This window comes from Pongo abelii, chromosome 16, assembly GCF_028885655.2.
Source record: "Pongo abelii isolate AG06213 chromosome 16, NHGRI_mPonAbe1-v2.0_pri, whole genome shotgun sequence".
NCBI classification, from domain to species: domain Eukaryota; kingdom Metazoa; phylum Chordata; class Mammalia; order Primates; family Hominidae; genus Pongo; species Pongo abelii.
This window is the reverse complement of record NC_072001.2, coordinates 22,071,357-22,215,535: the sequence shown is the minus strand read 5'-3', so window position 1 is coordinate 22,215,535 and position 144,179 is coordinate 22,071,357. Positions and strand designations below refer to the sequence as shown.

General features: G+C 41.7%; 1 protein-coding gene, 1 long non-coding RNA gene and 5 pseudogenes across 2 annotated transcripts; 5 read left to right on the top strand and 2 right to left on the bottom strand.

Moving 5' to 3' along the window:
- Positions 1 to 76,735: 76,735 nt before the first annotated feature.
- LOC129050010 (alpha/beta hydrolase domain-containing protein 17A-like) lies at positions 76,736 to 84,092 on the bottom strand (annotated as a pseudogene).
- A 9,482-nt stretch (positions 84,093 to 93,574) lies between these two features.
- On the bottom strand, positions 93,575 to 94,133 carry LOC129050370 (COX assembly mitochondrial protein 2 homolog; annotated as a pseudogene).
- Positions 94,134 to 95,250: 1,117 nt separating this feature from the next.
- On the top strand, positions 95,251 to 100,227 carry LOC129050393 (uncharacterized). The gene is made up of 3 exons (XR_008513981.2): positions 95,251 to 95,391; positions 96,212 to 96,313; positions 100,198 to 100,227. It is a non-coding gene; the product is annotated as an uncharacterized LOC129050393 (long non-coding RNA).
- Positions 100,228 to 100,655: 428 nt separating this feature from the next.
- On the top strand, positions 100,656 to 106,503 carry LOC129050009 (E3 ubiquitin-protein ligase HERC2-like; annotated as a pseudogene).
- LOC129050008 (E3 ubiquitin-protein ligase HERC2-like) lies at positions 106,380 to 108,120 on the top strand (the record flags this gene model as incomplete). Its single annotated transcript, XM_054531301.2, has 3 exons — positions 106,380 to 106,587; positions 106,971 to 107,074; positions 108,040 to 108,120. Coding segments are annotated over 3 exons (393 nt in total), but the record flags the coding sequence as incomplete, so codon positions are not given.
- LOC129050310 (putative HERC2-like protein 3) lies at positions 108,087 to 136,245 on the top strand (annotated as a pseudogene).
- On the top strand, positions 133,161 to 143,882 carry LOC100455396 (uncharacterized; annotated as a pseudogene).
- Positions 143,883 to 144,179: the final 297 nt, after the last annotated feature.

The following is a 144,179-nucleotide window of genomic DNA, read 5'->3' as shown; positions in this document are numbered from 1 at the left end:
TGATCTATCTGCATACGTTTTTAGAATGTGTAGTCATGAATAAAACTGTAATATAGAAGTTAAGGAATGTAAAAATACCTGTTTAGGAAGCAAAATTCAACACAAAAATCTCAATAAATGGTGGTGATCTCTGGCAAGCAAAACTATAAATAATATTTTTCACATATTCTTAGTTTGTAATGCTACAATCATGAAAACAATGCACATTTTAAACTATTTTAATAATGTTGTTAATATAAAATCAATCAATATATGAGCAGCTTTAAAATAAATGAACACCCTATCTAGATGCCTTCACTATTTTTAATTCCTTAATTATCTTGCTTTGTTAATTGACTCACAGTTTAGCATGGCTGAGGAGACCTCAGGAAACTTACAATCATGGTAGTAGGGAAAGCAAACACATCCTTCTTCACATGGCAGCAGGAAGGAAAAGAATGAGTGCCCAATGAAAGAGGAGGCCCCTTCTAGTTTTATAACTAACAGATCACAGGAGAACTAACTCACTATTATGAGAATAGAATGGGGGAAACTGACCCATGACTCAATTATCTCCACCTGGTCCCTCCTATGACATGCGGGGACTATAGGAAATACAAAATGGGATTTGTGTGGGGACACAGCCAAACCATATCATTCTGCTCCTGGCCCCTCCCCAGATCTCATGTCCTCACAATTCAGAACACAATCATGCCCTTCCAACAGTCCCCCAAAGTCTTAACTCATTCTAGCATTAACTCAAAAGTACATGTCCAAGATCTAATCTGAGGCAAGGCAAGTCCCTTCCACCTATGAGCCTGTAAAATCAAAAGCAAATTAGTTACTTCTCAGATAGAGTGGGGGTACAGGCATTGGGAATATGCACCCATTCCAAATGATAGAAATTGGCTAAAACAAAGGGGCTACAGTCCCCATGCAAGTCCAAAATCCAATAGGGCAGTCATTAAACCTTAAAGCTCCAAAATGATCTCCTTTGACTCCATATCTCACATCCAGATTATGCTGATGCAAGAGGTGAGTTCCTATGGTCTTGGGCAGCTCTACCCCTGTGGCTTTGTAGGGCACAGCCCACCCCACCTCTTAGCTGCCTTTACAGTCTTGCATTGAGTGTCTGCAGCTTTTCCAGGTGCATGGTGCAAGCTGTCGGTGGATCTAACATTCTGGCATCTGGAGGATGGTGGCCCTCTTCTTACAGCTACACAAGGTGGTGCCCCAGTGGGGACTCTGTATTGGGGCTCTGACCCCACCTTTCCATTCTACACTCAGATAACTGCTCTAAAAGACATTCTCCAAGAGGGCTCCACCCCTGAAGGCAACTTCTACCTGGAATCCAGCCATTTTCATACATCCTCTGAAATCCAGGCAGAGGTTCCCAAACCTCAGTTCTTGACTTATGTGCACCCACAGTCTCAACACCACATGCAAGCTGCCAAGGCTTAGGGCTTGCACCCTCTGGAGCCATGGCCTGAGCTGTACCTTGGCCCCCTTTAGCCACAGCTGGAGTGGCTGGAATGCAGGGCAGGAAATCCCTAGGCTGCACACGGCAGGGGAATCCTGGGCCCAGCCCATGAAATAATTTTTCCCTCCTAGGCCTCTGGGCCTGTCAACAAGGAGGAGCTCCCAACAAGGTCTCTGATATGCCCTGAAGACATTTTCCCCATTGCCTTGGTGATTAACATTTGGCTCCTTGTTACTTATGCAAATTGCTGCAGCAGGCTCAAATTTCTCCCCAGAAAATGAGTTTTTCTTTTCTATTGCATTGTCAGGCTGCAAATTTTCCAAACTTTTATTCTCTGCTTCCTCTTGAACACTTTGCTGCTTAGTAATTTCTTCCACCAGATACCCTAAATCATGTCTCTCATGTTCAAAGTTTCATGCTTTCTAGGGCAGGGGCAAAATGCTGACAGTCTCTTTGCTAAAGCATAACAAGGGTCACCTTTGCTCCAGTTCCCAACAAGTTCCTCATCTCCATCTGAGACCACCTCAGCTTGGACTTTATTGTCCATATCACTATAAGGATTTTGGTCAAAGCCATTCAATGAGTGTGATATGATTTGGCTGTGTCCCCACCCAAATCTCATTTTAAATTGTAATTCCCATAATTCCCATGTGTCATGGGAGGAAGCTTGTGGGAGGTAATTGAATCATGGGGGCAGTTACCTCCATGCTGTTCTCATAACAGTGGGTGAGTTCTCATGAGATCTGATGGCTTTATAAGGGGCTGTTCCCTTTTTACTCATTCTTCTTCTCCTTGCTGTTGCCATGTGAACAAGGACATGTTTGCTTCCCCTTCTGCCGTGATTGTAAGTTTCCTGAGGCCTTTTTAGCCGTGCTTAACTGTTAATCGATTAAACCTCTTTCCTTTATAAATTACCCAGTCTTGGGTATGTCTTCATAGCCGTGTGAAAATGGACTAATACAAAGTCTCTAGGAAGTTTGCAACTTTCCCACATCTTCCTGTTCTTCTGAGTCCTCCAAACTGTTCCAACCTCTGCCCGTTACTCAGTTCCAAATTCGCTTCCACATTTTCAAGTGTCTTTAGAGCAGTGCCCCACTACCTGGTACCAATTTACTATATTAGTCTGTTCTCACACTGCTAATAAAGATATCCCTGAGCCAGTGCATGCAGTGGCTCATGCCTGTAATCCCAAAACTTTGGGAGGCCAAGGCAGGCAGATCACGAGGTCATGAGATTGAGACCATCCTGGCCAATATGGTGAAACCCCGTCTCTACTAAAAATACAAAAATTAGCTGGGCATGGTGGCATGGGCCTGTAATCCCAGCTACTCAGGAGGCTGAGGCAGGAGAATCGCTTAGACCAGGAAGTCAGAGGTTGCAGTGAGCCGAGATCATGCCACTGCAATCAGGCCTGGCAACAGAGAAAGACTCCGTCAAAAAAAAAAAAAAAAAAAAAAAGACATACCTGAGACTGGGTAATCTGTAGAGAAAAGAGGTTTAATTGACTCACAGTTCAGCATGGCTGGGAGGCCTCAGGAAACTTAAAATCATGGTGGTAGGGAAAGCAAACACATCCTTCTTCACATGGCAGGAGGAAGGAGAAAAATGAGTGCCCATTTAAAGGGGAAACCCCTTATAAAGCTGTCAGATCTTGTGAGAACTAATTCACTATCATGAGAACAGGATAAGGGAAACTGCCCCCATGATTCAATTAGCTCCACCTGGTCCCTCCCATGAGATGTGGGGATTATGAGGACTACAAGATGAGATTTGGATGGGGACACAGCAAAACCATATCAGTTTTCTAGAGAATAAATTCATTTTTCATTTTTGGACAGAAGCTTTATACACAAGGCTACATTTATTACCTATGCACCAATATGCCTACACTTATTATTTATAGCCCTTATCCATATGGTTGGTTGAATAATTTTAATGTCACTATTTTTCAGTAGTTTGAGCCTTTGTTCCCCTTGTTTCCCTGATTGGCAAAAAGCATAGGTGTCCTTATTAGAAAATATTTGCCTATTAACACTTAAGATTTGATGATAAGTTTTGCAGTAAAACATCTCCTTTATCATTTGTGATTACAAATTATTATTCATAGTATCTGTCAAGATTTCCATTGTCATCTTATTAATATACTATTCAGTTGATAAAAATTGGGAGAACAGAGAGAGTGCTTCTAAGGAGGAGAAGGAGAAGAAAAAGTGGTGACTGCTCTGGTCAGTTTGTTCTGTTATTTTTCCTCTACCAGTTTTTATCTCCTCATTCCATTAAACTTGCTTCTATAAAACGATTCCATAGACTCACACACATCAAGATATACGTGACTGCTATGACCTAACTTATTCTTTTTCTCAAAGTTACAAATTTCCCCACAATATAAAATTGATTTGCTAAAAAACTTCAGAATTTGTGTATTGATTCTATTGACCTGTTTATCATGTCCTATTTATTTAAGTCTGATGTAATGTTATTATTAAATAACTTATTATTAAATCATTATATTTGGGTGGATATCATTCAGAATTTGAGATGATTTTTCAGCTTCAACATCGAATTTTCATGATGCTTTTCCTGGTTCCTCCGCATGATGTGGTCTGGGTATAAGATGAATAGTTTACATGACCTCATGGCATCGGGGGAAAAGGGAAAACCACCTCATGTGCACAAGTTAGTAACCTTTCAACGACAACTGGTTCCATTTCTGTGCATTCTTATGGTTCAAACTGCCACTGTTTGCAGATAATAGAAATCATTGTGTGGTCTTTCTCTGGCCTTTGGTGTTTGCCAGTACTATACACTTCTGCCTTGTCTTCCATCATGTCTTCTGTCCTAAAATAGCCCACCTCAGCCTTTGCATTGCATTATCTCACTTTCGCTACTGCTTTCCCCACAGCAAGCACACTCATTAGCCACACAAGAATTGGCTGGAATTTTAAACTTGAACCCTGTAGTCCTGGAATGCAATTCCACGCTCTTCACTAAATGGAGTCATCCACTGTCAGTACTGGATTGCTCTGCACACTTATCTTTCCTTAGAGCTCAAGATGGAAGAAGGCTAGTGCCCTTCACATCTTTATTTCATAATATACCTTCTCATTCCAGGTGGGAATTAGCCACGTTTGTGCATCTAATGTCTTCTACTCCTTTTCTTTATCCCTTAATCCCCTGTGTGCAAGGGTTCAACTTCTTTCATTTCCTTCCTTTTGGTCTTTTCCCTAACTTCTTTTACATGTGCCATAGAGAAAAACATGTTGTCTAACATCCAAACCAGCCAGGTACCACGGCTCATGCCTGTAATCCCAACCATTTGGGAATCTGAGGCAGGCAAATGACTTGAGGCCAGTTTGAGACTGACCTGGCCAACATGGTAAAAACCCATCTCTACTAAAAATATAAAAAAACAGCTGGGCATGGTGGTGCCGGCCTGTAATCCAGCTACTCAGGAGGCTGTGGCACAATAATCACTTGAACCTGGAAGGCGGAGGTTACAGTGAGCTGAGATTGCACCACTGCACTCCAGCCTGGGTGTGATGGTTAATACTGAATATCAACTTGATTGCATTGAAGGATGCAAACTATTGTTTCTCAGTGTGTCTGTGAGTGTGTCGCCAAAGGAGATTAACATTTAAGTCAGTGGATTGGGAAAGGCAGACCCACCCTCAATCTGCGTGGGCACAATCTGATCAGTTGCCAGTCCTTCCAGAATAAAAGCAGGCAGAAGAATGTGGAGAGACTAGAATGGTTTAGCCTCCCAGCCTACATCATTCTCTCTTGCTGGATGCTTCCTGCCCTCGAACATCAGAATTCAAGTTGTTCAGCTTTGGGACTTGGACAGCTTCCTTGCTCTTCAGCTCACAGACGGCCTATTGTGGGACCTCACCTTGTGATCATGTAAGCTAATACTCCTTAATGACCTCCCCTTTGTATATACATATATCCTATTATTTCTGTCCCTCTAGAGAACCCTGACTAATAAACTGGGTGACAGATCCAGACCCTGTTTCAAAAAAAAAAAAAAAAAAAGAAAATCCAAACTGGTTGTTAAAGGAGATCACATTGAATCCGACATTGAATGTCAGAAAATGATGATGAAATATTTATCTTTCCACCCCCTCTGTCACATTCTGAATCTTATTCCTGAGGCAGAGGGCTGCTTTCATCCAACTATAAATATGCTATGTGCAAAAGTGCAAAAGAAAAATATACATTAGCATTTTGTCAAAATATTACCACCACCATCCCCAATATGCATATCTCTTTTTCTAATGACTACATAGGATAGATTTGGAGGAAGTTTCTAATTGAAGGGAAAGATAAGAACCATTTCCTATATTTCCAAAGTAATTTTCCAAAACTAACAGAATTTTCACCGTGTAGAAATATGAAACACATGTTATATTTGGTAATCTTAAATCATGTTCTTATTTCTACATTGCAATTCTCTCTTGAGAATTGAAACATACCTGTATTAGAAATAAATATTTTAGTCTTTTTCTTCATCTATAGATAATGCAAAACCTCCACAGGCATTTCCTAAAACTTTCCTCTGGCATTCAACAAATCAAAGTTAAATAAATTAATAGGGAGATAATAATTACTTTTATTATCTGATTGCTTCTGGAGGATAAGAGTAAGAGTAATTATGTTATTGATTAATTAACAAATAAACAATCGGGCATTTTACTTGGCACTTTCATGAAAATGCCAAGATAAATACACATGTATAAAGAGAGACAGGTCAGTGGGTCTAGCTTTCTTTTTTCCCCTTCAGTTTTTACTACCTACTTCTACGGTGTCTCTTTCTTTATTCTGCCTGGTTCTTCTAGTCTTTGTTCCCACACTAGCTGTCTCACGTTCTTCCTCCTGGGAGATTTTCTCTCAGCTTTATAGTGACCCAATAAACTTGTGAAAATAAGGGAAAAAAACTGTAACAAGCTTTAGCAATGCTTAAGGATTTTACAAAGTAGTTCCAGAAAAGATCTCTAAAATTGCATGATATAACACTAAGTATAATTAAGTCCCAGAAGCCAACAGAACAGTTACATATAAATAGCTTAACCTCTTCTCTTACATGTGAGTTATATTTGTGATGTTAGAGAACTCCAGGGTAGATACACATGGGGTGAGCCTTAAAGATATTAATAAATTCTCAGGTGGTGCAGAAGACCTTCAGCTTGTGTTCACTGAACTGCAGGGCAAAGGTGATGGCATTTATCCATCAGTGGTTTTCTAAGGTGGTTACTTAAAGTGCTACTGAGTTATCCACTGCCCCTGAGTGTTCAAGGGAAACAACTGACAGTGATCTCAAAGTCCCAGTCCCACAAAGCTCTAGGAAAGTACTTTAAATAAAATTCACACACACACACACAAGTAGCCTTAGAAATGATTTTTGAGTGTTATCTTGGGAAAACACACAGGGGGGTCACAAGAGTTGAAATGTGATGAATATATAGTTTTGTAATATGACTCATTACTGCAGTAGATGGGTCTGATATCAGTTCATGCCTCTTGAAACAGAGAGTATTTAATCAAAACCCAATATTGAATTGGTGGCAAGTGTATAAGTTCTGCCTTTCTCCCTTCAGTCAGCATACCCATATGTGTGTTTCAAAGACACAGCATTAAAATGCACCCAGTGGTCTAATATAGAAAAGATAAAAAAAACTAATCAGTTTAGCTGTTCAAACAGTCTCTGCCTTATGCCTCTGGTTTACAGATATGTTTCAATAAAATGTGCTGAAGTAGCTAATTATAGTTAACATCAGACAGATCTGAATATTTCTCTACTCATCAACTTACTACATGAGGACCTCAAGCTTCAGCTTTCTCATCTTAAAAATGGGAACCATAGTGTCTACTTCAAAATGCCATTATGAGTATGAAAGCAAATATACACAAAGTACCCAGCACATCATTTGCTCTCAGTAAGAGAGATGTTATTGTACATATCATGTTTAATTTATTTTCTCTACTAGGATTAAACTATATGGCATCAAATGTATTCTGTAGCTTTAAAAATAAGTAACAATATTATCTGTCTCTTGATTTGGAGGAGACACACCATTAAAATAAATAAAAACTAGCTCAAAGCATATTAAATAATATAATAACATCAATCCGATTGTACATGAGACCCATTTCTTCTCTACATTAAAAAAAAATTCAAAGCAAAATTAGGCCCTATTTATTTACTGATGTTCCCTGGATGTTTAGAATAATATGGTTTTGCACCCAGAAAACTTTTGAACTGAATCTACAGCCATATTCTACACAGGTTAAAATCCCAGTGGGAAATGCAACTGCAAACTTTGCTCAGCTCAACTTAGTCAGAGTTCAAATGAGATCAGTGTGGGAGACAGTGCAACTTGGAACATTCACATACAATACAGGATGCATCTTTAATGCAAGGAAAGGGCTCACTGGGAGCACAAGGCATGAAAGCTTGAAATATCAGAACTGATGTTGGGAGCAAAGCTTCTCAGTGAAAGTAGAGCTGATTTACTTCTGCAGAAAGACACCGAGGGTAGAGTACATCCCAATTTGCTCTTGAATTGGAAAGCATGTTGATTGCTTGCACATCAGTGCTAGCTCTTAAATTCATTACCAGTTAGATTTTGGATTACCTTAGGAAGAATTTCTGAAAGACTGTAACAATTGGACCCATCATTGTTTCATTAAACCAATATTAATTAAATGTTTCCAACTTTTAGTGGGACTTGTTAGATTCTTATTAGCCATGACAGATCATTATTTTCAGCAGAACATGGTCAAGATCCAGCAATGAGCACTGAGATGTAATCAGGCACCAATGTATGCTGGAATTAATAATTATACTAAATTGGATGTAATGAATAATTTATGGTGTAAATTCTTATGCAATTTGCTATGGTAACCTACAAGAAGAAGACATCTGCTGTATTTTAACAAAGCGCAAGTTACCAGGAGTAAAATAATGAATAAAATAATAGAAAACCCACTTCAGAGGGAAAAGGCTTAGAGATGGGTAAAGTGAAACATGCTAAAAACATGAAATGCTATTGTCATTGTCATCATTAATTAACATTCATTATTCATTCAGAGGTGCAAAGACTTCAAACAAAGTCTTTACAGGTTGTAGAAAATTAACTCCTTGCCCTTCAAATGTTTACAACGACAAAATACATAGGCAAAGGCTATTTTTTGTTGAATAGGGTACTACAGAATATGTTGCTTGCTTTGGTGTGTGAGTTGCTTCTGAACAACGGGAAACATAGTCAAATTTTATATAATCTATTTTAATAGAAAATACAAAATTAAAGGTGATTTAAAAGGGAGAAATGAGTCTGGCGCCGTGGCTCACTCCTGTAATCCCAGCACCCCAGGACAAGGCAGGCGGATCACACGAGGTTGGGAGCTCCAGGAAAGCCTGACCAACATGCAGAAACCCCGTCTCTACCAAAAAAAAAAAAAAAAAAAAAGCCGGGCATGGTGGCTCCTGCCTGGAATCCCAGCCACTAGGGAGGCTGAGGCAGGAGAACCACCCAAACCTGGGAGGCGGAGGCCACGGTGAGCCAAGACCGTGCCACTGCACTCCACCCTGGGCAACAAGAGCAAAATTCCACTCAAAAACAAACAAACAAAAGGGACCAGGTTTAACCATGTTGCCCAGGCTAGTCTGCAACTCATAGGCTCAAGCGATCATCTGCACTCGGCCATCCAAAGTCCTGGGACTACAAGCGTGAGCCACCACGCCAGGCTGATCTATTCCCTTCTGGTTAATAAATAGGGCCGGGCATGGTGGCTCACACCTGCAATCCCAGCACACAGGGAGACCGAGGCGGGTGGATCACCCGAGGTACGGAGATTGAGACCAGCCTCACCAACATGGAGAAAACCCGTCTGTACCAAAAAAAAAAAAAAAAAAAAAAGCCGGGCATGGTGGCTCACGCCTGCAATCCCAGTCACTCGGGAGGCTGAGGCAGGAGAACCACCCAAACCTGGGAGGCAGAGGCCACGGCGAGCCGAGACCGCGCCACTGCACTCCAGCCTTGTCAACAAGAGGAAAATTCCGCCTCAAATAAAATAAATAAATAAAATAAAAAGACAGACCGGTTTCACCATGTTGCCCAGGCTGATCTGGAACGCCTAGGCTCAAGCGATGGGTCACGCTCGGCCATCCAAAGACCGGAGCCATGCCAGGCTGATCTATTACTTTCTGCTTAATTAATTGGGCTGGGCACAGTGGCTCACCCTTGCATTCCCAGCACCCTGGGAGGCCAAGGCAGGCGGATCACCCGAGGTCGCGAGCACCAGGTCAGCCTGACCAACATGCAGAAACCCCGTCTCTACCAAAAAAAAAAAAAGCCGGGGATGTTGGTGCCTGCCTATAATCCCAGCCACTCGGGAGGCTCAAGGAGGTGAACCACCCAAACCTGGGATGCGGAGGCCACACCGAGGCGAGACAGCGCCACTGCACTCCACCCTGGGCAACAAGAGCAAAATTCCACTCAAAAACAAACAAAAAAAGGGACCAGGTTTCACCATGTTGCCCAGGACAGTCTGGAACTCAAAGGCTCAAGCGATCATCTGCACTCGGCCATCCAAAGTCCTGGGACTACAAGCGTGAGCCATCATGCCAGGCCAATCTATTCTCTTCTGGTTAATAAATTAGGCTGGGCGCGGTGGCTCACACCTGCAATCCCAGCACACCGGGAGGCCGAGGCGGGTGGATCACCCGAGGTCCGGAGATTGAGACCAGCCTCATCAACATGGAGAAATCCAGTCTGTACCAAAAAAAAAAAGCCGGGCATGGTGGCTCATGCCTGCAATCCCAGCACCCTGGTAGGCACAAGCAGGCGTATCACCTGAGGACGGGAGCTCCTGGCCAGCCTGACCAACATGGAGAAACCCTGTATCTACCAAAAAAACAAAAAGAAAAAAAAAGCCGGGCAAAATGACTCCTGCCTGTAATCCTAGCCACTCGGGAGGCTGAGGCAGGAGAACCACCCAAATCAGGGAGGCGGAGGCCACGGCGAGCCGAGACCCCGCCACTGCACTCCACCCTGAGCAACAAGAGCGAAATTCCGCCTCAAAGAAAATAAGTAAATAAAATAAAAAGAGAGACCGCTTTCACCATGTTGCCCAGGCCGGTCTGGAACTCCTAGGCTCAAGTGATAGGCTATGCTCGGCCGTCCGCAGTCCAGAGCCACGCCAGGCCTATCTATTGCTTTCTGCTTAAGAAATTGGGCCGGGCGCAGTGGCTCACACCTGCAACCCCAGCACCCCAGGAGGACAAGGCGGGCAGACCACCCGAGGTGGGGAGCTCCAGCCAGGCTGACCAACATGCAGAAACCCCGTCTCTACCAAAAAAAAAAAAAAGCCGGGCATGGTGGCTCACGCCTGCAATCCCAGTCACTCAGGAGGCTGAGGCAGGAGAACCACCCAAACCAGGGAGGCGGAGGCCACGGCAAGCCGAGACCGCGCCACTGCACTCCAGCCTTGTCAACAAGAGGAAAATTCCACCTCAAATAAAACAAATAAATAAAATAAAAAGACCGGTTTCACCATGTTGCCCAGGCCGGTCTGGAACTCCTAGGCTCAAGGGATCAGCCGCACTCGGCTGTCTGAAGTCCAGAGCCACGCCAGGCCGAGCTATTCCTTTCTGCTTAATAAATTGGGCCAGGTGCAGTGGGTCACACCTGCAATTCCAGCACCCCGGAGGCCAAAGAGGGCGGATCACCCGAGGTCTGGACCTACAGGCCAGCCTGACCAACATGCAGAAACCCCGTCTCTACCAAAAAAAAAAAAAGGCGAGCATGGTGGCACCTGCCTATAATCCCAGCCACTCGGGAGGCTGAGGCAGGAGAACCACCCAAACCCGTGAGGTGGAGGCCACTGCGAGCGGAGACCGCACCACTGCACACCAACCTGGGCAACAAGAGGAAAACTCCACTCAAAAAGAAAAAAAAAAGGGGACCAGGTTTCACCATGTTGCCCAGGCTAGTCTGGGAATCATAGGCTCAAGCGATCATCTGCACTTGGCCGTCCAAAGTCCTGGGACTACAAGCGTGAGCCACCACGCCAGGCCGATCTATTCCCTTCTGATCAATAAATTGAGCCGGGCTGCAGTGGCTCACACCTGCAATCCCAGCACCCCGGGAGGCACAAGCAGGCGTATCACCTGAGGACGGGAGCTCCTGGCCAGCCCGACCAACATGGAGAAACCCTGTATCTACCAAAAGAAAAAAGAAAAAAAAAAAGCCGGGCATGGTGACTCCTGCCTGTAATCCCAGCCACTCGGGAGGCTGAGGCAGGAGAACCACCCAAATCAGGGAGGTGGAGGCCACGGCGAGCCGAGACTCAGCCACTGCACTCCACCCTGAGCAACAAGAGTGAAATTCCACCTCAAAGACAATAAGTAAAAAAAATAAAAAGAGAGACCGGTTTCACCATGTTGCCCAGGCCGGTCTGGAACTCCTAGACTCAAGTGATAGGCTATGCTTGGCCGGCCACAGTCCAGAGCCACGGCAGGCCTATCTATAGCTTTCTGCTTAATAAATTGGGCAGAGTGCAGTGGCTCACACCTGCATCCCCAGCACCCCAGGAGGACAAGGCAGGCAGACCACCCGAGGTGGGGAGCTCCAGGCCAGGCTGACCAACATGCAGAAACCCTGTCTATACCAAAAAAAAAAAAAAAAACCAGGCATGGTGACTCACGCCTGCAATCCCAGTCACTCGGGAGGCAGAGGCAGGAGAACCACCCAAACCCGGGAGGCGGAGGCCACGGCGAGCCAAGACCACGCCACTGCACTCCAGCCTGTGCAACAGGAGGTACATTCCGCTTCAAATAAAATAAATAAATAAAATAAAAAGACAGACCAGTTTCACCATGTTGCCCAGGCTAATCTGGAACTCCTAGGCTCAAGTGATCGGTCGCACTCGGCCCTCTGAAGACCGGAGCCATGCCAGGCCGATCTATTACTTTCTGCTTAATTAATTGAGCTGGGCACAGTGGCTCACCCTTGCATTCCCAGCACCCCGGGAGGCCAAGGCAGGAGGATCACACGAGGTCGCGAGCACCAGGTCAGCCTGATCAACATGCAGAATCCCCGTCTCTACCAAAAAAAAAAAAAAAAAAAAAGCCGGGAATGATGGTGCCTGCCTATAATCCCAGCCACTCCGGAGGCTGATGCAGGTGAACCACCCAAACCCAGGAAGCGTAGGCCACAGCGAGGCGAGACAGCGCCACTGCACTCCACCCTGGGCAACAAGAGCAAAACTCCACTCAAAAAGAAAAAGAAAAGGGATAAGGTTTCACCCTGTTGCCCAGGACAGTGTGGTACCCACAGGCTCAAGCGATCATCTGCACTCGGCCGTCCAAAGTCCTGGGACTACAAGCGTGAGCCAACATGCCAGACCGATCTATTCCCTTCTGATTAATAAATTGAGCCGGGCACAGTGGCTCACACCTGCAATCCCAGCACCCCAAGAGGACAAGGCGGGCGGATCACCCGAGGTCGGGAGTTACAGGCCAGCCTGACCAAAATGCAGAAACCCCGTCTCTACCAAAAAAAAAAAAAAAAACCCCAGCATGCTGGCTCCTGCCTAGTAATTGCAGTCATTCGGGAGGCTGAGGCAGGAGAACCACCCAAACCCGGGAGGCGGAGGCCATGGCGAACCGAGACCACGCCACTGCACTCCACCCTGGGCAACAAGAGCAAAATTCCACTCAAAAACAAACAAAAAAAAGGGACCAGGTTTCACCATGTTGCCCAGGACAGTCTGGAACTCAAACGCTCAAGCGATCATTTGCACTCGGCTGTCGAAATTCCTGGGACTACAAGCGTAAGCCACCACGCCAGACCGATCTATTCCCTTCTGAATAATAAATTGATCCAGGCGCCGTGGCTCACACCTGCAATCCCAGCACCCCAGGAGGACAAGGCAGGCGGATCACGCGAGGTTGGGAGCTCCAGGAAAGCCTGACCAACATGCAGAAACCCTGTTTCTACCAAAAAATAAAAATAAAAAAGCCGGGCATGGTGGCTCCTGCCTGTAATCCCAGCCACTAGGGAGGCTGAGGCAGGAGAACCACCCAAACCAGGGAGGCGGAGGCCACAGCTAGCCAAGACCGTGCCACTGCACTCCAGCCTGGGCAACAAGAGGAAAATTCCGCCTCAAATAAAATAAATAAATAAAATAAAAAGACAGACCGGTTTCACCATGTTGCCCAGGCCGGTCTGGAACTCCTAGGCTCAAGCGATCGGCCGCGCTTGGCTGTCTGAAGTCCAGAGCCACGCCAGGCCGATCTATTCCTTTCTGCTTAATAAATTGGGCCGGGTGCAGTGGGTCACACTTGCAATCCCAGCACCCCGGAGGCCAAGGAGGGCGGATCACCCTAGGTCTGGACCTACAGGCCAGCCTGACCAACATGCAGAAACCCCGTTTCTACCAAAAAAAAAAAAAAAAAAAAAAAAAAAGCCGGGCATGGTGGCTCCTGCCTGGAATCCCAGCCACTAGGGAGGCTGAGGCAGGAGAACCACCTAAACCCGGGAGGCGGAGGCCACTGTGAGCCGAGACCGTGCCACTGCACTCCACCCTGGGCAACAAGAGCAAAATTCCACTCAAAAACAAACAAACAAAAGGGACCAGGTTTAACCATGTTGCCCAGGCCAGTCTGCAACTCATAGGCTCAAGCGATCATCTGCACTCGGCCATCCAAAGTCCTGGGACTACAAGTGTGAGCCACCATGCCAGGCCGATCTATTCCCTTCTGGTTCATAAATTGGGCCGGGCATGGTGGCTCACACCTGCAATCCCAGCACCCCGGGAGGCCGAGGCAGGTGGATCACCCGAGGTCCGGAGATTGAGACCAGCCTCACCAACATGGAGAAATCCGGTCTGTACCAAAAAAAAAAAAAAAAAAAAAGAAAAAAGCCGGGCATGGTGGCTCACGCCTGCAATCCCAGTCACTCGGGAGGCTGAGGCAGGAGAACCACCCAAACCAGGGAGGCGGAGGCCACAACTAGCCGAGACCACACCACTGCACTCCAGCCTGGGCAACAAGAGGAAAACTCCACTCAAAAAGAAAAAAAAAAAGGGACCAGGTTTCACCATGTTGCCCAGGCCAGTCTGGGAATCATAGGCTCAAGCGATCATCTGCACTTGGCCGTCCAAAGTCCTGGAACTATAAGCGTGAGCCACCACGCCAGGCCGATCTATTCCCTTCTGATCAATAAATTGAGCCGGGCTGCAGTGGCTCACACCTGCAATCCCAGCACCCCGGGAGGCACAAGCAGGCGTATCACCTGAGGACGGGAGCTCCTGGCCAGCCCGACCAACATGGAGAAACCCTGTATCTACCAAAAGAAAAAAAAAAGCCGGGCATAGTGACTCCTGCCTGTAATCCCAGCCACTCGGGAGGCTGAGGCAGGAGAACCACCCAAATCAGGGAGGTGGAGGCCACGGTGAGCCGAGACCCCGCCACTGCACTCCACCCTGAGCAACAAGAGCGAAATTCTGCCTCAAAGAAAATAAGTAAATAAAATAAAAAGAGAGACCGGTTTCACCATGTTGCCCAGGCCGGTCTGGAACTCCTAGGCTCAAGTGATAGGCTATGCTCGGCCATCCGCAGTCCAGAGCCACGCCAGGCCTATCTATTGCTTTCTGCTTAAGAAATTGGGCCAGGCGCAGTGGCTCACACCTGCAACCCCAGCACCCCGGGAGGACAAGGCAGGCAGACCACCCGAGGTGGGGAGCTCCAGGCCAGGCTGACCAACATGCAGAAACCCCGTCTCTACCAAAAAAAAAAAAGCCGGGCATGGTGGCTCACGCCTGCAATCCCAGTCACTTGGGAGGCTGAGGCAGGAGAACCACCCAAACCCGGGAGGTGGAGGCCACGGCGAGCCGAGACCACGCCACTGCACTCCAGCCTGCACAACAGGAGGTACATTCCGCCTCAAATAAAATAAATAAATAAAATAAAAAGACAGACCGGTTTCACCATGTTGTCCAGGCTGATCTGGAACTCCTAGGCTCAAGCGATCAGCCATGCTCGGCAGTCCGAAGACAGGAGCCACGCCAGGCAGATCTATTACTTTCTGCTTAATTAATTGAGCTGGGCACAGTGGCTCACCCTTGCATTCCCAGCACTCCAGGAGGCCAAGGCAGGCGGATCACCCGAGGTCGCGAGCACCAGGTCAGCCTGACCAACATGCAGAAACCCCGTCTCTACCAAAAAAAAAAAAAGCCGGGGATGGTGGTGCCTGCCTATAATCCCAGCCACTCGGGAGGCTGAGGCAGGAGAACCACCCAAACCCGGGAAGCGTAGGCCACAGCGAGGCCAGACAGCGCCATTGCACTCCACCCTGGGCAACAAGAGCAAAACTCCACTCAAAAAGAAAAAGAAAAGGGACAAGGTTTCACCCTGTTGCCCAGGACAGTGTGGTACTCACAGGCTCAAGCAATCATCTGCACTCGGCCGTCCAAAGTCCTGGGACTACAAGCGTGAGCCAACATGCCAGACCGATCTATTCCCTTCTGATTAATAAATTGAGCCGGGCACAGTGGCTCACACCTGCAATCCCAGCACCCCAAGAGGACAAGGCGGGCGGATCACTCCAAGTCGGGAGTTACAGGCCAGCCTGACCAACATGCAGAAACCCCGTCTCTACCAAAAAAAAAAAAGCCGGGCATGATGGCTCCTGCCTATAATCGCAGCCACTCGGGAGGCTGAGGCAGGAGAACCACCCCAACCCGGGAGGCGGAGGCCAGGGCGAGCCGAGACTCCGCCACTGCACTCCACCCTGAGCAACAAGAGCGAAATTCCGCCTCAAAGAAAATAAGTAAATAAAATAAAAAGAGAGACCGCTTTCACCATGTTGCCCAGGCCGGTCTGGAACTCCTAGGCTCAAGTGATAGGCTATGCTCGGCCGTCCGCAGTCCAGAGCCACGCCAGGCCTATCTATTGCTTTCTGCTTAAGAAATTGGGCCGGGCGCAGTGGCTCACACCTGCAACCCCAGCACCCCGGGAGGACAAGGCGGGCAGACCACCCGAGGTGGGGAGCTCCAGCCAGGCTGACCAACATGCAGAAACCCCGTCTCTACCACAAAAAAAAAAAAAGCGAAGCATGGTGGCCTCACGCCTGCAATCCCAGTCACTCAGGAGGCTGAGGCAGGAGAACCACCCAAACCAGGGAGGCGGAGGCCACGGCAAGCCGAGACAGTGCCACTGCACTCCACCCTGGGCAACAAGAGCAAAACTCCACTCAAAAACAAACAAAAAAAGGGACCAGATTTCACCGTGTTGCCCAGGCCAGTCTGGTAATCATAGGCTCAAGTGATCATCTGCACAGGCCATCCAAAGTCCTGGGACTACAAGCATGAGCCACCACGCCAGGCCGATCTATTCCCTTCTGGTTAATAAACTGGGCCCAGCGCAGTGGCTCACACCTGCAATCCCAGCTCCCCGGGAGGCCGAGGCGGGTGGATCACCCGAGGTCCGGAGATTGAGACCAGCCTCAGCAACATGGAGAAAACCCGTCTGTATCAAAAAAAGAAAAAAAGAAAAAGCAGGGCATGGTGGCTGACGCCTGTAATCCCAGTCACTCGAGAGGCTGAGGCGGGAGAACCACCCAAACCAGGGAGGCAGAGGCCACGGCAAGCCGAGACTGCGCCAGTGCAATCCAGCGTGGGAAACAAGAGCGAAATTCTGCCTCAAATAAAATAAATAAAGAAAATAAAAAGAGAGACCAGTTTCTCCTTGTTGCACAGGCCGGTCTGGAACTCCTAGGCTCAAGCGATCGGCCGCGCTCAGCCGTCCAAAGTCTGGAGCCACGCAGGCCGATCTAATCCTTTCTGCTTAATAAATTGGGCCGGGCGCAGTGGCTCACACCTGCAATCCCAACACACCGGGAGGCCAAGGCAGGCAGATCTCCAGACGTCGGGAGCTCCAGGCCAGCCTAACCAACATGCAGAAACCCTGTCTCTACCAAAAAAAAAAAAAAAAAAGCCGGGCATGGTGGCTCCTGACTCTAATCTCAGCCACTCAGGAGGCTGAGGCAGGAGAACCACCCAAACCCAGGAGGCGGAGGCCACGACGAGCCTAGACCGCGCCACTGCCCTCCACCCTGGGCAACAAGAGCAAAACTCCACTCAAAAAGACAAAAAAAAGGGACCAGGTTTCACCATGTTGCCCAGGCCAGTCTGGAACTCATAGGCTCAACCGATCATCTGCACTCGGCCATCCAAAGTCCTGGGACTACAAGCGTGAGCCACCACGCCAGGCCGATCTATTCCCTTCTGGTTCATAAATTGAGCCGGGCGCGGTGGCTCACACCTGCAATCCCAGCACCGCGGGAGGCCGAGGTGGGTGGATCACCCGAGGTCCGGAGTTTGAGACCAGCCTCGCCAACATGGAGAAACCCCTTTTCTACCAAAGAAGGAAAAAAAAAAAAAAAAAGCCGGGCATGGTGGCTCACGCCTGCAATCCCTGTCACTCGGGAGGCTGAGGCAGGAGAACCACCCAAACCCGGAGGCGGAGGCCACGGGGAGCCGAGACCGCAGCACTGCACTCCAGCCTGGGCAACAAGAGGGACATTCCGCCTCAAATAAAATAAATAAATAAAATAAAAAGAGAGACCGGGTTTCTCCATGTTGCCCAGGCTGGTCTGGAACTCCTACGCTCAAGCGATCGGCCGCACTCCGCCGTCTGAAGTCTAGGGCCACGCCAGGCCGATCAATTCCTTTCTGCTTAATAAATTGGGCGGGGCGCAGTGGCTCACACCTGCAAACCCAGCACCCCAGGAGGCCAAGGCAGGCAGATCACCCGAGTTCGGGAGCTCCAGGCCAGCCTGACCAACATGCAGAAACCCTGTCTCTACCAAAAAAAAAAAAAAAAAAAGCCGGGCATGGGGGTTCACATCTGCAATTCCAGCCACTCGGGAGGCTGAGGCAGGAGAACCACCCAAACCCGGGAGGCGGAGGCAGCAGGGAGCCGAGACCGCGCCACTGCATTCCAGCCTAGGCAACAGGAGCGAAATTCCGCCTCTAAATAAATAAATAAATAAATAAAAAGAGAGACCGGGTTTCACCATGTTGCCCAGGCTGGCCTGGAACTCCTAGGCTCCAGTGATCCACCGCACTCGGCCGTCCAAAGTCCTGGGATCACAAGCGTGAGCCACCAAGCCAGGCCGATCTGTTCCTTTCTGAATAATAAATTGGGCCCTGCGCAGTGGCTCAGGCCTGCAATCCTAGCACCCCGGGAGGCCAAGGAGGGCGGATCACCTGAGGTCGGGAGTTTGAGACCAGCCTGACCAACATGGAAAAACCCCGTCTCTACCAAAAAAAAGAACAAAAACAACAACAACAACAACAGAAAAGAGCATTTCTATAGCTACTGATTAAATCATGCATATGTCATTTTTAAACAGCTTTATTGAAGCACAAGAGAAATACAATGAAGTGAACCTAATTAAAGTGCACAGTTTGATAGATAGGTTGGCCTATGTATATAACTGTGAAACTATCAGGACAATACAAACATTTCAATCACCCCAAAAACTTTCCTTGTGCTTCTTTGTAATTCCTTCTTCCCACTCATCCCTGTCCCACTCTTTAGCTCCAGATAATCGCTCATCTGCTTTCTGTGAAATTTTGCATTCTTTAAAATGTATGTAAGTGAAATCATGCATTATGTGTACTTTTTTCTGTCTTCTGTCATCAGCTTAATTATTTTCAGATTCATCTATACTGTAGCATTGATCAATGATTCATTCCTTTTTTATTGCTTAGTAGTAAGTATGAATATAACACATCCATTCAATTGCTGATAGAAATTTGGGTTGTTTCCACTTTCTGGCTATTAAAATAAAGTTGCAATGAATATTAATATATGAATCTTTGTATGAACATATATTGTTCTTGGCTAAATCCTTAAGAATGGAATGATTAGATCATATTTCTTTTTTTTCAAAAAAGCGGCCAAACTTTTTCAAAATAGATTTATGGATCAAATTTCTATTACTTCTTTAGTCAGCTTTGGTAGTTTGTGTTTCTAGCAATTTTTCCATTTCATCTATGTTATCTAATTTGTTGTAATACCATTGTTAATTTTATTTCCTCGTAACCCTTTTATTTATCTGAGGTCAGCAATAATGTCCTTTTATTCTGAGTTGTAGTAATTAAATATTTTGTCTCTCTCTCTCCAGCTCTGTCTCCCCTTCCTTCTCTCTCTTTTTTTGCTCTCTCTACTTTTCTTCGTGAGTCTCAACTATAAGTTTGTCAATTCTCCTAATCTTTACAAAGTACAAAGTATTATTTTGTTGATTTTCTCTACATTTTCCCATTCTCCAATGTATTTACTTCTATTTTAATCTTTACTATTTCCTTCCATGTTTTTGCTTTGAGTTTAGTTGGCCTTTCTTTTTTACTTTCTTGTAGTGAAATGTTGGTGATTTATTCCTCATATAGGTGCTTACAGCTGTGTGTTTCACACTAAGCACTTGCTTTAGCTGCATCCCATAGGTTTTGTTGTGTTTTCTTTTTCTTCATCTATAGGTATTTTCTGATTTCCTTTGTTATTTCCTTTTTGACCTACTGTCCTTTGAATAGTGTGTTGGTTAATTTCTACATATTTGTGAATTTCTCTACTTTTCTTCTGTCAGTTTCCTAATTTTATTCCATTGTGGTTGGGGAACATACTTTGTATGATGTTGGGTCTATCAAATTTTTTATCATGAGGTATCTCTGAGTTTACCGTTTCTGGAATTTGTTGAGCTTTTGGTGTTTTTAAAAAATCAAATTTTGGAAGTTTTCAATCATTATCTTTTTCTTTCTGTTACTCTAATTATATAATCTCACTTGACCTAAGTTGAAGTTCCCTAATTCTTTTTCTGACTCTTCAACTCTGCTATTTAGCCCATCTAGTGAATTTCTCATTTCAGTTATTGTGCTTGTCCACTCCAGATTTTCTATTTGGTTCTTTAAAAAAAATATTTTCTATTTCTTTTTTTTTAAACTTTAAGTTCAAGGGTAAATGTGCGGGTTTGTTACATAGGTAAACTTATGTCATGGGGGTTTGTTGTACAGATTATTTCATCACCCAGGTATTAGGCCTAGAACTGATTAATTCTTTTTCCTGATCCAATATTTACTATTTTGTGAGACACTGCCCTCATACTTTCCTACAGTTCTTCTGACATGGTTTCCTTTAGCTCTTTGAAGTCACTGATTTAAAATAGCCAACTTAGTCTTTGTCTAGTCAGTCCAATGTCTGGATTTCCTCAACAACAGTTCTCTACTGACTGCTTTTACCCCTTTGGGCCATATATTCTTATTTACTTGCATGTTTCTTAATATATTTTTGTTGGAAACTGGACACTTTAAATTACGTGGCAACTCTGGAAATCAGATTTGCCCACCTGCCCCAGGTTTTGTTATTGTGATTATTTAGCATTGTTTTAGTCCTATTTCTGAACTAAATCTGTAAAGTCTGTATTTTTTGTTGTAATAAAGTCCTGGATCAGTTCGCTTAGCAGTCAGGAACTATTGGAGAGATTTCCCTAAACACTGGGAAGCAAAGTCTCCCAGTTTTTGCCAAGGGCCTCTTGGGTATGTGTTGGGCACGCCTTTAACACTAAGCCAGGCAGCCTGTTGGTAAATTCCATGGGATTTTCTATGTAGACAATCACATAATATGCAAACAAAGATAGTTCTACTTCTTCCTGCCATTCTCCATATGTTTTATTTCTTCTGCTTTCCTTATTGCATTGGCTAGAAACTCCAATACTATTGAATAGAACAGAGGCATCCATCTTTTTTTAAACATAGGGGGAATGCATTCATTCTTTGACTATTAAGAATAATGTCAGCTGCTGTTAACTGTTGCTTTTATTTGTGTATGTCCTTGATTACATTCAGGAAGGTGCTTTCTAATACTGTTTGCAGGAATTGATGTTACATTTTGTCAAATGCCTTTCTGCATCGGTTGAGATGATTCTATCATTTTTCTTTCTTTACCTCTACCAATATTCTTTGTTCTGAAATCGACTTTGCCTGTTATTAATATAGCCGCTCCAGCTTTCTTTTTAGATGAGCATGCTGTATCTTTTTCAAACATGTTTGTCTATACTATTTGTGAATTTATGTTTAAAGTTCATTTTTTAAAGGCAGCATGTAGTTTTGTTGTTTTTAACCTATTCCAACCATTTCTGTCTTTTAAAAGGATGCTTAGGCCATTTAGATATAGAGTTTTTCATTGTTATTTTGATTTGCATTTCTCTAATGATCAGTGATATTGAGCTTTTCTATGTATGATTGTAAGCCATGTGTATATTTGATTCAAATAACTTTTCTTTAGGATTGAAAAGAAAGCATGTTTATTATAATCTGTGAAAATAAAAAATAGTAAGTATTTCAATGTAAGACAGTAACTACAGTAATAGTTTAGAGATGTGAGTGGTCTGTTTGGACTGAAGAAGTGAAATGTTTCATGAGGAAAATGGAATCTAAATGCAACTCTAAGAGAAGAGAAAAAGATGAAAGACACATAACAGGCTCAAACACAAGAAAGTGTATCCACAGAGGATGTCAGGATGATTGACTGAGATGGAACAGGGCTAGATTATGGAAGGCCAGTTTACAAAGAGCCCTGAAATTACAGGAGGTGTTTTCACCTCCTGTGAGTGCCATGCGAAGCTTCTGCAGGTTTTTTAATCAAGTGAAAGGTAAATATACACATAAAGATCCAAAAGAAATAATGTCAAGAAATTTAGCTAGTGATTATAGGTAACCCAGAATAACAGAAGGCCCAGGCAAATGGGCTGACCCACAGGTCTGTCCTGGAATCCCTCTTATGTCTTTATTTCATTTAGCATCCAGTACTGTGGCTGTAATTACCATCTATATCACAAGGACTTCCAAATTCATCTCCATGTCTGCTCCTTTCCTGAACTCTGGCCTTTTACCCAACTGTTTATCTGACACACTCATATCGATGTACAATGAACATCTCACACCTAATACGTGCAAAACAGAATTCTTGATTTGCAGCTCCCAAAACATGTTCTTATGTTCTTCCCCATTTCTGTCAGTTTCACTCCTATCCCCACACTTACTCAAACCAAAACCTTCGAAGTATTATATCCCTTTCTTAGCTTACTTCCTACATTTAATAATTGAAGATTCCTGTCAACTTTATCAAACCCTGCCCTGTTGTATCTTAAATCTATTTATCTCTGTCTTCACTTCTACCACTCTTGCACCAGCCCTCATCATCTTTCACTCAGACTATCCCAAAAGGTCTCCTGAGGATCTTCTTGCCTCCCCATAATCCAGATGTCTCCCTCCTATCTCAAAATCCTCACCTTGGTTCCCATAGCTCTATGAGACCCAAACCCTCTCTATCTCTTGGATCTCACTTCTTAGCACTCAAGTACCACCCTTGCAAAGCTTACTCTTGCCTTAGCATCTGAAATACTCTTATACTAGGTTTTTGAAGGGCCGGGTCCTTTCTGTCATTCATGCTTCACCTTAAATGATACCATCTGAAAAAGCCCTCCCTTACCACCCAGTCTTGAGTAGTCACTCACTGTAGTCACTTTCTCATAATATGCCATTTTGGTTTCACCAAAGCAGTCATCAATACCCAGTGTTCTATTTATTGTTTGTCTCCTCCATATTTTTGCACCCTTTTACCCCAGATCAAATGTAAGCTCTTCGAAAGAAAGCACTTTTTAGGTCTTCTTCAATGTTGTATCTCCAGCTGCAAGACTCACTACACATTTCTTGAATGAATTAATGAAAATACAGCACTTGATAAAGATGGGATCTCAAATCAGGAAGAAAAAAATAGATTTGACCAATAATTGAGACAACTTGTGAAGGATGCAATAAGAAAAATCTGAAGAATATTAGGGGAACTTTTCCTAGACTGACCATTATCAGCTCAATCCAAATTCCCATCGTCCACATAAAACCTGGTATTTCTCCTGTGCAACAGTGGCAACTGTGCACCTTAAACCCATCCCTTACCTGTTTCACTTACTTGGCAAGGTCTTCTCCATAGTAATGAAGCAACCAATAGCAGGTACTTCCTTATCTGTGACACAGTCTACATGATTCTGACCAATAGCAGACTTCTGTCTTTATAAGCACACATGTGCATGTGCGTTGTTTAAATTACAAAATTAAAGCTTGTAATTTAAATCAACCACATTGAACAACAGATCCCTGTGGAATAAAGAAACTAAATATACCAACCAATGCACAAGACGTAGTCACCACCAATACAATACCACTTCAACTAAGTTAGCAGTTAGCTAGAGCCTAGGACAAATTCTTGGTAAGACAGAACCATCATTTTTAACAGCACGCAACAGTGCTTAGCATCAGCAAAGCCCCAGATGAGTAGAAGACTCAACTTGGTGTCATTAGCACAAATAAGTAGTGTTTCACTACTGTATTAGAAAAAAAATGGTGTATTATAATAAAATAACTTTCTTCTAAAAAAAAACAAACAAGGCCATTACTTTTCAAAACTTAGAAATCCTCATGAGGCTAAGTGGCCTATACAACTTAGGTGTAGGGAAGGAATAATTCAGAAGATAGGGTTGGGTTTTTAGTCCTCTGGTAACTGCAGGCTGAGGGTAGCAAATTAGGGATAATGTGGCTTCATGCACAAACCTTACAATAAGCAAAACATATCCCAGATTCTATACTCAATGGCTTAACACTGGCTATCACTGGAACTGCAGAGGGATGAAGGATTTTTTATAGCAGATTTGTATTTTTTAAAATTTCTGTATAGTTTGAATGTTTTAATCAAGTGTGTTTTATTTTTGTAATAATAATGAATTCAAAAAAGCTAAAAGGCAAAAGTAGTCAAAATATACAGGAATTGACTATTTGTATCAGTGCTTTTCAACAGAAATATAACGAGAGCCACAAGTGCTGTGATGCACACATTTATTTTTCAGTTTTCCAGTAGCCACATTAAAAAAGGTAAGAAAATACAGGTAAAATTAATTTAAGAATATATTTTATTCAACCCAATATATCCAAAATATTATCATTTAAACAAGGATTCAGCATAACAATATTGAGATAATTTGCAGTCTTTCTTTTCTTACTAAGTCTACAAAATCTGGGGTATATTTTATACTCATAACACAGCCCAATGAGAACTACCCACGTTTCAGTTGCCACAAGAGCCAAATGCTTTAGTACTGCACAGTGCAGATCTGTATCCTGAAAACATATTTTCACATTAATAAGAAAAAATGGGCTAATGAGAAGATCAGACAATTTATAAAATATAAAAAGTAAAGGGTAACTACATTGAAAAATGTAAAAATTCAGCAGTAATAAAAATGTAATGAAAAACCATGAACTGCAATGTGTTCAGTCACATGCAGGTATGACTGAGGGATAGGTGAACAAACTAGTACTGCCCTTCTGAAAAAAAATCAACAACATGTTAACAAAAACTTTAAGTGATTATTATTCATAATCTTTGCTGCAAAAAGCTCATTTTCTAAGAATTTTATACTAAGCTCTGATGGAACAAATGTGCAAGACAGTTATAAGGATGTTTAAATCTGTATCATTTATAAAAGGAAGAAATTGGCAATAACCTATATATTCAATCTCAGGTACCTAATTTAATCAGTAATGGTAAAACCATAAAACTAAATGTCGATCAGTTATTTTATATGATGACTAATGATTATTCTAGATATTAGATAATAAATACAACATAACATATGCCCATGAGCTATCTGTCTCCAAGACATGAGACCACTGATTTCAAATTTTATTTTTTGCTTATTTGTAATTTCTAAAATTTCCACAATACATTTTTATTATACCCAAAGTCAAAAATCAAATGGCAAAGTAAGTCAGACAGACTGAAGATGAAGAAAACTGGAAAAAGGCTAGCCTATTTTTAGAAGAAATCTAATGGTTGCCTCTGAATAAGTAATTTCAGTAGAAGGACAGTCTTTAGAAACCAAAATAATGGTTGAGAAGCAAAAAGAAATTTAATCAGGAAGGAAATATGGAAAAATGCACACAGTAACTGTATATATCATACAGAGTGTTTCTTTCTGTTTGTTAGATTCTTAAACGAAAATATGTCCATTGTGGAAAGTTTAGAAGAAATGAAAGAGAATAAAGAAGGAAAGAAAAATCACTTGCCGCTTCAACACAAGCAAACTCTACCCTCAACATCTTGGAGTCCTCCCTTTACATCCTTTCCTGCATGGTGCCCAATAAATGTTTGTTGAACAAATGGGGGCGAAAGAACCAAAATATACAGGGATGTCAGTACACTGAAGTAGGAAAGAGAGACAGAAATAGCAAGTCTTAGGAAATGCCTGGGTGCAAAATAAGGAGAAAAGTTACACTTAATAGCATATCATAATAACTGCATTTAAAGGTGGGAGGAGAGTCAATGTGTAATAAGTGTTATTTGATTTATGTATTTCCCTCTATTGCTAAATTTAAGTGTAGTTAAAATTCATAGATTACTTTCTTTACATAATGTACTATCCGCATCATTGGCAATTTCTGTGAATATCATGTTTCTAATAACATAATAATTTTTCAATGTTTATGTATTCCATAATTTGCAGAAACAATGCCATGATATTGAAATCAATTACTTACAATGCCAAGGGAACAGAACTATTCATGACTCATTGTTGACCTCTATGATATCTACTAGACAGGGATCCTGTCAGAAGAATGACTAAAAGGGTATTACTAAAACTCTTGATACATGTGGCTAAACCCCTTTTTAGGAAGTTTTAATCAAATCTTGCTCTGAAGCAGTGAGATCTGACAATGTACAATATGTGTATTTCTATTTATTGGGTGAAAGAGCCATGAAAAGCTAAATGACTAAGGAAAGGAGGCTGTGAAAGACAAAGCTGAGAACGCGGGACTGAGAAGGAGTCATCATGCCTGCAATGCCACAGAAAAGAGACGAGTGGGAAGAGATGGATGAGAAAAGAAGAGAAGGAAGTTTGCAAACAAAAGGAAGTGTGAACTTAGTTAAGGAAGCACACATCTTCCTCCGAGAAATATGAAGGAGAAATTAACAAGATAGAAAGATAAAGAATAAGTGAAAACAGATATGACTATGAGATGAATTCCTCAGAAAACATTGTAAGAAATGCCTTCTTCATTGACCAATTCCAAGAACTTCATGCTTCTATTTCTCAACTGGACAAGTTGGGGTGCCCGGTCCATCATCCACAACTCCTCTTCTAGCTCCAGCTGGGAGATAACACTGGCTTTGAAAGGATGACAGCCCACCCATGGGGAAAGAAAGAGAAAATATCTGAAAATTTGGCCCTAACCCCTTAGTGTTTGGCTCACTGAATGACGGCTACTGTGAGGTTTAAGGGAAGAGTAGCATAGAAAGCTCCTAATATCAACTCTTTAAAAATAAAGACAATTTACCTGGGGGGAAAATGTATTAGGAACATCTTGGGTCTTGAGGGCCAACTAGATTGTAAAACCTTTGGTTTTGGGGACTATAAAAGCCCAGCAGAATAAAATGCTATGAAGACTCATGGCTGCTAATAACTGAAAAAGCAAAGAGCCTCAAATAGGAAGATTTTCAATTACAAAAGAAAATGGCTCTTACCCACATGGATTAGATTCCTACAGTTCTCCAGCATCACTTCTCTGTACAGATTCCTCTGCAGAGGGCTCAGTTGTCTCCACTCCTCCTCAGTAAAGTCTACAACAACATTCTTGAATGTCACTGGCTCTTAAAATATAAGCATATTCACCCTCTATTAGCTATCCAGAAAGTGTTCCTGACATAATGTGTAAAGCTGATAGTCACAGGAAAGGTTGAGGAGATGTACAGAAAGTTTTTTGTTTTGTTTTGTTTTTATATTTGTTTTTGTTTTTGTTTTGAGATGGAGTTTTGCTCTTGTTGCCCAGGCTGGAGTGCAGTGGTGCAATCTCGATTCACTGCAACCTCTGCCTCCTGGGGTCAAGCGATTCTCCTGCCTTAGCCTCCTGAGTAGCTGGGATTACAGATGCCCACCACCACACCCAGCTAATTTTTTGTATTTTTAGTAAAGACAACTTTCCAACATGTTGGCCAGTATGGTCTTGAACTCCCAACCTCAGGTGATCCACCCACCTCGACCTCCCAAAGTGCTCGGATTACAGGCACTGGCCACCATGCTCCTTTTTTTTTTTTGGAGACAGAGTCTTGCTCTGTCACCCAGGCTGGAGTGCAGTGGCAGGATCTCAGCTCACTGCAGCCTCCACCACCCAGGTTCAATTGGTTCTTGTGCCTCAGCCTCCCAAGTAGCTGAGATTACAGGCACAGGCCACCATGCCTGGCTAATTTTTTTTGTATTTTTACCAGAGATGGGGTTTCGCCATGTTGCCCAGGCTGGTCTCGAACTCCTCAGCTCAGGCAATCCACTAAGAGTCGATGCCTGGCCCAAGAATTATTTTTGACAGTGCTCAGACTTTGTGGTTACCTGAAGAAGAAGCCATCGAGAGGAAATCCAACTTGTATAAATTCATTCATTTCATCCATATGTCTTTCCCTTCCTGTCTCAAAGGAAAAGTTGCCCTTCCATGTATCCTCTTATTGTACATTCTGGGTGTTCTCTGATACTCTCCAGGCATTCACTCTCACAAATCATCCCCATTTTTGTCAATCTTCAAACTATTCATCTTTGGAAACCCTTCTTCAGCTTATAAACAAGAATGTTCAAATGATCTCTTCCTAAATGATTTATCTCTGATAGAAAAAAAAAAGAATCCTTTGAAAATCAGTTTAGGAATGACAGTAACAATGCTGATGGGCCATCATTTAATAGGCATTGTTAAAAGATGGGGAGATACAGGTAGAGTACGCAGCTTGAGAGGAAAAATCAAGGAAATACACCATCAAGAGCAGAAGCCCTTATACACTACTCTCCTGCAGACACTGGGAGGGGCTGCCGGGGGCCTGCCAATTTTTGAGGTAACGTGTAGAGTTGGGAGAATGAGAACCCAGGATTATTTATTCAATGTTGAGATGGGGAAAAACAGTCTTCAGGCCTACAACAAAGAGCTAAAGGTTTTCTTAGACAGATTCTCCCACCCCCCACCCCAAGGCCACTGCTATTAAAAAGGAACAGAGAATGCAGCATCAAATGCATTAGATGCAGCTTACAAGAGAAGACAAATACCACAAATATTTTTGGAGGAGTGTCTACAAGAACCCATCTGTACTAATCACAGCCAATTAGAGTTCTGGCTAAAACCAGCCACATTAGGATCAATAATATTTTTTAAAAAGGATCCTGTCATTATCATTATGCACATAAATAACACCAGTACAGGACAGAAAGAACATGGTATGAAAAACATCAAAGGAAGAACACATTCTGGGAAAGCTAAGATCCAAGGAATACAAGAAATCTTCTAAAAATGCTTGCACTATAGAGTAATTCAATAAGGACATGAATTTAATGAAATGCACACACCACCCAACATGATTTTTTTAAAAAGAGAGACGAAAAGCTATGAATTACTCTGGGAACAAAAATGTATTATGGAGCTAATAAATTTAGTAGGGATTCTCAAACATGCAAAAACAAAGAGAAGAACACTTCTCATTATTCAAGACGCAGGTTGAGAGAACATTTTAACTACTTAATACTTAAATCCACCCCGCCCCCACCCAACAAAAAAGGAAGGATCACAATGAAGAACTAGGGAATAAAATTACTACTGGATGAATGGTAATGAGGGCTGTTTTTTTTCCCCCAATCTTTATACATTTTATTTTTCTTTTTTGGCTTACTGCATTGTTGTTAAGACCAGACATATTTTTCTTTTTTGTCCTTGTAAGAGGGTGGTTGGAACACTTAATTGACCAATGTAGAACACATGATATAATGAGAATTTAAATGTTAAATTGTTAAATTGACAAAAACAGTTACAGGAATATGGGTCCAGACAAAAATTTAAATAAGTAAATCTTGACAAAGTAAAAATAATTTTACAACATTTTAAAAAACAGTCCATAGAGGACAAAAGAGAGGGAGAAGAAACGTAAGCAAGGTTGATGTCTAATCATGTGGGCACAAACACAGTGAGTCTCTCATAACTGGCTTACCTTTTTTCTTTCACTCTTAGAGAAATATTCCAAAACAAGAATTTTCTCTTGTTCAGTATAGTTCTCCTGAAGAACAGCAATTTCTTTAGTTCTCTAGTTAATTTTTCTTTTTAAATTTGAGTAACGTTAATTTTTTTACATCATTAAATCTATTTATTACTAAACAATGCCAGTTTTCTTTCTGTCTCTTCATCCATTCAACTCTCTTTTCGCCTTACTACAATGCCCAACACTTATCTCCACAAATATGCATGGAGAAAGACAGCCAGGTGTTCAAAGTTAACACTGAAAGGGAAACGCATGCACTTTCTGCTTTGTCAAACTACTAGTACTGCTGATTATTAAATAAAATAAAATACTTTAAAAAATAAAAATAATGGACTTCCACTTCCAGACAAAATGGAGTAAACACCTTTCTCTGCTTCTCCTATTAAGTGTAGATAACAATCCTGGAAGTTATATTTCAAACAAAAATAAGATGAATATGAAAGGTGGAGAAAGGCAGGCTGGCTAAGGCCCCTGGGACTTGGGTGGTTTTGTCATCTCATGTATTCTATAGTTGGCACTGAAGAATAATCAACCTGGAAATGGTAATGGAAATAGAGGAAAAAAAAAAAAAAGCCCCAGTAAAGGATCAGCCCAACAAGCCAGAAAACTTTTAGACAGTAACCACCCAACTCTAGGAAAACACCACAGGAAAAATATCTGGACCCAGGGCTCTCTAACAAGAGAATTTTAAGGCACATCCCATGAAAAGGCCCCAGTGAGCAATTACATGAATGCCTGAATCAAAAGAAAGGGTAGAAAAATAGAAGTAAAATAGAAGACATAAAGAAAAATCAAATGAAAATTTTAAGAATAAAAACATGAGGCCAGGCACGATGGCTCACGCCTGTAATCCCAGCACTTTGGGAAACCAAAGTGGGTGGGTCATGAGGTCAGGAGATCGAGACTATCCTGGCTAACACGGTGAAACCCAGTCTCTACTAAAAATACAAAAAAATTAGCCAGGTGTGGTGGTGGGTGCCTGTAGTCCCAGCTGCTTGGGAGACTGAGGCGGGAGACTGAGGCAGGATAATGGCGTGAACCCGGGAGGCGGAGCTTGCAGTGAGCTGAGACGGCACCACTGCACTCCAGCCTGGGCGACAGTGCGAGACTCTGTCTTAAAAAAAAAAGAATAAAAACATGAAATAATTGCACCTGTAATCCCAGCACTTTGAGAGGCCAGGGTGGGCAGATCACCTGAGGTCAGGAGTTTGAGACCAGCCTGGCCAACATGATGAAGCCTTGTCTCTACTAAAAATATAAAAATCAGCCAGGTGTGGTGGCAGGCGCCTACAATCCCAACTACTTGGGAGGCTGAGGCAGGAGAATCACTTGAGCCTGGGAGGTGGAGTTTGCAGTGAGCGGAGATCATGCCACTGCACTCCAGCCTGGGTGACAGAGCGAGATTCCATCTCAAATAAAATTTCAAAACAAAATGAAAGAATTGAAATAAATAGCTCAGTAGACAGGCTCTACAACAGAGTGGAAAGGAGAGAGGAGAGAACTGGTGAACCTGAAAATAGAAACTACCCTGACCAACAGAGAGACAGCAGACAAAAACAGAAGAGATAGGTCCACAGGGACTTTTGGGATTATGTCCTGTGACATTAAAACAACTGAAATCATACACAGTGTGCTTTCTACTGTCTACTGGGGAAAGACAAACAGACCCTTTGCCACCTTGACCAGAGCTGAGTCCTTAAATTTCTGGATGATATTGATTGTTACTGAAGAGCCAGAGGCTGGTGGAGTTGGTTTGTTTGGAGGAGGCCTGATGGCCTCCTTACTCTCATCATAGCAACTTTTCCCTCGGGGGGGCTCCAATCTTCTTATTCAGAGAGGTAGCTGAGGCAGGACAGTGGGGCTAACTGTGGACCAGGCGAGGGCACGGGCTGCTGGGGTGGCCCCCCTTCCCCAGTGTATACATTGTGTCCGTGTAAGGTTTTGTATATTCCAGAGGGTAGGGCCACCCCGTCTCATACCTAGCGGTGGTTGGAGGTGGCACATGGGGAGGAGGTTCTAATAATTCTTTGTGGCTGGGAAACTTATTTATTGCTAGCATAGGACAGAGGAAGGAGGCAGGGATGGGGTCATGGCTTCCCAGTGGTGTGATCACAGTTCACTGCAACCTCCAACTCTCATGCTCAAGTGATCCTCCCACCTCAGCCTCCCAGGTAGCTGGGAGTATAAGCATGCACTACTATGCCTGGCTAATTTTTAAATTTTTTGTAGAGAAAAGGTCTTGCTATGTTGCCCATGCTGGTCTTGAACTCCTGGCCTCAAGCGATTCTCCCATCTTGGCCTCCTAAAGCACTGGGATTACAGGCATGAGACATTGCTCCTGTCCATAAGATTTTCTCTTTATTACTGTTTTGTTGTTGTTGTTTTGTTTTGTTTTTATTTTTTGACAGAGTCTCGGTCTGTTGCCCAAGCTGGAGTGCAGTGGTGCGATCTCTGCTCACGGCAACCTCCACCTCCTGGTTCAAGCAATTCTTATGCCTCAGCCCCCCGAGTACCTGGAGTTATAGGCATAAGCCACTGCACCTGGCTAATTTTTGAATTTTTAGTAGAGACAGAGTTTTGCCATGTTGGCCAGATTGGTCTTGAACTCCTGGCCTTAAGCAATCCGCCCTCCTCAGCCTCCCAAAGTGCTGGGATTACAGGTGTGAGCCACTGCTCCTGGCTAATATCCCATCTCTATTTAAATAAAAAAAGAAAATTCAGAGTCTGTGGAACACAGAACACCAAAGGCCGGTTATTTACCTCTCTGAGGTAATCTGTGTAAACAATTTGATATATATCCTTTCAAGTTCATACTTGCTATGCATATATATACATATACACACGTACGTTGACATATTCCCTCTTCCCTGCTGTCATGCTATTAGTCTTCTTTTTTTTGTAGAAATTGGACCAACTCTTTCTTCTTTGCTGGCCCATATTTCTCCTATTCAGTGATGTGTTATGAATATGTGTTTAAGTCAATATATGCAACTCTTCAATATCATTTAAAAAGGTTATGATATACGATCATATGAAGGTGTTACAATTTATTCCGACAGTTCCCTTTTGCACATTTAATAATTTCCATTGATTTGCCAGGAAGAACAGTCTCATGTCATGGCTAAATCCTTTTGTATGGACATCCTTAATTATTCCCTTAAGATAAACTTTTAAATAAAGTTGCTAGATTAGTCTCATTTCTTAAGTTCTTTTTTGGTAGTTTATATGTAACACTGTAGTTTTGTATGTACTTGCAAATACCTATAGTGCTAGTAAAAAATGGGATAAAATTAAACTCTTTCACATATGCCAAATATATTTTGATTTAGAACTTCATTAAGTGCATGATTACAGTCTCTATATCTTTTGATTTACCTTTCTATCTTTACAATTTTCAGCCGAGATACTTAGAGGTCACATAGTAAATTAAGGTTTTCTTTTTTTAATAATCTCCATCTTTCTAAATATGGTGAGTCACAGTAAGCTATTTTTGGATTGTTGACAGCTGTGACTCTCTTCTCAATTGGAGCCCAGAAACGATGCCACTTACAAAATATGCTTTGTCTTCCAACATCAGAGTGTCTGGTGGAAGGTGACTGTTCTTGGAACTTAAAAAGTCTAAACAGGACAAGACAAGAATCTGGAAACTATTTCTGTTTCTGATAATATGGCTGAGTAGGCAGACATGCTGGATAGTCCTTGCAAAGACATACTTGAAATTGCCACACATACACACACAAAGAATCCAGAATCTCTAAGATGGAAGATGAAGTGAAAATCAGAAGGGCTACTACAAGAATAATGGGGAAGCAGCCCCAGTTATCAAGGGATGTGTGCATGTGTTCAATAAAAAGTTTCAAACCTAAAAAAAGTTGAGAAAAATAATGTAATTGCCCTACATATACACATCATCAACAATTTTTCATTCATGGCATGGACAGGTTTTTTGTTTTTGTTTTTTTGTTTTTTGTTTTAAAGGTGGGATTTTACTGTGGTTGCCCAGGCTGGAGTGCAGTGGCATGATCTTGGCTCACTGCAACTTCCGTCTCCCAGGTTCAAGTGATTCTCCTGCCTCAGCCTCCCAAGTAGCTGGGATTACAGGCACCCAGCACCACATCCGGCTAACTGTTGTATTTTTAGTAGAGATGGTGTTTCACCACGTTGGTCAGGCTGGTCTTGAACTCCTGACCTCATGTGATCTGCCTGCCTCGGTCTCTCAAAGTGCTGGGATTACAGGTGTGAGCCACCACACCTGGCCACGGCCAGTTTTGTTTCATTTATATTCCCACTTCATTTATATACATTCCTTCTTCCTCTTAATTATTTTGAAATAAAACCTATACATCATATCATTTTTTAAATTACCTTGTATGTAACTGTAGAAGACAAGGAATTTTTAAAAACAAATATATTCACAATGCCATTAAATACCAAAAAATTAATATTCTGAAAATAGTCACAAATCCAGAGTTCACATTTTCTTGACTTTCTCATAAGTAATTTTTTTTCTAGGTTATCTATTTCAATCAGATAACTGTTTGCTCATATTTACATTCCTAATTGAACAATGTCTAAACTTAAACTGACATAAAATGCAGATGATTTTCTGACCAAATGCTTAGTGTAAAAAAAATCTTCAAACTGCAAGAGGAGTCCCTCCAAATACAGAAAGGACCAGTATTTTAAGAGGTATGTTAACTAAAATGTGGCAATGTAAAGAGCAGAGCAGGAAGAACCTTTAAGTCCGAAACTAACAACAAGTCAATTTCATAGTCAGTTTCCCTGGTCCTTGCACAACAACCTCTGGCATCTGTTTTCTCTACAATAGAAGTAACAATAGTAGCTATTTCAGAGCAGGAAAAGGCTTAGAGCAGTGCTAGAAGAGGGTAGTGGCTATGTAAAGTTCAGCTATTTGTATATTGTAACAAACCAACTTTTTTTTTTTTTTTGGTCAATAATAGGTTTCTTTTGGAAAAGTAGCGGCCTCCTGTCTGGGGACACCTGCAGTTCCACTAAGTGAACATTGGTGTCTGCTAACCTTTGCCTCTATTTCTCTCAATAATATACTGTCAAGCTGTTCCTTGATTCAGCAATTTTACGTACTTCTTTTTTCCTTTCCCTTTTCCTGAGACAGAGTCCCGCTCTGTCGCCCAGTCTGGACTACAGCAGCGCCATCATGGCTCACTGCCACCTCCACCCTGGGCTCAAGCAATCCTCCTGCATCAGCCTTCAGAGTAGCTGGGACTACCCGCAGGGCCCACCAGGCCCCGCTAATCTGTGGGTTTTGTTTTGTTTTTTCATTAAAAGACTGGGTTTCCGGCCAGGCGCAGTGACTCATGCCTGCAATCCCAAAACCCCAGGAGGCCGAGGCTGGCGGATCACCGGAGGTGAGGAGCTGGAGACCAGCCCGACCAACATGGAGGAACCCCATCTCTACCAAAATAAATAAATAAAAAAGTAGCCAGGCATGGTGGCTCACGCCTGCAATCCCAGCCACTCAGGAGGCTGAAGCAGGCGAACCACCCAAACCCGGGAGGCGGAGGCCCAGCGAGCTGAGACCGCGCCACTGCACTCCAGCCTGGGCAACAAGAGGGAAACTCTGCCTCAAAAAAAAAAAACCAGGTTTCACCATGTTGCCCAGGCTGGTCTGGATCTCCTAGGCTCAAGCGATTCGCACCGCTCAGCCATCCAAAGTCCTGGGATCACAACCGTGAGCCATGACGCCAGGCGATCTATTCCTGTCTGATTAAAAATTCGGCCGGGCGCGGTGGCTCATGCCTGGGATCCTAGCACCCCGGGAGGCCCAGGCGGGTGGATAACCTGAGGTCAGATTGAGGCCAGCCTGACCAACATGGAGAAACCCCATCTCTACCAAAAAATACAAAATACAAAAGTAGCCGGGCCTGGTGGCTCACGCCTGCAATCCCAGCCACTCGGGAGGCTGAGGCAGAAGAACCACCCAAACCCGGGTGGTCAAAGCTGCTGGGGGCCGAGATCCTGCCACTGCACTCCAGCCTGGGCAACAAGAGCGAAACTCCCTCTCAGAAAAAAAAAAAAAAAAAAGGTAGAGAGACTGGGTTTCACCATGTTGCCCAGGCCGGCCTGGAACTCCTAGGCTCAAGCGATCCGCCGCGCTCCACCGTCCGAAGTCCTGGGATCACAAGCATGAGCCGCCACGCCAGGCCGATCTGTTCCTTTCTGATTAATAAACTGGGCCCGGCGTGGTGACTCACTCCTGCAATCCCAGCACCCCGGGAGGCCGAGGCGGGCGGATAACCTGAGGTCGGGAGTTGGAGACCAGCCTGACCAACATGGAGAAAACTGTCTCTACTAAAAAAGAAAAAGCTGGGCATGGTGGCTCATGCCTGCAATCCCAGCACCCTGGGAGGCTGAGGCGCGGGGGTAACCTGAGGTCAGGAGTTTGAGACTACCCTGATGAAGGGAGAAAACCCCGTCTGTACCAAAAAAAAAAAAAAAAAAAAAAAAGTACAAAATTTGGCAGGTATGGCGGCGGCTCATGCCTGCAATCTCAGCCACTTGGTAGGCTTCGGCAGGAGAGTCACCCAAACCCGGGAGGCGGAGGCCGCGGGGAGCTGAGACCGCGCCACTGCACTCCAGCCTGGGCAACAAGAGCGAAACTCCACCTCAAACAAACAAACAAACAAACAAAAACAAAACAAAAAATCGAGACCAGGTTTCACCATGTTGCCCAGGCCTGTCTGGAACTCCTAGGCTCAAGCGATCCCCAGCACTCCGCCATCCAAAGTCCTGGGATCACAAACGTGAGCCGCCACGCCAGGCCCATCTATTCCTTTCTGATTAAACAATTCGGCCGGGCGCAGTGGCTCACGCCTGCAATCCCAGCACCCCGGTGGCTCACGCCTGCAATGCTAGCACCCCGGGAGTCTGAGGCGGGTGGATAACCTGAGGTCAGGAGTTTGAGACCAGCCTGACATGGAGAAACTCCGTCTGTACCAAAAAAAAAAAAAAAAACGAGCCGGGCATGGTGGCTCATGCCTGCAATCCCAGCCACTCGGGAGGCTGAGGCAGGAGAATGATCCAAACCCAGGACCAAGAGGCAGAGGCCACCGGGAGCCGACACCATGCCATTGCACTCCAGCCGGGCAACAAGAGCTAAACTGCCTCAAAACAAAAAATAAAAAGAGAAACCAGGTTTCACCATGTTGCCCTGGCCTGTCTGGAACTCCTAGGCTCAAGAGATCCCCCGCGCTATTCCTTTGTGATTAATAAATTGGGCCTTGCGCTCTGGCTCACGCCTGCAATCCCAGCACCTCCAGACGCTGAGGCAGGCGGATAACCTGATCTGGGGAGTTTGAGACCAGCCTTATGAACATGGAGAAACCGTATCTCTAACAACAAAAACAAAAACAAACAAAAAGCAAAATGAGCTGGGCATGGTGGCTCACGCATCCAATCCCAGCCATTCGGGAGGCTGTGGCAGGAGAACCACCCAAACCCGGGAGGTGGAGGCCCGTTGAGCCAAGACCTCACCACTGCAATCCAGCCTGGGCAAGAAGAGCCAATCTCCGCGTCAAAACAAACAAAAAGTGACCGGGTTTCACCATGTTGCCCAGGCAAGTCTGGAACTCCTAGGCTCAAGCGATCCCCCGCGCTCGGCGGTCGGACCTCCTGGGATCACAAGCATGAACCACCACGCCAGGCCGATCTATTCCTTTCTGATTAATCCACTGTGCCTTGCGCGCTGGCTCATGCCTGCAATCCCAGCACCCCTGGAAGCCAAAGTGGGCAGATAACCTGAGGTCCTGAGTTTGAGACCAGCCTGACCAACAGGGAGAAACCGTGTGTGTACCAAAAAAAAAAAAAAAGAGAAAAGAAAATTAGCCGGGCATGGCGGCTCACACCTGACACCTGCAATCTCAGCCACTCGGGAGGCTGAGGCAGGGGAACCACCCAATCCCAAGAAGCAGAGGCCACAGGGAGCCGAGACCGTGCCACTGCACTCCAGCCTGGGCAACGAGAGCGAAAGTCTGCCTCAAAAAAAAAAAAAAAAAAAAGAGAGACTGAGTTTCACCATGTTGCCCAGGCCAGTCTGGATCTCCTAGGCTCAAGTGATCCCCAGTGGTCCGCCATCCCTGGATCACAAGCATGAGCCACCATGCCAGGCCCATCTATTCCTCTCTGATTAATAAATTGGGCTGGGCACACTGGCTCACACCTGCAATCCTGTAGCGGGATTTTTAAGGAATTAGATAGACTCACCGGGTTTAAGAGGACATTTATTAATTATTTAGGTGCACCGGCCCAGTGGGATTAACATTTAAAGGATTGAGTACTGAACCAAGAGTTACCTTTCAAGCATTATGTGGGGCGAAGGGGGAGATCTGTGCAGGGAGAAGCATATTATAGAAGCGAGAAACAAAAATAGTTATTTAATTGAAACATGCATTTTTTTTTTCCTATTTAAGGAAAAATATGTTTTGTGACTTGAGTTTATTTGTTTAGGCACCTAGATTTATTTTGTTTATGGACATAATAGTAGGTACCTCATAGGGGACTATTAGATCACGCTTGAAATTGGATCATAGTTAATACTTTAACTGGGGCTTTAACCATCATCATTTACATCATCCCTATCCCATTGTTTTTCCTCTTGGCAGAAAGGCATATAGTGAAATCTATACAAATTAAATGAACATATGGGAAACTCTTGTTTGCAGAAGGCATTGTGGGGCTCCCTCTACATGATCTGAAAAGTACCTATACGGCTGTAAGACACTTGACATGTCACCTAGTGTATACCCTGGCATGCCCATATGACCTACTAAATCACACAAACACAGCAGGTTCTAATATACAGTCATATTCATTTTACAACTTTTCAATTAACATATACCATCATAGTAACATATTAAATGCTAGTTTAACCTGATTCTCCCAGTGTAACAATTTTGAGTTGCACATAAGGGTTTTACTGAAATTTTCGTTCTTTTATTGGTCATGGATTAGTAACTTAGTATTTCCTTAGAATTGATGTAAGCAGGTAAACTGAAGTTGATGATCAAGTATACCTTTATAATAAGCTGAGCAGCTTTAGGCACCTAGATCTTTTGTGAAGTGCAAGTTCACCGAGAGAAGTAATTAGTAGTATGAGTAGGCTTCTCCATCATTGGCTTTTGAATGGCTCTTTACTGAAGACAAAAGGAAGGAGGAACTCAGTGTAATTTCTACCTACTTGGATACCTCTGCAAGTGTTGTCAGTGGTTATTTCTCCTTCAAGTATTCTCCCATTTCCTTTCATCAAATTGGCCAATCTCATCTCAAATCCTCTATAGAAAATGTTGAAGTTACTCTAGGGTGAGATAACAGTTCTCAATGTTTATGGGAATTGAAGAGGTTTTGGGAAAATGGATAATACTAATGGGAAAACATTTGATTGTTGGAGTGAAGATTAAGTTCAAAGAGAGAATGTATGCTTTATTATAATTTTGTGCAACTGAAATGGGTGTGAAAACATCATTGATGATTAGTAATAATTACTAGATGTAGTGAGTTTTGAAAGACTCCTTTAAGGATGGCCATTAAATAGGTTTCTGTATGTACCTTTATTATAATTATGTATATGTGTATATATATTTATATACACACAGATTAGAGAAATTATGGCCTTTACTGTAAGTACATCATAGAGTTTGATTGAAAAACAAATTCTGTCAAAGAGCAACGACATAGAATTAGGCATGGTTTACTTCCTCTCAGCTGCTGAGTGTTACATTTCTGATTTAGAGGGGAGAAATGTTCTTTTTCCATAAGATTTGATGTAATATTTCTACTTTGGTTCCAAATTTCTAACCTAAGAATAAGAAGTAATTAATATCAAAAGAATAATGAGAAACCTCATCCCTGGTTAAAATATATATTTAGTAAATATTACAGGAAAGAGATACAGGATTATTTAGAAATAGAATAATAAAACAAAACTTTCCTTATCCTTCTTGGTTGTATAATCAGAAATTACATCTCCTGGTTAAATGATCTCTGAGATTAGTTTCTAAAGTAAGATGTATTTTGACAGGAAATTTTAACTCATTTTATTTTCAAAATACATATAGTGACCATAAATCTAATTTTTGAAGAATATTCTTCATAGTCTTATAGTAGAAAATATAGCCTTGAGTGCTGTACTCTCCATCGCTTTGGAAAACATCATTTTAGTTGAGCAAAATACCTTTAATAGTGAGGTATTGATGTGACCCTTGGCTGTTATTGTGTAATCATGTCATGTAATTTTCTGTTCTTTGGAAAGTGATGAAATCAGTTCACAGTGATGGAATGGGCTGCTTCTTTTCAGTCCTAAACTTTTCATACACAAATCATAATTATTAATTGGAACTAATTCCAGACCATGCATTTGAATGCCAGTTTTCATGTGAATGCCAATTTTGTCCCTTTTTCTCACCTTGAAAACATAACTTGCTCTACAATATTAGGAAGAAAGCGCGAGGCTGTAGTGTGTCTTCTCAGTTCGTATGTTGGATAAATCTGGCCAACAGTTTGTTTATTTAATTATTGATTGAAATATTATTTATTGGATGCTGTTGCACATCAAAAACTAGTGGTAGAAACTAGGAATTTAAAATGTAAGTGGGCTTAATCCTGTCCACAGAAACCTATAGTAGTGAGGGAGAGTTGTGGTAAATGCAGTGGGAGAGACATACCTATGGGAATAGGCCTGGGAGGGGCTCCAGCCTAAAGGATGGTTTTCTGGGGGAGGTGGGCCTATAAGAGTTAGAAGACCAGAAAGTGGAAATGGAGGAGAAAGAGAAAGTAGAAGGGAAGAAAGAAGAGGGTAGAAAAGAGGATGTTTTAAAGTGATTCAGCTTCTTTCGTAAGTGAGGTATATCTGTTGTTAACTATATTTGGGAAATACAATATTTGAATTAATCTCTTAAACCATAGTAGCAAAGCTTTCCAATAGATTCTGAGTAGCATCATCTTGCTTCTGAACCAGGGACATTCTGAAGATTGATTCATTAGGAGTTCTATGGACTTGAAAGTCAATTGTTATGCAATAATTTACAAGTTAGGACAACTTTAGCTTTGTATAATGAGTAACTTTAAAAAAATCAGATATTCCTGAAAATATATTGCATGCAGTATGGTTAATTCTACAACTTAATAATACAGACTGCTGGTATTTTATTTATCATCTTGAATCCCAGAATCCTTAAAAGTGAACTATTTTTAGAGGTGAGAGGGCAGATCAACAACTGCCATAGAAAAAATAGTTTTGGCTTATTGAAAGGAGGTGGTCATCCCCTTTAGCTTATCCTAGTAGCTCTGCAACTTCTTCCTTCTACCTGTGTGCTGCAAACCTATGGCTCTTTTTCTGATGTAGTAAAGAATGCATTTGCTTCTGCTGGGTTTCCACATACATGCCTGTTTCAAAACCATGTAATTTTTGCACACTGCTCCCTGCCCTTTTAGTATGATGACATGACATATATTTCTACACTCAGAATTACCAGGGCTTTGTGTCTGACTTTCCAGGCTTGTTTATCCCAGACACTGCTCTACAGAGGCACTGTCCTTCCTCAGAAGGCTGCCTTGGAAAGAAAAATATGTGAATTTGCATCCATTGCCTATAAACCACACATGGTTTGATAGCTCTACGAACATTTAAAAATATATTTTATACCTTCCAGTGTTTTTTTATATCTAGCCAAATTCTATATTCAGAGATTTTTCTGGCCACACCTCAGTAAATAACATCATTAAAGCTTGTGTATTCTGTTTGAATTATTGGAGGTTTAGAGCCTTGCCGGCTTACTGCCCTTTAATGTATACCCGTGAGTGTCCATAGAACACAGATTGAAAAGAGTTGTTTTAACTCAAAGAAATACGAGTTTCTAATAGAACTTCAGGTACCTTCAAATAATGGCTATTGAGCTTTAGATTGAGGGAAACCTCCAAAAATTATGTAATTTATAAAAATCTTTTTATGCTTAATATCAGTTGTGGTACATTATGATGCCTGTATCAGAAGAGAGTGGTTATTTTTATTTTACTAACTCTGATATACACAAAATGATATCATATGATCATGGAATATTAGAGCTATTATGGGACTAAGAAATAATTCATACCTTCAATGTAAAGATGAGAAAAGTGAGGGAAAAAATTGTAAAGGATATTGCTCGCTGTCTCACAGAGTAGAGGCAAAGATGAGTCAGGCATTGAGATTTCTTTATTCTCCCTTCCAGTATATGAAACTGGCACTTAATTATAATCTTTTAAATGCTGATTACTTGTATCTTTCAACAGAGGTTTTTTGGATCAATAAGTGTTTCAAAGTTACAACACTACGGGCCGGGCGCGGTGGCTCATGCCTGTAATCCCAGCACTTTGGGAGGCCGAGGCAGGTGGATCACGAGGTAAGGAGATCAAGACCATCCTGGCCAACATGGTGAAACCCCATCTCTACTAAAAATACAAAAATTAGTTGGATGTGTTGGTGGGCACCTGTAATCCTAGCTACTTGGGAGGCTGAGGCAGGAGAATGGCTTGAGCCTGGGAGGCAGAGGTTGCAGTGAGCCAAGATCACGCCACTGCACTCCAGCCTGGTGACAGAGCAAGACTCTGTCTAAAAAAAAAAAAGAAAGTAAGTTACAACACTAGTATTTGGTTGAGATACCATGACTCTCACTTTCAAAGGTTAACGATGCTTAACCTTTGATAACCAATGATAATTAATATCATTAATTGATGATAATTAGTATCATTAAATTGATAATAAAACTATCACTATATCTCTGACATCCATGCTTTTTGCCAAATCCACCTGAAACCTATAGAACAACCCGGGGCTATTTTACCCCTCAGGTGACTCAGGTGACATTTGCTAATGTCTGGAGTCATTTCTGGTTGTCACAGCAAAGAGTTTTCTGATTCAAACTGTCAATAACATCAAGGTTGATAAACCCACTAAAGGGATTTAATGCTGCCCTCTGCAACACCTATATGTAATAAAAGACATGTTTCCTATACTCATTGGAAAGAAGTCTGATCTTCCCTATTCTATTGTATTTCAAACATTTAGGATTGTCTCTAGATTACAGTATGTCATATTTTCATGAAGAGCTTCAAATATTCTCATCTATATTTTATAGAATTTGATCCTCTTCCTTTTTGTTCAAAGGTCTATTTTAAGAAGTCTAACCTCACACGAATGCCAGTGCTTTTCCTCTGTGACTTTTCAAGCTTCATTTGTTAGATATGTCTCTAGATATATAGAAAAAAATGTGATTGTTGTATTTTAGATTCCACCATTGATCTATACAAGAAAAAAATTGTTTTGTGTTTTTTGCATTTCCTGGTATTTATTTGTGTTTGGGGCTCTACCCTTATTAACTATTAACAATTCATGAGATGATGAATAGTAATTTTTTATACATTGAAGAAATATTGAGTGCGGGAAATAGAAGCTAGACACATAACTGCCCCTTTGGAGTTGAGCCTTCTGCAGGATACTCATAAGTGAATTTATAAACAAAATGTGATATGATAATAAAGAATATGGAAGGCATTACAAATTGACATAAAAGGGCCTATAATCAAGGCCTGAGCAATCAGGTGAGGTCTGAGCTGACGCCTGACAAGTACATGGAGGTAAGTATTGCTTCTGGCAGAAAAAATGTTTTAAACACATCTCATTTGGAGATGAGATACAGCCAGTGCCCCAGAGGTACTGAATACTGTAAACAGTTGTAGCACGATGATAGGTATTTGTGTATGTAAACAGACCTAAACATGGAAAAATACAGTAAAAATAAAATCCAAAAGGTAAACAAAAAATACACCCACATAGGGAACTTACCATGAGCGGAGCTTTCAGGACTGGAAGTTGCTCTAGGTGAGTCAGTAAGTAGTGAGTGAATGTGAAGACCAAAGACATTACTGTACACCACTGTAGACTTTATACACACTGTACACTTAGACTACACTAAATTTAGAAAACATTTCCTTTCTTACGTAAAAAATTAACTTTAGCTCACTGTGACATTTTTACGTTAGAAACATTGTTTTAATTTTCCTTTCTTTATATTCTTACTTTAAAAGCTTTTTTCTAATTTTAAAAAATTATTTTTGTTTATATTTTTATATTGTTAAAAACTAGGACTCAAACACACACAGTAGCCTAGGCGGACACACGGTCAGGATCGTCAATATCACTGTCTTTCACTTCCACATCTTATTCCATTGAAAGCTCATCAGGGCCAATGACATGTACGGAGCTTTCATCTCCTATGATAACAGGACCTTCTTTCAAAAGACTTCCTGGAGATCCCAGGTGTCGCTTTTTTAGAAATGTGTACATGGTGGTTTACTTATTGTTTTTTTCTCTTATAGATTTGCTTATAAGCAAATAATGCATCATGAACATTTCTCTCTATTAAGGAAAATCTTTTGCTGTTGGTGTCCATGTTTTAAAACTTTTTATGGAGCTTGTTGAGCTCTGCAAAAGCTTCACCCATCACTGTGTATTTTCTTGGGACTTCGTCTTCTCTTTTTAGGTTTATTTACATCAGCCTCACCATAAACATGTGAATAATGTTTGAGCTGTAATGATACTGCAGCTAGGACCTCAACAAGCAACAGGAATTTTTCAGCTCCATTATAACTTTGAGGGACCCACTGTGGTATACGTGATCCGTCGTTAGCCAAACATTGTTATGTGGGGCATGCCTATACTTTTATGAGATAATACAGAACTTGGAGAGCTTCATTTCAGATCTTTTCATTATGAAACATTTGCTGAGTGCCTACTCTAGGACAAGCACCATTCTAGGCTTCAGAACAACAGCACTGAACCAAACCACTGCAGCCTCTGCCATTGTGTAGTTTACATTCTAGAGTGGTAGTTTATTAGTATTATTCATCTATATATGCAACTTTTCATTAACAGTTTTCACCCTTGTATACCATCAGAAAGGTAAGTACAAGTGTTTTCATGGACTGAGCAATGTATCAAATGATAAATTAATGGAATTTTTTTAAAATTATAGAAATAATAAGTTGATATTAAACTAAAAGTTGTCTTTAAGAACTTTGATACTCAGTCTCTAACTTTTCAAGTTATTCTTTTGGAGTTTCTCTTTCTCATCTGGGGGTATAATGCTTGATGTGGATGAAACTTTATACTGGAACAATTTTGTTTCTTTTTTCATTTAAAATATCATAGTTGATGTGGCAGATACATTGATCAGCAGCACTTAGAGAAGGGTAATTTTTTAAATCAGCATGGAAAATTAAGGTACATCTTAGAAAGGTGATTACCCTGACACAGGACACAAGAAGACTTTCTACCAAGACACAAGAAGACTTTACACTGGCATTGCAGCATGGAGAGATTTACAACAGCTTTCATTGGTTTAGATGCGGCTAAAGAATTAACAGAGGATTGGTTGGAGTTCTCAAAATGGAAAATTTAACAAACTTCTAGAAAGGTAATCAAGTTATTGTCTGTATTATTCTTCACACCTCTGAATGATGAGTGTGCTTTCCAACAACAACATTCATGAAGTTGACTTTGAAATATTTAACCTAAAAGCATTTTACAGTTCTTTGAAACCTTATTTAAAATGTCCTGATATCAGCTTAGTCCTGTTAGAATAAAAAATAAAGTCATTCAAGAAATTTACACTAGAGATAACCGTTTCTAGGTCATAACGTTTTATTGGATACAATCAGAAAATGTGCTGTGGTTGGCAAACCCTACATTGGGTTTTGAAATTACTGTGCTACCAGTATGTTCCAGCCAATGAGAACCTTTCAGCCATGAACTTTTATTGATTTGTATTCCTCAGAGTAACATAAATAGCTTTCCTTAAGTCTTCTAGTTTTACTATGGTTATTTTTTTTTCCTGAAATCTCTGCTGTTGGAGGTTTATCCATTTATTTTATTTCTTATTTTTTGAGACGGAGTCTCACTCTGTCGCCCAGGATGGAGTGCAGTGGTGCGACCTCAGCTCACTGCAGGCTCCTCCTCCCCAGTCCATGCCATTCTCCTGCCTCAGCCTCCCGAGTTGCTGGGACTACAGTCGCCCGCCACCAAGCCCGGCTAATTTTTGTATTTTTAGTAGAGACTGGGTTTCCCTGTGTTAGCCAGGATTGTCTCCATCTACTGACTTTGTGATCCGGCTGCCTCGGCCTCCCAAGGTGCTGGGATTGCAGATGTGAACCACCGCGTCCAGCCTAGGAGGTTTATTTATGCACTTACTCCATGGCTTTCCAAGCCCTTCATGGTTTGAGCTTGGAATTGGTAGCAACGTTCTATGAGCAAGCAGGAAAAAAAGAGGTGCTATAACCAATTATTCTATAAATACTTATAGTATGGAGAGTTCTGCAATCACAACAATACATTTTAGCTTTTTCAGAACAAATAAATATATTGAAAATTTCTTCATTTTTTATTTTTTCTGTGGGTACATAATAGGTATATATATTTACGGGGTATATGAGATATTTTGGCACAAACATGCAATAGGTAATAATCACATCATGGGAAATTGGGTCTACATCCCCTCAAGTATTTATCCTTTGTGTTACAAACAATCCAATTAAACTCTTAGTTATTTTAAAATATACAATTGAACGCTTGACTCTAGTCCCCGTGCTGAGCTATCAAATACTATAATAGGTCTTATTCATTCTTTTTGTTTTTGTTTTTTCCGAGACGGAGTCTCACCCTGTTGCCCAGGCTGGAGTGCGGTGGCGCCATTTCGGCTCATTGCAAGCTCCGCCTCCTGGGTTCACGCCATTCTTCTGCCTCAGTCTCCCCAGTAGCTGGGACTACAGGGGCCCGCCACCACGCCCAGCTAATTTATTTTTGTATTTTTAGTAGAGACGGGGTTTCACTGTTAGCCAGGATGGTCTCAATCTCCTGACCTCCTGATCCACCCGCCTGGGCCTCCCAAAGTGCTGGGATTACAGGCATGAGCCGCGCACGGCCTGTCTTATTCATTCTTTCTAGTTTTATTTGTTTGTTTGTTTTTTTTTTGTACCCATTAACCATTTCCACTTCCTCTCTTCTTCCCCCTCCCCAAACTACCCTTCCCGGCCTCTAGTAACTAACTTTCCATTCTCTATTTCCATGAGTTCCATTGTTTTGATTTTTAAAAGATACTGAACATTTCAACCAAGAAAGGCAAAAATAAGCAAGTATTCCCTCATCCAATCACACTAGAAATTAAATTCATTTTTAATAAACTGAAATGTTTCAATTGCTTATTTTCACTTATATATATGTGAAATCTAACCCTCAAATTTATACTGTTAATAAACATGTTTTCAACATTTGTTTAAAAAATAGTTTAGTCTCTAGACTTAACATATGATGGTTAAAATGAGAATTCTGCACTTTCAAGTCACACTTGATTTTTTTCTATTCTCTAGATGTTAACTATTTTATTTTACCTGGAAATGTGAATAAATGTATTAAATAGCAATCTCATTGCATATGCCAATTGATGGTAATTAAACTGAAGCATCTCTGTTACTATTTTTAAAATATACTCATTTGAATTTTTTTTTTTTCTGAGAAGGAATATCACTCTGTCGCCCAGGCTGGAGTGCAGTGGCGCGTTCTTGGCTCACTGCCAGCTCCGCCTCCCGGGTTCACGCCATTCTTCTGCCTCAGCCTCTCCGGTAGCTGGGACTACAGGTCCCAGGCTAATTTTTTTGGTATATTTAGTAGAGACAATGTTTCACTGTGTTAGCCAGGATGGTCGCCGTCTCCTGACCTCGTGATCCGCCCTCCTCAGCCTCCCAAAAGTGCTGGGATTACAGGCATGAGCCACTGCGCCTGGTCTGTCTGATTCATTCTTTCTCGTTTTTTATTTATTTATTTTGAGATGGAAGTCTGGCTCTGTCACCCAGGCTGGAGTACAGTGGCACAATCTCGGCTCACTGCAAGCTCCGCCTCCAGGGTTCACGTCATTCTCCCACCTCAGCCTCCCGAGTAGCTGGGACTACAGGCGCCCGCCACCACGCCTAATTTTTTTGTATTTTTAGTGGAGACGGGGTTTCACGGTGTTAGCCAGGATGGTCTCGATCTCTTGACCTCGTGATCCGCCCACCTCGGCCTCCCAAAATGCGGGAATTACAGGCGTGAGCCACCGCTCCCGGCCTTATTTAAATTTTTTAATCCTGTTTTGAAACTTTATAGTCTAAATTTTGGAAAATGCCACGGTGAAATTTGATAAAGACAATAGCTAGTAGATGTTGACAGACTTTATCTTCTGTACCGGTGAGTTTTAACATGCTTTTCTAACTAGCTCCTAGTAACCATGGAATGAAACCAAAGAACAGGTACAACTTCAACTTTCATTGGCTTTTCAGCTCCTAAGAGAATAGTCATATCTAAGCAAAGAAATTTTGTTTAGTCTACCTTAAAATATCTGTAAAATGTCTACTTTCCCACTAGCCATTACAACCATGGCAATCTACATTCAAACATGCATATAAAATTAGTCTGTTCCTGACATTATAGAGATATGGAAAATTAGTCATAATGCCTATTTTATACGAAGCATTGTACTTTACTACTATGAAAAAATAGTGAAGTTCTAAATGGAAATGTGAATGAGAAGCAAAATTGGCAATATTCTCTAATAATATGAAATTAACATGTAGAATCAAATCCTTGATTAATACGACCAAACAAGTTACTGTCAGGACATAAGAAATAGAAAGCAGGATGTTTTTTCATGATATGGGTGTCAAGTTTCATGGTATTTCAAAATGCCTTAACTCTGATGACATCAATTCCGCTACTCTAGATCTCTGATGCCGGCATGACCTATACCTTAAATGTTAGGATTTTCTTGATCATTCAATCTAGTACTGAGTTTTCAATTTTAGTTTTTTTATGTATTATGTATTGAGGGAAATTGTATATAAACGCATAGATTTTAGATATATAATTCAATGACAAATATATATAAATTCATGTAGCCAAAACCTAAATCAGGATATACAATATTTCTACTTGCTAGAAAGTTCCCTTTGTCCACTTTCAGTCATTTCCCAGCTCCAATAGGCAACGTGCTTTCTGAAGTCTATATCCATGTATTACTTTTGCCTGTTCTTGGACTTTGTATATTTTGTGTCTCACTATTATTGTTTAATATATATTCTTGAGATCCTTTCATGTTGTGTGTATTGGTTTCTCATTATTTTCATTGTTAAGTTCCATCGTGTAGTTCATTGTTTTCATTGCTAAGTAGTATTCCATTGTGTAGATATACACTTTTTTTTTTTTAATCTGGGTTTTTTTGGATGAATATTTGATTTTTTTCAAAGTTTCTACTACTTTCAGTAATACTGCTATAAACAGGTATGTAAAAGTCTTTTTGTGCCCATTCAATTGATGTCGTGTAAAGGCCTAGGAGTGTAATTGATAAATGATGAAATATTTTTATGTTCAACTTTGTAAGAAACTGGATTAGTTTTCAAAAGTGTGTATTTTATTGTAGTCTTCCATCAGCAAATTATGAGAGGTTGAGTTGTTCACCATATGTTCCTCATTTAGTGTTGTCATTTTTTTGCATTCCACAATTAGTAACTCTGTGGTTTCAATTTGCATTTACACACAATTAAAGATGTTAGGTGTATTTTCATGTGCATCTTGGCCATTTGTATATCTTTTTTTTGAAGCATCTGTTCAAGTTAGACATTAGGATATCTTTTTCTTATTGATGTGTAGGATTCCTTTATGTAGTCAAGCTCTTTTTCAGGTATATATTTTTGAGTATCTTATTCTAGTCTGTAGCTTGCTCTTTTATTTTCTTAATATTTATAATTATTTTTTTCATTTGTAAAGAAACCTTGTGAATACACATTTTTGTTCTCTATGTCCTAAGAGATATTTTTTTCTTGAAGATGGGGCAGATTTTCTCCTATGCTTTATATCGGAATTTTTATAGCTTTAGACCATACACCTAAATCTATTATATACCTGAAATTAATTTATGTGTTATGATGTAGGGCTTAAGGTTTTTTGTTTTTTTTTTGACTTAGGAAGTGGTTCCATCATTTATTAGAAAGATTTTTCTTTCCAATTTGAATTGCCTTGGTGCCTTTGTTTAAATTGAATGATCAAATATGTATTTGTACATTTCTATTCTTCTCTATTAGTGTATTCATTTTCCCTTACACCAATGTTGCTTTGTCTTGTTCAGGATAGCTTTTGACAAGTATTCAACCAGGAATAATAATTTCTCCCAATTTATGCTTCATTATGGTTTTTATCTTTTTATTATAAGTCTTGTGCATGTCTATATAAATTTTATATAAATTTTTAAAAACAACCTATCAGTTTTTTCCAAATAGCAGATGGGATTTTCATTGAAATTTAATCTAATAACCAAATTGAAAATTGGCATCTTAACATGATTGAGTCTTCTAATTTATGAACATGGGTTTAGGTCATATATAATTTTTCTCAGAAATGCTTAGTAGTTTTCAGGATGGTATTATTGTATACATTTTATTATGTTTTAATGTTAGCAAGCACAATTTTAAAAGAAATATAATTTATTTTCACATATTGGTCTTATGTCTTGTTTTATAAATTTCTTATGATTTTGTACATAAGTCATTGTGTTGTCTGTGCATAAAGATTTCTATGGCTGTTTTTTTTTCTTCCAAATTTTGTATTTCATTCTTTTTTGTTGCTTTTTACTACTGGCTCAAACCTCAGTACGATGTTAAATAAAATTTACAGGGGCATAATACTTGCCTTGTTCCCAATGTTAGGAAGAACACATTCAATATGTAGTCATTAAGTATGACATTTGATGTATGATTATGTAGATGCTCCTGTCTAATATAGAAAAAAGGTTTGCCTCTATTCTTGGTTTACTCTGTGGTTTTATCAAGAATACTTATATAATTTTGTCAGTAGAATTTTCTACATCTATTCAGATCACTATATGGAACTGTCTTTTTAATGCTATTGATCAGTTCAAATACATTGCTTAATTTTTGGATGTTAAAATTACTTTTTATTATCACAGTAAACCACAGTTAATCATTATATATTTCTTACATATTACTAGAATTGATTTGCTAATATGTATTTTTAAATTTTGTATCTGTTCATAAGTTATGGTGGCTTATTATTGTTTTTGGTAATGTCTTTACTAATTTTTGCAAACAAGGATAATTTGATTACTTTATTTCCAATTTGTGTGTCCCCTTCTTTCTTCCTTTTGACTGATTGCTCTAACTAGGACTTGCTTAGGACTTCTAATACTACGTTGAATGGCAGTGATGAAAGAGGGCATCCTTCTCTTGTTCCAGGTCTTAGAGGAAAAGCTTTCAGTTTCCCCCCATTTAATATGAAACTAACTGAGCGTCTGTTCTATATGCTTTCATTATGTTGAGGTGTGTTCTTTCTATACAGTTTTCTGAAGGCTTTGATCATGTAGGGGTGTTGAATTTTATCAAATGCTTTTTTAGTATCAATTGAAATTATCAGTTTTTGTCCTTCATTCTATTGATATGATGTGATTTGATGTGAGATGATGATAGTGATTTGCATATGTTTAACCATCCTTGCATCCCTGGGATAAATCCCACTTGGTCATGATGAATGATCTTTGTAATGTGTTGTTGAATGCCGTTTGCTAGCGTGTTGCTGAACATTTTTGCATCAGTGCTCACCAGGGATATTGGCCTGTTGTTTTTTATTTATGTGTCTTTGGTTTTGGTATCAGAGTAATACTGTCCTTGTAGAATGAGTTTGGGAATATTCCCTCCTCCTCTATTTTTCACAGTAGGTTGAGTAGGATTGGTATTAGTTCTTTTAAAAATATTTGGTAAAATTCAGGAGTAAAGCCGTCGGGTCTTGGGCTTTTCTTTCCCGGGAAATTTTTTTGTATTTTTTGAAATGGAGTCTCACTCTGTTGCCCAGGCTGGAGTGCAGTGGCGCGATCTGGGCTCACCGCAAGCTCTGCCTCCCAGGTTCACGCCATTCTCCTGCCTCAGCCTCCTGAGTAGCTGGGACTACAGGTGCCCGCCACCACGCCTGGCTAATTTTTTTGTATTTTTTTAGTAGAGACGGGGTTTCGCCGTGTTAGCCAGGATGGTCTTGATTTCCTGACTGCATGATCCACCTGTCTAGGCCTCTCAAAGTGCTGGGATTACAGGCGTGAGCCACCGCGCCCGGCCAAAAAATCTTATACATTATAATGCTCAAATTTTATCTTTAATAAGTCATAACGGAAAAACATGCTAATGATTTCACAATTAAATGTGACATTCATTTAGTGTTTTGCTTTGTAATATTAAATATTTTATTGTTTTCCATGTGATACCTTTTCCTTTAAATTCTACTTTATGTGAAATCAATGATGTTAGAAATAGACTTTGATTTTTACTTTATTAATCTTTGTACATTTTAATATTGTTAAACTTACAGGAACAGTTTGTACACTTAATGGAAATAGAATAGAGTAATAGAGTTTGATTTTTTGTTTTGTTTTCAGCTGAGTTTTTTTTTTTTGGTAATTTCAGTCTTAGAGTCTTTCTTTTCAGCAGTTAGTGATATAATTCATATTTGTTTCTCATAGCTGATTTTTTGTTTTAACTTTTGTGAACTTGCTTATAGTTTCTTTACAAATGTTAGGCCGGTGCAAAAGTTATTGAGGTTTTTGCTAATTATTATTATCATTATCATTATTATTATTATTATTTTGAGACGGCATCTCCCTCTGTCACCCAGGCTGGAGTGCAGTGGCGCGATCTCAGCTCACTGCAAGCTCTGCCTCACGGGTTCACGCCATCTCCTGCCTCAGCCTCCTGACTAGCTGGGACTGCAGGCGCCCGCCACCACGCCTGGCTAATTTTATGTATTTTTAGTGGAGACGGGTTTTCACCGTGTTAGCTAGGATGGTCTCGATCTCCTGACCTCGTGATCTGCCCGCCTCAGCCTCTCAAAGTGCTGGGATTACAGGCGTGAGCCACCACACCAGGCCCCCCATTTTAAGATCCTTAATTTAATCACATCTGTAAACCCCCTTTGTAAGCTTAGTACAGATGACTGAGGAAAGGGTCTGAAGGTATAGAACTTTCCAGACAGGGAGGACAGAGTACATAAACACTGACGGACCTGGAAGAAATCATGAAAGGACTGAGAGAGGAGAATGGGGGAAGTATAAAGGGTGAGGGAGAGATTGGCCAAGTGTCTCTGTACGTGTGGAATCTCTAGGTCATCTAGACTGGAAAATTCCACTCTATTTGGACTTCAGAGGTCTTCTGCAATCCTGTGTATGCACATTTTTCCTATACTGAGTCAGCCAAATATGTTTGTTGGGTGATTGCCACTATTAGGAATCTAAAAGTCCCTAGGCACATATATTTTATGGAACCAAGTCCCGCTGTTTTCTGTGTAACTGAGTTTGCCAAGACATAGCTGGAGGAGCAATTTTCTCATATATATAAGTGGACACAAATTAAATTTTGTTACATATGAGGATTGTTGTCTGAGGACTGTTTTGTAGCAGGAGTTTGGCTGTAGTGTACTTAAGGTGAGGCAAGAACAGGAATCCTAGTTATTTTCCCAACTCCTCCACTTCCTCCTCCTCTTCTTTCTTCCCTCCTCCTCCTCCTTCATCAAATACTTTAAAATATACAATTTTTTATTTTGTGATTCAATAGACCATAAAATAGAATCGTTGGACAGGACTTTAAGTTGGAATAGAGACACGATTGAAACTGTGTTATGCTCAAATTCTAATGGCTTTTTAAAACAGTAATTACTACAGAGTTATTTTCATTAAGAAAAAGTTATTTACAAATCTTTTCAAACTTCATATTTCTTCCACAGGCCTATGAACACAGCTTGTTTGCTATTTAAGTGGAAATTAAAAATATAGAGAGTGCTGTGTGTGTGTGTGTATGTGTGTTTATTTTAAAAATTGATTTAGTTCTTATGTTAATATGCCTTGCATTTAAGAATACTAACTAGTTTGTTTGGTAAAGTCAAAAAGAAGAGCAGCCAGAGAGGTGTTCATAATGAAAGCTACAAAAATCAGCTTTTGACTCATTTGACGGCTCCCATCCCTGATTCAAAAATACATGGACCACATATCAAGGCCACCCAATTCATAGAGCGTTGGTGATGGGCCTGACTTAAAGTCTGAAAATTACATCTGTAAAACCATGTTCTCTATAAAAATACACACATTTGCCAAAGTGAGGAAAGGAAAAAAATTCCATTAAATGTAGGTTCAATCAGTTTATTAGAAAATATTTAATTAAATATCTCTCTGTTAAAACACATCTTGTGACTGCTGTTTCCTCTCTCATAGGTGTTTATCTGCTGGTAAAGTGCTCACCCATATTTCTGTTTGCTGTGTGGTGCAGTGCGACCACATGGTTCTTCAGACACAACCTCTGCTTTGTCATTTACCGCAATATTTTAACCCTGAGATTCCTTTTTTACTATACTTCAGTATATTTCCCAGAATATATATTGTCTATGAGGGATAAAATAAAATATCAATTAAAAACAAAAAAGTTCAGAGAAGTATTAACCATTCACTCTTCCAAGTTCTCAGAGGTTACATTCTTCACCAAGTCATATAACCGGGTCCCAATAAAATACCATCATGCAGGCAATTTAACATCATGTAATTTAAAATACCATCATGTGGGCAGCTTTCACAAAGCATCCCGTAAGAAAAGATCATTTGTACTTACATCTTTAAAAGTTTTGTAATTGCTATTGATGATTATTTTTATTATATTGTCCATTGTCTGTTGCTTAAAGACATATATATTTTGCTTAAGAGTTTAGAGTTTCCAAAAAATAGCTGCTGACATATGCAGATACTATTTTATTAACTAATGACACCTATTTGAATTCTGGTTTTCCTTTTGGCCTTTGAGAACAAGAGGCTTAGGACTAAATTTTAGGCTGAAGGGTAGTGTTTCCTTCCCTAGGTTGTCCCATGTAATTGTCACCTCCTTCTCTTCATTATTGTCATTTTGCCCTTGTTTTATAGTGTCTGTGCCTTTCATTCTAAGCTGTCTCAGAGGCTTTTCTGGAAATACACAGTGTATGAGTATAAAATGATGAAATAAACATGCTTCTTTTTTGTTTGTTTGTTTTGTTTTTTTGTTTTTTTAAGATGGAGTCTTGCTCTGTTGCCCAGGCTGGAGTGCAGTGGCGCAATCTCGGCTCACTGTAAGCTCCACCTCCCAGGTTCACTCCATTCTCCTGCCTCAGCCTCCTGAGTAGCTGGGACTACAGCCACCTGCCACCATATCCGGCTAATTTTTTGTATTTTTAGTAGAGACGAGTTTCACCATGTTAGCCAGGATGGTCTCGATCTCCTGACCTTGTGATCTGCCCACCTTGGCCTCCCAAAGTGCTGGGATTACAGGCGTGAGCCACTGCACCAGGCCAATACACTTGTTTTGTTTTAAAAGATGCTTGGGTGGGACTAGATGACCTCTAAGGTCCTTTCCAGCTCTAAATTTATGTTACTGTCACCAAAGACAGACAAAAAAATCTATTAGGTTATAGGCCTAGAGATGAGTGCCAAGTACTATATTCCTGCTCTAGGTGCATTTCTTGTTGAAGGCAGTGCTAGATTCAGTGAGCTGTTATGGCCGTTTACAGTCTTATGGTGATAAAACAAGAGAACTGATTGCTAAAAAAAAAAAATTTCAGTTGAAATACCTTTTTACTCTTAAGCATCAACAAAAAATAAATAGAAAACAGAAGAGTTAATTATTTATTTTGAGCTATTTGTAATAAATTTGGACAACTAAGCTAAGCCTGAGTGTAGTTAATTCAATGACATTAGTCATATTTGGATATTGTCACAACCTTACTATCACATTGCCATTAAGTGTGATTAAAATTTATTCTTTGTTTCTGTGTGAGTCTCCACAGAATCAGCTATCAACACCTTCATAATAAACTAGCCCTTCTTTGCTTTCGGGAAACTTTTAGATTCAGAGCAGGTGGTTGGGCTTCTGCTTTGAAAGAGAACAAATCATTTTTAAAGTGCCTTTCCTGTTTGTGTGTGTGAATTTAGAACACAGAAATTGTCCATTGCATTATTTATTTTTGCTAAGAGGTAGAAGTTATTAAAAATATAGGAAATACTAGATATCATGTACTGATAATTTCCAAAGCTAATTATTTTTCTTAAGGCCAAGCTATAATTTAAGAGGTGTACTTGTGAAATATGAATATTTAGAGTAATAAAATGTTTCTCATGGAAAAATAGAATATGATTTTGTTGAAGTTCAAGGGAATATCCATTTTCATTCAGGTAGCTTCCAGATTTTTGTCTTTACATGTTCTGTGTAGTGATTTAAATACCGTACCTCCAAAATTTATGTCCACTAGGAACTTTAGAATGTGACTTTATTTGGAAGTAGGGTCTTTGCAGATATAATTAACCCAATGATTGAGATGAGGTCATCCTGGATGAAAGTGGGCCCTAAATCCAATGTAAATGTCCTTATAAGATACAGGAAAAGACACACGCAGAGAAGGTGATGTGAAGATGGAGACAGAAATTGGAGTTATGCAGTCATAAATCAAAGAAGGCCAAGCATTGCCAGGAGCTGCTGGAAGCCGGGAAGAAGTGAGGGGGGGAATTCCTCCCTAGGATCTTCAGAGGGAGTATGGCCCCGCCATCATCTTGATTTCAGAGGTCCAGGCTTCAGAACTATGAGAGAATATATTTCTGTCCTCTTAACCCACCAAGTGTGTGATAATTAGGTATGATGGCCCTAGGCAACTACTACACTCTAATTCAGAAGTTCTTCTGGATTTTATTATATCATGTGTTGGTAGGAAGTAACTGGGTGTTTCATTTGCATGATATGTTGGTAATCTTAGAATTATCATATCTTGCAAGTAATTTTAAATTATGTTGTAATGTAGTCAGAAGCTTTTTAAATATGAAATTTAATTCATGCTGGTGTCAATTACATTTGAAAAAATACAAGAAAGCTATATAAGATTCTAGGATCTTTCAGAATTTTATAATGTTTATAATGGAAAGTTGGTTAAATAAAAATTGTACCCCAAACAATTTTGTTGTTGGCTTAAAATAGCATTTAATTTATTAGTGCTCAGATAATAGTTATCCCCTAAATAGCATTTTTACTTTCATATGTTGATATCAAACAGTGAAGTGAGACAGCAAATCAGTACAACGTGGTGATTATCAAACATCATAAATCCATGAAGGATAGCCTTGATCTTACTGAGAAGAGTTTAATTTTAAAATGCATACCTGGAAAAGGCAAGTTAGATTAACATTTCAAACTCATATAGCATTATTTGTGATTGATTATAGTTATAATTGATCATTTTACGTTTGGACCTTCACTCTGAATCAAATTAGGATAATTATAAATTAAAGATTTATTATCATTTGATTTCAATTTTAGATTAAAAAATTTAAAACCATAAAGACAGAGCTTTGACTATAATAAAAGTATTTATCCTTTCTTGGTAAGAATTGGGTAGGGGTTTAAGAAAAGGCTAAGCAATATTCTATTTTTTTACATAGGCAAAAGTTCATTTGTGCTACTTTTTAATTAGGTAGTTTTTTTTTTTTTAATGACAGCTTCCTAAACACTACTGATTTTACATGTGCAGTCAGTAGTTTTTCATGTGGAAATAGTATCTTTCAAATTCACACAGCTGCTTATTTTATGAAATGCAATGGGACTACTTACTTGCCACCTGACTAAACTGGAAAGCATAGATTCATGCCTTGCCAAATGAGGAGTTAGGGTGAAAAGTGATTAATAGCCATTCTTTAATGAGTTTCTAAGTCTTTCTGAACATGTTTTTATTCTATTTATTGCAGTGGTGTAGTAACATTTTCGTGTTGGTTGCTGTACAAAGCATGATAATACCTTTATTAAGGTAATGTTAATGACATCCATAAGATATCATAAAATATTATATTCTTAATAGGAAATTTGTTATATATAAATAACAATAAAGATCATAATAAGCTCTCCTTAATTCTGTTTATTTTGACTTCATTATTAAGTTTAGAAACATACGTGTCAAATTTAGACATTATTTATATGTAATTATAAAGCCGAATAAATGTTAGAGATTAACTTAAAAAGAGTTTTGTAGCTCAACAACTGAAGTGAGATAGTGAGATCACAAGAGGCTTAATCATTTTGAATTGATTCTACAGATGTCTCCTTTCTCTAAATGCCCTGTAAGCTTCCTATCTTCCATGAAAGGTTATTCCCATAAACCTGGCACATAAAATTAGTCATATAAGTCTTTTCCATTCTGGGATTTCAAGGATTAGGACTTTCAACATAGAGAGAACGTGCTGTGTAGAAGCTGAATGTACAAAAGGCAACACTCGGCAATGGAATCCAGTATTTCCCAAGTATTTGAGGAAACTTACAAAAACCAGATCTCTAGTACTTGCTTTCACATTTGCTATCAGAACCAGAAAGGGAGGCCTAGAAATGGTTTGAATGGAAAATTTGTTGTTGTAGAAGGGGTTCACGTTCACTGGTGAACAGACGAAATGTACTTCCCAGACCTCCTTTTAATCCAAGATAGCAACATTTTTACCTGAGCCAAAGATAAAACCAGTATTTAATCTCCTAGAAATTAGGAGATTTATGACTCTGGAAATGGAAAGAATTTTAATATCCAGCCACATAACCAAGTCATGCAAGAATATAATAAACAAAGCAATCAAACAACAACAAGAATAACAAGCACAACATGGTCCCCATTCTGTCTTTAACCTCTGATAGAAAGAGCAGTAATGGTAAGACAAGAAAGCGCTCATCAAGTGTTTTCCTCATCTACTGTTAATGATTTATTCTTACATCCTGTCCCAGTCCAATTATCAAAAAATTCTAAGATGGATCCCTTTAACCGACTTGTAATTAATTCCAGGGTCAGATTCCAGATACTGTTTTCCCCTGAAATCGTGTAAGTGCACATCAAAATACTATACTTTTGCTGTGAATCTGAGCCCAATTGCATTGTATTCTAAATAAAGTGAAACTCCTATCAGCCAATAGGGCATGGTATCAGTTTCAAATAAGACAAGTTGGTCAAGTCAGGAGAAATGACTTCCTCCTGATGTGCTGTATATAGATTTATTAGCACTGCCTTTTAATATTTTATGTGTCCGACAGAGAGGGAACTAAGATCTTGTTAATCATCATCTGAAAACAATTTTGTGAATGTAAATGTAGCAGGGCTTGCCTTTTTTCCTTGTTAATGAAAAACAAGTAGTGCTTGGGGAGCAAGTGTTCCTGTTCAAGTGCTGTCACTCATTCCCAGCTCTGTTTAGAAGAAATAAGCACAGATGGTTGGTCTACTACTTCCCCAACGAAAAATTTGCCTGTCGGCCGGGGCGCGGTGGCTCATGCCTGTAATCCCAGCGCTTTGGAAGGCCAAGGCGAGCGGATCATGAGGTCAGGAGATCGAGACTTCCTGGCTAACACGGTGAAACCCCGTCTCTACTAAAAATACAAAAAATTAGCCAGGTCTGGTGGCGGACGCCTGCAGTCCCAGCCACTTGGGAGGCTGAGGCAGGAGAATGGCGTGAACGCGGGAGGCGGCGCTTGCAGTGCGTGGAGATCGCGCCACTGCACTCCAGTCTGGGCGACAGAGTGAGAATCTGTCTCAAAAAAAAAAATTGCCTATCTTTTTTGTGTTTTATTCCAACCTTCTCATTGTAATGTGAACAATATTTCAAGTGAAGAAACTTCTGCAGGGATCTTTGAAATGTTTTATCCATTGCTTGTACATTAAAGAGAAAAAGGAATTAATGATTTATTAAAATTTCATGAGGGGAACTCAGAAAGTCTTTGTTACAAAAAAATTTAATTTAGAAACCGTGTATTTTGCATGCAAAATGAAAGTCTTCAGGGAAGTAAGTTTTTATATGAGACTTGGATCCTACCTAAAGTACTCATTTAATGATGACAGAACCACTTCGTCCATGTTAAAAATACCTGTGTGGGTCTTTTTTATTTATACTGTGGCTTAATGAAAATTTGTGTATTGTAAATATATTAAGAAAAAGAGCATAAAGACTTTTTAACATAATTTTCTGAGGCTGAAAATACATACAAACAGTAAAATACCCAAATCTTAACTGTACAGCTTAATACTTTTTTTGTTTTTAAACAAATTTAGCCCTTCTTTGTATCCAGTACTCAAATCAGGAAATTTTATATTATTACTTCTTCTAGACATTATTTCATAAGGTACCTCTTATGGTGATTTGGAACATAACTGATGAGTTTTACAATTTTTATTAAATTAGATCATAGAATATGTTCTGTATCTTGCTTCTTTCATTCAATATTTAGTTTATAAGATTTGTCAATCTTTTTGCATATAGTTGTAATTTGTTAGTTCTCATTGCTATAGACTACATCATTATACAAATATAATGTTCAGTTTGTGGTTATTTTGAACGGTGCTTCTCTGAGCATTCATGTATTTGTCTTTTGGCAAATATTGCTGGGTATATGCTCAGGGTCATAGAATATGGTTAGATTTAGCATACATGGGAAATGGTGGTGTCCGTCAGCTTACATTTCCATCCACATTGGGAGAGAGTTCCAGTTGCTCCACATCTTTGCCAACGCTTGGTATCATTTCTCTTTTTCATTTGAACTGTTCCGGTGTGTATGTATCACTATTTCAATTGTGGTTATTTTGAACATTACAAAATTGGCAAAGAATAACTGATTTTATTAAATCATATTTCATTTGAAGTAATGTGTGTCTACTTTGCAGTATTTTTCCTTATTTACATGATTCATAAGAAGAGTGATCGTGAGATATTCAACAATATAACAGCTTGGAATGAGATTTTTGATCAGCTATAATTCTAATGTATTTTATCTAAAGATTATTTTACTGTATTAGTAACTGTGATCATTAAGAACAAAAACAAAAGCAATTCCTCAGATTGACATGAAACAACATTCCTGCCTTTGGAAAAACTTTTCTGGCCTATAAGTAAATGATGTAAATCAATTAATAGCTTAACTGAAATTAAGAGATGAGTCTCAGTTTTCATTGCCTATATTATATCTGTGTTTCTGGAGAAACAGAAAAACCGTATGACAAACCTACAGTCTGCTAGTTTCTTCTCACCCTGCCAACAACTGTTATATTACTGTTTAGCTGGTTATATGCAACCATTTGTTGAGGAGGATTGTTTTGTTTTGCTTAGTTTTACTTTTTAAGGCAGAGTCTTGCTCTGTTGCCCAGGCTTGAGGTCTATGAATTTTATACTCATGGTCACATTGTCAATATACAGCTCACTGCAGCCTTAATCTCCTGGGCTCACGTGATCTCCCTGCCTCTGCTTCCTGAGTAGCTGGGAGTACAGGTGCATGCCACCACACCCGCTTGCTGAGGAGAGTTTTGATGAAAATCATGCATCCCTTCTTAATTACAAAGAGTGAAACCTTAGAAAATGTAATTAGAGAAAAAATAACATTTTGCACCAAGCTAATTGTATCTTTACCTTTTATTAGTTGGTTGCAGGATTGATGCTTGTTGATGGTTCTGTTTTGGAGCGCGTGTTCCCTGGGTTTAACTCCTTGCAGCACACTATATACACTGTGTGGCCTTACTTGAGTAACTTAAGTTACTTAACTTCTCCAGATCCCAGATTCTCAACCTGTAGAATGGAAGTAATTATAATACAAATATTATGTGGTGGGTTAGTCCAGGTCCTCCAAGAGGTAGATGTTGAAAACGAGTTAAACACAAGAGGATTTTATTAAGGGAAATCCCTATGAGAGAAAATGGAGAGGAAGGTGAGAAAGCCTGGAAGAGCTCTCCGTTATGAGGCAATTCTGACCTAGAATGAAGGAAAGAGGAAAGGAAGGTTGAGTGGAAGCATTGGAGCATAATGTACAGTCTAAGGAAGGGTCAGAAAAGGCTTCAGGGAATCCTGAGCCAAGAGTGGTCCTCAGAGAAGCCCTGTGTCTCCTAAAGAGGGATCTGCATTAGCCACCCTGCGGCCCTCAGTCATTGACTGAGGGGCAGATGCAGAAACAGATTTTAGAGTGAAGCAGCAAGTGGCCATAGTCAGTTAGCCTTCCCATACTTTGAGGTCTATGAGTTTATTTATTTATTATTTATTTATTTAAATTATACTTTAAGCTCTGGATTACATGTGCAGAACCTGCAGTTTTGTTACATAGGTATACACGTGCCATGGTGGTTTGCTGCACCCATCAACCCATCACCTACATTAGATATTTCTCCTAATGTTATCCCTCCCCTACCCCCCCACCCCCCACAGGCCCCAATGTGTGATGATCCCCTCCCTGTGTCCATGTGTTCTCATTGTTCAACTCCCACTTATGAGTGAGAACATGCAGCGTTTTGTGATGTTGTGATAGTTGGCTGAGAATGATGGTATCCAGTTTCATCCATGTCCCTGCAAAGGACGTGAACTCATGTCCTTTTTTAATGGCTGCGTAGTATTCCATGGTGTATATGTGCCACATTTTCTTAATCCAGTCTATCATTGATGGACATTTGGGTTGGTTCCAAGTCTTTGCTATTGTGAATAGTGCCACAATAAACATACGTGTGCATGTGTCTTTATCGTAGAATGATTTATAATCCTTTGAGTATATGCCCAGTAATGGGATTGCTGGGTCAAATGGTATTTCTAGTTCTAGATCCTTGAGGAATTGACACACTGTCTTCCACAATGGTTGAAGTAATTTACACTCCCACCAATAGTGTAAAAGCATTCCTATTTTTCCACAACCTCTCCAGCATCTGTTATTTCCTGACTTTTTAAGGACCGCCATTCTAAGTAGAGTGAGATGGTATCTCATTGTGGTTTAGATTTGCATTTCTCTAATGCAGGTCTATGAGTTTCTTATTCATGGTCACTAAAGGATGTTTATCATGAATTGAAATCTCCAGATAGAGTAAAGCAATGCCTAATTCATAGTTACGCATTTATCAATTATTTATTCGTATTATTCATTATCATTATGAATATTCAACACATTAACAAAAGAGCCACATGTGCAATCTACTTAGGGTATTGGGAGAGTAAAGAATAACATAGTGGTGCTACAGGTAATTTAAGAGATGGTTTCTCTCTCTCTCTCTCTCTCTCTATATATATATGTATATATATATGAGACCCAGGTATAATTATTTTCCTTCTACTATTTGTTATTGATGTATACTGCCAAATCCCTAACGGATACTAGAATACTTAACTCTAAGCTCCCCCCATGCCTACAAAAGAAGTAGGTTCAAGGTTATTTTTTAAATCAAAAGATTTATTAATATTATTTTTATCATGTCCAACTGATATTATCATTATCAAAAAGTTTAATCACTTATTATTACTTGAAGGATCTCGTTAGGAAATGTTCGATCCACTTCTTTTTGTGTTTTTTTTGAGACGGAGTCTCACTCTGTCGCCCAGGCTGGAGTGTAGTGCCGCGATCTCGGCTCACTGCAAGCTCCGCCTCCCGGGTTCACGCTATTCTCCTGCCTCAGCCTCCCGGGTAGCTGGGACTACAGGCTCCCGCCACCACACCCGGCTAATTTGTTGTATTTTTAGTAGAGACGGGGTTTCACCGTGTTAGCCAGGATGGTCTCGATCTCCTGACCTCCTGCTCTGCCCGCCTCAGCCTCCCAAAGTGCTGGGATTACAGGCGTGAGCCACCATGCCCGGCCTGTTCCACTTCTTAAAACTGGTCACTGGAAGTACATCGTCTTGGGAAGAACTGGATATTTCTTGAAACCCCTTTCATACAGCCATATTCTCAAACATAGAACCTTCTTTTATTTTTTTCAAAGATTTTTTCCATTACTGTAGAAAATTCAGAGGGTGTTTATGGATCGTGCAGTACTCTGCTCAAATATAGGGAACGAAAGTTACATTAAAGTGATAATATTTTTTGCTGAAAAGTATTATGATATTTAAAGTAAGCAAATAAATTACTCAGACGATAGTGTTTTGTTTTCATAAATTATACTTTCATAAATTATACTTGAAGCTCTGGGTTACATGTGCAGAACCTGCAGTTTTGTTACATAGGTATACGCGTGCCATGGTGGTTTGCTGCACCCATCAACCCGTCACCTACATTAGATATTTCTCCTAATGTTATCCCTCCCCTACCCCCCACCCCCGCAACCCCACAGGCCCCAATGTGTGATGATCCCCTCCCCTCCCTTCGCCGGGCGCGGTGGCTCAAGCCTGTAATCCCAGCACTTTGGGAGGCTGAGGCGGGTGGAGCACGAGGTCAGGAGATCGAGACCATCCTGGCTAACACGGTGAAACCCCGTCTCTACTAAAAATACAAAAATTAGCCGGGCATACTGGCGGGAGACTGTAGTCCCAGCTACTCGGGAGGCTGAGGCAGGAGAATGGCGTGAACCTGGGAGGCGGAGCTTGCAGTGAGCCGAGATCGCGCCACTGCACTCCAGCCTGGGCGACAGAGCCAGACTCTGTCTCAAAAAAAAAAAAATAATAAAAATAAATAAATAAATAAATAAAGTCTTACTTCAATAGCTTTTGGAGCACAAGTGGTTTAGGTAACATGGATAATTTCTATAGTGGTGAAGTCTGAGATTTTATCGCACCTGTCACCTGAGTAGTGTACATTGTACCAAACATGTAGTTTTTTTATTCCACACCCACCTGCCAACTTCCCCGTTATGAATCTCCAGAACCCATGATATCACTCAGTGGAGAGTCTTCAACATTCAGGGTGGAATCTTCAGGGTGTGGCCCTCTATCCATTGCTTTCCACCGTTTGTACTCTCTGCTTTGTAAATAGAGGTCTGTTCTCCCTGTCTGCCTTGTTCACGTACGTTTGCCGTTTTCCTTGCTGGGATGACATCCTTGGCCCTGAAGTTCTCATTAACCATACCATAGATGTCCTCTTCTTACCTCAATATATCCAAGGCTACCTCAAGTTATAACTTCTCCTTTAGTTTTTCCCTAGTGTCTGAGTCCACATGGACTTCTCTATATCCAGAATATCTACACTTGTCTTATCTTTCCTCACACCCGGCACGTGCAGTTCTTTCCAGCTACTTTATAATGTTGTATTTTAACTGTTCAGTTGTGTTTATATTACACTATTCTGTCAGACAAACAAGAGTATATGGCTGAAATCTATAGTTTTTTAAATGTAATAAAATGTAATGAATAAACATACAAATGAATGAGTTAATTAATATATTATATTCTTGGTTAAGTAATGAGCATTATGAGGACAAAAATTGAGCCTTACACCTTCTTATAATCCTAAAGACCTAGTACAGGACTTGGAATATAGCATACACTGAAGACATCTTTGTGACTAATGAATTTAAATACTTTTATTAATTCCTTAGAATTCCTTAGGTAGTGAAATTTCAAATGGCTTTGACCACCTGTGAAATGACCCTTTTACATACCACATGATTTACCAGATTTTGTTTAGGTGAACCTAGGTGAAAGCGGATTGTTTCCTCTCCTTAGGAAATACTTTGCACATTTTAGTTGCTTATAAATTTGATGATTTTAATTTGTACAGTTATAGTTTATGATATTGACTTGTACAGTTATATATATTTTTACATGATATATATTATATTATATGTTATATATAGTTATATTATATATAACTTTATTTTTGTAAAATAAAGAATACTATTACACATTAACAAAGTAGATATAATTGTTTTCCTTCTACTATTTGTTATTGGTGTATACTGCCAGATCCCTAATGGATAATCTCTCTATGCCTACAAAAAGAAATGGGTTCAAGGTTATTTTAAAAATCAAAAAGTTTATTAATAATATTATTTTAATCATGTCCAATTGATACTATCATTATTAAAAAGTTTAATCACTTATTTCTTGAAGGACCTAATTAGGAAATATATATATGTGTGTGTATATATATTCTATATATCTACATTCTATATCTATATGCTATATATATTCTATATCTATATTCTCTATATATTCTGTCCATATATTCTATGTATGTTGTATGTATATAGTATATATATTCTATATATAAATTCTATATATAGATTCCATATATATATACACACACACATATATAGTAGCCTAATATTTAAAAAATAATATTGGGACTGCATAAAATAAGCTGACCCAGACAACAGGGGTACAGACGTATGTATAATTCAGCAAGAACTGGTAATAAAGTGAGATATATGTTAACTCTTTGTAGCATATTGTTAAGTAGTATTAAAAAACAAGTAATTTTTGGTTGGATCCATTGAGAGAATAACATTATTTTTAGAATGATCTAATGGCACGATAAGCATTTTATCATTTTACCTGGAAAAACATTATAGCTGTGCCATTTTCTGTTCCAAGAAAAAAATACATTGGTGTATTCTCTAAAGGAGGAAATTCTGACCTCAACTATGTTCAGATAGCTGTGGCAGATAATACTCTGATCAGGTACTAAGTCATATATCTTTCACATTTCCCTTTGCTAGTCATACTCAGCGTGTGGTTGGAAATGGAATCAAAGCCCAGTCTGGAAATCCTGAAGTCATAGTCAAAGGAGCTGATCCTGTGATAAATCAGATTATTGACAAACTGAAGCATGTCATTCAGGTAAGTCCTGATCCTATATTTTTTGGTATAGCCAATAATAAATAATAAGTGGTTACTTTCTGTTATACTTGATAAATTTGTTAATCCTATCAGATAATCGTACCTAAAATATTGTAACATGTTATTTGTATCAGGACTTTTGGAAATATTTAGTTTAATGATTTTTGTATGCAGTCAATATGCAATGGTATTTTAATGTTGGACAATGTGTATGTGTGAAAAGCAGGCCTCAGCCTCAGCATTTCAATAATGAGAATCTCAGGACACGCATTGTCTTCAGTGAATAAGTTTGAACATGGGAATTACTGTGACCATTAAAGAAAGCACATAGAAGACCATAGAAGATGCCAGAGTTATGTTTCAGGTAATTCTCTGAATGTTGCTATGAAGGTTTTTGCAGCATTTCAATACAAGTTAGGTCATAGATGAATAATATGTATTTCTAATATTTATTTCCTATATCACCTTTTATATGTTATCTTATAATCTACCTAATGGTTGTTTATGAAATACTTCTGTTTTATCTTTGATAATATTTTTCATCAAGTGAGTGTGTATTGCTGTTTTTAATACATGGCAAATGAAGCATGAACATATTTATCAAAATAATATTTCATTGAAATAGTCTATTAATTAAAACCAAACATGATGTTGCATGTTGTAAATATTACCCTCCATTCTGCATCTATTGATGTTTGGGGAAAGAAAGGCTATTTTTTTTTAGTTAATAGTCATTTTATAAAAATTTATATTTGAATATACTTTCATTTTTCCTAAGTAAAACTTTGTATGGCTAGTTGATGCTTATTTCTAGTATCATGGGCCAGAAACAATACCTAAATAGTACAGAGTTTTTATTGCATACAACATATTCCAGAGTCACTAGTAGGCTTCTCCTAATTGTTCTGCAAAGACAAGGCTTAAGTTTACGCAGAGCCAGTTCCTGGGTTTCCATTTTTCACAAGAGTCCCTGTATGTCAAGGAGAGGATATGTAAGAAGGACTTGGGGGTTGGTGTCCAATACCATAGACTTCTCCCTTCTGTGAGGCAACAATGCTTATTCTGCCATTGATACCTATAGAAAACAAGCGCTCACCCTGGCTGGCAAAACCAAAAATAAATTCTATTGGAAAAGTCTAAGAGAAAAGTGGTATCATGACCACTGATGAGTTAAACCTCCCAGCCTCTGCTGAGCTGGTCCAGTTGGTACCTCACAGTATCATCCACTGTAGTATGATATGTACAGCTAGATTATTTGAGAATTCAAGTGCATAATTGATAATAAAACCAAAAGAGCTTTAATATTAATCAGCTCCTCTCATTGAAGAGTGAGTACAATCTCACTGTGAGGACACGGTGAAATCTTAGGGGTTTCTTAAGTGGAGTAAGCATTCCATAGAGGGTGGAGGAAGAAAAACTAGACCTTAAGTATATATTTATTCCATCTCATTCTTTTATATTTCTTTGGTTGTAGTAAGGTATATAAAATATGTAATATATTAGTGCAATAGCACATACATATAATTTATAAATACATAAATATACATATTAACTGGACATTTGTTCAGATTGTTTTTCTAAGATATATACATGATGAAAGCAGAACAGAAACCGTGTTACAGATAATAAGGATGGAGCTGTTCCATAAGAAGTGCAGTTATAAGAAAACACATTCACAGAGGAACACATGGATACCCAAGATAGAAAGGATTATAAAAACCCTTAGGAGGAGGGTTCATATATTTATTACCCATTCAGCAACCCCCCCTCCCCATTTCTTGTTTTGTAGGGTTCAAAGCCTTTTCAAGGTGGCAGAGGGAAGTCATCCTGTCTTTCTTTTTTAACTTCTGTGTGAACTTGAGTCCCATTCTTTATTCTTTATAGGAGTGTGCAGATCTCCAATTATTCATGCTTAAGTTTCATTCTGGGGTTGCAAGAGAATATCAAATGCAATGCTACCTTTGAGGCCTATCCTTTTAAGTTCTGCTAGAATTATATGATAGAAATTTAGATTTTTATAGAGGACAGCAGAAAGTCCTATCTTGCACAGGTGTCACTGAAACATTCACCTTTAATGTCTAAGAATATGCTCTTTCATGAACTGCTCTCCTGGAGATGAAGAGAAGTGGTTTTTTTTGAGATGGAGTTTCACTCTTGTTGCCCAGGCTGGAGTGCAATGGCGCGATCTTGGCTCACTGCAACCTCCACCTCCTGGATTCAGGCGATTCTCCTGCCTCAGCCTCCAGAGTAGCTGGGATTACAGGCATACGCCACCATGGCCTGGCTAATTTTTGTTGTATTTTTAGTAGAGACAGGGTTTCTCCATGTTGCTCAGGCTGGTCTTGAACTCCAGACCTCAGGTGATCCACCTGCCTCGGTCTCCCCAAAATGCTGATTACAGGCATGAGCCATGGCGCCCGGCCTACTTTACCAAACTTTTGACTACTGATAATGTACGCATGCCCTGGCAGGGATGGCCATTGTACTGTCAGTATCAAGGGATGGCTAACAGCACCCACCACAATGTCAGCTATGAAAGGATTCAGAAAATAGACTTCTGTAAGTCAGAATTTATTAATTTAGGTGTAGGGCCATGGAAGATATCAACATAGGAATAAGTTTCAGATTCTAAACTGTAGATTTAGATGATCACTTCTTAGTGTTTGTATAAAATTTACTTTATTTTTTATTATAATATTAAGTTGGCTTCCACCTTTCTACTATGAAAAATGCCGTGTCTCACAATAGGGACATACCTGTATTAAAGTGTCTGGAAGTAAATCAGCCACAATAGCAAAAATTGCCTGCATACACTCACCCAAACATGCCTTTCTCGGCCTGCCATTGATCGGAACCTCATTTCTACCTTGAATTGTCTGCAGTTAGAGTCCTTAAGGAAGTAGATAAAGATTTTTACTTGGAAAATGGCACTTTTTAATGTTTTAAGAATTAATTCATTCAAAATACTCAACAAATGCTCACTGAGTTTCCAGTATGGTCCTGGTTCTGCACAGGCACTGAGGTTAAAGTTGTGAATAAAGCAGACACAACCCTGCTCTCATGGGCTTTCCATTGTAAGAAAAAAGTAAACAAACAAATAAAACCAGTGTTGTAGCTGATACCTGTTATACACAAAACCAAAGAGAGAGGTAAGGAAAGATATTTAAGAAGAATGCGCTGGTGAAGGCCACTCAGGGGGAAATGTTTGGGTTGATACTGAACAAGGAGAAAAAATGAGTCATGGGAAACCCTGTGAGAACTGTGTCTGGGGCAGAAGGCAAAGTAGGTGTAAAGGCCCTGTGGCAGGAATAAGTTTATTTTACTCAGAGAACAGAAGGCCAGGCGACTAAAACAGAGTGAGTTAAAGGGAGGAGATAAATATACATCATGTTCTGGGGAGTCCGGTAGGCTCCGGTAAAGAGTTTATATTTTCTCCTAAATAGACTAAGAAGTCATTTTAAAACTGTAAGCAGAAACTAGCTGGGCGCAGTGGCTCATGCCTGGAATCTCAACACTTTGGGAGGCTGAGGCAGGTGGATCACCTTAAGTCAGGAGTTTGAGACCAGCCTGGCCAACATGGTGAAACCCCGTCTCTACTAAAAATACAAAAATTAGCCCAGCATGGTGGAACATGCCTGTAATCCCAGCTACTGAGCAGGCTGAGGCAGGAGAATCGCTTGAACCCAGGAGTCGGAGCTTGCAGTGAGCCAAGATCGCGCCACTGCACTCCAGCCTGGATGACAGAGCAAGACCCCTTCTCAAAATAAATAAATAAATAAAAATACATCACAAATTTAACAAATAAATAAAAAACTGTAAGAGAAGTTGACAAAATTTAATCTATGTTTTATGAGGACTTCACTATGAAAACTGGACCCTGCATACAAGAATGGAAAAAAGAAAGTAATACAGACAGAAGACCACATAATTGGAACTAGAATAATAAGAGTGGAGAAGCTGAGAAGTGCATAGATTTACACAAATATTGGAAGCGGGGTTATTGGGATTTGTTAATGGATTGGAAATTTGGGAGACAGAAGAAAGATGATAGCGAGGTTTGGTGGGATGATAGTGTCACTAAGTGAGAAAAGGAACTCTGAGAGAGGAGCAGGCCTGGCCGAGGGTCCCTGAGATCGATTAGAAATCAGTGGTTTTGTTAACTGTGAGATGCTTATTAGATACCCAAGAGGGATGTGCAGAACTCAGAGAGACCACACAACTGGAGGTGTATGTTTGTAAGCATCAGCACATGGATAGTATTTAAGCCCTGAGATTGTATAAGGTTGTCACCTTTCCTTTAGAGTATAAATTCACACCAAAACTATTGGTGGAGATAAGACAAGGGAATCATACAAAAAAAATTGTACTGCAAAAACCTATGAGTGCATAAAACATTTTATTAAATGTATTTGGCACCTTGTATATACTTAGTTGATCTAGGACAAAGAAGATACTTAGTAACATTCATTTTTTCTTACTGTAAGAATAATGACCCAGGTGGCGGTGGCTGCGGTGAGCCCAGATCAGGCTACTGCATTCTATCACCAGGAGACAGAGTAAGACTCTGTCTCAAAAAAAAAAAAAAAAGAATAATGAATGCTCATCAGAGGGAATTGAATTTTATTATTCTAGGAAATACGATGGAAAAAGTGAAAAATAAATACTCATACCATTTATAAAACAATGAGAAGACTTATAAGAGAAGCCATTTAGGCTTTTCTCTATACTTAATTATACATATAAATACATCAATACTTTACTTAAAAAATAAGATCATAGGGCACATTTGATTTTATGATCTGAACTGCTCACCTGACCACACAAAACAAATACTTCACCATGGCATTAAATAGTCTGCTATCTGGTTGTTAGTGCTGGCATATTATTCTATCATATGAAAGATTACAGTCTTACTTCACTCAGTCACCTAAAGTTGGATATTTAGGTTGTGACCAGTTTTTCATGATAATAAAGACTAATAGGAATATCAGTAGACATAAAATGTTTTTGGCATCTTTTTTTTCTTGTAATGTGTTCTACATATTGAAACTAATAATTGTATTTTGATACATATTGCCACGTTTTTCTCAAGGAAAATTAGAGCTAACAGAAAGTGTCAGCTTTCTCTGCATGTTAAGGGTGTGGATGGAAGCTCGGCAGAGACCCTGAGACATATTGGTATGGAACATCACTGGACTCTAGAAATCAAGGTAGCAGTTCTGTAGAAATGTTAGCCTGAGCTGTGTGTCACCTGGGAGTGCTTCAAGGATGGCCAAAAGAAATATTTTAGTTAGAAGACAATTTATAAGAAAAGTTTAGAGGCTTCCTAGAGAGGTCATAGCATACACAATTTTATTTCATCATTTAGGGCAAGCCCTATATGTATGTTCTGCATACATCCCCTCCCACACCCTCCTCAAAAAAAAAAAAAAAAAAAAAAAGCTGAGATCTGATGTAAATAGATAACTGGATTATAGCTTGGTCCTTAAGGAATATCTCAGAAACTTCAATGTTCCTTCACCCCCTCTGCAAATCCTTCTGAATTGAGACTGGGAATCTTGGCAACAGAGGGGAGTCATGCACCTCCCTTTTCCATCTGTGACTCTGACATCTTCCTCCAGGTCAGCCATTGCGCAAACTCTCACAGTTACTTTCTGGCAGTTTCCTGCATTCCAGACCTATTTCTGAAATGGGCAATATTTGTCCCTTTGAAAATCACCTGCGATAAATGTGGTATAGCCCATGGCCAGTGAAAATTTTCCTACAGGGAGACATATTCCTAAGTGTTAACATTAACTTTTTCAGACGTTTGAGTCAGACTCAATTGCCCTTTCATACTATAGATTGAAAACAACATTTGGTTGATCTTAGTATATCTGATTGAGGAAATATGAGAGCCTTTTTAATTTAGATTTGCTCACCTAGCAAACTTACTTTGAAACTTCTTGGTCGTGTTATGTTTGCTTATGGCAAAGTTATCAGCAAAAAAGTCACAGTTATGCAGCAATTTATCTTTAAACACTAAATGACATCTATCATTTTTCAAAGAAAATGTCAGCAGTTAAAATCCTAACTGCTTGAGCACTGTTAGTTGACAATTATAATGCCCCATTGCTTAGAAATTAATTGACCTACTTTCAATAAGAAACATAAAAAGTAATATCACAGCAATTTTCTGGATTTATTTTATTCCAAAACCAATAAATGTTACAGTGTTGTTAAAAGTAATAGATTTAAAAAACATTTTATTTTCTTAAACTTAACAATTCAAATAACACAAAATAATATTACATTTCTATTAAGTATTCATTTTTATAGAGACCAAAACTTCTTTACAAAATGTCTTCATGTATAATATAAATTTGATTTTTAGATGTGAGAAAAGCAATAATCATAATCATTGCCTAAATCCACAAAATAAGTAGATATTCTATAATATGTATTTCAGTAATCACAATGTAGTGGATTCAGGCAGAGATGAGAGACACTGATTTTAGCAGAAAAAGACTGTGGTAAATTACCTCTTTGCCTTTTTTCACTCTGTTCCTAGGATACCAATATAATAAATAGTAACTTTAGAACTGTGATACATTGACAAAGTGTTCTAATTTAAATCTCAATAGATGATTACACAGGTAGTGTTTACACACACACACACACACACACACGACAGGAGTTTTTAAAGATATTAGTATCTCGGAATTTTTGAATTCTGAAAACTGTCCAAGCTTTTATCATTAAATCACTTGTTATGAAACACATTTTAGAAACACGCTTTCCTATTTTTAATAGTCTATGATAGTCATACAGAATGAGTTAATCAAAATTGATTGGTCAATTGCTAATTGTGAATTCTTTGAGCATAGCATGTCAGCTGATTCTGTGAACTAATACAGACTCTTTCCCTTGATCAGGGAAATGCCACAACACTCACTCCTTTCCCCACAACTCCATTACATAACATTGTCACCTCCCCAGGCTTATGATACTATATTCCAGAGAGACGAACAGTTCTTGATTTTGAATAGCAATGCAGTAGTGACCAAAACAGTTTTAGTTTTGGTTCAGAAGAAAGTGCTGGATATGCCCTCAATAACTTTCCATGGTCAACTAATTCAGCAATTAGTTTGTCTGAGTAAATTCAATGGAAGGCTGCTGTCTGGAATGGGTAAGTGTAATGCACTGAATTCCCTATTAGACATTTCATTTAAAAAAATCAATTGTCTGCATAAAACAACCATTTCAATCAGTGTACATTCAACTGGAAAGGAATGTTTGAGGACTTTTTTTTTGAAAGTAATGGGATTGGGGTTGGCCATTGGTAATTTCTTTTTGATTAAAGCGTATGTAATTGTTTTGTGTTGGATAAAAATTGATTTATGCAGATGCTGCTGATCTTATATGTTATCATTTCCCATTAAGACTTCAGCTGTTTATCTGCTGGGTTTTCTGGTTATAAAGTGTTGAAAGGAGGTTAAAATGTAGAACTTTTATATTTTTTATTTAGGTGGCTAGGACAAATTCTGGTAATTTATAGGCTAAAACTTAAATGTATTTCTGCTTAAAATATTTTGAAATATGGTTTATTTCACAAATGAGGTTCCAGACTATAACTAGTTGTCACTAAATTCATATTTTTTTATTTATTTTTGGGACAGAGTCTTGCTCTGTCGCCCAGGCTGGAGTGCAGTGGTGCGATCTTGGCTCACTGCAAGCTCTGCCTCCTGGGTTCACCCCATTCTCCTGCCTCAGCCTCCCTAGTAGCTAGGACTATGGGCGTCCACCACCACACCCAGATAATTTTTTGTATTTTTAGTAGAGATGGGGTTTCACCGTGTTAACCAGGATGGTCTTGATCTCCTGACCTCGTGATCCGCCCGCCTCGGCCTCCCAAAGTGCTGGGATTACAGGCGTGAGCCACTGCGCCCGGCCAAAGGATCATTTTTAAATTATGTATCTGGGAATATATTATCAAACCAGGCCTGAAATTTATTAAGAAGATGGTAAAATCTAATTTAACTTCATTTAATACTCCTTTTCTCTTAGTCTTATGAAAGCAAATGAGCTTGGCTTTTAATTATGAAAATATAGTTTTAATTTATAAGACATATAACAAAGCAAGATAGCTGCTAAATTCACTCTATCCTAGTAACTTCTTACTGTATACATTCATTTTTAATGTAATAAGAAAATCCTTTCAAAATTTTTAAAAGAATCACATTACACAAGAAGAGTCTCAATATTTCTAGAAAATAAATATGTTCTTAAGACACTTAATAATTCTTGAAATGAAAACCTAATTCTTCAGGCTTTTAAAATACTTGATATGCACTCTTTACATATATAGTTTCAATTTAATAATTTCCCTTCTTAAGAAATAAGTGAAACATACCACAAACATATCAAAGCAAGTTATTCATACTTCTCATTTAAGTAACTGTATTGTCATAGCACAGTTATTTTATGTCATCAAAAAGCACAAAGCCTTATTAGAATACTAACTTCAATGTCTGTTTCACAGATTTGCTCATAATAGATTTTTTTCATGCTTCTGCACTAATTCATTGAAGGACAATGTTTTACCGATTCTTGAAAAACTATCATTATCTGCCCCATAGTGGTGACTCATGCCTGTAATCCTAACACTTTGGGAGGCCGAGGCTGGCATTTTGCTTGAGCCCAGGAGTTCAAGACCAGCCTGGGCAACATGGTGAAAACTCATCTCTACCAAAAAAAAAAAAATTAAAAAGTTAGCCGGGCAAGGTGGCAGGCACCTGTAGTCCTAGCAACTCAGGAGGCTGAGGTAGCAGGATCACCTGGGCCTGGGAGGTTGAGGTTGTGCTGAGCCATGATTATGTCACTGTATTCCAGCGTGGGTGACATAGTGAGATCTTGTGTCAAAAATAATAATAATAAGATAAAATAGGAAATAAAAATATCATTATCTAACATTTTAAAAAGTTTATTTCCCAACCTATAAATATACTTTGTGGATTAACGAGAAAAATTTCAAGATATTATAAATTTAAAACAAATCTTTATGTATAATACCATTGTGATGTCTTTGACCAGTATCAATCTATCATGTGAGATAAAAAATATTAAATATTCATTTATTGAATAAATGAATGAAAATCATAATTACCTTGATCACTATATTTAAAATTTAAATGAAGCAGGAAAGTAAATCTTCCTAATTATCATATACTTAACTGTTTAAAATCACTCAAATGACAAGTAATATGCTTTCAATCTTGAATTATAATTTTAAAATGCCTGTATTGTTTCATTCACTCATCCATTAGTTCAGTGAACAAATATTGATTACTTACCCACTGTGTGCCAGGTATTATGACAGATTCAGGCAGTACAAAAATGATTAAACGAGGGGATCAGTTGGAGTGACTGTTTTCTAGAAACAATGCCTGTTTCAGTTATGAACTAGTCTGTTTTGAAGAAAGTGGTGAGGGAAAGCTGAAAATCATATTTGCACTTTATTCAACAAATCTTATTGAGGTCTTATGAATCAGGGGCTCTCCTAGGTATGGGCATACAAAATTGATTAAGACCATGCTTGCTTGCAGAAAACAAACAAAAAAGCATCTTTATAATAAAAAGGAAAAAGAGGAATCCCCTTTGTAGGTTTCATAGTTTATAGTGATATTTCTGATGTCGTCTCAGAGAATTAGTCACAATTATAGGAACTCAGAAGGCATTCCGTTGAGATGAAATAGAGACTAAACTAGCAGAGATTACTTAGTGAAATAACAATTAGAATATAGTTATAATTCATTTTAGAAGATATTATGGCTTACACATAGTAGATGTGATGACTGAATAAGAGGATTGTTGAACGAGGGCACCTTGGTAGCCATTACCCATTGCCACCATGATTTTGCGTTAAAAAATCTGTGCAAAACGGCCGGGCACGGTGGGTTCACGCCTGTAATCCCGGCACTTTGGGAGGCCGAGGCGGGCGGATCACGAGGTTGGGAAATGGAGACCATCCTGGCTAACACGGTGCAACCCCGTAACTACTAAAAATACAAAAAATTAGCCGGGCACGGTGGCACGCGCCTGTAGTCCCAGCTACTCGGGAGGCTGAGACAGGAGAATCGCTTGAACCTGGGAGACGGAGGCTGCAGTAAGCTGAGATCGCGCCACTGCACTCCAGCCTGGGCGACAGAGTGAGACTCCGTCTCAAAAAAAAAAACTTTGGGGTATATTAATAAACATTGTGTTTTTTAAAAAAAATTTAAATCTTTAATTTCCGTTTTCACGATTTTTCTTCTTACTTCCGAAAGGAAAGGAGTGCGTAGCTCTCTTGCCTGTACATCCTCCACGGCCCCTGGGTCGGGGCGGGGTCCCCGGGCCACCCGGGGGTCCACATGCAGCCCCTGGGAGGCCGGTGCGGGATGAGGTCCGGGGGCCGCCTCATTGCTGAGGTCCGGCCGGTTGGGGCCCCGGCGGCCGCTAGGCGCTCTGGCTGGGCAGCTCCTGGGAGATGAAGCGGCGCAGGCGCTCCGGGTACTGGCTGTAGAGCTGGATGTCTTTGTGCCTGGCGCTCTCCACCCACAGCGGCTCCACCGCCTTGGGGCAGCGCTGGTAGAGCGCCAGCCCGTGCGAGAAGTCGATCACCTCGTCTTTCGTGCCGTGGATGATGAGCACGGGCGACGTGATCTCGGACACCTTCTGGATTCTGCGGGAGGGGCGTGGGGCGGGTGAGACCTCGCCCGGCCCGGGCACCGCCCCCATCCCCGACCCCATCCCCGTCACCGCCCCTGTCCCCGCCCCAGCCTGCTCACTTGGGGAAGGCGTCGAAGCAGTAGGTCTTCTTGGTGTCAGGAAGGCGACGCTCAGGTCCAAGGTGAGCGGCGAGTGCAGCACCACCGCGGCGGACTCGTAGCGCGAGGCCAGGTCCACCGTGGGCGCTGTGCCGATGCTCTGCCGGTACAGGATGATGCTGTCCGGGCTGATGCGGTACCTGGCGGCACCGGAGCAGGGTCAGCCGCGGCCTCCGACTCGCGCGCACCCCTCCCGCCAGCGGGCGTCCCCGGGCCCAGCTCCGGATGCGACTCTCCAGTCTCCCTGCTCAGCCAAGTCAGTGGGTCAGTCCCAGGCTCCACACCAGTCCAAAGGGCCACCCCCAGTCCCCCAACACCGCAGCGGTGCACGGAGCCGGCGGCCTGGTCCTGTTCCCTGGCGCTATGGTTCACTGGCGTTTCCTAGCCAGGATCTGCTGGATCCTGGCTAGGGAGCCCCCTCGGGCTAGGGTAGGGGAAGCCCTGGCGCCTCTCCTTCTCCTGGTCACTCCTGGGCGCACACTGGGAACTGTGTGCCCCCCCACATCCTGAATGCTTCACGCCTTCCTGCCCAGGTTAGAAAGCCGTTCCTGGTGCACTGGCCGGGGCAGGGTACACTCTTCCTCCCTGCAGCCCTTGCCCACCCCCTTGGCCATGAGGAATTCAGGCAGCTGTGTCCCCAGATGTCTCCACCCAATTTTGGACTCTCGGAGTCCCATGCCCAATGAGGTGCCAGCCCAACCCAGGTCAGCATCGAGGGTGGCGGCTGCGGGGGCAGCACCTCCTCCCACCAGCGCCTTCTCTTGGGAGTGGACAAGTCCTCGGCCACCTCAGCACCACCAGCTCCCACCCAGGGCCACCCCCACCCCCAGGTCACTGGTGTGCGGCCCCTGGCCCAGCTGATCCAGCACCAGTCCCAAGGCCTCTTCGTGCCCAGTCCCAACCATGCGGGACCCACTTGCCACCCAGTCGATGCCGCGACCCCAGAACTCTCCCACACGCTCCAGGCTCTGATCCTAGGCAGATGCCCTCCTGCGAGGCAGGAGCATGGGCAGGTGTGCGTCCCGTCTGCCTGGCATTCGGACTCCACCAGCAGGGCTGTCCCCCTCCTTGGCCTGGAATCCCAGCCTCCTGGCAGCACTCCACAGCTCACTGCTCACCCATGGCCCAAAGGATGCTGCCTGGCTTGTGCCTGTGGCCCCAGCTCTGCCTCAGCCTCCCTGGCCTGCTCCCTGGCAGCCAAGGCCAGTAGTGTGCTGAGCCAGCCCAGCCCTGTCACCTGCTCCAGGCAGGAGCCCCAGCTGCCACCTGGATGTCACCACTCAGACAATCAAACAAGACACATCCTCAGTGGAGGCCCTGAGCGCGATCTGGCCTCCCCCTCACGGCTCTGGGCCGAGGTTCCTGCAGGACAAAGCGGCAGCAGGACAGATGGCGGAGCAGACAGAGCTCAGAGCTGGCCATGGTGGATGTGACTCTGCCAGTGCCCCGGGAAGTAGAGACAGGAGGGGGCCGAGGAAGCTGCATGAAGTGGTGCTTGGTTTCGGCGCCCCACACTGCCGGGAGCCCCCCAGAGCCAGGGTGGTGCCAGGGGACCCAGCTCCCAGGCCCACAGCAGGGACTGCCTGGGATATCGCCAAGGCAATGAGGACCCTACCTCCCCAGGGTCTCTGACTTCTCAGAGCTGCGCCTGGCCCCTGCAGGAGCGGGTCAGACCACTGAGCTGGGCTGGGCAGGGCCAGGACGACACAGCCCCAGGGGGTGGCGAGCAAGAAAGGCCTCCAGAGGCCCACGCGGGTCTTCTGGTCCAGAGCAGCACTGGCCCGGGCGGTGCTCAAACACGAGAGAAGGGCCCAAGCAAGCGCAGGGCTGGGGACCTGGATGATTAGGAGGGCTGGATCTGGAATCGAGGCTGGCCCAGACCTCGGGTGTGTGCTGGGGGTCTGCACCTGAACCTGCAGGCCCTGCCCCGGGATGGCCGATCTCCACAGCCACAGGGCCTCATGGGCCAGGCCTCGGGACCTCGATGCAGCAGCCTCGCCTCACCTGGCCCCAAGTGCTGCCTCGGCCCGTGGGCTCCCAGCCACACGTGCACAGACCCCCCGACACCACCCACCCCCTCCCGCCGCGTGGTGTCCACGCCCCTGTGACAAGCTCAGCCCCTTCTTGTTCTCAGGCCAGGGCATCCCAGGGAGCCTGGCTCCACAGGCCAGGGTGTGGGGGGACCTCTTGGCCACACCTCAGCCGTGTGGAGGCTGCACCCGCACGCCTGAGCTCACCTGTCCGGCTCTCTGGCCGCATGCGTCCACTGTGGCTCCCCTCCTGCAGGGCCGCCCACCTTCCTCCCAGGGAAGCCCGGCCCTCCCCTCGGCCGCCGACCTGGTCCCCTCTCGGGTGTGCCCAGGCTGAGCTCCCCCCAGGGCCGCCCTCACCTGGTGCGCAGGGCCTGCCAGGCGGCGTCCATGTCGGCGTAGAGGTTGGTCTCGGAGGGCCTGCCGGAACTGGCACCGTAGCCGGAGTAGTCGTAGGAGAAGATGTTGCAGTGGAGGCGGGAACCCAGGCCGATGTAGAAGCTGCCCATCTGGCCCAGGTCCACGGCGTTGCCTTTCTTGTTCGTGCACCTCTGGTCAGACACAGTTCAGCTGATCTAGGCTGGGCTTGGCTGGCATTGGCTTGAAGCTGCAGCTGGTGTCCAGATCTGTTCCATGTATTTGTTATCCTCCTCAGCCCTCCCGGGTACTTGAAGCATTTTATTGTTATGGCGAAAGTCAGGAGTGCAACCTGCCTGTGCAAAAACATGCCAGGCTTCTGTTGCCTTAAATCCTCTAAGATACCCCTTTGGCTTAAGCAAAGTCACACAGCAAGGATCAAAGTCAAGGAGTGGGGAATTATATCTGTCCCTTAGAGATGGAGATAGGGGAGAGTGTGAACAAATGCAGTGTCCTGAAAGATTGTAACATAATGAATTCAGTATTGTTTTTGTTTGTTTGAATGAAGCTTTGCATGGACACAGTACAGTAGAAAAGTACTATTTGAACTCTTTCTCCACATTCATAAAATTGCTACATAGTTTCTACCATGATTATATTTTTATGATCCATTTTTGTGTACAGATCTGAAAACTTTATACTAGAATTTATTAGCTGAGGAAAGGAACATCCACTGACATCATCATATACAAATATTTCTCAACATTTTAATGCTTGTGGTATTGTTAATGTTTCTGGGGAAAAATACTTAAAATCATAGAAGTGATTTCTAAGTCAGTTATTGATTTATTCTAATGAATTATAAAAATCAGACTAAATTACTAATAGAGAAATTCCATTTGAAATACTAGTCTGAGCTACAAATGAGATGGATTTTTGTGCTCATCATTTGTACTGTAGTTATGTTTGTTGAGATTGGGTTATTAAAACATAATTATAACTATCAGCAGAAAAGCCTGTTGTGCTATAATTAAATCATCTAAACAATCATTTTTGTGGTCTTAATATCCTGGATTTCTCAATTCATTGTAGTAGATAAGATTTCTCTTTAAATACTACTTATTATCAGCAGCTTGCTTTTCTGTGAATGCTAGAAAATTTAGAATTCTGCATTAACATTTAATAAAATATATGCTATCCTAATATTGATGCATTATATTTATCTATACAACATGCAACAAGAGAGAAATATTGGATGAATTAGAATATTTGCAGCCCATGGCAATTATCTGTAGCAACATTTTTTTTTGTCTTCAGAAAAATATAGATTTTTTGGAAATGGATTTGTTCTAGTTTCAATCTAGGAAGAACTACTTATGGAAGTTTTGTGTACAGGATACTGATGTTTTCAAATATAATGCATTATTATTTTAGTTTAGTTTCTTTTACCACATACTTAGAAATTGTTCAAGTGAACAGGCTATTAAAACTAATGGTATAGATGAATGGTATAGAAAGGCATTGTAAACATCCCACTTTTCCCAAGCCATGAATTTTAACACTGGATTAAGGAGATGAAAATGGAGCCACTGGGAATGTGGATTCTTTGCTAATAATTATTTTTCTTCCTTTAAAAAGATTCTTCAAAAGGCAAGAATATGGAAGTATTTCAGGAGATATTCTTGAGGTATCTAAAATACATACTCTTCCTATCAAAATCAATAAACAGATTGATGTAAGATAAAGTCAGGGCAACTGATTTTGCATGTGAGTGTACACACAGACATATATCCATGTATTCTCCATCTGTTCTCAGTTACTGAATTATTAGACTCGACTGAGTGATCACTTGACTGTGTTTAACCTGAGAAACAGACTCTTAACAAGAAGAACAATATTTTGAAAACTAGATTGTTCCTACTACTTCTCAGCATGCATCAGCCACTCTTTTTCCCCATCCCATCTCCTGCCAAACTGGTCTCTAAATATCTGTTCCACTTGGAGACACTATTGGATGTTGTTGTAAATGACTTAAATGAATATTCACTCTACCTGCTTTCATATTAATTCAATTTTCATAGGATGGTCTCTATGGGATCAAGCAAAAGGACTTAGTGGAATATCTCTATATGACTCCAGAAAGTAAAGAATGTGGTGAGTTTAACAGAGTGCCCCTTCCTTTACTAAATGTGAATGATGTTTCAGCATGAAGCCAGAGTGAAAAGTCCTAACATATGTTTGTCTGGACAGCCAACAATTGGTCACATTGCACATTTCATGTTACAAAGGAGCTTCATGGTAGTATAAATGAGGGTCAGGAAAAGACACTTAACTGTGGTCAGGGCTTTAAAATGGAGCCAGAGCAAGAATTCTGGAAGTTGACAATATCAGGAAGGAAACCTCTGTAAGCAGGCACGCAGGGGACTCCAGAAATCTCTTCTTTGCCCCTACAACTCTGGACTTTCAGAAATACACACCCCGTTCTCCTGTATTAATGCACAATTCATGTTCACAACATCAAAAATCAATTTTAAAATAATAAACCTAAGGTAGATGGAAAGACATTATAGCCTCAGCATGCCTGAGATGTGAGGAGCAAATCAGAAAGATGTAAGTGTGAAGAGAAAGGGACATCGTGCTAATCAATCATTTAAAATTTTTACTCCAGAGAAATGGCAATATTTCACAGATTGTTTCTCATCACCAATCTCACAAGTATAAGTATTTTTTGAAAATTTTCCTCTCAATTCTTTTCACTGACAGTGAAGTCCAGAATAGGTTGATTTAGATCTAGCTCTTTTCAGCCTCAATACTCCATAATCACCTTGGCTTTTTTGATTATGACTGGACGGCATGTACTATTATTTTAATATTAAACATTTAGTAAATAATTTTAAATGTTATCCTTAAATAACTATGGGCTTTATTCATTTACTGTACATATTTCTAAAACATTCATAAGAACTTAAGGATTTTAATTCAAATGGTCCCTAAAGTAGAAAATGCACTCACAGATTATGCATATGTTTTTAAGAAAAAGAAACGTGCCATTTGTTATTAAATTGAGTAGACTTTGTATCCTTTAGAATTTGGGCAGAGTTTTCTTGCTATATTGTAGAGAACCTATCAACCATATTTTAATTTTCTTCTTTTTCAGGTTTTCAAAATTAACATTGGCATTGGTCCACTAATTCATTGTTTTCTATTTTTGGATGAGTGTGCATAGATCACCTCCATCTTAATTTTCAACATAAACTTTTAGCAGAATCTTTCATGTTTCATTGCCATGTAAGCAGATGTGATTTTTATTCTTTTTCATTTTCGTTGAACAGTTACTTCATTTGAAATTTTTGACTTGATTTAATTTAACTTTATTTTTTGGTGGTAGATACATCTGTTGCCACCTGTGTCTGGTTGGCATTTTAATGTGTTGCCTCGAAGCTGTAACCACAATAGTGGCACATTTTCCTGCTGTTCTTTATTCTTTGTTTCATGTGTATCTATTTTCAATAAATTGCATTGGTATGTTGTCATAGATTTTCTTTTTGTCTGTCAGATTTTCTGTTGTAATTATTTTAATTTATGCCTTTGGAAATATTTCATGGTTGTTACTTAAAACAGCAGAGCTCTTTGAGAAAGTTTTCATGGTTTCCCAAATGTACATTCATATAGATTATTTAGTAGTTATTACATAATGATCTTTGGAGCAATAAATGCTGTTATATAAGAACAATTCCCAAATGTAATTTGAAAGTTATAAGCTAGCCTTTGATGGCCTAGAATTAATGTACCTTTATAATTCTAATCCGCATGTGAATTTAAGAAGACCATGGATTGAGGATTGGGTGCATAATTCTCAGGGCCCAGTACAAAGTGAAAATGTAGAGCCCTTTGATAAAAAATTACAAAGAATTTCCAGATGACCATAATAGGTCATGCACGAGGCCTTTCTAAATGCGTAGAGTGACCATGAAGCCGTGGGCATTGTTTTGTTTTGTTTAATCTTACTGTTTGGTTGTAAAGCAGATCTTTAAATCAAGAGAAAAAAGAACACCAAAGAACATCTCTATCAAAATGTTTTAAACATTATAGAAGATTAGATCCATATAAATGAAAGGGATAAAGAAAAAGCACATATCCAACCTCAAATATAAAGCATGGAATTCTTATATGAACTCCATTATAGCACTTGAAATTTCAGCTCTATTTTCATTTTTGAACAACTCTAGATATATCTATATATTTTAGTCTAAAATTTAATTTTTATAAATTCTAAGTACTTCCCCAAATTCTACCTTAGATAAACAATTCAGAGATAACTCTGTTTCCTATTCTATTAGGTGGAACCTATGAAATTGTCAGTATTCAGCCTTTTCTGTCCTACAAAATAATGACAGTTTTGTGTTTCCACCTAACACATGGCAGCCCAATAAATATGTGAAGGTCAGGACCATAGAGCTATCACACTAAACAATACTAAATGCATACACATACCCTTTCCAAAACCCGGCAGATCTTCTTTTCCCCAAACGAATCATTCTTTGACTCTTCACCCATTATTCATGTGAGAAATTTTCCAGGCACTTCAGCATGTCAGCTGAGTGACTGTAACAATTAGATTTATTCATTCTCCTCTCACAATTTGACTTTCTTTATTGAAACGCATGATCTAAATGTTGACTAATAGTCTGCATAGTGAAACATGTTTACTAGTTCCCATGACCTAAAACAATGTAAACCATGATTCAGAAATTTCTTTTCTTAAAAACTTCTAAACAATATGTCTGCTGGGATAAACTGGTGCAATTTCTATGTGAAACCTAAAGAATTTCAATGACACATTTTCATCCTTGTTGCCATCAAATAATCACTTTAATAGTGCCCCATCTTCCATACTCCTTCATATGATTTTCTATATTATTATTTTCCATCATTCATTCTGTTAAAACTACAATAGTTTCTGCAGAGAAATGACAGATTTTCCCGCTTCAGAGGCATTTCTGCATTGAGCTCTCATAAACCTCTCTAACATGGTGGGCAATAGACTCAGTAACATTTGTGTATGAATTCGGTTGTGAACTACAAAAGGCTCATGTATAATGTCAAAAAGCAACTCGGTAAAAACAATTCTATTGAAGATAGTATGAACTAAATATATAATTTTAGGATGGCTTCAACTGAGACAAAAATACCTTCGATACAGTGTGGAGCAATGAATTTCTAACATTTTTATCTGCTTAACATTTTTCATCAGCACAATTTATACAGAAGCCCAACAGGAGACATTCTGGTTCACATGGAATTTCTCTGCCCGCTTGAGCCCTGTAGAAATCCCACTGTGTTGGTAAACAGCAACAGCAACCAGAAGATACTAAGCTTGAATTCTCAGTGGCTCAACCAAACCAAAATTTGTTGGTTGCTCCCATAAAGTTCAATGTCAGTCAGAATAAACTCCTCTAGCCTTAACCTATGACACACATTGCACGTAACCTTCAAAGTACTGGCAGTGGAAAAGGAGAGAACTTGGAATGAGGCAGGGGCTTTTTATTGCCTTAGCCCCAGAGTGATTCATGGCACTTCCCCTCAGAGTCTCTTAGATCTTTCCACGTGATCCCAACATAACTGGAAGTCTCTGAAATATCTGGGAGTGAATGAATATTTGCTGAGTATTCATTACATGTCTGTTTACAGACTCCATTTTGCTTTCTAAGATGCTCCCTAACTCTTCTCAGAAGCTTTACATAACATGCTATAAAACACGGATCTAATCAAAATATCACCCTATACCCTATAAATATGTACAATGATGTGTCAATTTAAAAATTAAAGCAAAAAATCCACTGATCTAAAGGGATGATTTCCTCATGCTTTAGGTAATTCTTCATGGAATATTAGTCTGCAATACCAAACTTTTATTAAGAATTTGGCTGCAAAGAATCCAATAATGTATTTTCAGAAAGAGACTGGAATGCCACAATCTTGTGCATCAACAAAACAAGGTGTCCCTTTTTGACATTTGGGTCTCTGCATGACTTCTGACAGAAAGGACAGGCTCAGAGGACATATGGGCATGTCCAACATTTCATTTCTAAAAGACTTCTGGATCTGCTCTAAAGAGGGCATGAGTCTAGGAAATTTCTGACCTCCAGAGCACAGACAGTGCTTCTTCAGAGAAATTATAGATTTTCCCACTTCAGAGGCATTTCTGCATTGAGCTCTCATAAACCTCTCTAACATGGTGGGCAAGTTCATATTTCAGTCTTTCACATTTAGCTCTGAGTTTAGTACTTGCTGGATTTTAAATTAGGTTTCTTTGACATGAAATGAAATCTTCAGCTGCCCGTTAGTTCCAAAGCAGGCCCTCAAACTCAACACATTAAAAAATTAGTCTTTTCCTCAGAATCTTGTTCTTCTTTCAGACTTTCCAGTTTTCATTACAGATACCACCTGTCAGACAGTCATTTGGGCTTAACATTTTAAAGTCTGTTCTGGGTCTTCCACATTCATTATTATCTACGGTCAATCACATTCCAAGGATTGTTGCCTCCAATGCAGGCCTTTTTCTCAATTTTATTTTCTCCTGTCAGAGTCATGCACAGATTAGCTCTCAAGTGAGCTTTATAATGGCCTCCTAGCATCTAAACTCTCCTTTTTTCCAATTGATAGTTCTGCCAGAGTTGGCTTCTTAAAGCAGAGGTTAGACTGCATTTCTCTAAGTAAATTCCAATGACACCAGAACAGTGATTCTTAATAAGTATTACAAGTAGGGAAATATGGATGGGAGAGTTTGCTTAGTAAATAAGTTCATAAAATCTAGGTTAAATAAAGTTAAATGGGGTTTACTTTTTGCTGTTGCTTGTTAATGTGCATTTGAAATTTCTAAAGTGGCATTACATATCCATAATTTCCCTTATCTATTTGACAAAGGAATCTGGTTTGTTTAGAAGCATTTTTTCAGAACTTCTATAGGTCAACCTTTCAGAAATTCCTCATTATCAACAGTCAAACCCAGATGTATTTTCTTTGGCTCTCACAACAGGCTTAGAGGAATTTCTAGTCTGTTCTCCTGATGTTTCATCATGTGCATCTTTTGCTTAGGCCTGTTAAACCTACTCAATGTGTGTATCTTCTACTCCATGTCTTTATTTCTACTGTTGTCTTAACAGGAAATCTTTGCAACCCAATTCATAGTTTTTGTTCTTTGGAAAAATCCAAATCATGATCATGAATACATATTTTTTCTCTATTGAGATTTTCCTGTTTTTATGTATCACAGCCAGAAGTAATCACTGCATAGAGTATTTCTGTAGAAAGATAGTAGAGTTCTATTTTAACACAATATTTACTATACACCAAGCAAAGGTCTAGGTATTTGTACTTACTATTTTATATATTCATCCCATCAACGCAATGAAGAAATATTAATAAATCCATTATATATGCTAAAAGGTACCTACACATATATGCCACATGTGCAGGTTTTCTCAGGTATTATTAGCTAGGGAAGCTGTGTTGTAACAATCTTCAAAAACTTCTTTCTATTGTTTACATGCTATTCCACATCATTTTGTTTTCATTTCTTTTGTAGTATCTAATGTATTCTACTAAAAAAAAAAGTAGGGTAGTTGGAAAACTCTTGTGAAAAAAATATATATTACATTTATACTATTCTTCATGATTCTCAAAATTTTCATCATTATTAATGTTTTGTATATATATAGTGTGTGTGTGTATGCGTGTTAGATATATAATTTAAAAGAAAACAATAAGTTGGTGCCTTATGGCAGATTGTTCCTTAAGTCCTGCATTTAAAACATAGACACTGAGTGAATCAGCATATTTGATCATCTTTTAACTACAATAGATAATTATACATTAAAAATACATTAACCATCCAAATACATCATTTTTCTTATTTATTTATTTATTTATTTTTATTATTTATTTTTTTTTTTTTTTGAGACGGAGTCTCGCTCTGTCGCCCAGGCTGGAGTGCAGTGGTGGGATCTCAGCTCACTGCAAGCTCCACCTCCCAGGTTCCCGCCATTCTCATGCTTCAGCCTCCCGAGTAGCTGGGACTACAAGCGCCCGCCACCACACCCAGCTAATTTTTTTGTATTTTTAGTAGAGAAGGGGTTTCACCATGTTAGCCAGGATGGGCTCAATCTCCTGACCTCGTTATCCGCCTGCCTTGGCCTCCCAAAGTGCTGGGATTACAGGCCTGAGCCTCGGCGCCCGGCCCAAATGCATCTTTAGGAAAATTATATTTAAGCTCTTCATGGAGACATTAAAAAACCAAGCTGCATTAATGATAAATAATTATATCACTCATTAGTAAGGAGTAAATAGCTGTTTTCTATTTGAGAAGTGTTAATTGGATTGTCCATCTGTATGCAGGAACATCTGTTTTCTGACATGCTTTAATCACCATTTGTTTTGTACTTGTACCATAATTACACTTGTTTGTAATATTGAACTCGAGACAAGGATTAAAATCAACTTATGAATACGATTCTTTTATGCTTTTGTATTTCATTAGAAAATGTGTAATTCTAGTATGACATTTATAAGTATATATAAAAGAAAGTATTTGATTAACAAAATGCCTCAACAGATTACGTCAGTAAAATGAGTATTATATTATGCAGTCTATGTTATTATTTTGGCATTTTTAAGGAAAGTTTATTGCTTCATGGAAGCTTTTTTTTAACTGACCATCTATGAATTTTCTGTATTCTTTATTTCAGTGTGATCACATGGTCATAGAAGAGACATTTTTAGATCATCAGAAGTTGACAGTTTTCAGTGTAGAGTATGTGCTTTGTATAAGATGGAGTTAAGTTTGGTGTATGGATGATAGATGAATTTTTACTGAATGATGGATAACTGCTGTTTTATTAATGACATTTCATCAATCAACTCTTTTGGATATGGTTTATCACAAAATGTTGCTGACTTAATTTTCGTGGATTAACTGAGGTGAAAGTGATACCTGGTAGAAGTTTCATTAATACAAATTTTCCTCTCTTAGGAGTAGGATGGATTATATTATTTGTCGAAATGCCTTTCCATGTAAGTTGTTAACTGTCAGTTTTCTTGTCCTGTGAATCATATCTTTTTTGTATTTGCTGAAATAGAGACTTAACATTGTTAAATGATTTTTCCATGTCATGGAAAATATATGCCTCTAAATCTGCATTCCTTCCTACAAATCACAAGTTCAAAATGACTTTTTTTAAGAAAAAAAAGATGGATTTCCAGTATTTTGTGGCAGGATAAACTCCCTGTAGCCTATCTTACATGTTGATTACAACTACAACTATGAAAAGTACAATAAGCAACTAACTGAGGAATCTGAAAAGTAAGTAAAAGTAGAATTATGAGTGATAGGCAAAATCTGGAGAAGCACCCTGCAGTAGCGTGAGCTTCCATTGTTGTATTTCTTTCAATCAAAACCAAAACAAACAAACAAAACAAACAAAAACCAGAAAAGACCACCACCACCAAGAAAACACTCAAGGAAAATAGATATTGTGATAGAAACAGCAGAAATGTCGAGAAACAGAACCAGAAGGTTAGAATTATTAGAGAAAATAATATGAAAAGAGTAATTTTAAAGCATCTAAACAAAATTTTAAAAAGGAATGTAAAAAAATAAGCAAGGAGAAGACAGAATAAAAATAGGTTGATAATTCATTTGTTAGCATTTGTCTGTTTGGTATTTGTTGACCATTTTATTTTAAAAAATTTGGCTCTATTTGATTTTGGTGTATTTCTTGTATATGTATCGTAAAATTTAGTATATTTTATTATTATTAAATACTTTATATTGTTAAATGATAATTTATCTTTATTGATAAGAAAGATGTAGTTTTCTGGTTGTTATTTTTGTAATTTTACCTGCATTTATATTTTTCCCCATTTATTTAGATAATACCTAATGGTTCCCCACAATGAGTGGCAATTAAATTAGACTCTATGCTGTTTTCACTTTCTCAGCTTCTCCTGAACTATTTGATTTTTGTGGCAGGATATTTCTTAATATTTGCCTTTGTGCCACTTAATATTTTCATACATTAAACAATGGGCAAATTTTGAGATTTAAAATGAACCCATTGCTCTCAACTATCATAGATGAGGCAATCAGGGAGCTAATTCCTTTCCCCTTTCTTTTACTCTCTCCTCCTAGTTGTTACAGTTCAATCATTTGTACATTATCAGAATCATCAGTAAAATATCCTTTTACATTTTCTACACCATGTATCCCTTAAATCTATATACAACGCAGTGAATGCTTACCTCTTGCCTTACTGGTAGTATTTTACCTACTCAGAACTAGGTTGATTGAACTTTGTCCTGTGGTAAATCTCTTAATAAGAACTTTCTGTAAACAGTGTTCCCTGCAATTATGGGTGCTTATAACTGTACACTTTATAGCTGATAGATATCTTGCAAGGATAAGGATAACCATTGGCTTCTCCCTTCTCTTCTTTCTCAATATTTCCCCCCATTTTCTGGTGTTAACTTTTGCTGTGGAAAACTCTGATGCCAAAATGATTTTCTTTTTCTCTAAGTTGACTATTTTTGCTTAAGCCCCCAAATAATGCTTTCTTAATCTTTAAAGTCCTAGTCCCATACAGAGATATATCTTGGAGTTGAACATTCTAATAACATATATAAGCATATACTACACGGTAGTGTAAATGTATGTGCTTATGATGATCTATCTTGGCTTAATATAGGCAATAACTTTTTTCTAATTCTATCCTATGTTTCACAGTTTTTGGATTTTTGGACAGGGGAGGGGACTCATTACATATTTTTTTCTCACTTACACCCTTTACAACCCTTACATTATTTGGGGTTCAGTCTCCCTTGTTCTCTTTACAATTTAGTTTTCTTTTTTTCTACAATGATTTTGTTTTTAAATCCTGTTTCTTTCATGGATTCTGCCAGTTTCTGTTGCACTTTCTGGCTATCTCTTCCCGATGCTCTTGCATTTCACTTCATGGTCTCTTTATGTTTTATTACACCCTTACAATTCATGTTGGAATGTATAAATGTTCACTCCTTTTTTCATCTGTTTTGTAGCAACACATTTCTAGTGATTACAAGAGTTGATATATTACACCCTTACAATTTATGTTGGAATGTATAAATGTTCACTCCTTTTTTCATCTGTTTTGTAGCAACACGTTTCTAGTGATTACAAGAGTTGATATATTACACCCTTACAATTTATGTTGGAATGTATAAATGTTCACTCCTTTTTTCATCTGTTTTCTAGCAACACGTTTCTAGTGATTACAAGAGTTGATATATTACACCCTTACAATTTATGTTGGAATGTATAAATGTTCACTCCTTTTTTCATCTGTTTTGTAGCAACACGTTTCTAGTGATTACAAGAGTTGATATATTCCTTTTTTATCTTTATTCTTATTTTTATGTGAATGCCGAGAAAATTCCTTTAGTATTTCTCATATGTGAAAGTTGAATCTATAGGACAAAGGAAAGGGGTTGTAGAATGTGCCCCAGCCTGCTAGCTCAAGGGCCCTCTCATCATTTGCTACAGTGACAGACTGCTGCCTCATTTTGGGGACATTATGGAGCTACTGCTCCTTCTTCATAAGAGCACAAATGATTACCAGGTAGTCGTTACTGTCTTCTTTCCTCAATACTCATACATGACTTATAGCACATATGGAAGCAACCTTCTAAATACCCATGTTTTACCTTTAACATGTTCTTTGTGTGTAGCTGCCCATTTGTTTTGTGCTAACTGACTGCCCCTATTACCTTCAGTTGTAACAACCCACTTAAGGTAGAAATGAAGGACACTCATCTCCATGTATTTTCAGAATTTAAATGAAAAAATAAAAAGAGGCTGATGTCACTTCCCAGTTTAACGTGGGGGTTTTGTTTATTTATGTACACTCAATCAAACTATGACTATTACAAATGGTTTTACCACTACAATAGAGATAGTTAATTCATAACTCAATAAAAATGAAGAGTGAAAGATTAAAAACGGAAAGCAACAATTCTAAACTATAAAATCTACTTCAAAAAGCTACATACAGCAAAGCTCAATAAATAAATTGTGAGAAAAGAAAATAATATGGGATAAGTTTTATGGTTTAGGAGATACCTTCCTACAAGCCAAAAACCTAAAAAAAAATAATGCTAAAGGTATAGCTTGCTATAGTACGTGGTAGGAGAAATTAACATGGATAAAATCAATAACACTCACATTATGTGATAGTCTACAGCCAAGGAATAATAGAAAGCAAGTGAAATGCTTAGCATAGCCATTTAGTCTACTAAATTAGGTTTGTGAAAATGGGAATGCCAAATGCCTTAAGGCTTACTGCAGGTGCAAAAGCAAAACATCAGAGGTCAACCTAAGAATATTTTTAATATAAAATTAATGTACCTGCATTGTAAGCATAATTTTTTTTGTATGGTAGAAAGGAAAAAAATTCATGTATTATTCTACTATAAATGCATATTCTTTGCTCTACTAAATTTGCATGTCATTGTCAGCCTTTCACTTCGTCTTCAGCTAACAGGAACCTCTTGGGTTCATCCTTTGGAGAACCTGATATCATGGAAAATGGACTGAACTAGGAGAACAGGCTTTGTTTAGACCACATACTGAGGTCTAGTGGCTTCAATTAAAAATATATAAATGCAGCCGGGCACAGTGGCTCATGCCTGTAACTCCAGCACTTTGGGATTCTGAGGCGGGCAGATCATGAGGTCAGGAGTTCAAGACCAGCCTGACCAACGTGATGAAACCCCATCTCTACTAAAAATACAAAAATTAGCTAGGCATGGTGGCACGTGCCTGTAATCCCAGCTACTCAGGAGGCTGATGCAGGAGAATCGCTTGAACCCTGGAGGCGGAAGCTGTAGGGAGCCAAGATCGTGCCATTGTACTCTAGCCTGGGACTACAGATCGAGACTCCGTCTCAAAAAAAAAATTATGTATATATATATATATATATATATATATATATATATATATGCTTAATCTCTAAGCTTTGGAAGGAACAGCCTATCTACAGAAAAATTTAAAACTTGGTCATGGCAGGTACAGAGTTGGGCCCCATTAATTTTGTTGATGTTGGGGTCAGCAGATTCTGTAAATTTTCACTATACCTCTCATATGATCTGCCGCCACACCATTCATACTCTAAATTTATTTCTCCTCACAACAGTAAATTACTAAAACTGCCAAGTTTTTTTTTCCACAAATTAACATCTTTAGCACGCTCTTCCTTCAGCCCGCAATGAAATCCTCTACTCCCCTCCCGCCTCCTCCCTCCCTTACTCCCGCTAATGACATTTGTGTTTTGGTTTCCACACCAAATGATCTACCTTCAGTAAGCATCCCACAACTCCACAGGGAACTTCAGTTTCTCTACCTTCTGTGCTGTCGAAGCACTTGGCTCAGAATGAGAGATCTGTCTGCATTTCAGATCTACAAATTACTCATTGCGTTACCTTGGACATATCCCTAATATTTTTGAGCCTCAGTTTCTCATCTTTAAAATTAGAATAAAGATACCAAACTCCTGGGGTTTTGTGAGAGTAAAATGAGACGATGTGTGTAAGAGACTCAGTGCAGTGTCAGTATCTATCTACCATGTGCTATGCACTCTGCGTTTTCTTTTTCTTTTTTTTTTTTTTTTATTTTTGAGATGGAGTCTTGCTCTCTCACCCAGGCTGGAGTGCAGAGGGCAGTGGCGTGATCTCGGCTCACTGCAACCTCTGCCTCCTGGGTTCAAGAGATTCTCCTGCCTCAGCCTGCGAGTAGCTGGGATTACAGGCCCACACCACCATGCCTGGCTAATTTTTGTATTTTTAGTAAAGACAGCGTTTCACCATATTGGTCTGGCTGGTCTTGAACTCCTGACCTCAGGTGATCCACCCACCTCGGCCTCCGAAAGTGCTAGGATTACAGGCGTGAGCCACTGTGCCCGGGCCAACCCATAGTCTTTTGGTCTTCTCTCAGCATCCAGTGAAAATGCACTTTATTTTTCAGATTCCTCTGGAGAATTAAAAAGTCTCTTTTACGGCTGGACACGGCGACTCACACCTGTAATCCCAGCACTTTGGGAGGCTGAGGCAGGCAGATCACAAGGTCAAGAGATCGAGACCATCCTGGCCAGGGCCAACATGGTGAAACCCTGTCTCTACTAAAAATACAAAAATTAGCTGGGTGTGGTGACACACGCCTGTTGTCCCAGCTACATGGGAGGCTGAGGCAGGAGAATTGCTTGAACCCAGGAGACGGAGGTTGCAGTGAGCCAAGATTGAGCCACTGCACTTGCTCTGGTGAAAGAGCAAGACTCTGTCTCCAAAAAAAAAAAAAAAAAAAGTCTCTTTTGCATCGAATTGCCATACTCTCTGCTCTTGGTCTTCTTTTCCATGTACTCATTCTTCAAGCATTTATTTTCTCATTGCCTGATCAAGATCATTGCAATGACCAAAAAATTTTCAAATGCTATGATTTTTGTGATATTCTTTTAGCAAGTTAATCACGATGTTGCATTCTTGAGTGTGCGAGTGTGGAGGAAAGTCAGGATGCATCTTTAAGACAAGATGATGGGTCACGGCAGTGCCACACCACTCACGGCCACACGAGGAGAGCTGAAGGGGCAGTCACCAACGAAGATGCCTGACCCAGAAGCTGGCTGCCAGGGAGCCAAAGCCAGGTCATTCCACAGGTGGCCAATGCCCGGGGGTGGCCCTCCACCGCCCAAACTTATTATCATTATTATTATTTTGAAACGGAGTCTGGCTCTGTCTCCCAGGCTGGAGTGCAGTAGCACGATCTCGGCTCACTGCAACCTCCGCCTCCGGGGTTCAAGCGATTCTCCTGCCTCGGCCTCCCGAGTAGCTGGGACCACAGGCACGTGCCACCTTACCTGGCTAATTTTATTTTTTGAATAGACAGGGTCTTGTCATGTTGCCCAGGCTGGTCTTGAACTCCCGGGCTCAAGCGATCCTCCCACTTCAGCCTCCCAAAGTGCTAAGACTACAGGTGTGAGCCACCACACCTGGCCAAGTTCTACTTTTCTAATATTTAAAATATGAAATAGGCCGGGCACGGTGGCTCACACCTGTAATCCCAGAACTTTGGGAGGCTGAGGCGGGCAGATCACCAGAGGTCAGGAGTTCGTGACCAGCCTGGCCAACATGATGAAACTTCGTCACTACTGAAAATACAAAAATTAGCCGGGTGTGGTGGCAGATGCCTGTACTCCCAGCTACTCAGAAGGCTGAGGCACCTAAACCCGGGAGGTGGAGGTTGCAATGAGCAGATATCACGCCACTGCACTCCAGTCTCGGCGAGGCAGTGAGACTCTGTCTCAAAAAAAAAAAAGATGGTGTCAGTGATTTCTATTACACGAGGTCTGGAAACACTCTGCACCTGATTGCTCCACTTTTAGTGGCGCTAAGTTCAAATAATTCAGATGGTGAGAAACTGACTCCCGTAGGAGCGCGGGTGTGCGTGCGTGCGGCGGAAATCCCGCCTTCCGGCGCCTGCCGTTGCCCCTGGCCGCAGCCGGTGAGCTCCAAGTAGGAAGATAAACCGGATTGCAGGAGCGGGAGAGTTGGGAGGAGCGGCGAAGGGCTCCTCTTCCCCATTGGCTGCGCCCACGGAGCCGCCTCGCGATTGGCCATAAGCGCGGGTGGCGGGGGTCGCGAGAGGCGTCAGGATCCCTGGCGCCGCCTGAGCCAGCGGCTGCTGGGAGGCTGTGTCCGCAAGCCAGCGGGGCGAGGCGGCCGGGCCCTGCGCGTCAGGTCCTGGCCTGGGGCACCGGGGCTGCCAGCGTCGGAGGAGGTGAGGGCGCGGGGTTGGCGGGCGGGCGAGCGGGCGAACTAGGGGCCTGCGCGGACCGCCCCCGGCGCAGCCTGGGGTCTCTCTCCATCTCTGAGTGGTGGTGGCTGTGGGTTTTTCTGCAGGTGATCCTTTTTAGTGATTTGTTTCACGCAGGCGCCCTGCTGTGGGGTAAAGCGGCAGATTCATGCTGCTGTCGTTTGTCGTTCAAACAGTGGGCTTCCTGGCCAGGCGCCGTGGCTCAAGCCTGTAGTCCCAGCACTTTGGGAGGCCGAGGCGGGCGGATCACGAGGTCGGGAGATCCAGATCATCCTGGCTAACACGGTGAAACCCTATCTGTACTAAAAATAGAAAAAATTAGCCGGCGTGGTGGCGGGCGCCTGTAGTCCCAGCTACTCGGGAGGCTGAGGCAGGAGAATGGTGTGAACCCGGGAGGCGGAGTTTGCAGTGAGCTGAGATGGTGCCACTGCACTCAAGCCTGGGTTACAGAGGGAGACTCCATCTCAAAACAAAACAAAAAACGATGGGCTTCCTGTCATGTGTGTGTGTACCTTTTGGATTTGAGGGCAGGGGGATGACATTGTGATTTGGCCTCCTGAGAAACCAGGCACACCCTGCCTACCTTGGAAGGAGGCTTTCCCTTCCCCACTTCCCTCTCCCTCCATCTCTTCCCTCTTTCCCTCTCTCCCCTTCATTCCCCTCCCCGAGCTCTTCTTTCCCATCTTTCTGTTCTCTGTCTTTTTTTTTCCTGCATTAAACCTTTCGGGAGTGTTTGTAAACTATTAAAAAGCGTCAGGTCTTCAACATGTATGTTTACTTGCAGGCCTGAGAACTGGGAGGAAGCTGGAGAAAAGAATACCCTCTGAATCTTTGTGTTTGGCTGCCCAGGCTCGCCTTGACACCGAATGGTTGAAAACATATACAGGTGGGGTTTGACATGTCTTTTTCTTGGTGTGTTTCTGCTTCCATGTTATATTTCTCATGTAAGTCTTTTTTTTAGGGTATGTAAGGGGAAATCAGTTGTATCTTGCTATATTAGAGGAGCAGGTTTGTTTCCTATGACTTAAAATGTAACAGTCTTTATGGCTGTTTTTGTAGATTGTGCACGGCTGCCTTTTAATTAGTTTCTTGCAAGTGCACGAAACTTGAGATTTATTAATAGGCAAAATTTTTTTCCTATTTATTATTACTGGTTAAGAAATCTGCCACACTACTAACCATATCACGGTGACTGTTGTTTGTTATTGATAGTTTTTGAGCTGTTAACTGTGGAGGGGAAAATTGGAGAAGTTGCAGTAATTACGGCCGCTAGAAACTCACTCATTTTATGAGGTTTTGTGTTTGTGTTTCTGGAGAGACAAGAGTTAGTTCAGTTGAGCTGTTTGTTTTGTATTTGTAACCAATACAAGGTCTAAGGACAATTGTGTTGAAACTGAGGTCATGATGCTGGGATCTTAAGGGCTGAAGTTTCCAAATAAATGGTATATATAGAATTCTCTCTGACTTGAAATTTTCCCTTTCTGGACCTCTGGATGCTGAGGCTAAGAGTGTCCATATGACAGTGCCTTCCGTGACAGGAGTCAGCAACCCTTTTTTCTTTTTTTTCACATATGCGTAATTCATTGTGTATATTTTAAAAAGTTGTAACCTCTTTTTCCTAGCCCTCCAGTATTTCTTAATAAATTAAAACATTTCTCAAAGTGTTTTTTGTGAAGCAATAATTCTAAAAGATGCTCTAAGAAAAGCTAAGTACATGGAAAAATCCAAAGTATATGTTTTATTTATTACATTTGATGAATTTTTGGTTTGTTTGTTTTTTCCTCTCGAGAGGGAGTCTTGCTCTGTCGCTCAGGCTGGAGTGCAGTGGCCTGATCTTGGCTTACTGCAACCTCCGCCTCCCGGGTTCAAGCAGTTCTCTGTCTTAGCCTCCTGAGTAGCTAGGATTACAGGTGCCCTCCACCACGCCCAGCTAATTTTTGTATTTTTAGTAGAGACGGAGTTTCACCATATTGGCCAGGCTGGTCTTGAACTCCTGACCTCATGATCCGCCTGCCACGGCCTCCCAAAGTGTTGGGATTACAGGCGTGAGCCTCCGCACCCAGCCCACATTTGATGAATATTTTTGTTCTTTAAAATTGTGGTTAGAAAGCAGAGCATAATTGTTCTTTATGTAGATCACAACTGATTGGGGTTTTTAGGGAGATTTTTTGGCATTCAGTAAGTGTTTTTATTTTCCATTATTAAGACTATGAATATTTTATTTTATTTTCTGAGACAGGGTCTTGCTCTGTTGCCCAGGCTGGAGTACAGTGGCATGATCTTGGCTCACTGCAGCCTCTGCCTCCCAGGTTCAAGCAGTTCTCCTGCCTCAGCCTCTCGAGCTGCTGGAATTACAGGTGGTTGCCACCACGCTGGGCCAATTTTTGTATTTTTAGTAGAGTTGGAGTTTCACCATGTCGGCCAAGCTGGTCTGAAACTCCTGACCTCAATTGATCCGCCCGCCTTGGCCTCCCAGCGTGCTGGGATTGTAGGTGTGAGCCACTGCACCTGGCGCATTTTCACTTTTCATTAGCTGCTTTTTCCCCCCGTTTATTTCCTACCTTTCTGTGTATGATTTCTGAATTAAATGTATTTCATGTCTTAAACTTCTGAATTGTTTGTTCTCTCATTTTCCATGTTGTTAAGGAAAATAAGAGGCTAAGTGAGACGTATTAAATTTGCATGTAGTTTCTCAGATCAGGATAAATGCTAATCTGTTGCAGAACGGGACTCTGCTCTTGCTTCACCCAGGATGCGTTTCCTAGTTCCTTCCTAGAGTGGGGCCATACCCTACTCCAGCCCTCCAGACCCAGCTCGCTGCTCTGACATGATTCCACCAGACTGTATTCCAGCTGTCCTACCTAGACCTAGATATTTTCTTTGTTTTTTGTTTGTTTTGTTTTGTTTTGTTTTGAGATGACGTTTCACTTGGTGGTCCAGGCTGGAGTGCAGTGGCGTGATCTCAGCTCACTGCAACCTCCGCCTTCCAGGTTTAAGCGATTCTCCTGCCTCAGGCTCCCAGGTAGCTGGGATTACAGGCGCGTGCCACCACACCTGGCTAATTTTTGCATTTTTAGTAGAGACGGGGTTTACCGTGTTGGCCAGGCTCGTCTCGAAATCCTGACCTTGTGATCTGCTCACCCCAGCCTCCCAAAGTGCTGGGATTACAGGTGTGAGCCACCGCACCCAGCCAACTTTTTTTTTTATTAAAAAACTTATATGAAATTTATTTTACTGTGGTATCTAGTTCAGTAAATTTTGACCTCTATAGATTCATGTAACCCCCATCATCATCAGGATGGAGAATTTTCATCACCCCAAAAGCTCCCTTGTGCTTCTCCTTTTTATCACGTGTTCCCTGGCCTCGTACCCTGGTAACCACTGATCTGTTCTCCATCAGTATAGGGTATTCTTTTTGAGAATGTCATGTGAGTGGAACCATATTTTAAGTAATGTTTTGAAACCATCTTCATTTACTCCTAGTTAGATGTTTGAGATTTATTGTTGTTCCGTGTATTAATAGTTCTTTTTATTGCTGAATGGTATTTCATTTGGAATACCATTTCATTTGGCTAACACATCTTCCATGGGAAGATGTGATTGGCTTGTTTGAATAACTCTGGGCCGGCAGGGATGAGCAGGCTGGGGTCGGGTCTCTGCGATAAGGAGGTTGTTTGGCTTTGGGATCTTATCCGTGGGAGCAGAGCTCGGGGGAGACCTTGTGGTTAGGCCATTTGAGGCTTTCTTGATTTTACCGACGTCAAGGCAGTACATAATATTTAGCCTTAATTTGAGGCCACACAAGACATTCTTCTATATCTACTTTCTGTGGCACTTTTGAAACGGTTTTGTCCTTAGAGTTTAGCGGTTGATTATGATGTGCCTCGTCATGGCTTCCTTTGGATTTATCTTGTTTGGGCTTTGTGCAGATTCTTCAATCTGGCTAAGTTTATGTCATTTCCTGAACCTAGGAAGTTTTCAGCCATTAGTTCTTTAGATATTTTTTTCAGCATTGTACCTTTTCTCTCCTGTTATTAACCTGTGGGGTCTGTGCTAATTCTAGGTAGTTAGTTTCAGAATTGAATTGCATTGTGGGACACATAGCTGGCTGTTGCAAAGAACTGGAGAATTGCTTGGTGCAAAAGTCCATACATTTGGTGTCAGAAGTGTTGTAAACAGGAACTGTTTCCTTCGAGATTTTTAGATAGTCATTATTTGTAATCTGGATGGGATATTGTCTTTCATCGATTGAGATACATTTTTCTAATTATGTTGTTTAGACATTTAGTCACAGCCTTCTGTGATAGAAGGTGTTTAGATTTCAAGGTTAAGGTTAGTTCTCTCTTCTCTTCGCTTACTGTGTAAGGAGTTTTATGACAGTTATTTTTGACTGAAACTTGACATTGTCAGTGGCCTAAAGTCATTTTTCTCAGCTTTTCCTTTGTGTCCCAGTGCTCTTGAATTATGCTATAAGTGACAGTGCCCCTGCATAGCAGTGCTTCCCGGTTGGCAGTGGAGTAGGGCCTTGTAAAGAGTTAAAAGATTTTTGAATTGTACTCCTTTTCTACACCCTCCCTTTTCCCACAGATACACAAGCACCGGGACTCACTGGATAAAAGCAATTGGTGTGAAATTGAAGTAGGTAAATATCAAAGACTAAGTTTCTCAGTTGTGAAATCTACTAGGAAGTTAATGAAATATGATTTTGGAAGATATGCTTTAAATAGTTTGATATATTGGTTTCTTTTCTTTTCTTTTTTTTTTTTTCAGATGGAGTCTTGCTCTTTTGCCCACGCTGGAGCGCAGTGGTGCCATCTCGGCTCACTGCAAGCTCTGCCTCCCGGGTTCATGCCATTGTCCTGCCTCAGCCTCCCGAGTAGCTGGAACTATAGGCATCCACCATCATACCTGGCCAATGTTTTGTATTTTTAGTAGAGACGGTGTTTCACCGTGTTAGCCAAGATGGTCTCCATCTTCTGACCTCATGATCCACCCACCTCGGCCTCTTAGAGTGCTGGAATTACAGGCCTAAGCCACCACTCCCGGCCGATTTATTTGTTTGTTTATGAAAATTATACTGGATCTGTTACAGGTATGATTGATGTATTTTATTTTTAAGTTGTCAAACATACAGTTGATGTGTGTTGTAACTTCGGGGAGGGACATTTGCAGAGACTGACTAATGATATGGCATTCTGAAAAGCATTCTGAAAATTTTAATTCTGCAGATGATAGTGTCAAACCAAGTGGAACAAAGAGAGAAGATCTGGATGACAAAGAGAAAAAAGATGAAACTCCTGCACCTGTATATAGGGCCAAGTCAATTCTGGAGAGCTGGATGTGGAGTAAGCAACCAGGTAATCTTTGATCAGAGATAGAAATTAGTGTAGACATTTTGCCTCCAGATCCTCAGGTGGTTTTAGAAATTGGTTCTCTAATTCTGTAGGAGGAGGTTGATACTGGTATAGTCTTACACGTCATTGAAACTGGAAAAGATAGCTAGATATTCTTCTACACATGTTTTGGATAATGACATAAATTATTTTATGCTTCACACACTTGGAGTATGTCATCTACTGTAATATAGCATCTGAATGAATAATTTAAATAAAATACATTTCTGTAAGTTAATTGTATACTTTAAAAATCTCCGAAAAATTTGAGTAGCAAGTCTCAGAAACTTGATTCTAAATATTAAAAGTATATCCTTCCTTGGGAGGGAGCATGTAGTAAACATGTTAGTGTGATTGTAAGCATGCTGTCTTTCTTGAGGTCGCTTTGTTCCTGCATCCACTGTTTCATTTCAGGGATGTTCATGGAATGCTAGGCACCAAAGTGCTAGAAGCATCCCCCTGCAGGACCAGCACTTGGCCCTGGCCATCCTACTGGAGCTGGCTGTGCAGAGAGGCACGTTGAGGTGAGGGCTGCCGCAGACTGGGAACGCTTTGAGGAAGCACCTCTGTGTCCAAATACCTGTTGCATTGTGTGCATTTCACTGAATCATGTGTGACTGCAGCACATGTGGTGCTCTGTAACCAGAGAACCATGTCCCAGAGTTCGCTCTCTCTTTACCTTTTTTTCACTTCCTTTTTTATGCTCAGTTTTCTAGCCTGGGAACTGTTCTTTTTTTTTTTTCTTTCAGTTTTCCTCATTTAATTATTTTTATTCCATGAATTTAAGATCCTAGAACTTCCATGTAAACGTGCTCTTTGAGCTTCTTAACTGGTCTTTCCTATCAGCAGAAGGCGGTGTCTTATGCTAAAGTCTCGGTGTCAATTCAGTGATTTAATTACCACGGCTTTACTTTCATTTCCTTTAATATCCCAAGTATTTCTTCACATCTGTCTAGCTGTTTGCTTTTATTTTTGATCAACCATGAAAAAAAATAAGTTAACCTGTTTTTACTAAGAATAAATATGTGTTCTCCTTTAGCCAAATGTTGTCTGCCATCCTGTTGTTGCTTCAGCTGTGGGACAGCGGGGCACAGGAGACTGACAATGAGTGTTCTGCCCAGGGCACCAGCGCCCCACTTTTGCCCTTGCTGCAAAGGTTCCAGAGCATCATTTGCAGGAAGGATACACCCCACTCCGAGGGCGACAAGCATGTGAGTGTCATGATGGAACTTTGTGTTTAGGTGGCACTCGAGTCTAGTTATTTTTAAAGCAAGACCAGCGTGCGTGTCCACGGCAGTGTTTTTCTCTGGTGTGTGTGTGTGTGTGGTGGTAACAGCAGCAAGTCAGATGAAACAGGTTGGGAAGCCACTTGTTTGTGGAGAAGACTCAGATCAGTGAGCACCGACTTCCTTGTCAGCACAGAACCAAGCTTGAAACACGCACTTTTAAATCAATACCAGAAAAGAACAACGAAAATAGTGACTTGCTTTGTTGGCCCTTCCTATGTACTGGGCTCTGTGCAGGGTGTGTCACCTGAGCTGTCACTCTGTTTAGTACCAGCTCCCCCCTTAACAGGTGTGGACACCGAGCTGGGGGAGGAGCAGGCGTGTGGGGCCCTGGGCCTAAACCTCCAGGACTGCTGGTCTTTACAGGTCAAGTACAAGTTGGATTTTGTGTCTTTTTGGGAAAGTCTTAGGCATTTCAATATCATGCCTTGTTTTAATTTTTCTATTATTTGGTAGTCTTTAACCTAATGATAATAGGGCTCTTCTGCCTTTAGAAGAATTAGAACTGTGATTTAATTTGCAAATGAAACTAGGTGTTCTCCAGAGTGGGCAACGTTTAGATTAAAATAAAGGTTTTGGTTTTAGATTTCAAGGCCAGCTTGATATGCTGTGCTGGGTTCCCACAGAGGTGCTTCTGCCTTTCTCCAGGGGTCCTAGGCCTGTAGGGTGGTTTGCTCATGTTAGTAATCTGTGTGGATTCAACTTAACTGTGGTATCATAAATGTATACATGCACAGTCAATGTTGTGTACATGTATACCGCAAATTTAGACATTTACACAGTTTATATGCTGCACGGATACATAGCTGTATAGTATAACTGTATCATCAGCATTTCATTTGATGGGTCAAATGAGTCAATACCAAAATATAAAGAGTGGGTAAAGGCTAACTGTGTTACTTTAATTTTTCCCACTGTTTCTGAATGTTTGTTTACTTTTCCCTTCTAGCTTTTGTCTGGCCCTCTGAGCCCCAGTGAGAGTTTCCTGAGGTACCTCACCCTTCCACAAGACAACGAGCTTGCCATTGATCTGCAAGAAATGGCAGTTGTTGTCTTGGCCCATTTAGACCATCTGGCTACACCCTGTAGATGCCTCCGCCATGTAGCTCTCCAACATCTCATAAGGTGTGTATGCAAGAACCGTGTTCTCCATGTGTTTTGTAGCTAGTACCACTTGTAGGCTCTCATCCTGGGCCTGTGTGGAGACTTGCTTTTTCTGGTATTGGTAGGGGGAGCTGGCCTGTGGTTTTTAAATGTGTTTGCAGTTGAAGGTGTTATCCGTGTTGAGAGTGAATGATGAGCAAGCTGAGGCACACAGGCCTGGGGACCCAACCTGGGGGCCCGCGTTCCAGGTTCAGTTGGCACAGCCCCAGAGAGCTCCCCTTTATGCACAGCCGCAGGCCCTCCCACCTTCTGCAGGGGGTTCCACAGCCTTCTTTATACTCTGAACGTGGGCTGTGTTAGTATGTAATGCTGGTTATAGTAGTGACAGTATAATTATATATTATATCTGTTATGTAATAGTAATGGTAATAGTAGTGATTTGCATGTGTGGAGCACCTGTAGGGTGCAGGCCCAACTGAGGACCCCATGCACGCTGTTGTATCTCATTATGTCAATGAGAAAACTGCTTTTGCTAATGGTGGTGAACTTTGCCAGTGTAGAACAGTAATCCTAGTTTTGAATCCAGATTTTTCTAACATTTTATTTCTAGTATGAAGAGTATTTATTTTGTTTTACAGTCATTAAAAAAAAAAAAAAAGGAATACAGTCAACATGGTTCAAAAATCAAACCTAGGCAGAGACACACTGTCGCTTCCCCGCCCACGCCTTCCACCCATTTCCCACCTGCTGCCTCTGACTTTTCAGTCTCCTCTGTAACCTCCTTGTTCTCTGGAATGAGTATGCTAGTGGTAGCATGTTGCATTACTTGTGCTGCTTGTTTTTTTTTAACTAACCATATATACTGGAGTACTTTATCAGAGTGTCGCTCTTTGTTTTTATAAAGCAGCTTAGTCTTCAGTGTGCGGATGTGTCTTTTATGTATCTTGCTTTAGTGAGTCTCTTATTGGTGGATACTTGGGCTTATTGCCACAATGTTGCTATACAAATAGTGCTGAAGGTCGGGTGTGGTGGCTCACGCCTGTAATCCCAGCACTTTGGGAGGCCAAGGTGGGTGGATCACCTGAGGTTGGGAGTTTGAGATCAGCCTGGCCAACTTGGAGAAACCCCATCTCTACTGAAAAATACAACAGTTAGCGGGGCATGGTGGTGCATGCCTATAATCCCAGCTACTCGGGAGGCTGAGGCAGGAGAATCCCTTGAACCTGGGAGGCAGAGGTTGCAGTGAGCCGAGATCACACCACTGCAGTCCAGGCTGGGCAACAAAAGTGAAATTCCATCTCAAACAACAACAACAACAACAACAACAAAAATAGTTCTGCAAGGCCTGACCTGGAACACATGTCCTCCATGTGTGCACACATGTGTGCCTGTGCACATGCACAGGTGGGGATGCATCTAGTGTGGGCTGGTTGTCACCAGATTGCTCCTGTACATCTTGATTTCTCTCACCACCAATAGGGCTGCTGGCCTCCCAGCCTTGTGTGTGGGCTTTTGGGATTTTGCCTGCTAAAGCACAAAGTGGTGACCCCGATATAGTTTGAGCATTTTAAAATATATTAGTATTTAAGGGCCATTTATACTACTTTTTAATGGGCTCTGTTGAAATGCAATGGAAATGGAAAAATAGCCTGTTCAGTTGCTTCATTATACCTGTTAAATGCGGTAATACGGCGTGGTATGAGATGGGGTTTCACTGTGTTAGCCAGGATGGTCTCGATCTCCTGACTTCGTGATCTGCCCGCCTCGGCCTCCCAAAGTGCTGGGATTACAGGCATGAGCCACCGTGCCTGGCTGATTGGATTATTTTAAAGCATAACTCTGTCTTTAAAACATTTTAAGGCATTTTACCTCTTAAGGATTTAAAAAAAAAACTCTACAATATCATTATCCTGTCTATAAGATTAACAGTGATTCCTTAACCTAACATGCGGCCCATGTTACATTTTCCTGGACTATCTCAAAAATGCCTTTTTTAGGTGGTAATTTTGAATTATGACCTGAGCACGTTCTCTGTTGGCATTGCTTGACATATGCATCTAGTCTCTTTCTCCAAACAGCATGGCTCCAGGCCCTCCTCTCCCTGTCTCTGATCATACCGTTTTCTTTTTCAAAGAAGCAGGTTGGTTATTTTGGAGAACTTCACATTTTCTGAATTTGGTTGATTGCTTTCTCTTATTCTAGACCAACATGTTCTTCTGTTAGTTACATTAATCTGCTGGTTAGATCTAGAGGTTTGGTTGGATTTGAATTCAGTCTCCTTGGGGCGGTGTTATGTCTGGAGTCATGCTGCATGCTTTCTGTTGGCTCAGGAGGCCTGTAGTGCTGGGTGGCTCCCGCTTTAGTTCTGTGAACTAGACCAGGGAATTCATGTGCTGCGTGTCCTCTATAAAATCCCCACCAACCTTGCCCTCTGCTGTCTGGTTAGCAGGAGGTACAATCTGTACAGGAAGGACATAATCTAGGCTTGACTTCTTGAACTGCCACCTCCCTTTAACTATTTTTCGTAATATTGAGTTGGTATCCTAGCACTTGCACAGGTGACCACCACTCAGGTTTTCTTTTTTTGAGTATTTTTATGAACTAATAGACTTTTATTGATTTGGTGTTTCTTTTCTTTTTTAGCTTTTTCCCTCTAATACACACATTTAAAGGCGTAAATGCCCTCAAGCATGCATTTAGTTGTATGTCACCAATTTTGATCTGCAGTATTTTGATTATTAATTGAACACATTTTCTAATTTTCATAGTCATTTTTTCTTAGAATTTTGGGTTACTTATAAGTGTATTTTGTAATTTTCAAATATGTGAATGAATATTTTTATTTTCTGTATATACAGAGTCATTTTTATTTTATTTTGAATGAATTTTTGAAAACCTATTTCTAATTTAACTGCATTGTAGTCAGCACACATGCTCTGTAACTTTATTTCTTTGAAATCTGTTGAGATTTGCTCTGTGGCCTGGCATGGCCAGATTTGATATTCATGCTGCCTAGATTTTTTTTTAAAGCATTCTATATTTAATAGAATTTGTATGTGTGGTATTAGTTTCAGAGCTAGGTATGTATTTCTCCCATTGTGATTGTGGATTTGTTTATTTCTGCTTGTAGTTCTTTCACACAGTTTGTTCTTTTCATTTTACCTGTTGATTGATCGATGGACTGATTCTGGTTTCTGTATATACAGAGTCATTTTTTACAGGTCAGAACTGTAGAAATAATGAGGAAGTGACACTTATACGCAAAGCTGATTTGGAGAACCATAATAAAGATGGAGGCTTCTGGACTGTGATTGACGGGAAAGTGTATGATATAAAGGACTTCCAGACACAGTCGTTAACAGGAAATAGTATTCTTGGTAAGATTACACTTCTTATTTCCTGGTTAAAAGTTGCAGCCTGTATCATTCTAAGCAGAGTATTTGGCTTATAAGTGATTTCTTTAGTTTTGTGCCAGCCCCTGCATACTTTAATGTATCGGTGGCTTTGGTGTCTGTCTTATCAACAAATTGAGCACATTTGAAGAATTTGCTTTCATTATGCATTTTTGTTTTAATACTTGGAACTCGTTTCAAGTTCTGAGTCGGCCCCGGCAACCCTGGGAGACAGTGGGAGGTCATTATACTCTGGTAACCCTCACTTTTGAGTTAAGCGCCTAACTTATTTCCTACTCACTGTTTTTCCTATAGCTCTCCAGGCAAGCTGAATTGAACTCATGTTGCTTTTTCCCTTTTTGTTTCAGCTCAGTTTGCAGGGGAAGACCCAGTGGTAGCTTTGGAAGCTGCTTTGCAGTTTGAAGACACCCGGGAATCCATGCACGCGTTTTGTGTTGGCCAATATTTGGAGGTGAGGCTGTATGCCTTGAATGATGCAGAGGATAGCAGGGGATACCCTCTGTGTGTTTGTGATAGGAATATTTGGATCTAGAAGTACTGATATCTGGGTCTTTTGGGGGGCATTAGGGATAAATATAAAGATCCTTTAGAGGTTTTGTCATAAATGAATTTACATTTATTCGTGTTAAGATCTGTGATGTACTGGTCTTGAAAGATTGTTTTTTAAATGTTCAATTTGTGAGAAATATAGACAGTGTTCCACAAGAAAAGAGGTTAAACTTTGGTCTTATGTAGAAATTTGGAATGGCTTATTATCTTGAGGTGTGTATTTTTTGGGAAGAACTATGTAGAAGTGTAATTCTTTACAATAGAAATATGTCCTTCCTATGTATTCACGAACACATAGAATTTATATATTGGGATTAGCTTTCCAGGTATCTGCAAGTAATAAAATGTATTAAATGCCATTAGGGCAGGGCTTAAAGCATTTTATGAAGGGGAGAATTAACTTTGCTGTAAATATCTTCTGTGACTGGAAAAGTTGAACTCTTGCTTTTTTCAGAGTTTGATTTTTGTTAGAATAAATTTCATTTCCTCTACATGTGTGGTCACAGTCCACTAATACTTGTCATCGAATACTTGTCATAGTTTTGTTGCCCAGTGGGTTCTTTATGCATGTAACAATTCATTATACTTTCTGAAGCATGATGTACAGTCACTTTGGAAACTGATTCCTAAGGAATATTCTAGCCAAATCACGTATCTGTGCTTTAGTTTTTCTACAGTAGGGCTGTGCGGTTGCTGCCTGCTTTATTGGGTATGTGGTATCCGCTGTTACTTGGGCACAGCAGCATCAACTCATTACAGGATGGAGGGGCAGAATGCCCAGAGCACCCCTGGGCTCACATGGCGGTACAGTTGCAGGACAGAGCTATCCTTTTGGTTTTATGTTTTTAATTAATTCTGTTTCCTCAGATTGATGATGAAATTTATTTTTCCAGCCTGACCAATAAGTTGTCACTATACCAGATCTGGGAAGTCTCTCTTCACCTCTGATAGACACAGAGAGGAATGTGGGCCTGCTTCTCGGATTACATGCTTCCTATTTAGCAATGAGCACACCGCTGTCTCCTGTCGAGATTGAATGTGCCAGTAAGAAAATCTTTGCTTTTTGCTGATTAGCAGATTATTTTTTTTGAACTGTAAGTGCCATTAAGAGTGGGAGAGGGCCAGGCACAGTGGTTCATGCCTGTAATCCCAGCACTTTGGGAGGTTGAGGCATGTGGATTGCTTGAGGTCAAGAGTTTGAGACCAGCCTGGGCAACATGGCAAAACCCCATCTCTACAATATACACAAAAATCATCCAGGCATGGTGGCACGTACTTTTGTAGTCCCAGATACTCAGGAGGCTGAGGTAGGAGGATCGCTTGAGCCTGGGAGGTTGAGGTTGCAGTGAGTCATGATCATACCACTGCACTCCAGCCTGGGTGACAGAACAAGACTCTCTCTTTAAAAAAGTAGGAGATGGCCAGGCGGTGGCTCATGCCTGTAATCCCAGCACTTTGGGAGGCTGAGGCGGGTGGATCACCTGAGGTCAGGAGTTCGAGACCAGCCTGGCCAATGTGGTGAACCCCATGTCTACTAAAAATGCAAAAATTAGCTGGGCGTGGTGACAGGTGCCTGTAATCCCAGTTACTCAGGAGGCTGAGGTAGGAAAATTGCTTGAACCCAGGAGACGGAGGTTGCAGTGAGCTGAGATTGCACCACTGCACTCCAGCCTGGGTGACAAGAGTGAGATTCCGTCTCAAAAAAAGAGAGGAGTATTCAACACAGTTGATGATGATAAAAAATAATAGTAATAAGGATAGTGAGACTGAATCAGGTAGAAACAGCTGTGAGTGGCTGTTATTTGCCCTCATGGTCTGTTGCTGCAGAGGAAGCTAAAAAGTGTGCAGGAATGTCTACCTGTCTACCCTGTGGTGGTCTCACGTATTGCAGCCTCTGCCTGATGGGCCCAGCATGGCTTTTTTCTGCCTGCATGCCCAGAAATTGCACAGAATGTGGATTAGCTGTCCTCTCAGGGAACAGCATTCTACTTGAGGACTGCGTTTTTACCAGACCAGGCTCAAGTCAGTTATAGTTCAGGATGGCAGCCTTTGTAACCACCTAAAATAATAAGCTTCTTCCTGTCTCCTAAGATGGGTTTACATTTTCCTTCATGTAGTTGTGCATTTCCCATCTGTCTGTCTGTCTGTCCATTGAGCAGCTTCTGTTGAGCAGTTGCCTGGTGCCGTTACCATACGAGGTGTTCAGGATGCAGTGATGGATAGGACATGCCTCTGCTTTCTGGTGCCGTTACCATGCGAGGTGTTCAGGATGCAGTGATGGATATAGGACATGCCTCTGCTTTCTAGTGCCGTTACCATGCGAGGTGTTCAGGATGCAGTGATGGATAGGACAGGCCTCTGCTTTCTGGTGCCGTTACCATGCGAGGTGTTCAGGATGCAGTGATGGATAGGACATGCCTCTGCTTTCTAGTGCCGTTACCATGCGAGGTGTTCAGGATGCAGTGATGGATAGGACATGCCTCTGCTTTCAGCTGCTTCTTGTTGATGAGCCAGCATTCTAAGCAGGTCACGTTACAAGGTGGTGAATGGTGAAATGGAGAGGTTCATACGTGGTTCTGGGAGAAGAAAGGCTTCACATTGGCAGCAGTCCTGAAATTGTGTGAGGGAGCATTCTGGGCAGAAAACGCAGGAGTGTCAAGGGCACTGCTGAGAGGAGCAGGGCTTTCCTGCTGCTTGCAAGAGTGGGTGTGGCAGAGGCTTGTGGGGAAGGAGGATCTTGGTGTCCACACAGCCCCCCTGTTGGGTGGACCTTTGTGCAGTGCTGGGTGCTGGGCTGCCTGTGGTGCCCTCTGAGGTGTCTGCTTCCCTCCGTCCTCCTCAAGGCTCATTGCTTGCCAGAAGATGGGCTTTGTTTAAATTGGCAAGGAGGGCAGGGCTGGCGAGCTCCAGGGCAGAGGGTGCCATGGGCCCTGGCAGGTGGGTCCGATCCACAGGAGGATCAGAGGCTTATCTTGGAGCAGTAAGGAGGGGCTGTCCTGTGCTTAAAGAGAGAGGGCCAGAGAGAGTCGGCATTGGATTAGTGTTTCAGGAGAATGAATGTGGTGGGTTGGGGAATGCTCCTGAGTGCTCTAAAATTCTAAATGTCCAGTAAAAGAACACTAAGTGCATGCCCGCTTTGATTGCTTGGATTTGGAGCAGTATTTGATAACACAGATCCTTAATAGAGATCTGCAGTGGTGCACATACTAATTTTGTGTGTATGTGCCACTCCCTCAAGTGACCATAAGCAGTTGTAATTAACATTCGCACTGGCTGATCCCGTGCCTTGCACCACGCACAGGTCTCCTTTCCAGTCCGTCGGCCCTCCCATCTCCAGGGATCTATCCTTCATTAAAGATTGTGTGTTTGTTAAATATTTTCTCCTTTTTGTTCCTTTATAAGTGCTCTAGGAATACGTAGCTTACCCTGAGGATGTAATTCTTTGTAGAAACCTTTCAGATGTGCTGTTCCCTGCCTGGATACTCAGCGTCTAGGTCTTATTTCTCATCTTAGCTCAGTTGTTGCTTCCACAAGTCCCTTACTGACCCTCAGAATAGCGGTGGTCTGTCTTCCAGTCTCCCTGGTACCCCCATAGTCATCCGTTGCACATAGTTTTGGACTTGAAATCCTGTGATTAATTGTGTCAGCGGTGCCCTTTGCTGCCCTCCCTGTTAGAATGTGCACCTCAGTCTTCACACGGTATCTGTGGAACCAGGCAGCTGCAGGCAGAGCACAGGTATCCAGTGAATGCTGGACTGGAACTACGATCCTAAGTTCTGATGCCATGCCTGAGGCGTGTGGAATCACCAGAAAGTGTGTTCACGTAGATAGAGGAATTATAAGTCAACCTGTGTAAACATCTTAGGTGGAGCTCTTTCATATGAATGATGCTGAATTTCACCTTCTAAATTGAGTGTTCAGTTGAGCACCTTTTTTTTTTATAGTATTTATTTTGAGTTGTGCACTTGAGTTTCTCTTTCATGTCTGCATGTCCATTTTCTAGAATGGCTTCAGTCATCCATCTTCTCTGGAAGCCGCACACCAGCCAGATCCACTACAGCTACAAAGAGGAGAAAGATGAGGACCATGCAGCTCCCCAGGGGCACACCTGCCAGCAAATCTCGACTCTACTCCCACAGATGGGCTCTGGGGGACCATTCCCGGGCATTTCTGCAAGCCATTGCAGACAATAACATTCAGGATCACAACATGAAGGTGAGCTAGGCCTGCCCCCACTGCCACCTCAGTGCTCTGTTTATCTGAGGACTTTGACATAGGAATACTTATGTGCTCTTTGGTTAACACAGCACAGACTTTGTTTCATGTATTACCTGGAGGGTTTTGAGGTGAGAACCTGATTGTGTTAACATGTTGCGAGGCTTCAGAAGCATTACTGACTGCAAGTGCATCAGAAGCTGTGGCATGTTTAAGATTTGTGAAGACTCACTGGGTGGCTCTGAGGTTACCTCCAGCTGTTTCTGTTGCAGGACTTTTTGTGTCAAATAGAAAGGTACTGTAGGCAGTGCCATTTGACCACACCGATCATGTTTCCCCCCGAGCATCCCGTGGAAGAGGTCGGTCGCTTGCTGTTATGTTGCCTCTCGAAACATGAAGATTTAGGTAAGGAGCTCAATATCTGTGTACTTTAGCTACACTGCAGATCCCTCGACTAACCTGCGGTACATATTCATTCCTTCCCTGCCCTTCTTTTAAATGTCTTTTTGCAGGTCATGTGGCATTATCTTTAGTTCATGCAGGTGCACTTGGTATTGAGCAAGTAAAGCACAGAACGTTGCCTAAGTCAGTGGTGGATGTTTGTAGAGTTGTCTACCAAGCAAAATGTTCGCTCATTAAGGTGATAGATTTTAATTCTTTTTATTCTGTGCTTTGCAGACAGTTGCTGAAATATTTGTTGTTAAAGTTGTCTTTTCCTGGTTAACTTTGCAGACTCATCAAGAACAGGGCCGTTCTTACAAGGAGGTCTGCGCTCCTGTCATCGAACGTTTGAGATTCCTCTTTAATGAACTGAGACCTGCTGTTTGTAATGACCTCTCTATAATGTCTAAGTTTAAATCGTTAAGTTCTTTGCCCCGTTGGAGGAGGATAGCTCAGAAGATAATTCAAGAATGAAGGAAAAAGAGAGGTGAGAATGTAAAAGGACAGAAGATACTATTAAAGCATGTGCTTCACCCTGCCTCACTGGACCTGTGATTTCAGAGTGAAGTTTCTCTACTGTTAATTCCATGTGACATTTCTACCTGCTGCCATCATATTTATGTGTACTTATGATTAAATACAGAAATCTCGCTTATTTTTCCAACCAATCAGACAATGAGGCAGATTAGGAATTGAGTGTGGTATGATTTGATTACTAGTAAATTGATGTTGAAAATGTAAATAATCTTTGCTAAATTGATGGGAAGAAGGAAGTATTTTTATTTTATTAGTTATCCTGGTAATGAGATATAATGGGAACATTTAAACTTATTGCCATTCTTCTAAAGAAATGTTTTTTGTTTGGAAATATTGAGTATTCTGATATATGGAGAATTATAAAGGGAAGCTAAAAGAGTTACTGACATTTTCCTGGAAGTAGCTGTGTAAGGGTACAGAAAAGTCTTTTTGCATTAAATCCAAATTTGAATAAAAATGCTTAGAAATTATAAAATAGTTTAGAATTTAGTCACTCGTGATTATAAATAAACTACAGAAATTTCTGATTATATCCTTTTTTTATTTCTTTGAGACGGAGTCTTGCTCTGTCGCCAGGCTGGAGTGCAGTGGTGTGATCTCAGCTCACTGCAACCTCCGCCTCCCAGGTTCAAAGGATTCCCCTGCCTCAGCCTTCCAAGTAGCTGGGATTACAGGCACGCGCCACCACGCCTGGCTAATTTTTGTATTTTAGTAGAAACGGGATTTCACCATGTTGGCCAAGATGGTCTTGATCTCCTGACCTCGTGATCTGCCTGCCTCGGCCTCCCAAAGTGCTGGGATTACAGGCATGAGCCACCGCGCCTGGCCTCTGATCATATTCTTATGACTTATACTGATTTACTCACAAACCTGCTTATTGAACAGTATTACTGAGTTTCTGATGGGTGTTTTGAACAATAAGCTTATGAAAGACTAAAGTGTTTTAGAAGCCATCCTAATTTGATTGTTCCTGAACAAACCCTACACCATAACAGCCTGTCTGGATCCGATGGGTGCTCTGGATCAGGAAGTAACAGCAGTCACACTGCTGCGATTCCTTTAACCCAGGCACGCAGGAACTCAGCCTGGGCCTAGGAGACAGGCTGCCTCGGCGTGAGGGAGGGAGACTCCACCATTTGCCATCTCATATCCGTGGGTTCTGAGCCCACACTGTCACTTTTAGAGTTTCTTGTGGGTTTATAGATTTATTGTGTGCTGTTTCAAGCTGGTTTTCTTTTTTTTGGAAATTAAGTAACTTGAAAAGATTAAGTGATTAATATTCCTGTTGCTGTGTCAGGGATCCCCGAGCCTTCTCTCAGGCTTGATGATTCACTAAAAGGACTCAGAAGAGCTGTTATACTCACAGCTGTGTTTTTTTACCGCAGAAAGGATACAGATTAAAATTAGCAAAGGGAAGGGTGCATGGAGGGAAGTCCAGAGGAAACTAGGCACAAGCTTTGGTGTCTCTCCCCAGTGGCGTCACGTGGATGTGCTTAGCTCTCCCAGCAAGTGTGTCACATCATGTGTGAAGAAATGTTAACCAGGCCAGCGCACCTGAGCCTCGAGTATAGAGATTTTGTTGGGGGCCAGTCACCTATGCAGGCAGTGCCCATCTGACTGACCTCAATTACTCAGACTCCAGTGCCCCGGTGCAAAAACAAGTGGTCCCTCGCAAGTCACATCATTAACATAAACTACCTGGCCAGACCACTGCCACAAGGTCCTGGGTGTCAGGTATACCAAAAAGCTTATCAGGCAGGATGTTCCAAGGGCTCAGAGCTCAGCTCCTAGAAGAAGGACCAACCCTGAAGGGACAGACCTTCCTTGGGAATTTGCAGGGTTTGAGCAACCCCGGCCTGCTATGTTAGCTCTTTACTGCCCAGGTGTGTTATCATGTTGCTTATTTTTTATATTATATGCTGAGGAGATTTAGACCAAAAATTTTAAAAGAGATAAAATATAGGGAGGAAATTCCACATATCACAGTGAATTCAATTGATTCGGTTACACACTAACAGAACCTCTGAACTGGACCAGGGTGGACAAGCCAGGAACTGTGGTTAAAATTCCACCTCTTGCTTGCTTTGTGTTGCCCATGGACTAAGACCTTTTCTTTTTTTCCAGTTTGAAATTGTTTTTTAACAATCAAAAGAAGTATATTATTTTTGACACATGAAAATTACATGAAGGTAAAATTGTAGCACCATAAATAGAGTTTTACGGGAGCACAGCTACACCTGTTGCTTTATCTGTGGTTACTTTTTGTGCTACAGCAGCAGAGTTGAGTATTTGCAACAGACTGCATGGCCTGAAAGACTCAAATGTTCACTCTCTGGCACTTGAGGAAGAGCTTGCTGGTTGCCAGGCTTCCCCTGCTTCGGGGCTTCTCCCCTCATCACACTCTCACTTTGTCTTTTTGTTCTGCCAGGGTGATCATTTCACTCTTGTTGTTTGAGCGTTGCAATTTATAATGTTGTTTAGATGTTTATTTGAATGAAATATTTGTCCTTCATGCAAATCTAAGTATTTCTTAATTTAAAATTATATTTAAGTGTATGATTTTTATAGTGAATGATGTTTTAAAACACAGTTCCTAAGAAGCCAGAATCTACGGATAATGAAGAAAAAATTGGAAATGAAGAGAGTGATTTAGAAGAAGCTTGCATTTTGCCTCATAGTCTAATAAATGTGGACAAGAGACCCCTTGCAATTAAATCGCCCAAGGTGCAGTATTTTCTGTGATTCTGAGGTTGGTTGAATAGAATCATAGCACGTAGCAAAGGAATCCACAGTCTCGTACCTCTGTACCTGAGCATCCGGAGGGAGGGACGGGTGGTTGTTAGAAATACGGCCCCAGTGATGCTTCATGAACTTGACTTATGATGTCCTGGTCAGAGCTGTAGCTGGAGAAGGGTTTCCTTTTATTTTTGGTACTAGATTGTATCATTAGTTATCCACCATTCATTCCTTAAATATATTCTTTGTTCCAGAAACAGTGCTGGGCCCTGTGGCTATTAATATGAACCATAACTTAACTTTATATGCCAAGCTAGCCTGTTCCAACATACATTAGTATAAAGATTATAAATTCACTTATATTTATAGCATAGTTTTAAAACCGTGTATTAATTACTAAGTTTAACATATTTTAACCAATTTAAACCTGTGAGCATTATTTGTATTTTACTTGAATAACTTTTAGAGCACAGTTTAATATTAAATAGGGCAGACTAATGATGAAAATTGTTTTCCTTTGTTAGGACAAATGGCAGCCGCAGTTGAGTACTGTTACAGGTGTTCACAAATACAAGTGGTTGAAGCAGAATGTGCAGGGTCTTTATCCGCAGTCTCCACTCCTCTGTACAATTGCTGAATTTGCCCTTAAAGAAGAGCCAGTGGATGTGGAAAAAATAAGAAAGTGCCTACTAAAACAGGTAACATTTGATGAGAAATGCATCTCTGCATTGGGTAATATACATAACACTTAACTGTATGCATGATATTTTGCAGTTGGAGAGAGCAGAGGTTCGCCTGGAAGGGATAGATACAATTTTAAAACTGGTGAGCAAGAATTTCTTACTTCCATCTGTGCGGTATGCGATGTTTTGTGGATGGCAAAGACTTATTCCTGAAGGAATCGATACAGGGTAAAACGTTAGCATATTTTTTTTCTTAATTAAGGAAGCTGTGGCAACAGAATGTTGTTCTGTAACAGTTAGAAGTCTGGCAGTGTCCCGAGTCAAATTCTTTATCTTTATTTGAAAGGGAACCTCTTACTGATTGTTTAAAGGATGTTGATTTGATCTCACCTTTTAATCGGATGCTGCTGGAAGTCACCTTTGGCAAGCTGTATGCTTGGACTGTTAGGAACATTTGAAATGTTTTGATAGATGCCAGTGCCAAATTTAAAGAGTTTGGTGAGTCAACAACTGCATCAGTGTTATTTTATGGTTTGCCTTTAATTATATGTTGTGGAAACTTGCAAATGCCAATTTTTGCTTTTGAGAAGACTTTAATAAGTTTGTACTTTGTACTTGTATAATCTATGCTGCTGTCAGCTTTCTCAGATTTTAAACAAAACTTTAAAATTTAGCAGGAGACACAATGTTGAAGTACTCTAGTATAACATTTTCACATTTTGACCTTTTTATGTGTATCACCATATATCCTAAAGTGTCTGTGTCCTATATTAATATTTATTTTCTGTATAGTTTGAGCATCTACAGAGAGTTGATTAGATTGGTTTTGTGGAGGAAAAGGGAGACATAACTTTTACATTTGAAATGGGAGGAATGGAATAGGGCACCAGGGTATTCAGAGAGCAACATGCTAAGTCCTGTAGACAGATGGAACGACCTGTGCATAGAATGCAGGGGGTAGGCCCATCGTGCAGCATGACAGAGCTGCCCACTCAGTGGAAACCCCTGGAAAATAGTCAGATGTTTAAAGTAATCGCCCGTGCCTTCTGCGTTACGTTTATTCTTGCATTCATGCACGAGAAAAGTCAGTGGGTGTCAAAATAGTCAGATGTTTAGAGTAATCGCCCGTGCTTTCTGCGTTACGTTTATTCTTGTATCCATCACAAGAAATGTCAGTGGGTGCCAATGCTCATTAGGTATCCAGCCAGTTCCCCTGCAAACCATCACCAATGAGAACCTGTCAGGACCCAGCCTGGGGACCATCCCGCAAGCCCGCTTCCTCCTGGTGGTACTCAGCATGCTCACCCTGCAGCACGGCGCAAACAACCTCGACCTCCTGCTCAATTCCGGAATGCTGGCCCTCGCTCAGACGGCACTGCGCCTGATTGGTAGGTCTGCACCGGCTTGAGAGCCTTTGGGAAAACGTCAAGATTTTGCTTTGATTGCTTTTCTTTTCTTTTTTTTTTTTTTTTTTTTTAAGCTTTTTGTAAATTATGGTAAGACACAAATAGCAGAAAGTGTAGCATTTTAACATCGCAGTTCAGCGGTATTAAATATATTCAGAATTTTCTAGAGTCATCACCACTGTCTAGTTGTAGAACTTTTTCATCACTATAAATGCACCCCATTTAGCCATCAGTCCTGACTCACCCTGCTCTCCAGCCCCTGATAGTCACAAATCTGCTTTCTCTGTCTATGGATTTGCATATCCTGGATATTTCATATAAATGGAATCATACCATTTGTGGCCTTTGTGTCTGGGTTATTTCATTTGGTATATATCAGTACCTTATTTTTATGGCTGAAAAAGATTTCATTGTATGAATAGATAACATTTTGTTTATTCATTTATCTGTTGATGGACATTTGGGTTGGTTTTGCCTTTTGACTTTTGTGAATAGTGCTGCTAGGAACATTTATATACAAATACTTGTTTGAACACTTGTTTCTAGTTCTTTTGATTATACAGCTAGGACTGGAATTACAGGGTCATATGGTACAACTGTGTAACTTACTAAGAAACTACCAAACTTTTCCACAGTGCCGTATCATTTTTACATTCCCACCACCAGTGGGCAGGATTCCAGGGTTCCAGTTTCTCTACTTCCCTGCCAACACTATTTTTTGTGGTTTTCTTTTCTTTTTTTTTTGTTTTGGATTGAGGCCATCCTAGTGGGTGTGAAGTGGTATCTCATTGTGATTTTGATTTGTGTTTCACTAATGATGAATGACATTGAGCTTCTTTATATGTTTGTGCTTGTTGGCCATTTGTATATCTTCTTTGGAGAAGTGTCTATTCAAGTCACTTTCTCTTTATTTTTTATTTTATTTATTTGAGACGGAGTCTCATTCTGTCGCCCAGGCTGGAGCACAGTGACACGATCTCGGCTCACTGCAACCTCTGCCTCCTGGGTTCAAGCGCTCCTCGTGTCTCAGCCTCCCGAGTAGCTGGGATTACAGTCACACACCAACACACCTGCTAATTTTTGTATTTTTGGTAGAGATGGGGTTTCGCCATGTTGGCCGGGCTGGTCTGGAACTTCTGACCTCAAGTGATCTGCCTGCCTTGGCCACCCAAAGTGCTGGGATAACAGGCGTGAGCCACTGCGCCCAGCCCCTTTCTCCTTTTTAAATAGGGTTATTTGTCGTCATCTTGTTGTTGTACCAATAAATGCACTATAGAAGTGTACCAAACATTTAAAGAAGAATTAACACCGGTCCTCAGACTCTTTAAAAATTTCATGTATACTAGACCTTCACAGATCTGTAGACCTTTATCATATATATCATTTGAGGGTATTTTCTCCTGTTCTCTGGATTGTATTTCCTTTGATAGAGAAGTTTTTTATTTTGATGAAGTTCAATTTATCTGTTTCTCTTTTGTCGTCTATGCTTTTGATATCTATCCAAAAAGCCATTTCCAAATACAAGGTTGATGAAGATTATCCTCATCTCATGTTTTTTTTCTGTAAGTTTTATAGTTTTAGCTTTTATATTTAGATCTTTGGTCCATTTTTAGGTAGTTTCTTTTACACAATGTGAGGTAAGAGTCCAGCCTTTTTCTTTTGATGATCTGATTGTTTCAATACCACTTGTTGAGGACTGTTCTTTCCCTGAAGTTCTCGGTACCCTTGGCAAAAATCAGTTGGCTGTAGATATTTAGGTTTATTTCTGGACTCTCAATTACATTATCACATTCTATATGTTGATAATTATACAGGTACCGCAATGTTTTGAACATTGTAGTTTTGTACTGTTTTAAAATTGAGAAGTGTGTTTTCTTTCTCAAGATTATTTTGGCTACTTTGGGTCCCTTGCATTTTCACATGAACTTCAAGGCTGGCTTTTCCATATCTGCAAAAAAAGGCCATTGGGATTTTTGCTAGGGATTGAATCTGTAGATTGTTTTGGGGAATAGTGCCATCTTAACAATGTTAACATCCATTCTCTGAATGTGCAATGTCTTTCCATTTATTTCTGTCCTCTTTAATTTCTTTCAGCAGTGTTTTATTGTTTTACAGTTATCAGGGTAATAATGGCCTCATGGAATGAACTAGGTAGTGTTCCCATATATTCTGTTTTTAGAAGAGTTTGAGGATTGGTTTCAATTCTGCTTTAAATGTTTGATAGAGTTGACCAGCTAAGCTTTTCTTTGTTGAAAGTTTTTTTTTTTTGAGACGGAGTCTCACACTGTTGCCCAGGCTGGACTGCAGTGGTGCGATCTCAGCTCACTGCAAGCTCCGCCTCCCAGGTTCACGCCATTCTCCTGCCTCAGCCTCCCGAGTAGCTGGGACTACAGGCGCCCGCCACCACGCCCGGCTAATTTTTTGTATTTTTAGTAGAGACGGGGTTTCACCATGTTAGCCAGGATGGTCTCGATCTCCTGACCTCGTGATCCACCTGCCTCGGCCTCCCAAAGTGCTGGGATTACAGGCATGAGCCACCGTGCCCGGCCTGAAAGATTTTTAATTACCGATTCAATCTCTTTACTTGTTACGGGTCTATTCAGATTTTCTATTTCTTCTTGAGTCAGTTTGGGTAATGTATGTTTCTAGGAATGTGTCCATTTTATCTAGGCTATTTTATTTGTTGGCATACCGTTGTTCACAGTGTTCTTTTATACTCTTTTTTATTTTTATGTTGGTAGTAGTGTCTCCACTTGCATTTCTGATGTTATTTGCATCTTTTCTCTTTTTTTCTTTTTTTTTTTTGAGACGGAGTCTCGCTCTGTTGCCAGGCTGGAGTGCAGTGGCACAGTCTCGGCTCACTGCAACCTCCGCCTCCCAGGTTGAAGTGATTCTCCTGCCTCAGCCTCCTGAGTAGCTGGCACTACAGGCACCCGCCACCACGCCTGGCTAATTTTTGTGTATTTTTAGTGGAGATGGGGTTTCACCATGTTGACTAGTATGGTCTCGATCTCTTGACCTTGTGATCCGCCCACCTCAGCTTCCTAAAGTGCTGGGATTACAGTCGTGAGCCACCTTGCCTGGTCACTTTTTTTCTTAATTTACCAAAAGTTTGTCAGATTTTTTGTTCTTGCCAGAAACTGAACTTTTGGTTGTGTAGATTATTTTTCTATTCTGTATTTAATTTATGGCTGCTCCAGTCTCTATCATTTCCTTCTTTCTGCTTTGTATTTTTTTGTTTTTTGTGTTTGTGTTTGTTTTGAGACAGGGTCTTACTTTGTCCCTGAGGCTGAAGTACAGTGGCGCAGTCATGGCTCACTGCAGCCTCAACCTCCTGGGCTCAAGTTATCCACCTGCCTCAGCCTCCCAAAGTGCTGGGATTACAGGTGTGAGGCACCACACCTGGGCCTAACTTTGGTTTTTATTGAGTTCTTATTTTTTTAGTTCTTCCAGATGTAGGGTTATTGATTTGAGATCATCTTTTGTAAATACAGACTTTTATAGTATAATTGCCCCTTTTAACCCTGCTTTTGGTGCAGCACAGAAGTTTTGGTATGTTGTGTTTTCATTCATCTCATAGTATTTTCTAATTTCCCTTGTGATTTCTTCTTTGACCAATGCATTGATTGTTTACCGTGTGTTGTTTAATTTTCATATACTTGTGAATTTTCCACTTTTCCTTTTGTTATTAATTTCTCATCATTTCCTTTTGGTTGGAGAAGGTAATTTGTATGATTTTAGTCTGTTTAAATTTGAGACTTTGTGGCCTAACATATGGTCTGGTCAGTCTAAGAGAGTGTTCTGTGGTGTACTTGAGAAGAATGTGTATTCTGCTCTTTTTGGTGAAATGTTCTGTATGTGTCTATTAGATCTGATGGGTTTATGGTGGTGTTCTTTGGCTAAAACTGAGATGCTGCAGGGCCAGTTGTCAAAGTCACAGTGAAAAAGCAAGGTTTTCCCAAGCTCTTTTAATCACATCAGTCTTAGAGTTCACATTAATGCATTCAAAAATATGTATCAGGCCAGGCTGTAATCCTAGCACTTTGGGAGGCTGAAGGGGGTGGATTGCTTGAGCTCATGAGTTTGAGACCAACTTGGGCAACATAGCGAAGCCCTATCTCTACAAAAAATATGAAAATTAGCTGGGCATAGTGGTGTGTGCCTGTGGTCCCAGCTACCTGGGAGGCTGAGGTGGGAGGATTGCTTGAGCCAGGGAGGCAGAGGTTGCAGTGAGCGGAGATCAAGCCACTGCACTCCAGCCTGGGCTCCAGCCTGGGTGACGGAGTGAAATCCTGTCTTGGGGGCTGCGGGAGTCTTTCTATCTATCTGTCTGTCAGTCTGTCTCTCTCTCTCTCTCTCTCTCTCTCTCACTATACATATATATAATTATTTTTTAATTTATATATTATATGTTGTATTATGTTAAATATATATTTTAATGTGTATATTACAGCTGAAAAGAATCATCTAGTAAGAGTTACATCTCATTTCTTGAGGCCTCATTAGCAACCAAAAGTTGCATTTAAAAATTACAAAAGCATATCTCCATCGAGAAATGGCCTTTTTATCTTGTCTGCTTTTTCCCTGGAGGTTCCAATAAGTAAAAATCACAGCACAAATCATTAAGTATGGGGACTTTTTCTGTTGATAGTATTCATGTGTTTAAATTTCATCTGGCCCACTGGCTGCAAAAAGCAAGGAAGTTGTGTCTCATGAGTATCCGTCTATATTTGCAGCTTGCCCTGATCAGGGTATCCTTCTTATCATTTAAGAAATTATAAGCATATAATATTTTATACCAGCTTAATGTATACATCCACATGTAACAGCCACAAAACATAAAGCTATGTAAAATAAAAAATTCCCCCCAGTTTTGGTTGCAAATGTATTCAAGCCCTTAGCAATAAATTCAGTCTTTACAGAGTTAACAGTATAGCTGCCCAGGGGATCCTGGGAGATCCACCTGGAATGCAACTCCTGTCCCTTCCTTGGGGCCCCTTCTTGGGGGCCCTAAAGTAGCAGCTAGGCTAAAGGAAAGGCTGTTACCCCTGCTAGTTTATCTAAAGTTTTGCTCCAGCCCTGAGAATTGAATATCCTTTTTTGCTCTCTTGGAAGAGAGAGAAACACAAACTTTTTACATTTTTTGGTCCACCCAAGCCCACCTTTGGGACTGTTTGGGTCTTTTTCCCCTCCCACCTGGAGGAGAAACTAAAATCAAGGGAGTTAGCAGAACCGCACTCCCACCCCCTCTCAGTTTAGCAAGTGGGAAAAGGGGTGTTAAAAATCTAGCCTACTCTCCTAGGGTTAGCCTCCTATTTTCAAATCCATTGGTAAGTTTTACTTCTCTCAGGTGACAGCAGCCCAGCTTCTGTTTCATGCTATGGATGACTCTGTAGCCACCCAGGGCACCAGTTGTCAAGGGTCTCCAGGTTTGATGGTTGGCCAGGAGGACTCACAAGACTCAGCATGTAGTTGTACTCAGGGCTATAGTTTATTACAGTGAAGGGACACAGCAAAATCATGAAAAAGGACATGGGTAAAGTCCAGAGGAAAGCAGGTACAAGCTTCCACAGGATCCACACAGGATGAGCTTAACTGCCCTGGCACTGAGCCGTGTCAAGTGCTGTCTGCCGGGAAGCTGGGTAGAGACTCCAGGCCCAGGGTTTCCATCGGGGCTGATCACACAGGTACCCCCTGCCTGGCGCGTACCAAGTTCCAGAACAAGGGAAACAGGTTTCAGCACAGAACACGTTGTTTGTACAGACAGTTCAGGCACAGCAAACCACACCTCCCACCTAGGGAGTGGGGGAGTCCTCCTGAGATCCAGACTCCAGCCGAGGGCTAGCCTGCAGCAATCCTGTCTGAGGTCGTATCTCGGGCCACCTGTTAGCTGTCTTCTGCACAGAACCATGATTAAAGTTTGTTAGTTTCCCACTGTTAGATATTTAGGTAGTTATCTTTGTTTTTCTATTAGTAAAAAATGTGATGAGTATCTTTCTAACTCAGTTATTTTGCTTTTTCAGGGGAGTAACTCCTAGAAGTAGAGAAAGTAGCTTTACTGAACATTTTAATATCTTTTATATCTTCTTAGCCTATTTATGTATTTCGTCCTTCTGTTTGTCTTTTTTTATCCTACATCAGTAAAATATTGATAGTATTATATTAATTGATAAAGCATATAGTATGGATTCTTCAAAATTATGATCTTCATTAGTACTTTTTAAATGTTTTGTGTGTATTAAGGGGACATGTAGCTACTTGTTGGCTCAGCTATTGTTTTTGACGCTCTGTCAGGCCCCAGTTGTGACAACGTTGAGGAAGATATGAATGCTTCTGCTCAAGGTGCTTCTGCCACAGTTTTGGAAGAAACAAGGAAGGAAACGGCTCCTGTGCAGCTCCCTGTTTCAGGGCCAGAACTGGCTGCCATGATGAAGATTGGAACGAGGGTCGTGAGAGGTGTGGACTGGAAATGGGGCGATCAGGTACTCAGAGATTTGATGGGAACACATTAGCCACACATTAGTTATCTTCTGCAAAGTTCTGTACGCTATTGGTGGGTGGAAATTGGAATAATCCAGGATGTGTTGGTTGATCGATGACACAAGTGTTGGTTCCCAAGCAGCCGAAGGGAGTGGACACAAACAGGGAATCATAAGTAGGGCATCTGAGCAGAATCAAGTCTGGAAAGAGAGGCAGCTCTTTTCAGGAAACTCACTGGCATGAGGCTCAGTTTGATGGGTCACTGGAACAACAAGAGTGAGAGTGAGCAAGAGAGTAAATCTCATCCTGAAAGTTGGTGTAGTGAAGGCTCTGCGGCAGGAAGCCCAGGTGCTGCCCCTGTGAGCTGATGGCCATGTGCTGCGAAGTGCCCTGAACCCAGTAGTTAGGGATATACTTCATGGGCCTGTGGCCATGTCTCCATTTTCCCTCATCGCAGGCCTCTTCTAAATCTCTGCCAGGTGCCCCCAGGTGGAAGTCACTTACCACAGCCCTAGCTAAGTTAGGGCAGTGTTCACCTTCCCGTGGTCTGTCTAGCTTTTCTCAGCCATGCTGGTAAGCCCCGGCTTTGTCACAGTCATCTTAGAAATAGCAGTGTCTGGAGACAGCAGCATCCATTCTAGAAACAGCTTTCTCCTGCAGAAGTGAGAGACAGAGCTTCCCCCTGGGGCCCGGGGGAAACTGAAGCAAAGGGAATGTGGAGGTGCTGGTGCTTGTTTCAGGTTTCTGCTCTTGCAAGGCCCTTGAGGGATGGAGGGGTCAGGACTTGCTGCAAAGCCCTGTCTCTGCATTGACTCAGAGGATCCTCACTGAGATGAGATTTCCCCGACTTCCTTGGTAAAGCAGCATGATCACGTTATTTTATGCCATTTAATTTAAAATGATGCAAGCACACATTTTGTAGGAGAGGTGAAATCTGTGTCTGGGGACAGCCCCTGACAGACATGGTGGCATATGGCGACATCTGTGTGGCAGGTCTGCTGGGAGCCATGGAAGGACCAGGGCATGGCACGCACCCTCCTAACTGATCTCTCCTTTGGCTTTCTCAGGATGGGCCTCCTCCAGGCCTAGGCCGAGTGATTGGTGAGCTGGGAGAGGACGGGTGGATAAGAGTCCAGTGGGACACGGGCAGCACCAACTCCTACAGGATGGGGAAAGAAGGAAAATATGACCTCAAGTTGGCAGAGCTGCCAGTCGCTGCACAGCCCTCAGCAGAGGACTCGGACACAGAGGACGACTCTGGTGGGTGACTCAGGAAGGCATTTAGTCCAAGGCAGCCCACAAACTGTCCAGGTGCTGGCTGCCACCACTGCCATCTGGGCCTTAGAATGGGATGTCAGGACACATCTGCAGCTGGCACTCTGTCCTCGGAGCCTGCAATTTAAATAAGCTCCCAGGCACCTCCGATGCAGGTGCGTGGAGTGGCTGTGGGATCTGGCAGTCTGGCTGGAGCTGACTTTCTGCATTTTCCTCTCACGTGTGCACCCGCCCCTCTTTGAGAATGTGGTGGCCAGGCCGGGGCAGCTGCACCACCAGTGAGTCTCGTGGTTGGTGCTGAGCCTGTATCTGAGCGAGTGAGCCGAGGCCTGGTGGAATTGCCCTGCAGTCTCGGTCCATCGCGTCCTCCTCCAGTGAGAGCCCCCGCCGGAGCACACCCCACCTGCCACCTGCCTTTACCTTTCCTCTGCGGTCCCTGACTCTGAACTCTTCATGTAATGTGGAGTTAGTCAGCACTTTATCGCTTCTAGGGAAGCAGAAGTGAGAATTTAGGGGTGCACCAAGAAAGCTAGATCCTATCTGTGGAGATCCAGGTTGTGGGAGGAGGTTTCGTGACATTTCTTAGCTGTTCTTAAAAGACATGTGAAGCTTCACATGGCTGGGCTTCGTAAGACCATCCAAGAAGCTGGGGCTGCCAATATAATTTGTTATTTTGATTATTTTTTTTAGAAGCCGAACAAACTGAAAGGAACATTCACCCCACTGCAATGATGTTTACCAGCACTATTAACTTACTGCAGACTCTTTGTCTGTCTGCCGGAGTTCATGCTGAGATCATGCAGAGTGAAGCCACCAAGACTTTATGCGGACTGCTGCGAATGTTAGTGGAAAGCGGAACGACGGACAAGACATGTATGGAATGAGAGATCGAGGGCCCAGGGAGTCAGCGCTGGGGGCCGCATGCTTGTCGTGTCTGGGTGTGCGTGTGGGTGGGTGTGGATGTGTGTGGATTCCTTTCCTGTGGCTGCTGTAACTAAGTACTACAAACTTGGGGGCTTACACAGTAGAAATTCTCATGGTTCTGGTGGCTGGAAGGCTGAGATCAAGGGTGGTTCCTTCTGGGGCTGTGAGGGAGAAGCTGCTTCAGGGCTCTGCCCCAGCTTCTGGAGTTTGCTGGCCTCTTTAGCGTTCCTCGGCTTGTAGAGGTGTCACCCCGATCTCTGCCGTCATCTTCACATGGCATTCTCCCTGTGTGTGAGTCGCCTCCAAATCTCCCCTTTTCATAGGGACATCATTCAGCCTCATCAAACTGATTACATCTGCAGCGACCCTGTTTCCAAACAAGGTCACCTGCTGAGGTACGGTAGAGGTTAGGGCTTCAACATACCAATTTTGCAATTCTGAATTTAACCCATAACACTGGCTTCAAACAACAAATTTGTTCTGTCAGAGTTCTGGAGACCAGAAGTCGCAAATCCAAGTGCGGGCAGGGCCATGCTCCCTCCACAGGCTCTAGGGGAAGGTCCTTCCCTACTTCGTCCAGCTTCTGGGAGCTCCAGGCTTCCTCGGTGTGGGGACGCATTGTGCCAGTCTCTGCCTGCGTCTTCACATGGCCCCTGCCCCTGTGTTCTGCATGTCCTTTTCTGTCTCTGAAAGGACTCTTTCATTGAGTTTCTTTTGATGTCACCTAAATTCTTACCTTAATGACGTCTACAAAGACCTCATTAAATAAGATCATATTCTGAGGTTCCGAATGTATGTGAGGTCGGGGGACAGGCACAGTTTAATCCATAAAGTGTTTGTGTGTGTGGAGAGTAAGTATGAGAAATGTGAGCTGAGGGAGTGGGGTGAGTGTGCCTGTGACAGAGTGAGCACATGTGAGTGTGGGTGGATATGTGGGCGTGCTCCAGTGTGTGTGAGAGCATGCGTGTATTAGTGGTGTGCTGGAGAGTCCGCACATATTGATGGGAGTGAGTGTGTTAGCGGTCGATGGGCAAGTGGCTGAGCGTTTGTGTTGCAAGTGTGACGGTGTGTTTGTAGCATGTGGTTGTGTGGGTGTGTGTATGCGTGCATTTATGTGAGTGGTGTGTATGTCCATGAGAGCGTGTGAGTGGGCAGGTGACTACATTCAGGTGAAGTGGGAGTGAAAGCGTCAGTGCATTGAGCCAGTGTGTGTGTGTGAGGGTGAGCACGAGGGGGGCATGAGTGTGAGGGGATTACTGGGTGTGTGAATGAGATGAAGTGTAAGTCAGTGAGGCTTGGTGAGTGTGAGGAAGTATGAGTGGGTGGCAGCACCCACTCATGTGTAAGTGTGCGATTGAGTGCGAGCATTTGTGTAAATGTGTATGAGTGCCTTGTATCTGTGTGAGCACGAGTGACGTTATTGTGAATGCGTGTGAGTGAATGTGAGTATTTTGCTCGTGTCAGTGAGTGGGAGGTTATAACAGTGTAGGTGTGAGTGTAAAGTGAGAAAGTGTGTGGGTAAAGGTGTGAGTGGGTGAGTAATCAGTTGTGACTAGTGTTTAGGAGTGTGAGTGCATATGTGAGTTTTTGTATGCATTGGGAGGGGTAAGTGGATGTGAGAGTGCATAGGAGTGTGTCAGCTTGCATCTGTTGTGTGTGCATATGTGTGACTGGGATTGTGTGTGTGTTAGTGATTGTGACAGTGGTGGGTGCACCTGAGAGTGTGAGGGTGGGTGTGTGAGTGCCCATGAGTGTGTCTGAATAACTTAGTATGGGTGTGAGTGTGAGGATGCATATGAGGGTGTGAGAGTGTGTGTGTGTGAGCTCATGTGAGTGTGCTGAAGGAAGGCAGGTGTCCTCATAAGCTTGGATAGCTGAGGGCAGGGTGGGGGAGGGGGGAGGGAGAGCAGGTCCTGTGGGGCTGTGGGCGGGGTCCCTCGGGGGGCCCAGCCTCCAAGCCTCAGCCTCCATTCAGGGAGTAGTGGAGTCCTAGAGCCAGGCAGAGCAGAGGTGGGCCCACTGGTGCCAGAATCCAATGGTGTAAACCTAGTGAAAAACTCATTTTGTTAATGCAGATGTATTAAACTTGGATTGGAAACTGTCTCTACTAAAAATACAAAAAAAGTATTTAAGTGGTGCAGATTAAATATAAGCAAATGTGGAGATATTTAAAACACGAAATTAAAAATATAATAGATGCACTGTTGCAAATTACTGCTATTTGAATTATAGATCATTTTCCTATTGCCTAGAAACAATGCATAGCTAAAATTCCCTAACTACTTTTACTACACGTGCTTACAAGGTTTTAAAAATGCCTGTAGTCCCAGCTATTCGGCAGGGCAAGGCAGGAGAATCACTTGAGCCCAGGAGTTTTAGACCAGCCTGGGCAACATAGTGAGGGCCCATCTCTAAAAAAATCAAACAAAAAAATTCGGAAATGTTTCTTGAACTAACTTAAAAGCCGCCTTCCACTTCTCACTTTGAATTAGTTTGAATTAATTTACAAACTGCAATATATTTTAAAGGAGCTTATTGTAGAAAATAAGATAAGTTGATAAAAAAAAGTAAGGATTTATCTTTAGGGATTTGTCTTTAGGGACTTGTTAACCAAGCATATCTATTTTCCCTCCCGCAGCTTCTCCAAACAGGCTGATGTACAGGGAGCAACACCGGAGCTGATGTATGCTGGGGTTTGTGCAGAGCATCGCTCTCACGCCGCAGGTGTGCAGCGCCCTCAGCTCCCCGCAGCGGATCACGCTGCTCATGAAGGTCGTGGAAGGGCACGCACCCTTCAGTGCCGCCTTGCTGCAGAGACAGGTAATGTGCTGGCAGGCAAAACCAGTTCCCTGAGAGAGGCCTCCATGTACTGAAGTTCCCTGCCCTCAGATTCAGGGGCCTTTATTCAGTAACGAGTGCAGAAAGGGTCTAGAAGTGACAGGGTAGATTTTCTGGAGGCAAGGGGCAGAGGTCCTTGATAATTGGTAAGTTGCTAACCTTTAGTTTACCTGCTTTTCTCTTAAGTGGTAAATCCTGCAACTACTCACTCATCTGCTTCACAGAATTTGTAGTGTAATTCTCTTAAGAATTAAACTAAAAATAATTCTTTTTTTTTAAACACATGCATCTGTAATGTTGTTTTTTTCTAAAGTCCCTGACAATCCTAATCACTAATCAACTTGAGTGTAATTACCTGGCTGTACAGTAATGAATCTCAACATTTTCACATGATTACTTGCATTATGAGAACAGAAAATAAAGAGAGGCTGGGCGCAGTGGCTCATGCCTGTAATCCCAGCACTTTGGGAGGCCGAGGCAGGTGGATCATGAGGTCAGGAGTTTGAGACCAGCCTGGCCAACATAGTGAAATCCTGTCTCTACTAAAAATCCAAAAAAAATGAGCTGGGCTTGGTGGTGGGTGCTTGTAATCCCAGCTATTCAGGAAGCTAAGGGAAGCAGAATCGCTTGAACCTGGGAGGTGGAGGTTGTAGTGAGCCGAGACCGTGCCACTGCACTCCAGCCCGGGTGACAGTGCGAGACTCTGTCTCAAAAAAGAAAAGAGAAAATAACAATCTCTAGTTTCTTAATCAGATTTTTTTTTTAATGCTTGTCATTTTAAATTTTCTTTTATCAGATCTTAGCTGTGCATTTGTTGCAAGCAGTCCTTCCATCATGGGACAAGACCGAAAGGGCGAGGGACATGAAATGCCTTGTGGAGAAGCTGTTTGACTTCTTGGGGAGCTTGCTCACTACCTGCTCCCCCCGACGTGCCCTTACTCAGAGGTGGGTGGCCGTCTCCCTTCCCTGTGCCCTGGTGAAGAGCAGCACAGTGCCGTCACTCAGAGGTGGGTGGCCATCTCCCTTCCCTGTGCCCTGGTGAAGAGCGGTGCAGCAGCTTCTCCCCTTGTTACCTCCTCAGAGTCCACACCAAGGTGGCGCAGGGTGCGCTCGCAGGCCTCGCTGACTGGCACCCACAGCAGCACACTGGCGGAGGAGGTGGTGGCACTGCTGCGCACGCTGCACTCCCTGACTCAGTGGAATGGGTTCATCAACAAGTACATCAACTCCCAGCTCCGCTCCATCACCCACAGCTTTGCGGGAAGGCCTTCTGAAGGGGTGGGTTTGTGTTCTCAGAATTAATTTAGTTGAAAGGTAAACCTGTAGGGATTGGGCAGCTCCGTGAGTGTCCCTGGTGGAGCTCGCTGTTTGGTCTGCACTAGGCCTAGTTAGAGGACTACTTCCCCCGACTCCGAGAACCCTGAAGTGGGGGGCCTCATGGCGGTCCTGGCCGTGATTGGAGGCATCGATGGTTGCCTGCGCCTGGGTGGCCAAGTTGTGAACGATGAGTTTGGAGAAGGCACCGTGACTCGCATCACCCCGAAGGGCAAAATCACCATGCAGTTCTCTGACATGCAGACGTGTCGCGTTTGCCCATTGAATCAGCTGAAACCAGTAGGTGAACTTGTGCGCAGTTACTGTATGTTAAGGGAAATTGGCTTTACACTAGAACCCAGCACCAACATTAGCACTTGAAAGAACTTGATTCTGGTACTTCAAGTTTGCCTTCCAGGAAGCTGTGTGAGCTTGTGCGTCTCTGGTGAGCAGGGCCTGTCTCTCAGGGCACCTAAAGCAGTGGTTCTTGTGGTTTCAGCCTCAGAGACACGGAGAGGGCTTTAGCAACCTGGAAGTTACCATGCATCTATGAGGTAGTTCTAATTATTTTAAAATGTGAATTTATGAAGTCTACTTTTTATTAAACAACTCAAATTTTTAAAAAACTTAAACATGTTTAAACACCTTTAAAAAAAAACAGCCTTTCTTCATGTAGAAAATGCTTAGTTGTTTTGAGTGACGTGACTCAATGTAGCAGCTACTGTTATCTTAACCTATGAATCAAGGATGCACAGGGAGAAGGAGCCATTTACATTATTTTCATGTAGCCCAAGTGCAATGTTACTGTATATTCTTTTTCTTTTTTTTTGAGATGGAGTCTTGCTCTTGTCACCCAGGCTGGAGTGCAATGGCACGATCTTGTCGTCCCTCTGCAACCTTTGCCTCCCGGGTTCAAGCGATTCTCCTGCCTCAGCCTCCTGAGTAGCTGGGATTACGGTGTGTGCCACCACACCTGGCTAATTTTGTATTTTTAGTAGAGATGGGGTTTCACTATGTTGGCCGGGCTGGTCTCAAACTCCTGACCTCAGGTGATCCACCCTCCTCGGCCTCCCAAAGTGCTGGGATTACAGGCGTGAGCCACCGTGCCCGGCCTGACTATATTTTCTATAAAGTACTCTTTTTTATTATTATAGGAATATGTACATGTTGTAGAAAACTTTTGAAGTATATAGAAAATACCTGAGAAGATAGTAACCACCACACTGATGTAATTACTGTTGACAGGTTTGTAAAGAAAAATTAATATAGATTATACTTATTATATGTATAAGTCTCTATCTTGCCTTTTATGTCATTTTAAAAAATGATTATTCTCAGCTATAAAAAGGCTTCCGGGTATGTGTGGCATTTCAGGATTAAGCCCATGGTTTTGATGACTTTCAGCACGTTTCATTGGTTAGTCATACTGGCCACACGCTGACAGCTTCTGTGTCCTCTCCAGCTCCCTGCCGTGGCCTTTAATGTGAACAGCCTGCCCTTCACAGAGCCCATGCTGTCTGTCTGGGCTCAGTTGGTGAACCTCGCTGGAAGCAAGTTAGAAAAGCACAAAATAAAGAAATCAACTAAACAGGCCTTTGCAGGTCAGTACATCGTGCTTCTTGATGAAATAGCTGCCGTCTTAAACTCGTGTTGTTTGTACAGTGTTCTTTTATGAGTGAGTTCACGGACGTGCTAAAGTCCTGGGGTTCACCTGGGCCCACCATTTGTTGAGTTGCGGTTGGCAATGTAACCCTGTGTTCGTGGTAATGAGTGTTTTCGAGTCAGCCTTTCTTGCCATGTTCGGAGCCACACTTGAAGAACCCCATGGCTGACACCCTCTTCTCTGTGTCACCCTTTATCCCGGAAGAGAAGTCTGTGTTCACCTCTTCCCTCCTCCCCTACATTCCAGGGCCCTGTGGCCCAGTCACCCTGTTGGACCATGGCTCACAGTCTGTTCCCTGCCAGATCCAGGGGCCTCTGTCCCCGAAGCACCTGGCTTGCTTGTGGCATTCAGGGTGGCTGAGACTGTAGCCTTGCTTGACTTTGCCTTCCTTTGGGTCTAGAATGCAGCTCTCCTGAGTTTCTTTCCATGTTTCTAGGGAGCTCTTCTCTCTGCTCGTTCTTTATATCCTGGAAGTCTGTGTGGCTTCACCCATAACTATGGCATATTCTGCCCACTCTTCTTGAGTTTTCTCTCCTCTTGCTCCCACAGACCTACGTTTTCTCCCCTCTTGCTCCCACAGACCTAGGATTGCTGCTTCAGCATTTATGATGTAAGCACTTTCAAGTCTGGATTTCCCATTCACATCTCTGGTTGGAGGTGCAGTGCATGCAAATCACAACATGTCCGAAATTCAGCTGGCTTTCTCTAGTAGCTGCCGTTTCCCATCGTGGTGAATAAACCTGTCTGCCAGTTAGTCGAGCCAGTGCCCGAGCGGCACCTGCAGCCCTCCTTCCTTCCCACCCCACACTCTCTGTGCTGCTTCTGCGGCCTCTGTATTCAGATAAGCCTTGGGCATTGCTGCCATCTTCATCAGTTAAAGAGCTAGTGGGGCTGACAGATTCTCTCAGAGGAGTCTTAGAAGAAGAGTGAAAGCAGCTGAACCTTCAGCAACTTGGGGAACATTTGATCATATTAATAGTAGCTGACATGGTTCTAACCGTGTTAAACCCATTGAATCCTGCGTCCTATCAAGTTAGGTGCCTGGAGAGCAGGGAAGGAAGACCCAGGAGGCAGAAGGTGCTTACCCAGAAGCACCGAGTGTAACACTGGGAAAGGCGAGCCCTTCGTCACGGACAGTGTGTGCGGTTGGCAGATTCCTGAAGGGCAGAGCGTTACTCATCACCATGTGGCGGAGGCTTGATGCTGGCGAGGAGGGAGTCTGAGCAGGGCACGCCCTTCTCACTCTTTCCTTCCGCAGGACAAGTGGACCTGGACCTGCGTACGAAGAAGTGTGCGAAGGTGATGTTGGCAAAGTCATCAAACTGGACAGAGATGGATTGCATGATCTCAGTGTGCAGTGTGACTGGCAGCAGAAAGGGGGCACCTACTGGGTTAGGTACATTCATGCTGAACTTATAGGTGAGCACATTCTTTGTTCAGTGCTTTTGCTTTTTCTTAGAGACAGAATTCCCATAAATGAATACTGATTATAATGATTTGTTATTGAAATCTGTAGGCTATCCTCCACCAAGTTCTTCCCACATCAAGATTGGTGATAAAGTGCGGGTCAAAGCCTCTGTCACCACACCAAAATACAAATGGGGATCTGTGACTCATCAGAGTGTGGGGGTTGTGAAAGGTAATATTATCTGGGTAATAAAATTCCTGATGTTAACTTTTCATTAACGCATGTGTACTTAGTATTTCTTTTTGTTCAAGCACACAAAAAAAGAAAACAAGTGTGAAGAAAGAGATAGAGTGTTCCTTTGCTTGTCATTACCTTCTGCCAAAGGCCACAGAGGAACTCACCTGCAGTGAAACAATCAGATTTATTAATGTTAACTCATTGCAGTGCAGGAGAACACACACCTTGGGGAATGGGTGTCTCCATCAGAGGGAGTGAGCAAGGACTAATGAAGTTTATGTTGGGTATTTGGGGGAGGGGTCGAGAAAGCAGGGGTAATTCTAAGACAGGATGTCTTAATAAATTTACCTGGCAGGCAGAAAGAACGGAGCCATGCTAATGTCATGATTGGTAAGGAAGCAGTCATTCATATCACCAGGATAGGGGACTGTGTGGTTGTTTGTGGTTTGGATCAGACTCAACTTTAATCACACATGGTTAAGGAGGGGTTTTGGTTGTGCCTTGATTCATCAGTCACAGAGTGGCCTTATCTGATGTTCGTGTTCTGTCAACTTGTCCTGTCAGTTGTTCTGTGAAATGGCCTAACACTGACATTAACAGGCCATCTCCTGACTGTCAGGACTGCTTTTTCTTTCTCCTCCCCTGACCAGGCTGGAGTGCAGTGGCACCATCTCGGCTCACTGCAACCTCCATCCCCGGGTTTAAGCAATTCTCCGGTCTCAGCCTCCAGAGTAGCTGGGATTACAGGTGCCCACCACCGTGCCTGGCTAATTTTTGTATTTTTCGTAGAGATGGGGTTTCACCATGTTGGCCAGGCTGGTCTCGAACTCCTCACCTATTGATCCGCCCACCTTGGCCTCCCAAAGTGTTGGGATTACAGGCGTGAGCCACCACGCCTGGCTCCCTTTTTCATGCTGTATAAAAATTTAGGACTGAATTTAAGAAATGGAAATGTGCTAATGGTGGGAATTAGGAACTGGTTTAATATGATACTATTGAGATTCCAAATCAAATCCGTGGCACACTTTGAAAGGTATACTATGTCCGTTTTAACAGTTGCGTGAGAAATAAGTATGTGTATAGTTTTATAAACTCTTGATGCCATAAAGAGATTGTTTGTTTGTTCATCTGAACCTTGTGGAAGCCTCTCTTTTCATCAGATCGCTTAGAAAATGGCCACAGTTGGTGGTGGTTCCACAGTGGTGAGAGGTTCCTAGAGCTTCTCATGTTACATAAGAACAAATGGATTATTTAATATTTTACTTTAAACATTTTTCTTTGTTTAAGAGATTGTTAAAATATTTGCAAATCAAAACAAGACAAATTTTTAAAATAAGAATTTGGTTTCTTTGTTTTGAGTGACATGTTGCTCTTATCAAAGGACAAAAGAAGTCTTCATGTTATTAATGTGGTTTTTATTCCCTGAGATACCAAAGGTATTATATGGAATTGTTGACTTGGTGTAATTAAAAACCCAAATGTCCTATTTTAAACCTAATGCAAAAGTAAGGAATGTACTTTACAATGAACCTCCATGTGCTCATCACCTGGCTTTAACGATTGTCACCTCACGGCCAAAATTATTCATGCTCCCTTCTTGTGATTATTTTGAAACCAGGCGCTGACATCATGTATTATTTCATCCATAAGTATTTTAGTACCTATCTCTAAAAGATAAGACTCTTTGTAAAAAACAAATAACTACAATGTAGTATGACATGGCTAGGTGCAGTTTTAAGTTCAGGTTTTTATTGGTGAAGAGGAAGATGGATCAGGTGATTTGTGTTCTGTCCTAGCTTTCAGTGCCAATGGAAAAGATATCATTGTCGACTTTCCCCAGCAGTCTCACTGGACTGGGTTGCTATCAGAAATGGAGTTGGTGCCCAGTATTCATCCTGGGGTTACGTGAGTTATTTTTATGATTGCTAGATTTGCTTTGGGACGAATGGTTTTCTGTTGAAGTAAGTTTAATAAATGACCTTTCTTAACTCAGTTGCTATTTTACAAATAGGTGTGATGGATGTCAGATGTTTCCTATCAATGGATCCAGATTCAAATGCAGAAACTGTGATGACTTTGATTTTTGTGAAATGTGTTTCAAGACCGAAAAACACAATACCAGGCATACATTTGGCAGAATAAATGAACCAGGTATGGCAGAATGTTTATATTCTCTCTTCCACCAAATATTAATGAAATACTTATTGTGGACCACAATGTATTGGAATTTGTTATTTTAAGGTTCCTATGTATACGGTAATTCTGTAGAGTGAGTACAGTGAAACGGAAGTGACGGTCCTACCCACTGATGACTGGCTGGCTTTTTAAAAAAATCAGGATGGAGTGTCGGGGAAGAATTAGAGTAACTAGGCTTGTTTGCTTGTTTTTCCATAAAGAAACATTAAAAGAATCTCAAGAAACTAGTAAGTGTTTAGTTGCATGGCATGTGGAATTAGTTAGATGGAGAGTGAGGTTTTTCATTTATATACCTTTTACTGTATTTTTCATTGTGGCAAAATATATATAACTTAAAATTAGCCACTTAATCATTTTCTAAGTTTATAATTCAGGGTATTAAGTACCTTAAGTACAGAGTTGCACAACCATCACAACTCTCTCTTACCAAAACTTTTCACCACTCTGATCAGAAACTGTACCCATTAAGCAGTTTAACTACCCTACTTCCCCTTACCCCAACCCTGGTAACCTTGAATCTAACCTTGGTCTCTATGAATATGACCACTCCAGATACCTCATCTAGATGGAACCATGTAAGATTTATCCTTTTGCGTTTAGCATAATGTCTTCAAGCTTCATCCGTATTGTAGCATGTGTCAGAACGTCATCCTTTTTAATGGCTGAATGATATTCCACTGTATGCATATATCACTTTTCTTCTTTGTGAGACAGAGTCTCACTCTGTTGCCCAGGCTGGAATGCAGTGGCATGATCTTGGCTCAGTGCAACCTCCGCCTCCTGGCTTCAAGCAATTCTCCTGTCTCTGCCTCCTGAGTAGCTGGGATTACAGGCCGGTGCCACCATGCTCAGCTAACTTTTCTATTTTTTTTTAATTATTATTTTTTTGTGACAGAGTCTCACTCTGTCTATAAGGAGTGTATATGTTATATACATTTTTAGTTTTAGTACTTACTGAAGATATTAATTATAACATCTATTTTTGACTCATTCAAATCTATTATTATTTAGTATATTCTCTTAAACAATGCAAAGACCTTAGTTCTCTTTAACATCATTTATCTTCATTCTGATTTATGCGTTCTTAACATATTTTAATGTTTTGCTTTTGTTTTTTTTTTTGTTTTTTTTTTTGAGATGGAGTCTCACTCTGTCGCCCAGGCTGGAGTGCAGTGGCGTGATCCTGGCTCACTGCAACCAACACCTCCCGGGCTCAAGCAATTCTCCTGCATCAGCCTCCCGAGTAGCTGGGATTGCAGGCTCCTGCCACCACGCCTGGCTAATTTTTGTATTTTTAGTAGAGGTGAGATTTCACCATGTTGGCCAGGCTGCTCTTGAACTCCTGACCTCAGGCAGTCTACCCACCTCAGCCTCCCAAAGTGCTGGGGTTATGTGCATGAGCTACCACGTCCAGCCAAAATTTTATACATTTTATACAAATACATATCTAACAGAACTATAGAAGACATTCTTTTATGCACACAGAAAATGTTCATAAAATCCAGTCATATGCTAAGTGGGTCATACGCTCAAACAAAGTTTCAAAAAATGTCAAAGGATTTGCCAGGCACAGTGGTTCCCAAGGTGCTGGGATTACTGACGTGAGCCACCACACCAGCCAAAACCTTCATTTTAAAAAAGGCTGGGTCATGCATCATGGGTCATGCCTGTAATCCCAGCACTTTGAGAGGCCAACGCAGGCGGATCACCTGATGTCAGGAGTTCGAGACCAGATGACCAACATGGTGAAACCCCGTCTCTACCAAAAATACAAAAATTAGCTGGGCATGGTGGCACGCACCTGTAATCCCAGCTACTCAGTAGGCTGAGGCAGGAGAATTGCTTGAATCTGGGAGGCGGAAGTTGCAGTGAGCTGAGATTGTGCTACCACACTGCAGCCTGGGTGACCGAGTGAGACGCCATCTGAAAAAATAAATAAAGGCTGGGTGCCAGATGTGGTGCATAGGCCTAGTTTGTTGACTCCTGTACTTAAGATATAAAACTCTAAAGAACAGTGGGAGGGAGCTTCCCTCTAGAGGCACAGGAGGGGACAAGTTGGTCCCTGAGCAGTGACTTTATAATAACATGTTACACTGTGTTTTTTGTTTTTGTTTTTTGTTTGTTTGAGACAGAGTTTCACTCTTGTTGCCCAGGCTGGAGTACGATGGCGTGATCTCAGCTCACAACAACCTCCACCTCCCAGATTCAAGCGATTCTCCTGCCTCAGCCTCCCAAGTAGCTGGGATTACAGGCATGCACCACCACATCCGACTGATTTTTGTATTTTTAGTAGAGATGGGGTTTCACCATATTGGCCAGGCTGATCTTGAGCTTCTGGGATCAAGGAATCCACCAACCATGCTTTCCAAAGTGCTGGCATTACAGGCGTGAGCCACTGTACCCAGCCAAGAATTGTTTCTTCTCCTTACCTAGGTAGAGACCTCTTCAGAAATGCTGGGAGATCTTTGGAGAGGGGAGATTTTTCAAATAAAAAATTTAATACTTGGCTGGGCATGGTGGCTCACCCCTGTAATCCCGGCATTTTGGGAGGCCGAGGCGGATGGATCACGAAGTCAGGAGATCGATACCATCCTGGCTAACACGGTGAAACCCCGTTTCTACTAAAAAAATACAAAAAATTAGCCGGGCATCGTGGCAGGCGCCTGTAGTCCCAGCTACTCGGGAGGCTGAGGCAGGAGAATGGCGTGAGCCTGGGAGGAGGAGCTTGCAGTGAGCCGACATCAGGCCACTGCACTCCAGCCTGGGTGACACAGCAAGACTCCGTCTCAAAAAAAAAAATTTTAATACTTTGGGAGGCCAAGGCGGGTAGATCACGAGGTCAGGAGTTCAAGAACTGCCTGGCCAGGATGGTGAAACCCCATCTCTACTAAAAATACAAAAATTAGCCGGGCATGGTGGTGGGTGCCTGTAATCCCAATGACTCAGGAGGCTGAGGCAGGAGAATCGCTTGAACCCGGGTGGCAGAGGTTGCAATGAGCCAAAATAGCACCACTGCACTCCAGCCTGGGCAATGAGAGTCAGATTCCATCTAAAAAAAAAAAAAAACATTGATCTAGTTCTAAACCTCATTTTGAATCCACCCACATTGCTCTGAAATACATTCATCTTTCCTGTGGCTAAAACCTTAAAGCCTTGCCAGTAACTCCCATTGCACTTAAGGAAATCCAGTCTCCTTGTTGTGGCCCCTGAACAGGCTGCTGCTGGCCCACCACGGTGCCTCTAGTTTGTGTAAAATGCATATGTCAACTTATAATAAATCATACAAGGCTTTTTTAGCTCTAAAAGGCTATTATTCACTAGTTGCTGTGTGAATCAGTATTTCTGGGTGCAGTTAGAAGTTATTAGAGTTGATGACCAAGACTCATCTCAACCAGCACGGGGGAGGCATCTGCTCGTTTTATGGTCAGTGACTCTGGGCCTCCTTCTGCTGGGCTCAGTGCTGAGGTGGGTCTGACTCGGCTCAGAGCTGTGCACCCCGGCCCTCCTCCCCAACTTGCATGAGTGCTCTTTAGGATGGAGCCGAACACTGGCTTCTCAAAACCACTTGGCCCCACCACAGGCCCTGAGAACTGATTGAGTCACTCTGGTGGGCTCCCCAGCCCTAGCCAAGAAGGGTTTCTCTAGGGAGCCTGGCCCCCACTCATGAGACCTGGAGCTCCAAAGATTCTAACCAGCGGCCTGCCTCCAGGGAGGAGCCACTCGCCCCCACCAAGCTCCCTTCACAGAGACCCATCCAACAGAGCTGAGGAAAACCATGCCTCATAAATGAATAAATACATAAATAAGGATGCCAGGGACCTATGGATTTTGTAATTCCTGAAAGAGGGCAGAATGGCTGGCTCACAGCAAGCACAGCAGGAGATACTGCTCCCTGGCCAGGCTGTGCTCTGTCTCTTTGGAGGGAGCCCTAGGGGACAAGAAAATCCAGAGGAGACCAGATCACCCAGAAGGTACCTCTCCACCCCTTCCCTGGAGTTTCTGGGACACGAAGCCCACCCGAGGGACACGTGCCTCCTTGGGAGTTGTACCAGGCCTCCTTCCTGATCTGGCCATGCAGTGGTTTTCAGTGCCAGAAACAGATGAATAAAATAGGCCGTTTATTGGATGTTCTTCAGGAACATGCACATTTCTTTGGATCTTTCCATCGTTTTATCTCTATTTAAAGTTAAATGCTGTGTTATACCAAGTACTGGTAAAGATGTAGAGCTACAAGAATGGTCCAGCTGGCAGTAGCATAAAGTTGTATAAGCACATTGGAAACCTGTTTGGCAGCTTCTACTAAAGCTATATCTATGCTTACCTTCAGAAATTCCATCCTAAGCATGTACACAAGAGAAATGAGTGCATATGTCCACAAAAGGACATATAAGAATGTTCATTGCCATTTTTATTCATAAGAGCCCCAAATGAAAACAACCTAAATGTCCATCAACAGGAGAGTGAATAAGTGGTGATAGTCACATCATGGAATACTACACAGCCAAAAAAGAAAAATGAAGTGGTAGGAACGTTCAACAACATGGGTGAATAGAGGGAGCCAGGTATGAGAAACAGTGCACTGTACCAGCCCACTTAGATGAAGCGCAGGAAGGCAGAACTGACAATGATTGAAGTCAGAAGAGTAGTTTCTTTTGTGGGAAAGTTAGATCAGGAAGGAGCTCTCTGGGGTACTAGAAATCTGCCGTATCTTGGCTGGGTGCAATGGCTCACGCCTGTAATCCCAGCACTTCGGGAGGCCTAGGTGAGAGGGTCGCTTGAGCCCAGGAGTTAGAGACCAGCCTGGGCAACATAGTGAGATCCCATCTCTACAAAAAGTTAAAAATTAGCATGGCATGCTGGTGTGCGCCTGTAGTCTCAGCTACTCAGGAGGCTGAGGCAGGAGGATTGCTTGAGCTCAACAGTTTGAGGCTGCAGTGAGCTATGATTGTGCCACTGCACTGCAGCCTGTCACTTCAGTGACTGAGCAGGACCAGTCGCCAAAAAAAAGAGAAAGGGAAGGAAAGGAAGAAAGGAAAAGAAAAGAGAAGAAAGGCTGAGTGCACTGCTTCACATCTGTAATCCCAGCACTTTGGGAGGCCTAGGCGAGAGGGTCACTTGAGCCCAGGAGTTAGAGACCAGCCTGGGCAACATAGCGAGATCCCATCTCTACAAAAAATTAAAAATTAGCATGGCATGCTGGTGTGCGCCTGTAGTCTCAGCTACTCAGGAGGCTGAGGCAGGAGGATTGCTTGAGCTCAAGAGTTTGAGGCTGCAATGAGCTATGATTGTGCCACTGCACCGCAGCCTGTCACTTCAGTGACTAAGCCAGACCAGTCACAAAAAAAAAAAAAAAAAAAAGAAGAAAGAAAGGAAAAGAAAAGAAACGGCTAAGTGCACTGTTTCACATCTGTAATCCCAGCACTTTGGGAGGCCAAGGCAGCTGGATCACTTGAGGCTGGGAGTTTGAGACTAACCTGGACAACATGGCAAAACCAAAAACACAAAAATTAGCCAGGCATGTTGGTACATGCCTGTAATCCCAGCTACTCAGGAGGCTGAGGCATGAAAATCCCTTGAACTCGTGAGCCAAGATCACGTCACTGCACTCCAGCCTCTGTGACAGAGCAAGACTCTGTCTCAAAAAGGAAAAAAAAAAAAAAAATCTGAAAAAAAAAAATCTGCTATATCTTCACCTAGGTGAGGCTATCACATACATTGATATATATTGGAATATGTGTGTGTGTGTCTCAGTGTATATACCAAAATGCACATTAACAAAGATTCTGGCCAGGCACTGTGGCTCATGCCTCTAATCCAAGCTCTTTGAGAGGCTGAGACAGGTGGATCACGAGGTCAGGAGTTCGAGGACAGCCTGGCCAATATGATGAAAGACCTCTCTACTAAAAATACAAAAATTAGCCAGGCATGGTGGTGCACTCGTGCAATCCCAGCTACTCAGGAGGCTGATGCATAGGAATCGCTTGAACCGGGCAGGCTGGGGTGGCAGTGAGCCAAGATTGGGCCACTGCACTCCAGCCTGGGTGACAGAGTAAGAGGCTATCTCAAAAAAAAATATATATATATATATATTCCATTAGTAAACATAGAATGATTGAATTATAAAAATCAGCATTGTGACCGGATGCCATGGCTCACACCTATAATCCTAGGATGACACTTTTGAGAGGCTGAGGAGGGCAGATCACGAGGTCAGGAGATCGAGGCCATCTTGGCCAACATGGTGAAACCCTGTCTCTACTCAAAATACAAAAATTAGCTGGGTGTGGTGGTGTGTGCCTTTAATTCCAACTACTCAGGAGGCTGAGACAGGAGAATCAATTGGACCTGGGAGGCAGAGGTTGCAGTGAGCCAAGATTGCGCCACTGCACTCCAGCCTGCCAACAGAGTGAAACTCCATCTCAAAAAAAAAAAAAAATCACCATTTTGTGGTATTTAATTAATTAATTGAGGCAAAGATGGCAATGGATGAAAATACCGTATTAGATGAGAGGATGATGGGGGATGTTTGCAGTGAAGGAGTCAGTTCTCACCACCTGAATTATTTGAACTTAGCACCACTAAAAGTAGAGCAATCAGGTACAGAGTGCCTCCAGACCTGATGAAATAGAAATCACTGACACCATCTAGGTTTCTTTTTTTTTTTTTTTTTTTTTTTCTGAGACAGAGTCTCACTCTGTCACCGAGGCTGGAGTGCAGTGGCATGTTATCGGCTCACTGCAATCTCAACATCCCCGATTTAAGTGCCTCAGGCTTCCGAGCAGCTGGGATTATGGGAATCTGCCACCACACTCGGCTAATTTTTGTATTTTTAGTAGAGACGGGGATTCACCATGTTGGCCAGACTGGTCTGGAACTCCTGACCTCTAGTGATCCACCCGCGTCAGCCTCCCAAAGTTCTGGGATTACAGGGGTGAGCCACCTTGCCCAGCCTATTTCATATTTTAAATATTAAAAAGTAGAACCTGGCCAGGGGTGGTGGCTCACACCTGTAGTCCTAGCCCTTTGGGAGGCTGAAGTGGGAGGATTGCTTGAGCCCGGGAGTTCAAGACCAGCCTGGGCAACAGAACAAGACTCCATAGTGAGAAAAAAAAAAAAAGAATTAGGAATTTTGTCTAGGATGCTGTTCAGAAGAGTTAGAATAGCAGACCTGAGACTACTATCCTTAGAGAGGGCTGCTTGCAAAGTTGGCGTCTGGGAACATGGGTTTAGAGAGGCCTGTCACCATTCCCTACCTAATAAGAGTGGCTCACTGTGCCTAAACTGTTTGTGCAGACAACACAGTTTATGTTGCTTTCCTTTATTTATTTATTTATTTATTCATTGAGACAGAGTCTCCTTCTGTCACCCAGGCTGGAGTGCAGTGGCATCAACTCTGCTTACTGCAAACTCTGCCTCCCAGGTTCCAGCGATTCTCCTGCCTCAGCCTCCTGAGTAGCTGAGATTACAGGCATACACCAACACACACAGCTAATTTTTGTATTTTTAGTAGAGATGGGTTTTCACCATGTTGGCTAGGCTGATGTCAAACTCCTGACCTCAAGTGATCCACCTGCCTTGGCCTCCCAAAGTGCTGGGATTACAATCGTGAACCACTGCGCCTGGCTGCCAATTTCCTTTGCAATGCTGCTGTTCCTTAGAGTGAGACAAGGGTGAACACTGGTGAACACTGTCTGGGGCAGCCTGGTGGACAAGAAGGCATTGGCCCAGGCCCTGAAGGAGGGTCGGATCCGCAGCAAGGCCCTGGTCATGCACGAGTGGGAACCCTTTAGCCTTAGCCAGGGCCCCCGAAGGTTGCACCCAATCTCTTCTGCACCCCCCACGCTGCGTGGTACAGCGAGCTGGCATCCACCGAGATGCCAGAGGAGGCGGTGCAGGAGATCCGCAGAGCCATCACAGGCCGGATCCCAGACAGCCTGAAGAACTGTGTCAACAAGGACCATCTGACGGCTGCCACCCACTGGGCCAGCGTGGACCCCGCCGTCGTGCACCCTGAGCTCGACGGGTACCCTCCGGGTGTGGTGGGCGTGGCCCCACTGGCATCCCAGCTGCTGTGGAAGGTATCGTCCCCAGCGCCTTGTTCGTGTCCCACAGCCTCTCCCCTATGGCACACCCGCCCCACAGGGGCCCCTTCTCCTGGCCAAACCATCAAGCCCAAGGCGGATAGAGACCACACCAGTGACCAGTTGTAGCCCCGGAGGAGCTCTCCAGCCCGGGCGCCTGGGCGGAGGGCCTGGAAACCCTTGGACCAGAGTGTGTGGAGGAGGCGCCTGTGTGGCTGCCCTGGCACTGCAGAGACTGGTCCGGGCTTTCAGGAGGCGGGAGGGGGCAGCGCTGGGCCTCGTGTCGGTTGTCGTCGTCCGTCTTATGGGTGCTCTGCCCTGTGTCCTTTGCCTTCCTCGTTAAGCAGAAGTCAGTAGTTATTCTCCCATGAACGTTCTTGTCTGTGTACAGTTTTTAGAACATTACAAAGATCTGTTTGCTTAGCTGTTAACAAAAAGGAAACCTGAAGGAACATTCGGAAGTCAGTTTCAGAGTTTTGTTTTTTGTTTGTTGTTTTGTTTTTTTTGTTTGTTTGTTTTTATGTTGGAATGTGCCCCGGAATGAGGCAGTTGGCAAACTTCTCAGGACAATGA